Source organism: Myotis yumanensis, unplaced genomic scaffold, assembly GCF_028538775.1.
Source record: "Myotis yumanensis isolate MYYU_CA2020_CCGP unplaced genomic scaffold, mMyoYum1.0.hap1 SCAF_11, whole genome shotgun sequence".
NCBI classification, from domain to species: Eukaryota; Metazoa; Chordata; class Mammalia; order Chiroptera; family Vespertilionidae; genus Myotis; species Myotis yumanensis.
This window is the reverse complement of record NW_027223762.1, coordinates 24,990,254-25,122,758: the sequence shown is the minus strand read 5'-3', so window position 1 is coordinate 25,122,758 and position 132,505 is coordinate 24,990,254. Positions and strand designations below refer to the sequence as shown.

Genomic DNA, 132,505 nt, shown 5'->3' with positions numbered 1-132,505 from the left:
CTGCAGGGGAGCCTTTCTGCAGGGCCAGCTGGGAAGAAGGCTGCCACAATGCCTTTGCAAACCTGTCCTTATTGGCACCACTTTAATCACCATCAGAGTAGTGCCAAATAGTGCACACTCCACCGAGGCTCTCTCTCCCTCCACAGCCCCCTCCGTAGGCCATCCTTTTCCTTCAGGTTGCCTTGGAGATGAGAAGTAATTGGCAGGTTACACAAGTCCTGACCCTACTCACCTCAGTCTGCAAAATCACCCTCTAGCCTCCTCCAACCCAAAACGTTTCATTCAACTGCAGTAACATCCACGCTGGTCTCTTGGTCTTTTCAATGCTGGTCAAAGGTACTTAATTGATTTCATGACCTGCCTATGAATCACCCCCGCAGTTGGTAAAACATGGGCCTACACTCCTTCTGGAAAGAAACCTTCCCATTTCCCTGCTTCCAGCTAAGACCCTGCTTCCAGCCAGCTGTGGCAGCAGAGGGGTCTGGGCTCAGGTCCCCCATCAGCCTTCCTCTCCCTTTGGGACTCCTGCCCCCGCCGTGTAATCAGCTCAGGCAGGTGTTTCGGCTGCAGGAAGTAGTGCTTACCTGGCTTTCAAGTCCTAAGGCCTGTGATTTGTGATCCTATGGCAGTTTAGATCCCCAGCCAGCATCCCTGGATGGACCACCAATCCACTCCCTTCCGCCGTCAGTTAGCTTTCTGTGAAAATATCTTTTCCTAATGAGAAGATAAGAAAAAAGAACTTCCATTTACCCAGTCAGGCCCTTGGACAAGAGATTTGCATATTCATCTCACTATCCCTTATCAATCCTAGGAATTTGGTACTTTTCTCCCATTTTGTCCTCGGTCAGAGAGATTAAGGATTTGTCTAATTGGGGGCCAGGCACCCCGTGCTAGAGTCTGGAGAGACAGGGTGAGAAAGATAGCACAGTCCTCACTGTCCCTGAACTGCAGACTCATGAGAGGCCGACAGGGCGCCGAGTATGGCAGGAGGCCACAGGGCCGTCGGGGCTGCCGGCGCACCCAGGGGCAGGCAGGCCGGTCAGGGCGGTCAGGGAAGGCTCTCCGAGGCAGGCTGTCCAAGCTGAGCCTGAGAGGGAGCCCCAGTGAGCCTGCTGGTGGGGCAGGAAGTGTCAGGCAGAAGGAGTGGATGTGAGACAGAGATGGGAACCGTGTGCAGAAGCACAGGCCTGGAGTCCGCACAGTGCTCCCTTGACTATAAGAACTGGAGTCTGGGCAAAGAAATTACACTCCTGGCCCCTCCTACTCCATTCTGAGGGAAATGCTCACAGGAGGGGTTGGTGGAATCTCTAAAGGTTTAACCATAGGCAACCAGTTCTGCTCACTTCTGCTCATTTTCGGGCCTCACCAAGGCTCCTCCCCCATGTCAGCAAAACAGGGGGGGATGGGGGACAAGCTGGCCTTTTGACTCTCACTCTGAGGCTCAAGAGGGAGAGGAAGAGAAATAATAGTGTTCCATGGGATTCCTATGAAGAACCACCTTTAGCAAATATCTGCCAAGTACCTGACCCATCGTGCACAATTTGTGCCAGTTCTTTCTCCATACACTGAGCTGAGCAGGACGGCCATCTGGATGCAGGATGGAAGGACATGCGTCCCGCTGAGGACTGGCCAGCTTCCTGGGGAAAGCTGCGGCTTCAACACACATGCCCAACCCTGTGCAAGGCCTCGTGAGCTGCAGGTCTCTACTGTCCTTGGTCTCCGCTTCCTCTAAAACAAATAAAGTCCGGTCTCTACAGCTATGCTATTCAATGAAGCAGCCACTGACCACACACACAGCTATTTCATTTTAAATGAATTTAAATTAAATGTAAAATTTAGCTCTTTAATTGCACTAACCACACTTCAAGTGCTCAGGCAATTAACACCAGAGTTTATCAACCTCTTTAACCCACACCCCATCCTCTCTGCTCCTCCACCTAAAATTGCTCCGGATCAGGTTCATGAAGTCCATCTTTCCATACCAGGTCACAGTACTCGTCTGCCATGTGGGGCCTCTGCCTGCAGGAAGACAGGGGAGGCCACTGTGCAAAGGGAAGCAGAGGCAGGCCTAGCTGCCGGCCTGAGCCTGGCTGTGGCCACTGAGGCTTGGCACTTGCAGTTCCTCCTCCCCATCTGGGAGCCTCCTCAGCTTTCTTCCTACCAGTGTGAGCCAGTAATCGCCACCTTTGCTTGAGGGGTGAGTTAGGTTACCTTGAAACTGAAAAAATTTGGGCCAACACTGTTTCTTTACCCCCTCCCACCCACACATACACACCCCAGAAAAACTTCTTCCTTGCTCCTTGAGGTCTGAAATGGCTCTTACAACAATAGCACCGTTCATGGGAAAGTTCAGTCAGGGAATGTAGACATCCCTGGGATTTATTCACACTAAAGTGTAAATGACTGACAGTGGAGCCTGTCTGATGGAGCAGGAGGGAAGAGCCTTGGCTCCCGGCAAAGGGAGAAGGGAATCATACTACTCAGATAAAGGCCACAGAGAAGGCCAGTTGAGGGCATCGTGGATCAATCTTGCTGACTTCTGGCTTCAGAGAACTGAAGCTGAATGTAAGCTCTTCCCTTAAAAAACAAATTTCCAGTTACCCCCGATACATTTCTAACAAATGCGTAATATTTGTTGAATTAATATTTATGTGACAAGGTCTTTGCCCCCACCCCCAGCTTCTAATACTGTTAACCAAATACCCAACATTCACACGAGTCTCTCAGTCTGTCTGCCTCTTTCATGTTCCAACTTCCTTGCTTCTCTTTGGAGCACCCAGAGCAAGAGAGCGGGAGGGAGATTTCTACTGGCTGAGAGCCTGAGAGAGAGCATCTCATTTCAGAACCTTGGAGCGTTTGCCCCTCTCAGCTCGCCTATCCTCACCCACCCTAATAAGGCATTTCCATTTCCATTGGTTAAAAATCAAAATAATAAAAAGGGAGAAATTATTATTTTGGCAATTTTATTCATCCTAAACAAGTCAACAAGAACATTGCAGAAGCACTGGAGGCAGAATCAAGCTTTGGGGCCCAGAGACGTCTTAGGGTGCAGCTTTGTCTGGATGTGGCAGTCCCCCTCAACCTCTTTCCCTGAAGGCATCAATACCCCCCCCCCCCCTCATGTGAGCAAACTCATGTGAGCAAACACTCCCCCGCCCTCCCCCCCAAGCCATCTGGCCACAGGAGGAGCAAGCCAAGCATCACTGGCCTTTCATTCCCTGCTTGGGCTCACCCACCAGGTACTGCTGCTTAGAGCCACACAGGAAAGCAGCCGGTGGACAAGGCCAGATTCCAGCCTGGGTTGGCCACTCTCTCCTGGAAGGGAGATGCTGGCACAGGCCACCCTCAGCCTTTGTCTGTCACAGAGGAGGAGTCTGGGCAGAGAAGAGAAGTGACTCACCCAGCCTCCTGGTTGAATGTGGGAAAAGCTGAACTAGAAGCAGATCAGCTGGCACCCCTGGCAAAGAGCCTCTGCTTTTCCCACCACACCAGTCAGAGCCAGAACATGGCCCTGACCCCTACCCCCAAGGGGATGCTACACTGTAGGGTTTGTGGGTTACCTCTCTCCTAACATTTCATCTCCATTGCTCACTTCAAGGCCTTCAAGGTCTAACCCCAGGTAACCTTAGTCCACCTGGCTCCCAAATCCTCTGCCCACTGGCTCTACACAGTGTCATACCCAAAAGTACCTCTCCCCACAGAATTCCAAGGTCCAGCGCAAGTGCCTTCAGTCTTTGCAATCTCACAGGGAGTTTCCTCTCTACCTTCATCAATCCCTGCTGGACGGGAGGGGCGATCTCTTTCCTCCATCTTGGGGAAGTGTTCCAGGCACCTCGCACCCAGTAGAAGGCCACAAGGACCCCTGAGGGTCCCTGTACACACACGTATACCAGTCCTGCCTGGGCCTACTGGAGTCACCAGGTAAGCAAATGAGCCCCCACAGGGACACAAGGAAACAGGGTTATATAGCCCTGGCTGCTGTGGCTCAGTTGGATGGACCATCATCCTGTGCACTAAAAGGTCAAGTTTGATTCCAGGTCAGGGAACATACCTAGGTTATGGGTTGGATCCCCAGTTGGGGGCCATACAGGAGGCAACTGATCTCTCTCTCTCTCTCTCTCTCTCTCTCTCCCCCTCCCCCTCTTCTTTCCTTCCTCTCTAAAATAAAAACCAACCCCCTCACCCCCCAAAAACCCACAGGGTTATAATAATCCATGCCCAAAAGATGACATGTGTGAAATAATAATATCTACTGTTGAAGGCCATATGAAGAAAAATGAGGAGGATTACTATGATTTTACTGACAGAAACATTTTTCTCCATAATGTGACTGGAGGTGTAAATAACCAGGGAGAAAGGAGATATTGTGGTTTCCACTTACATGACCCAGCAAATAAATGACTGATAACAGAGCCCTGCAGAGCCTGTTGATGACAAAGCTAAAGGCAGAAATAGTAGGCCTCACTGGTACCTCAAGAGGACGGGAAAGAGGGCTAGTGGGAAGCGGGGGGCGGGCACAAAGGTAAACAGCTTTGTGGTTTGTCAAAGGCTCACAGGCTGAGCCTCAAAGGGGACAGAGCAGTCATGGCAGCTTGTTCCACCAGCGCTGGGCCCGCTGATGGAGCATCAGCCCACAATGGCCCAGACAGGATTCTGTGAGGGACAGGCTCAAGGCCAGGGTGGGGAGAGGCTTTGGAACCAGGACGCTCCGGCAGGGCAGACCACAGTCACACTGGACAGTCACACCAAGGACGCAGTCCGGGCTCCCGTGCCCTCTGCCCGTTGGCTCCCGGCCCTGTCTCAGTGACATCAGCTTGAAGTCAGGCCTGGCAAACAGTGCTCCTGGGCAGCCCCAGGTCCCGCAGTAAAGCCTCCTCTCCCTCCTCCTCTGAGACCTGCCCTCAGCTTTTACACTGTGGAATAAGCACGTGGAAGGGTGGAGTCTGCTGCCTGTGGGGAGGGCAGGGCTGAGGGGCATGGAAGGGGAGAAGAGCCAAGACAGGCAGGGCCAGCCAGCCAGCCCTGGCCTGGGCTCCACCTGTCCCAGCACACAGCATTCTGGGACAGGTCTGTTGAGAATGTGGCCACACCTGTCCTCATATTCTTCTCACACAAAGGAGGGGAACAGGCTTCTGAGGCTGACACCTGAGTGACCAGATCTTGGGGAGGCCGGCTCTTCCCTCCACCCCTACTGCAGACTCTCCATCATATCCAAGCCTGAATGGTGGGTTTTTCTATTCAGACTGACCTAGATGAGGGTTCCATTAAGTAAATTTCTTAAGCTCTCTGAGCATCAGTTTCCCAACATCTTGAAATGGGAAAATGGACCTACCTTACTGCATCAGTTTGAGAATTAACTGAAACGATGGTTATAAAATGCCAGACACAGGGTCTGGCACAGGCATTCGCATTAATATCAATTCCCCTTCTTCCCTCCCCTTATCAATCCACAAATTCTACGTTTCCTGTGCCAATATTACTATCAGGGGCCATCCAGCCACCCACCCAACCATCCATTCAACCATCCATCTATGCAACCATCCATCCAACCATCCATATAATCATCCATCCAATCATCCATCCATCCATCCATCCATCCATCGATCCAATCATCCATCCATCCATCCATCCATCCACCCAATCATCCATCCATCCATCCATCGATCCAATCATCCATCGATCCAATCATCCACCCATCCATCCATCGATCCAATCATCCACCCATCCATCCCTGCATTTATATTACATCATTCATTGAGCACCTTCCATGTAAAAGCTGCTGCAAGTTGTCCACAGACATAGATCATAGAAACATACAATCTTAGAAAGAAATATAAAATGTTTGGACCAGGATATAAATAACTTGGCAGAAAGTGAAAAGTATCATAAAGGAGGCACAGAGAAAGTGTTGGGAGATTAAGCACTCCCAGGCCTCTCTTCAAGCTCCAATATAAGAAAATTACCAGGATTACATTTTATTTGATAGAACATTTCTCTTTCTCTAATGGAGACCACCAGGACATTTCCCCCCGTTTTACACAAGGATGAAGCCTCAGATTCTAATTATCCTAACCTGGGCCATGGCTTTGTCTCCCGTTTTATTTTACTGTGTTCAGCAATTCATTGCTCCACTGAGGACTGTGTTCAGAGCCTAGATTCCTTCCAAGATTTTAATTGGACCGTCCATGAGGGATTCCGAAGCCAACAAAATGAGCTAAATGAGGAGATGATGGATACTTTAAAGACAGCTGCCTCAGGCCAGAGATTCCCCACAGAACAGTGTGCAGGTGAGTCAGTAAAGGGAGAGCTTTGCAGCATCAGCAGCCCCTTAAAGACCTCTCCCCGCCACCTGAGTCCTGCTCACACTGATGTCAACCCCAGTAAGATTTTGGGGGAAAATATCTCCCTATGAAAAGTGCATCATAAACAGCATGGAGTTGCATTTCTCAGCAGATGAAAGAGAAATGTTGTTGCCACAGAGAAGCAAGTACCTGCCAACATGATGAATGGAACACTGCATAGTCTCTGCAGGCCACTAGTCACCCCTGCAGGAGGGATCTAACTGCAAGATTCCTGTAGGATGCTGCCAAGAAAATGCCGCAGATGCTGCCGGTCGAGTTGCTTGTTTGTGGATTTAGAGACAGAAGACCCAGCTCTGCAACTTACCAGCCATGTGTTCATGTGTTCGGGCAGGCCCTTCAGCTCTCTGAGGCTAATCTGCAGGTAAGCGGGAAAATCGCCCGCCTCGCCAAGTCAGCATGCTCTCTGGGAGCACAGGAGGCACAAGGCATGGTGGGAAGCCAGTGCCTCTATCACTCAGTAGCTCAGTGCCTCCGGGCAAGCGACTTCCCTTTTCTGAGCCTCTATTTCTGTGTCTGTATAGATTACAGGTTTGTGTGAGAATTAAATGAGATTATGTGCAGAAGTAATGGCGAAAACCAGGTTGCTCCTTGGTTCTTGCTCCCTTCCCCTTTGCTGTCCACACGCAGTAGTTTCCCTGGGTCTCCCTGGGTCCCCAAGCTAAGGCCCATGTCCTTCACTAACACCTCGGGCTCAATAATTCTGGCTCCTAGACTGATTTCCCCAAATGCTTTCTCGTTTCACTACACACTCATGCTCCAGCTCAGCCTTTACATGACTTGAGTCATTTTCCCAGTGCTGGCTTTTGTGAGTTCAGGGATCTTAGCTCTTTGTGCGTCAGCACAGGGAGATACCCTTATTCCTCAGGCCACTGCTGGCTCATACAGGGCCTCTGTGGGAGGCAGAACAGGCGCCCTCTGAGCACACAAAGCCTGGGGCAGGGCATACGGTGGAGAGAAGGCTGGAGTGTAGCCACTCAGCCACCAGCTGGCTGCCCTCATGCAAGAGGCAGATATACCACATCCCTGCTCCTGTTCCTTCTACTTTGCCTCTCCCTCCTCCCCGTCCACCACCACCACCACCACCACCACCACCACCGCCGCCACCACCACCACCCGGCTAGGAACCAGACACTACTCAGCTTCTCCCACGCAGCATCTGTTCTAACCTCTCAAGTCTCCTAGAAAGAAGTGTGTGGAGCTCAGTGGTTGAGTGTTGATCTATGAACCAGGAGGTCACGGTTCAATTCCCAGTCAGGGCACATGCCCAAGTTGTAGGCTGGATCCCCAGTGTGGGGCAAGCAGAAGGCAACTGATCAATGATTCTCTCTCATTGATGTTTCTATCTTTCTCTCCCTCTCCCTTCTCTGAAATCAATAAAAAATTTATACATATAAAAAAAAGGAAATGTGTGGATATGTGCTGTTTTCCTCAGCCCAGCACCCCCTTCTTCACTTCTTTGGATCACGGTTCTCCCCATCTCCCCTGGGGAACCTCTCTGCCCCTGTTTAGCATGGTCTGGCAGGGCTGCCCTGTCAAGGTGATTGGAATCCTTCCTGGGACTTTAAACGTGGACCCTGAAGAGAGAGGCCCTCTTCCCTCCGGACTGAGAGTTGGAGGGATTTGACCCTGTTGCTGTCTGTTGGTGGCCATGACCCCCCCTCACATGAAGGAACCCAAGGACAAGGCAGACACTCACAGAGGCTGGGAGCAGAGAGGGAAGGCAGGCCATGCTGCCACTGCCTGAGATCAGCAGCCCCTACCCCAGACAGCTCGTTTTGTGTAAGTTAATATGGGTTGGCTTTCTCTCACCTGAAAGCAAAATAATTAGCAAATAGACAAGTAAATTAAATAGATTCTGTTACTATCCTCACTTTACAGATGTAGAAAATGAAGGTAGGTGCCTGAGGTCCACATGACTGTGTTTCCTTCTACTTGAGTGTCCCGTGTGGTCACATGCTAGATGCTGTACAGAGAGAACAGTGTAGAAGTGGTTATTTTTCTCTTAGAAGTAACAATCTAGAAAAGAAGTCCAGTCACATGTTACCGACATGACCCCACTTGATCAAATGCATGTGATGCCATATTTACGGTTTGCACGATGCTGCAAAACAACTCACATCAGCGGGTATTCATGGTGCATCTGGAATCTGAGTAATTCACAGAAGCATGAGTCGCGGAGCCTCTTTTGAGGCCCATTAGGAGTTGATGGTCATGGCTTTTCGTTCTGGCTCTCTTAGACATGAGTCATCCAGAGACCCTTTGGTCACAAGCAACAAAAGCCAAAAGGGAATTGGTTGACTCAGAAACCCCAAGGACTCCAATTACTGTGGCCAGCTCACTTTTGCACCTTTCCCCCACCCACCCCTAATAGCTCTCCCCTCTGTGGGCCCACTCAATTTGTTCCCCACTGCTGAAGGGCTCCCTGGGATGGCTGGGTGGGGTGAGGGAAGGGGAAGGGAGGTGAGAGGCATGCCCACAGACAGCTCCAGGCGAGCAACATCCCAATTTCACAATCTTGGAGGAAGGAGAGCCTATAACCTGGTGGCACAGCTTGGTTCACTGGCCCATCTCTGTGGCCAGGACAACAGGCCCAGTGACTGGCAGCCCCTTCAGATCTGCATAGAGGGGCTTCACCAAGAAATGTTGGGAGGGGATGGTGAACAGACAAAATATCAGGCATCACCTCACTGTCAACACAGATTAAAATTTGAGGAAGGCTTGGTGGAGGTCATCCAGTCCAGCCTCCCCCGAAACAGAGGGATGTGGCACACAGGTGCTTCCCATCTTCATCCTTGGCAATTCCACCTCATACCACCAGTGTGACCTTGGTTTCCTCATATCTGGTCAGGTATTTGAATTTGATGGTGGTGTCTGAAGACCCTCCCAGCTCTGATCATCCAAGGACTGTCATAGCTACAAGAAATGAAGCCCTCTTGGGCTTGAGCCCCAGCCAGTGCTGGAGCTGGTGCTGGAGTAATGAACGTGGGGGCTGGCCAAAGGCAGGCAGGGAAGGACTGAGGCCACGACTGGAGGCCAAGCAGAGTGAAGATCAGGAAGTTGCTGGGCCTGGGCTTAATTGGAAGATTAAATTCCTTGTAAATGAGAAAGAACTGACATCAGACCCTTCAAAGTGGTCAGGATGTTTCAGAAATTTGGTCCTTAGGCTGCCTGGGAAGACTATGGGGCCAGAATGTCAGATTTGGAAGCCCCAGAAAAGGAACCAGAGAGGGTAAAATCTCCATGTGGAATGAAAGCAACTCAGCTTCAAGCCAAGGAAGTTGGGCCTTTCCTAACACGGCTGTAGGGCTGCTAGGGCCCAGGTGGGATGCACAAGAGGACATCTTAAAGCCAGAGGAGACTGAGTCAGCAGGGCTCCCAGGGGATGGTGACCTCTTTTGAGCTGTCACCTGGGACCTCTGGTGACCATAGAATCTGAGCAGGAGTCACCATGGGACTAGCTCTGAGGGACACTGTGATGCCTCCACCAGCTCACCAAGTGTCCCTAGCCATGTAGATGGAATTGCTCACTAACTCCCAAGACACACGGAGGAAGGGCTGCCTTTGAAACTCGTAAGACCAGTTGAGGACAAACAGGAGTCTCAGATAAGGAGGAACCAACAGACAGACATGGATTGATTCCAAGCGGTCTGAGAGATGATGTTATTCAGAGAGCCACAAATATCTACTGAGAAAAGTCAGAAGAAAGCAGAAATGGCCTCAAAAAACCCTGTGAGGTAACCCTGAGATTGTCGGCAGGATTCTGGGAAGGGAGGAATTTGGCCAATGGCACGTAAGTCCTGAACTTGCCATTCTTCCCCCAGAGTTTGCTCTGCAGCGAGGTGTCCTTGAAGCACAATTTCTTCCCCAAAGGGACTACAGTATTTACAGCGCTGCCCTTTAGAACTATGGCACAACTGCTAGAAAAAAGAAACTGTTCTTTCTTCCAGCTCCTTTATTTTCTGGCCTGTCAGTTCTCAGACCAAGGGAAAACCTGGTGGGAGGATGAATGAGAGAAGGGGATCATCTTAATAAGTATTATGATCCTTCTGAAAGTCTACAAACAAGGTAATGCTCAGTAATTACCACGTAGATCGGTGCTCAGAAAAACCAGTTCAGGTTCTTTATTTCCAGCGAAGTTAATCAATCCCGAGAGGAGGGGAGAAATAATTTCCGAATACATAAAAATGCATTACCAATTCTTAAATTGAATTTATTGGGGTGACAGTTAATTATATAGGTTTCAGGTGTACAATTCTACAATACATCATCTGTATATTGTAGTGTGTTCACCACCCATAGTGAATTGTCCTTCCATCACCATTTAGGCCCCCCTATACTCTCCTCCACTTCCCCCACCCCCTTTCCCTCTGGTAATTGCCATACTGCTGTCTGTGCCTGAGCTGTTTTCTTAATCCCTTCCCTTCTCACACAGCCCCCAACACCCCTCCCCTCTGACAGAGGGAAAGTTAAGTATGTTGGGGGGTATCAGAGTCCCTGCTCAAAGTGTCAATAATCCAGGTCCACAGGGATTGCACTGTGCACAAGTGTTTCCTGAGAAGGGACTCCATGTCTGCTGTGCTCAGAACTGTGGGTGAGACAGACAAGGTCCTGAGTTTTTAGATTAGTTGGATTCAGTAGAAACAGTGATCACAAAGTGGAGTCGAGTCCAAAGAAGTTAATTATGAGGAAAAGAGAAGAACAGAAGCCAGATGATGCCTTGAGGGGAAATAGACCAGGTGGGGCTGCAAAAACAGTGGTTAGAAGAGGAAACATCATCATCCAAAGCATTTACAAGCACCAAATTAAAAATCCCTTGCCATTGTCCAGCCAGCGTGGCTCAATAGTTGAGCGTCATCCTATGAACCAGGTCATGGTTCAATTCCCGGTCAGGGCACATGCCCGGGTTTCAGGCTCAATCCCCAGTGTGGGGTGTGCAAGAGGCAGCCAATCAATGATCCTCTATCATTGATGTTTCTATTTTTCTCTTCCTCTCCTTTCCTCTCTGAAATCAATAAAAATATATTTTTTTAAAATCCCTAATCAGTCCCAAAATGAGCTTTGGTCAACTGCCCCTACGGGGTAGGAAGGATGGCTAAAGGACTTTATTTCCCAGGCTCTCCCTGTGTGGATACATAACTCAATTCTTGCCAAGATGCAAGTGGAAGCAATGTGTACAACCTTCATGTTTTCTTAAAGGTAGGAAATTACATCCTTGCACCTTCCTCCAAACTGGCCAGGAAAGTAAATTATTTTTAATCATAATTTTAAGGGTGCTTGAAGATATTTTGTGATATCAAATACTTGCCTTAATTTAGACTTTTCTCTATCAATTTAAATCATCTCCAAGAAAAGGACATGTTATGCAGTAATGCAAACATGTTAACATGCAAAGATCACTATTTATATATACTTTTAGACAGTTTTCTTTCTGTTAATTTTCAATTTAAAATTGACTTTTATTAAAGTAGTAAACATAATTTTTTGAAAATCTGATGGTAGTAACGTGAGGTTTATAATGAAAAACAGCAGCCCCTTTTCATGCTGCCCCAGTGGCAGCCACTTTCGGCTGAGAATCCTCTAGCATTTATTCCCACACTTTAAAATTACATGCATACACTGTTATTTCATAACTTCTAATTTTAGACATTATCTCACACAGAGTGGCAGATTTATTCTTACACCCTTCCCCATCCCAATATGCATAGTTGTTAACTATTTTTCTTAAATCACCATTGGTGTTGAAATTATTATAACTGAATGAGTAAATTCACAGTTTACTATCATGATATTTACTTTTAAAAATAACATCTTGATATTCCAGGAGTTAATAATCCCACCCACTCCCCCTTTTTCCCAATTGCTCTTCCTTTGTAGCTTTTAATAACTCAACCCCAAATTCCTCTCAACACAAACACAGCAAGTCCATTTGTTCCATTTGTGACTCGTGTCCATCCTCCCAGGATTCCTGTCCTCCAACTGGTTGCTGCCTAGATTTGTTTCAAGTTACTATTTTTCAATCTTGAAGGTTACTTATGTCATATTCAATCCTGAAGGGTACAGCCTGCTCCTCATCCCTACGATGGACTCACCCCAAACCTTGACTTAAGCTCATGAAGCTGAGGCTTGGAAGTGCTGCTCTGATGTAACCAGCTTGCCTTGCCTTCTCAGAGGTCCTCCCCCATTCTGTCTGCTTGGAATTCATTGGGTCTTTTTTTCTCTATGTCTGAGTCTAGTGAAGGGGCCACCAAAAGGGTTTCAGGGAAAAGTATTATCAGTGAATACTTCCAAGGCCTCAATGAACTTGGACCATAGTTAATAAAAAAAATAAAGCAGCAAAATGTTCTGTTGCTGATTAGAGCATTGGGAGTTAGATTATTAACATGGCACTAAAAAAGGGAGGGATGAGGGCAGGGACCACTTGGATGCTGGCATAGAATAATTGCAATAGAGGCGTGAGCCATTTTTTAGCATGTATGAAAAAATCATCTATAATAATAAAAGTGTAATAAGCAAATCAACTGAACAACCAAACAGCAGAACAACCATCTCAACGACCTTCAGGTCGACCACTCTATGACACACATTGGCACCAGGCCAGCCAAGGCGGGTGCGATGCGATTGGTCAAGGGCCCCACCATCGCCTCACAATCGCCATGCAGAGGGAGGCCCAGGCCACCAGCCAATGACGTTGTGGTGGGTGTGCAGGGTCAGCCAGCGATTGTCCCGCAGAGGGAGGCCCAGGCCAGCCAAGCAATTACACCCCACGCCTGTCACCTGCAGAGGGAGGTGACCAGTGGCAGGGGAGTGAGGGGGCAATGCTGCACAGATGGCAAGCAGTGGCAGCGGCGGAGGCGGGACCAGCTGCTGGCAGCCAGGGGAAGGAAAGCCCTGATAGGCCCTGATCGCTGGCCAGGCCTAGGGACCCTACCTGAGGGTTCCTGGATTGCGAGAGGGCGCAAGCCGGGCTGAGGGACACACACCCTCCTCGTGCACAAATTTTGTGCACCAGGCCTCTAGTCCTATATAATAAAAGGGTAATAGGCAGAACGACCAGTCACTGACTACCAGGGAGGAGCTGCCCTGGTGGTCAGTGCACTCCCACAGGGGGAGCTCTGCAGCAGTGCTAAGGATGTCCGACTGTGACTTGGGTTGAGTGGGCCTAAACTGTTAGTTGGACATCCCCCGAGGGCTCCTGGGCTGCCAGAGGGATGTCTGGCTGCCAGCTTAGGCCCAATCCCCTAGGGAGTGGGCCTAAGCTGGCAGGTGGACATCCCCCGAGGGCTCCTGGACTGCAAGAGGGCGCAGGCTGGGCTGAGAGACGCCCCCCCCCAAGTGCACGAATTTTTGTGCATTGAGCTTCTAGTTTCATATAATCATGAATCATTAAATACCACCCCGGAGAACACAAAGTGGTGGCCCTTAGACAAAATCAGGACTGCAGACAATTTTCTTGGCCAGCAGTGTTTGTAAATTTTGAATGCTTTCAGATTAGGGCATTTACCTTAACCCCACTATTCTCTGTACCCCATACCTGCCTTGCCCTGGTATGGCAATTTAGAACTCAAATAATCCAACCCCTTTAAATTACACAAGAGGGGTGAAAAATCCAAGTAGGGATAATTTTAAGACACCTGCTAAGTGGTAAAGCAAGGATGAACACAACTCAAACAGCCTTCCTGGTACACCACATTGCTGCCCACTTTAATCCACATGTCCAGGCCTGTGCAGACTCACCAAGCACATATTGAGTGATGGAGAAGACCCCCATGGTTATTCCCCATAGGCTGGCTAAAACATTCCTGGCTCAAGACAGAACAAAACATAACCTCAAAGTTAAGTGACCAGAAGATTGGAGTGCACCAGCTTTAGCATCTTCCACCAAACACTGTTGACATTTATTTTTTTTTTTTAAATATATTTTATTAATTTTTTACAGAGAGGAAGGGAGAGAGATAGAAAGCTAGAAACATCGATGAGAGAGAAACATCGACCAGCTGCCTCCTGCACATCTCCCACTGGGGATGTGCCCGCAACCCAGGCACATGCCCTTGACCGGAATCGAACCTGGGACCTTTCAGTCCGCAGGCCGACGCTCTATCCACTGAGCCAAACCGGTTTCGGCCCACTGTTGACATTTAATTCTAACTCTTCATTTTCCAGGCTTCTGGCTGACCTCTCTTTTCATTTAAACATAATCCTTTGTCCAAATACAGTGTGATGCAATCACTTGATTAGATGTCAGCACTTGGTGACTGGTGGACTTGTGAAACAATGCAGCTTCTTGATTGCTGTTTCCCAGGTGGGCAGCAGGGGCCCAGATGAATCTCTTGGTGCCCAGAGACAAGCCTTCCACAGGAGTGCCAGCTGCATCACACTCCCTTTACTTTCCTTAACTCCCATTGCATTGCCCACACCCCTCTTTTAGACTTATTTAGAAAGACTAAATTTATCACAAGTGTATATCTCAGATTCCTAACTGTATTTTAAGCTCTGAATGAAAAAAAAAAAAAGAACGCTCAGAGACAAGTTGCTGGGGATCAAATCCCAGCTCTGCCACTTACTGGCTGTGTGACCTGGGCAGGTTACTGAATCTGAACCTTGGATTCTCATCTATGGAGCACAGATAATAGAAGTACGTACCTACCTTTTAGTATTAAGAGGAGGAGCCTTTTCAGAAGCTCCATACACTGCCTGGACCTTTTCAGATGCTCGGAAAGTATTTAATGTTGCCAGATTGTTCATGCACATTGTAATATTAAGGGTTCAATGTGGAAAGTCATTTTCATGATTGATTTGGCTGAGCCAGGTAATGTTTAGCAATAAAACCTCATTATGTGAAGAAAAATGTTTAGCAATAAAACCTCATTAGGTGAAGAAAAATGGATAAAAGACATCCTGCTGGATGGATGATGTATATTAAAATTTCAGATCAGTTGCTGAACTAAAAATAGTTGTATTAGTTAGATTTAAGTATACTTAATTTGGTTTTAAGCTATCTCCATTCAATATTATTCATAATATTAAACTGATAATTATAACTGGTGTCAACAAAATTCCAGGATATAAACACAATAGTAATGCTATATAATAAAAGCCCAATATGCTAAGTGTCTGGTCATCCATTCAACCAATCAAAGCATAATCTGTATATATAAAAGCCTAATATGCTAAGTGTCTGACCATTCGACTGTTCAACCAGTTGCTATGATGCACACTGACCACCAGATGCTCCTACCAGTAGGTTAGCTTGCTGCTGGGGTCCAGCTGATTGGGACTGTGCAAGACGGGCCGGACATGCCCTGGAGCGCTCCTGCGGTCCCTCCCCAGCTGGCCAACCTCCCATGTCCCTCCCTGATTGTGCACGAGTGGGGTCCCTCGGCCTGGCGTGTGCCCTTTTGCAATTCAGGACCCCTCGGAGGATGTCGGAGAGCCAGTTTTGGCCCAATACCGCAGGCCAGGCTGAGGGACCCCACCGGTACACTAATTCATGCACCAGTCCTCTAGTAGTGTGATAATACAGGTTAATTGCTATGGTTGTAATTACTGGTTGATTCTGAACACTGATGAATTCATTGTCATTGTTCTTTTGTTAGAATAAGAAATTGGCCAGACAGAATTTTCCCTCCTTCTAAATTTAACCATTTCAGGGGGTTTGTAATTTCTCTTTACCTCTTGGAAGTGAACCAAAGACAGTGACAATGTAGTCTTCTATTCATCAAGGCTAAAAATAAGAGCAGGATGGTCCAGTGAAGGCCGCCAACATCCCAGACTGTTATGCCACTGCCGAATTTCCCAGATCGCTGGGTGAAAGATGTGTGTGGGCACTTCTGTTTGGACAAACCACATGCCAAAGTAAAAATATGCCAACTTACATTGAATTTGGACCATGTTCTGAATGTTGTCTGACACCATGGACGCTCTGCTTCCAGGGAGGTAGGGAAGCTGCTGTGCAAAGGCCAGACAAGGGCTTCCCGTCCCCGGTCAGAGAACCAGAGACACTGCTATGGCAGTGAGACATTTTCTAGCTCAGCACTGCACCAGAATGCTCAGACATCGGAAAACTGGCAAAACAGGCAAGTTCTAAAGCAGCACAACCAGAGAAAGCAGCAGCTCTATATATCAAGGAGAATATGGAGAGCAGGCAGAAAACTATTAAGTTGGGCTCCACTTCCAGTTTTAGTCTAAAAATGTGTGTATCGTTCTGGGCATTTTCATCACCTTCCCTGGCCACTCTATCTCCTTAACCCAAACACACTAGGAAGGCAGTACAAGGTCTTCTAATTAACATTGTTTAGCTTATTTCAGACCAGGGACTGGTTTTTCTTCTGACTGATCTGCACACCGTTTTCTTCTGTGTATCCATTTTAATCAACAGAAAAACTAACAAGCTCAAAGAGCCACTCAGTACTGAATCAGCAGCTCATACCATATGCTGTGGGTAAAAACATACTTCCCAAAAAAGCTAAATGCAGAAAGACCAAGGATAGAAGATGCATTTAATACTCAAGAAGTCTAACAGGATGTGCTTAGTGTGTGGAACATTGAGAGTTTAAGGAGAAAATGTTATTTTTTTAATATAACCTAAAACATCTTTCTTCTGTTCTGTTACAGAGTGTTTTAAGGAAAAAAAATTAAATTACCAAAATAATTGCATCTTGGATGGATTCTTGGTGCTTTTAAAAATACCAAAAAAAGCCCTAGCTGATTTGGCTCAGTGGCTAGAGCGTTGGCCTGTGGACTGAAGGGTCCTGGGTTCAATTCCTGTCAAGGGCACATGCCCGGGTTGTGGGCTTGATCCCCAGTAGGGGGCATGCAGGAGGCAACTGATCAATGATCCTCTCTCATCACTGATGTTTCTCTTTCTCCCTCTCCCTTCCTTTCTGAAATCAATAACAAATATATACTTTTTAAAAAAGTATTTTCTCAGAAATGTGGTTGTTTGGCTAACAGATTTCATAATAAAGTATGGTTGAGTTAGAAACTTTTGGATATTAATATATTTGGTTTTAGTCTGGTATTTTCCAAGTTCATGTTTGAGTGAAGAAAAAGAAACATTATAATTAAAATTTTAAAATCCAAACGTCTTTTGACAGATCAGAAATTAGTTTATCTTTTGCTTTACTTACATCCAACACTCCAAAAGGAAGGAGACTTTGACAGTCCAGTTGATTCATTAGCATATCCATGTAATAAGCACAGCTTACATCTGAAACATCGTAAACAGGTCTATTATGTGCTTTTCATTCTCAAAAAGATCTTAGAATTAAACACAAAGTCTCTTTGGGAGAAATCAACGTCACCTGATTTATCAGAACCCGATAGACATGATTTCTCAGAATCAACACCCTCTTCCTCCCTCCAATTCTGTAGCCCTCACAACTAAATCCATGGACTGACTGACCACCATTTTATACGTACTTTTGTGCAGCAGTCAAAAAACACTCCTTCACAGCTAACCAGATGATGAATGTTGAAACTGCTTTTTTTAGTTATCTAAGTCTTTCACACAAGCGACTCAATGACTGTAAACCAATAAAAATGTCCACATTTAAATTCTTTCTCTGTAAGTTTATCTTCTCCCCAAGCTTTTGGTATTCATAAAAGAAAAACTACTGTAACTCATTCTAATGATGTTTTAAAAAAGGGTATGATACAGTGTGGCTCAGAGGTTGAGCATTGACCTATGAACCAGAAAGTCATGGTTCGATTCCCAGCCAGGGCACATGCCGGGGATGTGGGCTCAATCCCCAGTGTGGAGTGTGCAGGAGGTAGCCGATCAATGATTCTCTCTCATCATTGATGTTTCTATCTCTCTCTCCCTCTCTGAAATCAATAAAAAAATATTTTTTTTAAAAGGGGGGCATGGTAAATTAAGATGAGCATTTTAAAGGGCGCATTGGTCTTTAATTTTCATGTTGTCATACCTAATTTTAAGTTCTTAAAACATAATTATATCGTTTTACAACAATTATAAAACAAGCACCTGTAAAACCACCCCTCAGGTCAAAACAGAATGCTCTAATGCTCTAGAACAGTTCTCAACCTTCCTAATGCCGCGACCCTTTAATACAGTTCCACATGTTGTTGTGACCCTCAATTTCATTGTTACAAATTGAACATAATTAAAGCATAGTGATTAATCACAAAACAATATGTAATTATATGTTTTCCGATGGTCTTAGGCAACCCCTGTGAAAGGGTCGTTCGACCCCCAAAGGGGTCGCGACCCACAGGTTGAGAACCGCTGCTCTTGAATCTCCCTCCCCATCCTTAGACAAACCACTCATATGAATGGGACAAACTGTATTATTCCTTATCTGTCATTTGCTGTTTTTAAGATACCATCCATGTTGTTTTATGCAGTCATCATTCATTTTTCATAGCTAGGCTGTTCCCATTCTTATATATACATCATAGCACAATGTGTACAAGCACCTCTATAGAGTATGCACCTAGGAGCAGAATTGCTGGGTCATATTCTAAATTTTATTATACTAGAGGCCCGGTGCACAAAAATTGGTGCACTGGGTGGGTGGGTGGGGAGGTCTCTCAGCCAGGCCTATGCCCTCACAGTCCAGGAGTCCTCAGGGGATGTCCTACTGACAGCTTAGCCCTGTGGGGAGCGGGCCTAGACCGCAGTCTGGCCTCCCTCTGCAGGAGGCGAGGACAGAATCAGGGGGCGGTGCTGCCCGCCCCCCCCCCCCCCCATCACCCCTCCACTACTGCTGGTCAACCCCCGCCCCCCACCATTACCGTTCCTTCCCTCTGCCCACTGGCACGCACCTTGGCTGGCCTGGCGCTGCCTGCTCACCAGCCCTGCCCCCCACTGACTGGTCGTTCCTCCATTTGGTTAATTTGCATATTACGCTTTTATTATATAGGGTTATTCCCACCAGCAGAGATGTCCCACATCCTCACCAACAGTTGGCGGACACACTTAAAATGATTGTCAATCTGGGCAGAGTCCTGAGGGGAAGCCAAGCATGGTTTTCATTTTTCTGACTGGTGATTAAATCTAAATGTATGAACCATTTAGATTTCCTCTTGGGTAAAGTGCCTGAACTTTTTGAAAAACAAGCTTTGAGATATAATTCACATAATATACACTGTACACATTTAAAGTGTAAGGTTCAATGACTTTTAGTTAGTATATGTACAGATATGTGCAAACATCAGCAGTCAATTTTAGAACATTTTTATCTCAAAAAGAAATCCCATACCCTTTACCTATCACCTCCCTAGCCAGCCATCACCTGCCCAACAGCCCTCTGCACCTGTTCATCTACTTTGTTTCTGCACTTTCCCTATTTGGACTCTCACATGGATGGAATCATAAACAAACTCTTGTGACTGGCTTCTTCACTAAGGTTTCCAAGGTCCATCTAAGTTGTAGCATGTATCAGCACTTCATGCCTATTTTAACAGAGAACATTCCATTGTATTGATATCCCACATTTTGCATATCTATTCCTGTCGGTAGACATTTGGGTTATATTCAATTTTTTTGCTATTATAATACTGCTATAAACATTTGTGCACAAGTTTTTGTGTGGACATGTTTTTCTTGATATACACCTAGGAATCGAAGTGCTGGATCATGATAATGTTTGAGGAAATGCCAAACTGTTTTCCAAAGCAACCGCAACATTTTACATTTCCACAAGCAGCGTGAGCTCCTTCTTCACATCCTCCTCAATACCCGTTCTCTGACTCTAGATATGCTAATGGGTACGAAGTGAGAGCGCACTGCAGTTTTGACTTGCATCTCCCTGATGACAATCTGCATATTTTCATGTGCTTATTAGCCATTTGTATATGTTTTGGAAAAGGACCTATTCAGATCCTTTGCTTTTTAACTGGTCTTTTTGTTATTGAGTTGTATTAAGACTCTAAAATTTTGTAAAGACTCTTAAGTGCCCATTTTCTTAGTGATTTTATAGGAATTATTTATATAGTTTGGATATAAAGCCTTTGATATTTTATGTAATACAATATGTTCTCCCATTATGGATCTAGTCTTTGTCACGCCTTTTAATGAAAAGAAGTTCTTAATTTCAATATAGCTAAGTGTATCAAATTTTATGGTGTTTGTGACTTAAATCTCTTACAAAGTCGAGGTCATAAAAATATTTTCCTGTATTACTTTCTATAGAATTTATAAAACTAAACATTATAAGCTTGGTAGTTTTGCCTTGTACATTTGGATCAAAAATTCACTGGCGTTAATTTTTTGATAAGATCCAATTTCATTTTATTCCTATATGGATAAGCTATCATCCCTTCACCATTTATTACAAGACTGCCCTTTCCCCCATATTCAGCAAGGCCAGTCACTAACCTGTAGAACAAGAGAAATAGATAGACTAAATCAGGGTTCCCAATACGAAAGATTTTGTTAAAATCCAGAAGTCTCTCCACAGACTGTGGTGGAGGAATGGCAGACAGGGCAGAGGATCACATTAAGACTCTGGATTTACAGTAAGTTCCCTAGCTAATGTGTATGCATCCAACCTGGCTCCTGCCAACAGACGGACACTCCAGGGAAATCACTGGAAAGGATTTCCTTGGTTTCTTCTGCTTTAAGATCCTTTATTTTACAAAGTCTCTGTGCTATTTATTTCTTCCATATCATTTGGGAATAAAATATGCATAGAAGTCCTATTATAAAGAAATACAATACACATCAAATTTCACAAACTACATAATTTTATTTATAAATTCAACATATTGTATACTATTACCCATGTCCCTTTAAGTATCCTCAGTTACTTTTCAAAATAAAGATCTCTGAAAATGTACTCAGGTAGAGCAAAGTATTACTAAATATTTTATTAAGTTGGTACGCCATGGGCATCAATTGCCATCACTATGGAAAAAGGATTAATATAAAACAATATAAAAGTATTACAGACAACAGCTTATCAATATTATCTTCATTCCATTAGTGGGATTTTCTCACGTAGTAACCTTTATTCGTGAAATGATTTCATTTACAAACCCATTATTCTTTGCTATCACCTCAGCTTTCAGCTGTTTTAATTTCATTGTGATGTTTTCTTCTGACATTTCAATAAAAGGCATTTGCTTCACCTTGGATAAAAACTCTTGAATGATTTTTTCACCTTGCTGAAAAACATGGGAACGTTCCATTAGTCTCCAAAGTGTCTTTTCTAAAAGTCACATTCAATAATAATAAATTGCTTCATTAGACTTCTATATAAACATGACACTATTTAAAAAACATTCTTTACATTTTAAGTGCGCACTGCATACTTGAATAAAATGAAAGTTAGGAGTGCTGGGCAGTTGCAAATCTGTGTACAACTTTTGACTCTCCAAAAACTTAACTACAGCCCTAGCTGGTTTGACTCAGTGGATAGAGCATTAGCCCACGGACTGAAGGGACCTGGGTTCAATTCTGGTCAAGAGCATATACCTTGGTTGCAGCCTTGGTCCCAGTAGGGGGCGTGCAAGAGGCAGCTGATCGATGTTTCTCATCAATGTTTCTAACTCTCTATCCATCTCCCTTCCTCTCTGTAAAATCAATAAAATATATATATTTTTAAAAACACACACTTAACTACAGATAGCCTGCTAGTTGACTGGAAGCCTTACTGATAACAAAGATAGTCAATGAACACATTCTGGTATTTTGTATGTTATGTGTATTATATACTATACTCCTAAAATAAGTTAGCTAAAGAAAATGTTAAGAAAGTCATGAAAAATATATTTGAAGTATTTATTGAAAAAGTCCACGTAAAAGTGCACCCTGCACAAATTCAAACCCTGTTGTTCAACGGTGAATTGTATAGCAAAATCCTTAGTTGACCATATTTCGTTATAGCAAGACATTACAAAGGATATTTCTTTTTAAACTTATTTTACTTCTCAGTTATTAACATTCTAAAGAATGCTTATTACTTGCCATATGACCTGTGGGCAAATTCTTTACCAACATCCCTCATCCATAAAATGAAGATAATACTACCAACCTCACAGGGCTGTTGTGAGAGTTAAAGTATTAATATGTTAAGGTGCAGAGCCTGGCGAAGGCTAAGCCCTATGTAAATGTTTATTATGATATACGAAGCAGGTCTGCTTTTCACATAGGAAGCCAGTTGGTAATAAGTACCTTAAAGGTGAAAGAAAGGTAGATATCGAAATGGTAAGGGAAAAAAATGCTTCTCTATTAATGAACAAGTGCACTTTTGTCTCCCTTTAGCTTAAACATTGTTCACAATACATTGTAATGATTATTATCAAAGAACATGACTTCTGTTCCAATTGGAAGCCGGAATTACATAAGGAGCCTACCTAATCCCAGATCACTCAGAGCTGTGGTGCTGATACCAATACCATTTCATATTCAGGATGGCATTTTCCATACTTAAAGCTACCAGTGTTAACAAGCTATAACACATTTCTCCTGATTACAGGTATAACACATGAAATCAAACCTTTTAAGCTCAAAAACCATATACATCAGCAATTATGGTACCAATCAGCTATCCTTCAAGATCAACAAAAAATGCACTGGATAAAAGCTTAAAATGTGACAAGTTGTCACAATGTATACCACAGTACATGTTGCCAGAACCCAGCAGTAGTGAATTAAGATTATTTTGTTTCCATTGTTATAGAGAACTACTATTCCTTTAATTTTTAGAAACTACATTGGGCACAGGCTTGTTCCTTTCATATATATATATATATATATATATATATATATATATATATATATATATATATATATATAAATCCTTCCTCAGCAGAGGATATTTTTTTCCATTGATTTTTTTTTTTAAAGAGTGGTAGGAAGAGAGGAGGGGAAAGAGAGGGAGGGAGGGGGGAGATGTGAGAGAGAAACATTGATTGGTTGCCTCTTGCACATGCCCCCATCCAGGACCAGGGATTGAACCTGCAACCCAGGTATGTGCCCTTTACTGTGCATCAAACCTAAGACCCTTCAGTGCACGGGCTGACACTCTAACCATTGAACCACACAGGCCAGGGCTAGGCGTGTACCTTTCTGTGTGAGCCTCTCAATTTCACCCATCACTCAGAGAAGGCCCATTTCTCCCATGAGAACGAACAGACTGCCCACAAAGAACTGCCACGAGTAAACATTTTTCATATGCCACTTTATTCTCTATGACTATGACATATTCATTGTTCTTATCTCTCCAACTATATTGTAAACAACTGGAGGACAAGAACTATTTTTACTTCGCTGGTGTCATCTTAACTAAGCACTGAGTAAATATACAACTTATCTGGACTTGATATTCATTTATGAAGCATTCAAAGATCTGCTTGGACATCTATTAACTCCTTTGAATTACTTATTTTAAACCTAGACTAATAGTCCTATTCTCCTACTTTTTAAATCTGGTACCTAAATGTTTTCTTTTGAGCATGCAGATGTTTATATAGTGCAGAAATCAAAATGATACAGAGAATTCTTTGCAATGCAAAGAAATGTAAGTGAATGCCAATAAAGAATGATCAGTAAATACACATTACAATCATATAGGGAAAAAGTAACTCATCTTGGTGACCTGATCTATGTAACAATACAGAGGTTAAATAACTACAGAATCAATCTCACAAACCTCTCTTTCCAGATGGCACCTCTTTGCTGCTGGTTCCATTTCATCACTTTCTTGTGATGCTCCAATATTCTGAAACTCCTCTAGTTCAAGGGCCTTCTGTTTAGCACACTCTATTACATGCCTAGGAAAATTAGCAAGCTCTGCAACGTGAATCCCAAAACTTTGATCACAGACACCTACAAGAAAGTGGGAAGGGGAGTGTGGGGAGAGGGACAGAGTAGGAAGAGACAGCAATTTATATAAATGGAACTTATCCTTCTTACCTTATCATTAGAAAAGTCAATTTTGTATTATTTCAAACACATTAGCCAAATGTTTCATAGTAACGGAGATAAAGGCATTTTAATTAAGCCTCCAGTGAAAAGTGATTATGACTTGGCACAGTACTATATTTTATCCTTGACAAATGTAGCAGAAAAATAAAAATAGCAGAGAAAAGGCTTGACAGATAATCCTCAAAGGCCTAGACAAATATCTGAATTCTGAAGAAAATTAATCAAGTCTATCTCTCTGAGGTTTTCTCATTTCATAAGGGAGAAATTAAAGTACTAAGAAAAATAAATAAATGTAAAAGTGTCACTAATTAAGAGGAGCATTTAATTCAAAATATACTGACTATTAGTGAATGGTCTATCCTCTGAATCTGCCTACATCAATTTCTAGAAATGGGGACTTCAGAAAACTGGCTGGATAAATAAATTTAAAAAGAACAGTAAAAGTAAATTTAAATATTTACAATATTTTTCTTAGAAAAGTTACTTACCATTTTATATAATCTCATTCTGATTCTAAACTACTACAAACAAATGACAATGGAATTCTTGGACCCAAATCATTAGTAAATTTACAGACTAGGTAGATGATCTTCATTTCTATTTGCAGAAATTAAACTGACTCAAGGTATTCCTTCCAAATATTTAATACACATGATGCTCGCAGTTATTATGAGGCTTTCATTTTTGCCTCAATTATATACCAATTGTAAATTACTGGGGGGCCTACATATATATCCCATGCATTCCTGAGCTGGGACTAAGAAAAACAAGTAAAAACAAAATAGGAGCATATGTTCATAAGCATCCACAGTGAAGGAAAAACTTACTCCTATCTTCTCTGTACTTTATCTGTGTTTTTAAAAAAATGTTCTGAACCCATTTCTATTTCACCCAAAACATAATAATTTAAAAGCAAAACTTCAACTTTATGTGAAATGCCAGGACCAACTAAAAGTATCTATATTTTATGTTGATAATAATAATGCAAACACAGAACTCAAAAGAATTCCTACTAAAGCATAAATAACAAAGGATAAAATAACCAAAACTAATTATCTCACTTATGTGCAATCTACTGATGCAGAAAAACATGTTCATGGAAAATCAGAAAGCCATCTGAACAAGTTATTCTGATGAGTGGTGAAATGTTTAAGTAATAAAAGCTATACAGCACATCAACCGCATGAACTCAGTAATCTGATTAGCTGCTAGACCCATGAATGACAAGCTTTCCTGAAAGGATGAAATGCCAACAAATAACTCATTCCTTATGTGACAACTACAAACAATTTCAGGAATTCTGAAACCCCCAGCTTTAAATGAACCTGTTTATGTAATATACCATTACATAACCTAATGAGATAATCATAATAAATAGTTTATTAAACAGTAAAAGCTAGAGCCTTGGAACTTCAGAGCTCATTGTTACTAATGTGACTGCATGGGAGGCAGTATAAAATTCCTCTGTGATGATGTGAAAGAGTTTAAGTTATTCTTTATGTGATTGTTTTAGAATGAGTGATCCTACTATAAGACAGAAACAGAGATGATGTACCGTGTCTCAGCTCCCAGAGTGTGAATTAAGAGATAAATGTGTTCTGTAAAAATGTCAATAATTCATACTAACTTAGAACAAGACAATTACTGACAATTTCAAGCAAGTTTCCCACTGTCACACTCTGAATTCTCAGTATACCAGTGGTCTACTCACCTTTCTTCACCTGATAAAGCATAGTTAAGGTTTCTTCAGTGGTTAGTGCTGTGACATGTAGATTATTAACAGTTGGTATCTGGTTGGCCAAGGCAGTCAGTTCATGAAAATGGGTTGCAAACATGCAAAAAGCACCGATTTTTGTTGCAATGTACTCTGATATAGCCCATGCTAACCCAAATCCATCATAGGTAGAGGTTCCTCTTCCCAATTCATCTATAATTATTAAAGAATCTTTGGTTGCAGACCTGAAACACAAAATTATGGGAAAATTTCCCAAAAATAATAATGCAAGAAAACAAAAGATATGCCACAAACAACAGATTCATTATTTTAATGTTAAAATTTTCAACAAAGTCAATAAAAAGCACTAAACTTTAGGAGAAAAAATGGGCATGGATATGAACAATGGGTAGAAGAAGAAACAAGGTGAATAAATCAAATCAACCAAGATTTAAAATTAATAATAATTCCAGCCCTGGCTGGGTAGTTCAGTTGGTTAGAACGTCATCCTGATACACCAAGGTTGTGGGTATGATCTCCGACCAGAACACATACAAGAATAAACCAAGGAATGCATAAGTGGAACAACAAATTCATGTTTCTCTCTCGCGCTAATCAATAAGTAAAAATTTAAAAAAATAATAACACTACATGACGATGGAACAAGGATATAATAATATTAACAGTGAGTGGGTCACACGGCTGATGGTCAAGAAAATTTGTGTGCCTGCCACAATACTACCAAATGTAAGGAGGGGAATTGTTTAAAAATTATAATCAACACAATATACTGAGGACACCAAAACTCAAAAGGGCCTAATGCCTTCATGTCTTTAAAGAAGCTCCTGAAAAGTGAAATAAAAACAAGAGATTTCAGTAACCTCTAAAATAAAAACTTAATAAATTTCAGACATGACAGAGTTCAGTGAGGAAATAGCCAAGACCTTAGGTTCATGTGTGTGTGTGTGGGGGGGGGGGGAAATCATTGAAGAAGTAGAATTTCTATCATTAGGGCCTGTAAAGCTTGGAAAGGACTTGGGCAAAGGGTAAGGATGAACATTCCAGGCAGTGTGAACAGTGCAGGAAAGCATGGTAGTGGGGAAATATAAGGTGAACAACTACCAGAAACCTTAAGAAGACACCTTTAAAAATCAAAGCTTTCCACAACTATCACCAATCACGCTTTTAAGATGATATAAAGTACAAAAAGCTCACAACAAACAGTTACACTAGATAAAAGTCCTCAGATGTTTTACAGGTGAATCTGCAAATGTACTTCTCATAGGACAGAGACATTCATTTCCATTTTCAGGGGACTGGGAAATGCACTCACCTGAGAATAGAGGCAGTTTCTAACATTTCAGCCATGAAGGTGGAGACTCCTTTCAATTGACTGTCACCAGCCCCTACCCGAGCCAAGATACAGTCCACAATGGACACTTCTGCCGACTCACATGGCACAAAACACCCAATTTGGGCCATGAGAACTATTACCCCGGTTTGGCGAATATATGTTGATTTACCTCCCATATTGGGGCCTATAAAACACATTATATCGAAAAGCAAAGTTAATTTATTTCTAATAAACTGACTTAGTCTTAAATTGCACATTGGTGACTAATCACCTAGGTAATATGATGTGAGATAAAAGAAGCAGAACCATTAGCTGCCCAAAGACATGGACAAAGTTGCTGCCAATACTACTCCCTGAGGTAATGCTATTTTCCCTTCAGACAAACCTATATTGCTCCTTTCATAAAGAGGACCCATAAAAACTATACTTTACCTATAACACCTATAATTTGATTATGGCCTAGAAAGATCACACAGACATTTTCCCACAGCTCATAGAGCTGCCTGCAGAATAATTTTATGACATCCAGAAAAGTAGTACAGGCCCAACTGACTTAACACTGTAACTCATTAATAAATGGGCCATTAGTGAATGGATCAGTATGGTCAAATCCTTCAACCACTTAAAAACCACACTAAAGCCCTAAGACATGACCCTACAATTTTGGAAAATGCACAATTTACATATCTGGGTTAGATTATATAAACAACTTGAAAATCCATTTGGGGAAATAGAACACATTTGCCCAAAGACTCCTTACTCCCTCACTTTTGTTTTTTTGGAATCTGGTTAAGAACTCTCAAAACATTTTAGTTTGAGACATGCTACATTATTTTCCTTAGTGCCATGGCTTTAAAAGAACTGCTATCCTGGTGTGGGCTAGAAGGGGACAATGGGAGAAAAAAAAGAGAGACATCTGTAATACTTTCAACAATAAATTTTTTTTAAGAAATTAAAAATAAAAGTACTGCTACCCTTAACTGAGGTCATTCCAGCAGCCAGTTCTGCTTGATTTTCAATGACCTCACTACTGAAAGGTCTGGCACAGAAGTAAGCATTGAGGAAGAAGGGGTGTTCATTTTTAAATGCTCTGAACTCCTAAAACAGAAGTTTCTTATAAATACAGTTTTTTCTCAAAAGCCTTTACACCTTCTCCCAAATCTTCCCACTAATTCAAATACGAATATATTACTCATTAATATGAATAACATTTTCTTAAAATTTCAAAAATTTGGATTTTCTTCATCAATTTTAAGCATATTTTTCACCCCAACATTAAAAAAAGAAACATTACCCAAAATAACCCATAAACAAGGTGTGTTGGTGTTTTTTTTTTTACCAGTAATGATATGAAACATCTGTTTATCCTTTTCAAAGTGAACATCATTGGGAATAAATGCAACTTCATCTTGAACTTCAACACAAGCATGTCTGGATGCTTTCAAAATAATTCTTCCTTGTCCTTTCTCCAAAATGACCGGTCGTACATATGGAACTGGCGCTCCATTTGATACATGAGCAAAGCTGACAACAGCATCTAGCTGAGCTAACACATCATTGAATGTCTGCATTGGTTCTACATAGCCTATATAAAAACAGAAAATGTGCACAGGAACATTGAATAATAAAAAAATACATATAAGCAGCTATAAGAATAAATTTAACTTCCCCATTTGGGAATTCAAACTCTAATTTCCTAATTTATATACTTTTTAAAAATTAATAGAAGTTTGCCACAACTGAACTTGAAAGTAACACCTAAAACTCAACATGTTAAAATGTGTTACTATATCTTCCCCCACTATGAACAGATTTCAAAAATACAAAGAGTATGATGCCCCCTTGCCAAAATCCATTAAAATATAAAAGCACACAGCTGTTTAGAAATGAGGTAGATTAAGAAAAAACTATCATAATTTACTGGTAAGAAAAAAAAGCAGGGTACAGTAATATTTGAGTCATAGCTGCACTTTTAAGACACACTTTTCTTGTAAAATTAAGAGTCTGAAACCAGAATGGCATTTCATAATTATAAGAAACGTGCAAGCAACAGGTAATAAGATATAATGTGACCAGCATGTAAGACCTGTCTGTCAGGCTTTTATTTCAGCATTTTCCCCCCATCAGTATCACATACAATTAAATTTTAGTATAAATGTAGATCCATAATTATCACTTAAAATACTTTCAACAAGATGCTGGTCTGCTAGAGCATTAAAACTAAAAGCTGATGAATAGAAGGATATCATTGCCCCTTAGTAACAGTAGATATGTTTCTTGGCTTCACTCAAATATTCATTTCATAAAATATGATTTTGCCTCCTGAAAACTTGTAAATAAAACTCTGCTTCTATTTAACAGTTCTTGTTTGATGCTGAACACCAATCTGACCTGACGAGCTTACGGGACCTCACATTATAAACAAAAGCAGATCAGAGACCTGTTTTATGCTTATGGGTGAAGAGAACTGAGATCCACTAAATAGATAAGACCTAAGTTTTTTATGGTAGTGATGTCTGGGTTGAAACTCTCAGTATTTCCTTAGAATTATTTTTATTCCATAGAGAATAAAATCTTAATATATGAGAAAAAAAAAAGACAAACTTAAAAGCTATTATGTACATTAAAAAGTCCCTGATACATGCTAGGTAAAGCATGTTTAGCCAATAATAATGGTTAAGATTTCAGAATAGATTCTAAAATTTTAATAGGTTGGAGGGGTTGTTTAACAGATCCACATGTCACATAGACCTGCCATACAGACATCAATGTGTCAAAAGCTTTAAGGAACATTCAAGAGAATAATGTTCAATTTTATAAGAACACAAAATTATGAGTATTCAAATGGCAGGAAATTTGACTCATCTTTGATACCTTTGTTCCCCATAAAAGTGATACAATTAACACAAACGGGCCCTGAAGAGTTCACATCACCCTATCATGTAGCAAATAGGAACCTGTGAGAATTACTTAAACATTAGTTGAGTACTTACTACAATTACTTTAAAAGTCATAAAACTTCTAATAGATCAGTAAGAATAGGTTTATAATAAAAAAGAAAACCAAAAGCCTCTTAATTAACAGTCCATACTCAGTATCTCACTTCATCTGGCTCTTAACAATACCATCTTTTCTGGTTTAATAGCAAGTTAGAAAACTACAAAAATGATCCACTACCTTTCAAAATAAAAATTTCAAATGTATGGTAGACCAAAAAGAGGTTTCACTTAAATTCAAGGTAACTCCAAATAAAACACTTTCAATTTAAAAATATTAAAATCTAGCCATTTTAACCTACTAGGTGCTTAATGAATATTAGTTAATATTGGTTTATGAGGAAGACTGTTTGTATATAGTGTTTAGAGGGTTCTTAAAAATGCAATCTAAGCTAAGAAACATAATCCAACAAGATTATCATGGTACAGTTATCTGATACCACCAAGCAAAAATAATCTTTCTAAATTTCCTTCATCTCAAAACCAATCAAGTGTATTAAAACCTTTAAATTTTGTTTCTGATTTACTATGAAAATTCACAATAGTAAAACAATTTGCAGAATTATACATGCTCATCATTTTAAAATTACTTTTATCCCTAAATAATTCAGCATACATATCCTGAGAACAAGGACATTCTTCTACTTAATCACAATACACATCCACAAACTGCAACACCAATACCATTATAATCTCACTAGAGGCCCGGTGCACAAAATTCATGAACAGGTAGGGTCTCTAGGCCTGGCCTGCGATCAGAGCCAATCAGTTTCCCCGCCTCCCCGCCTCCCGGGTTCTCTCACTCCCTCAGCACCCCGCTGCCGCTGCTGGTTGCCTGCCATGTTCCGCGGCACCCACTGGTGGTCAGCGCACATAATAGCAAGCGATAGAACTCCCGGTGAACTCCCGAGGGGACACTTTGCATATTAGCCTTAAATATATATAGATATTAAACTTAGCCAATTTGTTCCAATAGTGTACTTTATCACTATTCTCCAACAACCACTAATCCTTGATCCAATCAAGGTTCATCCACTGCATTTGACTATCCTGTCTCTTTAAGTCTCCTTTAATCTAAAACAGATCCTGTCCATTCTTCTTTTTTGTTTCCATGATGCTGACATTTTTTAAATAGGTCAGGCCCTAAAAAGAAGTGTGTCACAATCTAAACTTACCTTTTTTTCTTCTTACTTATAATCAAGTTAAATGTTTTGTCAAGATTACATAGGTTATATTGTGTCCTTCCCTCTGCATCCCATCAGGAAATATATAATGTCACTTGTCCCATTACTAGTGATGCCAACTTTGATCACTTGGCTTAAGCCAGCCGTGGGCAAACTACGGCCCGCGGGCCGGATCCGGCCTGTTTGAAATGAATAAAACTAAAAAAAAAAAAAAAAAGACCGTACCCTTTTATGTAATGATGTTTACTTTGAATTTGTATTAGTTCACACAAACACTCCATCCATGCTTTTGTTCCGGCCCTCCGGTCCAGTTTAAGAACCCATTGTGGCCCTCGAGTCAAAAAGTTTGCCCACCCCTGCCTTAAGCATTTCTTTGGTATATTTTTGCAAGGCACAATTAAGGTTATAAGCAATATCCACATGATGATAGGCAAAGCCTTCCAGCCTAATTAACATATCCCCACCTACTGTGTTAAACATACATTCATTTCATGCTAAGGGCAATACCATGATGTTAAGGCATTCTGTCCCTTCAATTATAAAACATTCACCTCAAACGATGCCTCTAGAATGAACTCTGAAAATCTATAAATGGCACACAGAACTTAAAAGGGCTTGCTTGCCTCATGTATAACTTTTATGTTTCAGTGATATTTATTTCCATAACCTAGAGCATGAGCCCATAGATTATTAATAGTCCTTGGTGTTTCTTCCCCTTATTACTACAGCTAAGTTTTGTGCTTTTTTGCACATCTTTGTTTTTCAGGGTATTCCCATTCCTCAGCCTGCACTAGCTTATCTTCCCATGTACCACAGTAATTTCCAGTTACTTTTCCTACCACAATACAGCATGCAGTATTTGGTAGGTAGCCTAACATAATTAACAGTCTAATAACTTTTTAAAAGACCACTCTTGAAACATCCTGATGTTTTCCTATGATCAAAAACCAGGTCATATTCAGAATCTTTTGGTTCTATTATTACCTGAAGAAATATTGACAATTTCTTTAACAATGGCATCCTGGGCTTCTTGGTACTCAGTTTTGTTTTTGGTATATTCTTCATTAAGAGAAGTCAATGCACTGCAAATCAAGGTAATGGTATTATTTTAAAAAATGAAAACATCTACTGAAAGTAATGGGCACTACATTTCATCAGAGAATAATTTAGTTCTATGGTACTACTGAAGGCTTAATAATATGATACACGCCAAAACCGGATTGGCTCAGTGGATAGAGCGTCGGCCTGCGGACTGAAGGGTCCCGGGTTCGATTCCGGTCAAGGGCATGTACCTGGGTTGTGGGCACATCCCCAGTGGGGGATGTGCAGGAGGCGGCTGGTCGATGTTTCTCTCTCATTGATGTTTCTGACTCTCTATCTCTCTCCCTTCCTCTCTGTAAAAAAATCAATAAAAAATATATTTAAGCCAAAACCGGTTTGGCTCAGTGGATAGAGCGTCGGCCTGCGGACTGAAGGGTCCCAGGTTCGATTCCGGTCAAGGGCATGTACCTGGGTTGCGGGCACATCCCCATTGGGAGATGTGCAGGAGGCGGCTGATCGATGTTTCTCTCTCATCGATGTTTCTAGCTCTCTATCTCTCTCCCTTTCTCTCTGTAAAAAATCAATAAAATATATTAAAATATATATATATATATATATTTAAAAAAAAATAATATGATACAGGCTTACAAACCTATTGGTAAATTTAACACCATTCTTCTGGATATCTACGGTACTAAAGTTTTTGTTGTTACGAAGGACTTTTTCTTCTTTACACGTTACTCGAAAATAATATCCAAACTGTGAATTTGAATCCAGTTTAATCTGTTTGCCAGATTCCAAACCTTTATGTTAAGAGAAAAAAAAAAGTTTGTCAACAGCCATTTTCCATGTAGATGTTTAAAATAATTAAATCTAAAGAGTAAAAAGCATACTTTTATTACATGATAGGTACTGAAAATTATTAATGTTATCTAGCTAGGAACGATACAAGTCCTACTTCACTTTACACAAAAATCTACACAAATTAAGGATATAAATAAACCCTTAAAGTCCCTTAAAAATGCTGCTTCTGAAGTGGAAGCACTTTCTGGGTAAACCCAACCTAGGACACAGAGCACCAGCAGTGGGCAGCACACACTGCTCTAGACGCTGGGGGCATGAAGGTGAGTACAATACAACCCTGCCCTTGAGGAGTCCTGCATGAGGGTTCTTTAGTTATTAACCAAAGCATTTCGCGGGGAGATAGAGCACATTAAACTGAACAAATACACTTTCCAAACAAAAACTGGAGACTCTGACAATGAAATTCTAGAAAAATTAGGACAAATGTTTTTTGTTAAGTGTAGGAAACTTTACAAAACAAGCAATGATAGATTAGCTAGACTTCATGCAACGAAGATTTTTGAGTGTAAGTCTGTACTCTCATAATCTCACTTATCAATGTGATCTTTAAACCACAAACTAGAAGACAGAGATAGTAACTACCAATTTATTTGCTGAAGCATGGCTATCAAATATTGTTAGCAGCCAACAACTACAGAGAGATCTCACTTGACTGGGGAGCAAAGGGACTATAGATAACTATGACATGAGGGGTAAATTTTAATATTCTTTAAAGGAAAAGATTCTTGACTCTAGGATCCAGTCCTTATCTTTTCAATATGAAGATACTAGAGGCCTGGTACACGAATTTGTACACGAATTCATGCACGGGTGGGGTCCCTTGGCCTGGCCGGCGATTGGGGCTGGGGGAGGGACCAAGGGAGATTGGCCGGCCGCAGGAAGTTAGCTGTGGGAGCACAATGACCACCTGCGTTGAGCATCTGCCCCCTGGTAGTCAGTGCGAGTCACAGTGACTGGTCGATCAGTAGTTCAGTCAGCCGGTTGCTTAGGCTTTTATATATATAGATAGATGGCATATTTCTGGGAAAAGGATCCATACCTTTTAGATTCTCCAAAAGTTTAAGTATTTTAAGTACTACTGCCCTGAAGGGGTCTTACAGTTCGAATGCTAAGATTCATTTATTCATTCAGCACTCATGTAAGTGATGCTTCGAACAAAGAGGTTTATAAATTTAGGTAAGGGAGTCCCTTGAGTCTGGCGCCTTAGACCACTCGGCCATCCTGACACCTCTTATAAATTTAGAACAAAAACAATATGAATAGTGTGAGACTAATTAGGGAATTAATCTAGTTTGCAGGCAGACATTTTAAAAATTGGTATTAATGAAGTGATCAAGAACCCCATAGCCAAATCAATGAACTATTTCTAGCGGAATTAGGCTTATAGAGGTGACATTTAAAACTGGTCTTATTTAAAAGACATGATGCAAGGACCTGTTGGGTGATTTGTTTGGCAGGAATGGGGAGTCATGCTAGGATTTGAGGGAGTTAGTAAGAAATGAGTCTGGAAGATGAGTCAGGTAAGGCTTTGAATGTAAAGTACCCTGTGTACCAACTATAAGTGTTTGTAATTTTATTCTGTAGAAAAAGGGTCTGGCACATTAAACAAGAAATTGGCACAATCAAGTGTGTCTTCTAGGAAAGTAATTCTGACACCAGTGGGTATTATGTAGACAAAAGAATTATTCAAACCTCGAACAGCCCATTCTTACCTAGATCTCTAGCTGTACTTACTAATGTTGATTGCATCTTCTTTTCTAAACCATCCATTATTTCTCTTAATTCACTCAGATTAGGATCAAATGATGGCTTTACAAGGAATTCGTGGTTTTCCACCTATAGGGAGAACAAAGAGTGGTTACATTTTAAAGATGGAAGTCATGAAGGAAGTATGTTCTTTTGCTTATTTATTAGATTTCAAGTTTTGAGTTAAATAATTCACTACCCATAAGTGACTCAGTCACAACTATAAGAAGCTTCTATTTATCAAGAGATATAAAGTTCTGTTTATTAGCAGCTTAGAGTTCTAGATGTACAAAATTATCCTTGTGAAACAGACATAGTACTATTGATGCATATGTCACCAATAGTATTATTTTTATTTACGTTTCCCTTAAACAACGTTCAAAACATTTTTCCTAAATATTACTAAAGAATGCTCAATGTTCTAAGCTTAGAGAACCCGAGAGAATCGAAGATGGCGGCATAGGTAAAACACCGGAGACTGCCGCCGTGGACAACCACTTCAAAAATACAACTAAAAGTCGGAGCGGACATCAACCAGAACCACGGGAAGGCTGGCTGAGGAGAGTCTCTTCAACTAGAAGCAAAAACAACAGCATTCCGACGCTCAGCGGAGGCGCAGCGTGGAAAATTTAAAGGTACGGCGGTGCGGTGGTGAGGGTGCGCGCGCAAAGCGGGCTGGCGGCTGAGGGCGCGATTGTCGTTTTCAATCAGGAGCGAATCTCAGACTCTGGGCTACAGATCCGGGCGAGTCTCTAGGGACCCAGACTCAAACGGGAGAAGCGGGACTGTCTGGCTACGGCCCCTCCGAGGTTTGCAGCGATTGCTGGGACAGAGAGGCAGAGCCCCTGGGGACGGACTGAGAGCGGCCATAGCTGCTCCCTCCCCCCCGCCCTGTTGAGCCCGTCCCGCCCAAACCCTGCGCACAACCATTTGCCGACCACCTCAGGCAAGGGCTGGACTAGCACCTCCCCTGAGGACTGAAGTTTTCCCACAGCTGATTTCCACCGCCAGTCGGCCTGATGGTCAAATCCCTCTAGTGTTAACTACAACAATTAAGGCTTCGCTAGAACAAAACTGCGCACAGAGACCACAAGGGGGTGCACCAAGAAAGCATAAAAGATGCGGAGACAAAAAAACATGACAGAAATGGAGGATATGGAGCTAAGAATCGCAATTTTGAGGGCTTGCCATAAATTTGTGCAGAGCCTCATGAAAACTAATGAGACCCTCGATGCTACGATAAAGAAATTAGAAAGTAAGCATACACGGACTGAAATAAAGAATATTATACCCAATAGCAGACCAGAGGAGTGCAAGAATCAAACCAAAGATTCGACAAAAAACACCCAATTGGAAAAGCATAATGAAAAAAGAATCCGAAAGTGTGAAGATAGTGTAAGGAGCCTCTGGGACAGCTTTAAGCGGACTAATATCAGAGTCATTGGAGTCCCAGAAGATGAGAGACAGCAAGATATTGAAAACCTATTTCAAGAAATAATGGCAGAAAACTTCCCCCACCTAGTGAAAGAAATGGACTTACAGGTCCAAGAAGCGCAGAGAACCCCAAACAAAAGGAATCCAAAGAGGACCACACCAAGACACATCATCATTAAAATGCCAAGAGCAAAAGACAAAGAGAAAATCTTAAAAGCAGCAAGAGAAAGAGGCTCAATTACCTACAAGGGAATACCCATACGACTGTCAGCTGATTTCTCAACAGAAACTTTGCAGGCCAGAAGGGAATGGCAAGAAATATTCAAAGTGCTGAATACCAAGAACCTACAACCAAGATTACTTTATCCAGCAAAGCTATCATTCAGAATTGAAGGTCAGATAAAGAGCTTCACAGATAAGGAAAAACTAAAGGAGTTCATCACCGCCAAACCAGTATTATATGAAATGCTGAAAGGTATCCTTTAAGAAGAGGAAGAAGAAAAAGGTAAAGATACAAATTATGAACAACAAATATGCATCTATCAACAAATGAATCTAAGAATCAAGTGAATAAATAACCTGATGTACAGAATGAACTGGTGACTATAATGAATCAGGGACATAGAAAGGGAATGGACTGACTATTCTTGGGGGGGAAAGGGGAATGGGAGATTCGGGAAGAGACTGGACAAAAATCATGCACCTATGGATGAACTCAGTGGGTGGGGAGTGAGGGTGGAGGGTGGGGTGGGAGCTGGAAGGAGGGGAGTTATGGGGGGAAAAAGAGGAACAAATGTAATAATCTGAACAATAAAGATTTAAAAAAAAAAAAAAATGTTCTAAGCTTATAACAGAACATTTAGTTTTTGCCCAAACCAAAGATCCACCTTAGGAATCTCAAAAAGTTAGCTCTAAAAAAACAAAACAAAACACTATAGAATTTTATTTCTTCAAACTGAAAGTTCATCAAAATCTCATAATTTAAAAACATACTCTTAAGTACTTTGTTTCCCTAATTTCTTACCAATAATAACCAGCAAGAAATCATGATGAAAAGTAGATCTCACAATAGTAAACACACAAAATATTTAGAAACAAAGTCTTAATAAGATTTTTATAAAGATACCTGCCTATTAGAAGATTTAAGAACTGATAAATGACAAGGCAGACTCTGAAAAGAAAACTAAATCAAATGTTAAGAACTACTCATTCCTATATAACTGCCCAATATGAATCTTTTTGAAAGAAAACAAAATGACTAAAATTTAAAGACAAAATTATGAAAAAATATTTTTAAAAAATAAAGCCTACTCTTATAGGTCTTAATAACTATGAAAAAGAATTACATATAAAAGCATTATATAAGAGTTAGGCCTGGCCAGTGTGGTTCAGTTGATTGAGCACTGTCCGATGCACCAAGAGGTTGCTGGTTCAATTGCTGGTCAGGGCACATACCCGGGGTTGCCAGCTTGACCCCCAGTAGGGGATGCGCAGGAGGCAGGCAATCGATGTTTCTCTCTCTCTCTCCCCTCTCCTATCTCTCTTGAAAAGAAAATCAATTAAAAATAAAAACATTTATTAAATAACTTTCTCAATTTAAACCAACAAAATGAAAAAAAAAATTAATTATATAGTATTAAAATTTAAGTTTTTTTAAAGCTAACTTTTAAAAAGACAAAACATTTGTTAAAATAAAAGCTTTGCAAAATATAAAAGTATAAAGATTAATATTTTATTTTATAACAGCACTTGTTTGCATATATGAGAAAAACAGCAAGGTCATTAAATGGGCAAGTATGACATATAACTCATGGATGAGGAAATAGATAGTAAACAAAACCAAAAGAAAATGGTAAAGCGCCATAATGATAAAATGAATATTTAAGCAACCTTAAGATATTATTCTACAGCTTTGTTTTAAAGAAAAAAAGACCCCACCACCAAATACTAATGAGGCTACAGTGCAATTAATGCACTCATTTCTAGTGAAAATATAAGTTAGTATAACCTTAAAAAAAGCAATGCAACAAGACTCAGAGATACTTGTTATACTCTTTGGCATAGCAATTCTACTTGTAGGAATTCAAATTAAGGAAATAATAAACAGAAGCAAAACAATACATGAATGAATAAAATATGTGCAGATTTATTTGTTACAGTGAACCCCATAAATAATAAAACATCAAGTATTTGCATAATGGTACATCAATAAAATATTGTATGATTACTTAAAAAGACAATGAAGATGATCTGGAAATAAGGACCAAAGCTTATGATAACTCCAGGGGGAAAAAGTAATGCTATAATGGTGGACAGATAACTGATACTGCCTCCTCCAATTAATTTAAGAAAAGTGAGGCAGAGGCAGGCCAAGTTCCTACCCTCTTCCCCACTTTCCAGAAACCCAATGGTGAGTCAAAAAAACCTTGAGAATCTTACTAATAATCCTAAATCTGGAGACAAGAAAATTAAATTAAATATCCTTACATTTTCCTTCCCTGGATGGGGGAATACTGCTTTGAACATGCTGCTAGGGAGATGCGAGTGAAACAAGGGAAAAGTAAATGAGCTCTAACTTACTAAAATAAATACTCTAAGAACCACATGCCAAATTAAGTGCCCTTCAGCAATAACTCACCACTCCCAAACAATCTGGGATAAGGAAATACACCACCAGCCCTAGCTGGTTTGGCTCAGTAGATAGAGCGTCAGCCTGAAGACTGAAGGGTCCCAGGTTCGATTTCGGTCAAGGGCACATGCCCGGGTTATGGACTTGATCCCCAGTGGGGGGCGTGCAGGAGGCAGCCGATCAATGATTCTCTCTCGTCATTGATGTTTCTATCTCTCCCCCTCTCTCCCCCTTCCTCTCTGAAATCAATAAAAATATATTCAAAAAAGAAGCAATATACCATTATATCAGACTTACACAGTCTCCCTCTCCCTTCCTCTCTGAAATCAATTTTACTGGGCATGTGTCTATCTTCTCTTTGTTGGATCCCTTCCCCCAGTGTTTTGCAGAAAATAGGCCAGTGGTTTGCTGCGGAGTGCAGTTACAACTTGGGTGAAGCTGCCCAAATGACATGCCTATAATGTCTGGCCTTCCCTTTGCTCCTTTCCTATTGTTATTAATTAGCTAATTATAACAGTATCAACTTAATTAATATGGAATGCCAGAGAACAGTGTGTATCACCCTCAAAATTTAGAAAAGTTGTAAATAAAATAATCAAGATTTGCTCAAGAATAAAGCTGAAAAACATACTCTTATTGAGCATGAAATAATAACTCAAGAACTATAATATCCATCAACCTTTCTTTAAAACAAAACAAAACAAAAAACCCTAATCTGAAAAACAAATCTAGCCCAATAAAAGTGAAATCAAACTTTTTATTTTATTTTATGTTAGAGAGAGGGAGAAAGAGAAACATCAAGTGAGATACATCGGTCGGTTGCCTTTCACATGTGCCCCAACCAGAGATTGAACCTGCAACCTGGGCATGTGCCCTGACCGAAATTGAACCTGCCACCTTTTGTGTATTGGGAGGATGCTCCAACCAACCGAGCCATACCAGCTCATTTTAGTAAGTTAAAGCAGAAATCAAACATTTTAAACCCAGAAATGAAGAAGCCATAGCAAAAGGACTAACGGTGAGCATGAAACCATTTACATGTAAATATAAACATTAAACAACCCTGAAAATTGGAATTCTACCTACAGACATATTGTGCATATTTTAGACCTGGACAATGTAAAAATAAAACCATTAAAAACCAAGAAGTAAAAACCAAGACAACAACAACAAAAACACACACACCAAAAAAACACAAGACAACAACAATAAAACACCAAGAAGTATGAGGCTCTTATAGAGGCACATAAGACAGTGCTTAGTGCTCAACTTTCACAGCAGGGCATTAATACTGTCCAAAATTGAAACATGTCATTGAAAGAAATTGCCTATCTCTTCATATTTTTTTTCTAATTTAGTTTCTTTAACCTATCTTTTAGGTTATTTTTCCTCTCTTGTGGTGAAAATCATTCATTTGAAGCTCAACAATTCCTTCCATAATTTTTTTTTGTTATACTGAAAAACATTAAGCTGAATTCTTTTATACATCTGTCTGTATATAACCATAAAAAGATCATTAGCTGTCTCTCAATGCAGGCACTACTGGCATTTTGAGTGGGACAATACTTTGTTGTAAGGAACTAAAACACAAAATTTCAAAACCTGTCCACCAAACCCTCAATACTACCCATACTTGAAAACAGACTAGGTCTAGCTGATTTGGCTTAGTGGATAGAGCATTGGCCTGCAAACTGAAGGGTCCCAGGTTCGATTCTGGCCAAGGGCACATGCCCAGGTTGCAGGCTCAATCCCCAGTAGGGAGCATGCAGGAGGCAGCCAATCAATGATTCTCTGTCATCATTGATGTTTCTATCTCTCTCTCCCTCTCCCTTCCTCTCTGAAATCAATAAAAAGATATAAAAAAAAAAAAAAAGAAAGAAAGGAAAGACTAAATAGTAATTCAGTTATTTCTGGGTGATAGATGTGGGCGACACTTTAAGCTTTCTCTTTCTGCATAATTTGAATGCTTTATATAGATAACAGTTTTACAATAGTGTTTTATATGTACAGATAACTATACGCAAAAATGTTGACACCTTTTGAGTTAATTTTAGGTGGAAAATATGAATACTTCCCTCTTTTTTATTTATTTTTGTTCCCAAGAACATTTTAAAGCATTTATACATTATCTTTACAACTTACATATATTCATACAATAATGTTGTACCAGGATCATGCAACTGCATTTTTTAAAATTTATTTTAATTTTTTCTGTCCCAGTATTTTCAATAAAAACTTATCTAAAATTACTACTTTTCCAACAGTAGATAAAATAAATAAGTGTATATGAAAACTAATATTCAAAGATAACTTGATCCACATACTGTATAGAAAGGTTTAAAAATTTAATACTCTCACTGAATCATCCGATCTAACTGAAAATGTTTATATTTTGTGAAAAATCATTGCTTCTTTTTGAATCTTGTCTTGGGATGGTTTTGATCTACATTTACCTCAAAAATAGAAAATCTTTCTATATGATTTATGGAAAGCAGCCACAAAAATACCTTAAGCATTATGTACAAAGCTAAGCCTAGAAAAAAAATTAACTCAGCCATTCATGTAAATGGCTGTTCCCTTCACCACATGAACTCCCAAGTGCACAGCTGAAAAACACGAGTGAAGCTTTCAGAAAAGATACATGAAGCAACTGAAAGCCTCTTTGAGAGTTTCCCAAAGTAGTTCTAAGTCATCTAACCTAGATGGCTAAATTCATTACAAATATCTACGACAGTGAAGGGCTGAGTTCACTTATGACCTGAGACAAGTGTAAAGGTTTATAACTGAGAATAAAGATATTATATACTAGGAATCTTGTTCATTTAAAAGAGAGAATCATATCATAAAACATGAAAACCTATAGTTACAGGACAGTATCTTAGCAGGCACCAGCTGGTGATGTATACAACAGTTGTTTCCCTCCTTCCCGCTTCCTGATAGGGTGGTGCTCTCCTGAGTATCTCCACCCCTGGTTTATCTTAGGCCAATCATCAGTAGTTTTCCTGGCCTCAATCACTGCTTAAATGATTCCATCAAAATATTGCAGGGCTTTTACTTGAAATGTTGCACAAATTGCTACTGGTACATAGCCATCCTAGGACCAAATGAGGACCCATTAAAATCACAAAAGATAGAACAAATCAAGAAATTAGTTCTGGAGACAAGAATTCCATATCAAGGTGATGATGTTTCAGGGATTCCAGCCTATCCCTACTTTGGAAGAATCAGCTAACAGCCTCTCTGTTCTAGCCTTGGATCCCTTGTCTCCCTTAGATCAGGCAGGGAGAGACTTCCATACCCTATACAGGCAGGGAACATGGCCTTTGCCAGCAGGAAGCAGTTACTAAAGACAGACCCCTCCCCCCCCCCCCCGCCCTCCCCATCCACTCCTGAATGATTTCAGGGATGGAAGTCTCTGAGGGGGAATGAGACAGACTAGTAAACCAGGACAAGTGGAATAGGGAAAATGACCCTGATAGTTAAATGGCCAAGCAGTTTACAGCCATCTAGTAAATCACAAAATCCTACCTTCTGTAACCAAGGACACTTAAGAGTAAATGGTTTACACTTCTCCTCCCCAACCAGAGGGTAAATAGTTAAATCATGCTACTCAGGGTAACAGCAGAAATCCAATTAGTGCCATGTGTGCCAATCACACCCAAGGACAGATGAAGTAAGGGAATAAATCTCATTGTGGTGCATCAGTATAAAGCTGAAGATATTCTGTTGAGATCCTCCCCAAAGCTCCAGCCTTTGAAACCCTCAAGATGAATGACCCAGGGTGTGCAGTGCACTCTCCTTTCCAGGAGCATGCCTGCACCTTTCCCCTCTCCTTATTCCCTCCAATTATTCTACCTCTGTCTTTCTCTCTCCTAAGCTCCAAGGGACCTCCTTCTGCCTCTGTAACTTGTTTCCTAAGCCCACACTTCCCAGCTGGCTCACTACTACTACCTCTGTAACTTTCTAAATAAACTTTCTCTCATAATTTAAGTTCCTGGCTCTGAATTCTTTCTTTGCCAAACTCAAGACAAGTTCCAACATCACCGGTAACAACTGCTGTCATTTTGTCACCAACATTGTTTAGTTGCCAACATCACCGGTAACAGTTGGATTTATACAGTCAAAATACTGCATGACAGGAAGGCAGGGAGGGAGGAAGTACATGAAAAGGCATAATATAAAGTAAAAGTATCCAAGATTTTATCATCCTGCTATCTGCTATAATTATCACAGTAGTGGCTAATATACTGCACATAATGAAAACAAACTGTTTATTGCAGGAATACAGCTTTTACTGTTCAGTGTGGGGAGGGGAATGGGGTGGTCCTAAAAGGTAGGACATCTTTTGGGCAGGCTGTGAAGGTGTGAATATGATAACCCAGATAAAAAGATAGCTACAGCCCTAGTTGGTTCGGCTCAGTGGATAGGGCGTCAGCCAACGAACTGAAGGGTCCCAGGTTTGATTCTAGTCAAGAGCACATGCCCGGGTTGCAGGCTCGATCCCCAGTAGGGGGTGTGCAGGAGGCAGCTGATCAATAATTCTCTCATTTATGTTTCTATTTCTCTTTTTCCCTCTCCTTTCCTCTCTGAAATCAATAAAAAATATGTTAAAAAAGAAAAATAAAGATAGCTACAGCCTGGCCTGCATGGCTCAGTGGTTGAGCGTCGACCTATGAAGCAAGAGGTCACGGTTCGATTCCCAGTCAGGGCACATGCCCAGGTTGCAGGCTCAATCTCCAGTGGGGGACATGAAGAAGGCAGCCGATCAATGATTATCTCTCATCATTGATGTTTCTATCTCTCTCACCCTCTTCCTTCCTCTCTGAAATCAATAAAAATATTTTTTAAAATAAAAAAAAAATAAAGATACCTGCATGGGGATCTTTAATAAAGGACCTGTACATTGATAGAGGGGCTACAAATTTTAAGAAACTCTTAAACATTCTCAACTATACAAACTAATTTTGGCCAGATATTGCCCATGATGGTCCAAGAGTACAGCATTACAGGTAAGCTACAAACTGTTGTGAAGAAATTCACATAGTCATTTCTCAATTGCACTAGTAGTTTATTAAGCAAGTAGTCCCCAGACAAGCAGTACCATTTGGGGACATATTTAAAATACAAATTCTCCAGCCTCACCCCAGACCTATAAGAATCTGATTCTGGGGTCAGAGTCCAGCCATGTGTTTTAACAAGCCCATCAGGTGGCTCTGATACATGCTTAGCTTGAGACCCACAATATTAAGGCAAGGAGATAGCAAGCTCAAAGAACAAAGGTGACCACAAAGGGCAGCATTTGCCTTGCTTCTGGGATCCTTCAAGTGTGCGCAGCTGCAGTGACAGTGAAAAGCTCAATTCTTGCCTTCCCACCTCCCTATTTTACTCAGAATTTTTGTTCACCATCAAGAACTACACCTTCAGATTTCATTTAAAGTAATGTTTACAAATATCCAACTCAGTCCAATCAAAGGCCACATCCTTAGCTACAGAGGGATGGTAATGATTTGCATCCAAATGTCTCTGAAACAGTATTTCTGCCTTCCACTGATCTAAAAGTTGTACATCTGAGGAGAACCAAAATGGTTGGCACTCACCACCTCCCACACCACATCAAAATTACAATAAAAATACAGAACAACCATCATTCAGAACCGCCTGAAATCTGGCTGAATGAAAGTCCTACCGGAGACTGGTAGGAGGGGTGGAGGAGTGGAAACAGGCTTGGTCCGACACCCATATGTGGCATTTTTTTCAATCAGGAGGGGTATCTTGGCTGTGGAGGCCTCCCATGAGGACCAAGGGGTCCCAGCCCACACCAGACCCCCAGCCCAAGGTTCCAGAGCAGAGACGCTCCTGTAACTTCGGGCTGTAAAAACCAGCAGGGATTGTGGCTGAGTGACATGGAGGCTGCTGGAGACCCAGGCAGTTCCTCTTAAAGAGCCAGCACATGAATTTACACTGACTCCCTCTCTGAGCTTCAGGGCTGGGGCAACAGCTAGGAGGGCAGGGGAGGATCCAGGGACATATGGGGAGGAATTGGATTGTCTGGCATCAGAGCAAGAACTCAGGGGCAGCTATCTCCCAGACAGGGGTGCTTGGAGGGATAACTGTTCCTATGCTGAGACCTCCCGTCTCAGAGCTGACTGGCAGCCATATCTGAGTTTCCATTAGCCTGGCTCACACAGTTCACTCTACACTGGTGATTCCCCGAGACCCCGCCCCATCCGATTTGCAGCCTCACTCAAGATATTTGCAATGGCTTTTCTATATGAATGGCCTGTCCTGGCTCAGACTTCTGACTTTCCTAAAATCTTGCCAACAAGCAGCAGCTGGCATCAGCATGCCCCCTATCTATCAATAAGAGGCACAAGACAGCTTGGACTCACCTGGGCACTTCCAAGCCCAACACAGTAGCAGCCATCTGCAGATCTCTCTATAGCTCCTGCTGGGTGGCCCCAGGAAGTGGCTGACTTTGCACCTCCTGGGAGGCCCCAGCCAGAGCACCTGGTAGACAGCTTCTTTCCATACCAGATTACAAATGCTACACATCCATGAGCGACACACTCAAGGGGCAGTCTCAGTGAGCACCAAAGCCCCACTGAAGCAAGTACTGCTCCACAGGGGTGTCTCCTGCACAGCAGCTGATCCTCACAGCCGATTGGCCCAAAGGTCAATTCCTCCCACTGACGCCAACAGCAATCAAGGCTCAACTACAAGACTGTGCACACAGCCCACACAGGGGTACACAGAGTGCCCAGCTCAGGTGATTGGGGAGGCTGAGCCACTGGGCCCTACAGGAAACCTTACTACACAAGGCCACTCTACCAATTCCAGGAGACAAAGCAGCTCTACCTCATAGAAACAAATACAAGGAAGCAGTCAAATGTGGAGACAAAGAAACATGTCACAAATGAAAGAATAGAAGAAATCTCCAGAAAAAGAACTAAATGACTATAATTTTCCTTCTCTCTTGGAGTTAATAAAACTCAGCTTGCATATGTGAAATCTTTTGTTTGTGAGGTTTCCTTTACCCAATATTCATTTCCTCTTCTTTTAAAAAAAAATATATATTTTATTGATTTCTTACAGAGAGGAAGGGAGAGGGATAGAGAGTTAGAAACATCGATGAGAGAGAAACACCAATCAGCTGCCTCCTGCACACTCCCCACTGGGTATATGCCCACAACCAAGGTACATGCCCTTGACCGGAATCGAACCTGGGACCCTCGAGTCCACAGGCCGACGCTCTGTCCATTGAGCCAAACCGGTTAGGGCTTCATTTCCTCTTTTAATCTTAATTTTCATCCACTGAAATAATTATTTTTTTTTAAAACCCACAAATTTTTTCCCATCACTTAATACATTGTTTGCGGGTAGTTTTTATCGCGCGCTAACAGGTGGCGCATGGTGCGGGCCATTTTTGCTAATTTTTTTGCGCAAATGGCAACGTTCAGTAAAATTACGATAACTTTAATTTACGTATTTATTCGTTACCCGCATTCTACCGCTAGTCTATAAAAAACTTAATATGTATCCCTCGCTCTACTTACTACCAGTCAACGTAAAACATATAAATACGTTTCCCGCATACAATGTGTTTTAATCTTACATCAACTATCTCAAAGGAGCCTCACAGAAGTGCCAAAATTAAAGACTAAAGGGAGAAATCTGGAAAAGGGTAGCTATGCCTTTGCTTTTCAAAAATATTATGCTGCTTGAATTAAAGAGCATATTGCATACCTGATCCATATCTAAAGTTGTTTCTATCATTTCCTGAAACTTGGAGAAATCAGACCGAAGATCAACAAGAGGATTCACAAAAACTGCCAACAACAATGTCTGGTGTTTTCCTAAAAGAAATAAAAAAATATATAAACGAAAGTCCTATTTTTAAAAGTACAAACTACAGATCATAAAAATTTGACTGAGATAATGAGCATCATTTAATCCAAAAGCACAAAGAGCACAGCAGATCTCCAAAGTTACTATTTACCCAGTTAGTCTAATTGTTTAGTACTTTTTTTTTCTTTAATATATCTTTATTGATTTCAGAGAGGAAGGGAGAGGGATTGAGAGATAGAAACATCAATGATGAGAATCACTGATTGGCTGCCTCCAGCATGTCCCCTAATAGGGATCAAGCCAGGCATGTGCCCTTGACCGGAATCAAACCCAGGACCCTTCAGTTCGCAGGCTGATGCTCCATCCACTGAGCCGAACCAACTAGGGCACTGTTTAGTACTTATTTTATAGAAAGGGAGAAATCTGGCACCCAAAGCTTCCTACTAATAAAACACGGCCTCTCCCGCCTGTCTCCCTCCTGAGGAGTACTAGAGATGCAGAGATGTGACATTAATTATAACTTAAAAAACTGCATTTTAAAAAAATATATTTTATTGATTTTTTTACAGAGAGGAAGGGAGAGGGATAGAGAGTTAGAAACATCAATGAGAGAGAAACATCGATCAGCTGCCTCCTGCACGCCTCCTACTGGGGATATGCCCAAAACCAAGGTACATGCCCTTGACCAGAATCGAACCTGGGACCCTTCAGTCCCCAGGCCGACACTCCAGTTAGAGCTAAACTGCATTTTTTAAATAGACTTAGTAACTCAAGTCATTAAAATGAAATATCTCTAACGTACCTTATATCCCTAATTTCCATTAGTAATACTACAGTGTTCCAATTAAAAGAGATTAAATAAGCCCTGGCTGCTGTGGTTCAGTTGGTGGAACATCTTCCCATGCACGCCAGACAGAGCACATGCCCACATTGTAGGCTCTATCCCTGGTGGGGAGCATGCAGGAGGCAGCCAATCGATGTTTCTCTCTCCCTCTCCCTTCCAAAGCAATAAAAAAAATTTAAAAAGAAAAAGAAAAAAGGCATAATATGGCCAAGAAATTCTAGTTTTAATAATGTATTAACAGAATAAAAAAAAACAAAATGCCAGGGAGGTACACAAACCTTTTAAAGAAGTTCCCGCATAGTAATTTCCCGTACTTTAAAATAATAGATGTTAGCTAACTATTAATTACAAAGAATGAATAATTTCTAAAGTAATTTCAAACAATAGAGGTTAAATTATGGCAACTAATAATTAGTATTATATACATGTTTATCTCACCAATATATTCTATTACATTTCTGCATGCAGCCAGTTCTAATGCAACTATGAAAATGAACTTTCTACACTGTTGCTGCCCTCTGCTGTCTCTGAATTTTTATTTTTTCAGGAATAACATTAAAATATCACTAAATCTATACTTATTTTGTATCCTGTCATCATAAAATTGTTTAATTCTATTTGCAAATGAATAAAGCTTTCTCATAATATTAAAAGGTTTGTTTTAATAGTTGTAAGAGATGTTGATTTTTAACCTTGAAACTTAAAATGCTTTATATATTAGACATAAGACTCTTTAATTAATAATACATACTAGAGGCCCGGTGCATGAAAATTCATGCACTAGAGCGGGGGGCACTCAGACCGGCCTGCCCCCCTTCACAGTCCAGGAGCCCTCAGGGGTGGGAGGCGACCTGGTGGCCAGGGGAAGGGGACACCCCATCACACTTCTGCTGCTGCCACTGCCGGCAGCTCAAGCCTCAGCTGACCCTGGTTACCTGAGCCTCGGGCAGCCCTGGGTGGCTGGGCAGCTGCCATCCGAGGCTTGCCTACACCTCAGGCTGGCCCTGGGCAGCTGGGGGGCTGAGGGGACTGGGGGACTCCGGAGGCAGATGCGCAGAGCGGCCAGGCCCACCTGGGGTAGGGCCTAGCCTTGCCGTGCGCCTGCCACCCCGGTAGGGCTGAGGGGACTGGGCGTCGCCATCTTTGATGGTGTGGCAGTCAATTAGCACATTCCCTCCTTATTCGCTGTGGGTGCCGCCATTTTGTGATGGCATGAGGGTCAATTAACATATTACCTCTTTATTAGATAGGATTTGCTGTAGAAACCTATGTTCACTTAAAAACTATGCTTGGAAGAGCAGATGACTTTACCCAATACTATCATTATTAACTACATGTGACTTTGCTCACTTTATTCTGAAAACTTCACTTTGATTTCACCTATTTGAGAGCAGAAGACCCTTTATCAACTTTTTTCACAAGTGTGCCAGTAAGGTTAATTCCAGCAGACCTGGAAATACCCTGTGCTGCTTTCTTCAAATCATGGCAATAACCCCTGGTGAAGGCATGAAACATACTAATTGTGTTGTGTTGTAATCACTGCTCAGAGGATATTCAGGTGGTCAGTTCATCTTGCCAGCACTTTTTACTGTGACTGATGACTTGCACCTGGTGTCAGTGAGCACCCCAGAGGAGGCTCTGCTGGAGAAGCTAGATACAGGACAGGAATATGTACATGAGGCCAATAAAATAAGTATTTAAAAGTCCAGCCAAGACTCCATTTTAAGGTCCCTGTACACATTGGTGATACCTGATCTGAGAAAAAAAGTGTACTTCACCACAAACCTTTTTCAAGGACACTGGGAACCTGCACATGACCTCTCTGGGCCCCTTGCTATGAAGGCTTCAGACTGTAATGCATGTCTTTACTTTAGTGCTACTGTTAGACTGAATCCTTTTCCTGTAGGCAAACTGTAGATTTGGGTCCTATGTGTCTTCTTTAGCAACTGTGCCCTGTTCAACGGCCACTGTTGGTGTAATAGGCCTATTAATAAACCCAGTAACCCTAGCATTCATTTCTAAAAAGCAAAAATTCTAAGTCGTCTCATGACTTCTGTAACGAGCTACAGGTCAATGTAAACCTATAATTAGAAAAATTTAGAGTTACCAGAACCACATTCGCTATATAAGGACAACACATTTGCTAAGTTTATCAAGAGTGAAGGAAAACAAAAACAAAATCATTTTGTTACCTTTATAGTTTTCCAGAGCCTGTATAACATTAGGGAGTTGATTTATACCCTGATAGAGTCGGTAACAATCTTGTAAATTTGCTGCTTGTCTTTGAAATTTCTTGGCAAGTCGGTTAAGATCTGGGAATCGACGAAGTAAATCTTCTTGTAGACACTGTCTCAATTCTGCATCTTCTACAAAAGCTTCCACTAAATTTAATCTGAAATAAATTACATTAGTATTAATTGAAAATATTTTAGTATAGAATTAAAATTTGTCAACAATATATAGAAGTTTCAACTAAATGAACTCAAAAACTCCATATGAGGAGTTTGAATTTATTCTGAAATATCAGCTTTTTATGGAAGATGGAAGGCTCTGTTAACACTGTAATGTAAAGAATTTCTAATGAGTTGTTAACCAAATTAATGTTTAGTTGAATAGTATACTAGTAAGATAATAAAATATACCCAATTTGTTTAACTTTCATCAAACTGGCATTTCTTAAAAATAAGAATTTCATTATTGGGATATTACTGTTACTGACACATACTGCACATGTAAATAATTATTTTATTTTAAATCTTTATTGTTGAAAGCTTTACATATAGCCCCTTTCCCCCCATTGACCTCTTCTAGCCTGCCCCAGGCCTTCATCACCCTACTGTCTGTGTCCATGGGTTATGCACATAAGTTCTTTGGTTGGTCTCTTCCCACCCACCCACCTGTCCCTGCCTTCCCTCTGAGATTTGACAGTCTGTTCCATGCTTCTATGGCTCTAGATCTATTTTGTTCATGTTTATTTTATTCATTAGATTCCACATATCAGTGAGATTATGTGATACTTGTCTTTCTTTGACTGGCTTATTTCATTTAGCCTAATACTTTCCAGATCCCTCCATGCCCTCTCAAAGGGTCACAATAATCTTAAATGAAAGAGAATTAAAATTCAAGAAGGTTGCCAAAACCAGTATTTATTCTATCAGAAATTTTATAAATTTTCAAAATGCATTCTAAAATTACCTGACAAAACAAAGGTAAAATTTTCTAATTAAAAAACTGAAATATGGCCCTAACCATTTTGGATCAGTGGATAGAGCATCAGCCTGTGGACTCAAGGGTCCCAGGTTCGATTCCGGTCAGGGGCATGTACCTTGGTTGCGGGCACATCCCCAGTGGGAGGCAGCTGATCGATGTTTCTCTCTCATCGATGTTTCTAGCTCTCTATCCCTCTCCCTTCCTCTCTGTAAAAAATCAATTATATATATATATATATATATATATATATATATATGAACTGAAATATGTTTGTTTCTTCCCAAAGTTAATAAATAAAATCTTAGCTTGTTTTAATAACTATAAAACATGCAGCTCATATTGCTTTTGCAAATTTTTGGAATCAGTGGCTTTCCATTTTTTTCACTGTAATCTACAGGAAGGATTATTTTCACATCATGACCCAGCACATGTATGCATAGATTCTGTAGGGAGCAGAATATGCCATTTCAAAATATGCCACTCTGGCATAAGAACTATTTTGAGCTAAAAACAACTAAGCAGAAAAAAAAGAAAAGCTCTCTGTCTTCTACTTATTTGCATAAAAGCAGGACATCTATAATAATAAAAGCATAATATGCAAATCGACCAAACGGCCGAACAGCAGAACGACCGTCCGGACAACCATGCTATGACACGCACTGGCACCAGGCCAGCCAAGGCAGGTGCAATGCAATTGGTCGGGGGGCCATCGCCACACGATTGCCCCGCAGATGGAGGCCCAGGCTACCAGCCAGAGTGGCGATCAATTGGGGGGCTCTGCAATCAATCGCCCCAAAGAGAGAGGCCCAGGCTACATGGCTGGCTGCGCTGCAGCTGGTAGACGGGGCCTCCCTCTGTGGGGCAATCAATCATGGGGCTCCCGGACTGCTAGAGGGAGCAGACTGAGCTGAGGGCACCCCCACACACACACCAAGTGCACGAATTTCGTGCACCAGGCCTCTAGTAAATCTATAAAGGTTCCCTTCACCTCCTTCCTTCTGTACCAGGAAGGACAAAAGTTAATCACTTTAGATGACTTTAGACGCATCTGGAGATGGCACCAGAGGAACCTACCTAACAAACTTTACTATTAGCTTCTCAAATAGTTGCCTTCCCACAATTTACAACCCTAGAAACTCAATCTTGTCACTTCTTTAAAAATTTTTTGTTCCTTTGCTAAAATGTCATATACTAGTAAGCCCAAGTTCTAACCAACCCTGTTATTATTCATCTCTGAGTGTTCCCATGTGTAAACATAAACTTTTGTTTTGCTCTTGTTAATCTGTCTTTTGTCAGTCCAATCCACAGGGCCCCAGCCAGATAACCTAGGATGATAGTATAAAAAAGGAATTTCACTTCCCTATATAATTATAATAGTTGTCACAAAACAACACTTACTATATGTGATCCAGTGTTATTTTTCTATCATATTTGACTTCTCAAAAATGCTGGTTATCACCCACTACACTAATTTCACAACCCACTACTGGTCACAATTTGCAGTTTGAAAACAGTGTTGTAGATGTTACTGAAGTTAATAGCTGAGAGGTAAATTTTAATAATCAAAGGTAGGGAAAATGGCCCTGGCCAGTGGGGCTGTTGGCTGGACATCCTACTGTGCACTGAGAGGTTGTAGGGTTTGGGGCTCAATGCCCAGTGGGGTGGTGTGCAGGAGGCATCTGATCGATATTTCTCACATCAATGTTTCTCTCTCTCTTTCTCTCACCTCCCCTTCCTCTCTTTTTAAAAATCAATTTAAAAAATATATTTTTTAAATGGTAAGGGAAATAGCCATGGGAGCAGCAAATGACCCAAAGTCAGAAGGCTATCAGATGAGCAACCTGTTCCTTACATTTGTAAACTATATGAGCAGTAAATTAACCCACAGTGGCTTACGCAAAGATGGGGTAAGGAAACAAATTAGCTTTCTAAATCTCTTAACTATTTACTATCTCTCCATCAGCATTTATAATTCCTGCATCATCAAAATGTTTATCCAATATCCTATAATAAAGAGGTAATATGCAAATTGACCATCACGCCATTGCACAAGATGGCCACCACAAGATGGATGGCAGTGGAGGGCAGTTGGGGGCAATTGGACCAGCAGGGGAGCAGTTAGGCTGGCAGGGTAGTGGTTAGGGGGTGATCAGGCTGGCAGGCAGAAGTGGTTGGGGCAATCAGGCAGGCGAGTGGTTGGGAGCCAGCAATCCTGGATTGTGAGAGGGATGTCCTACTGCCAGTCTAGGCCCGATCCTAAACCGGCATTCGGACATCCCCCAAGGGGTCCCAGATTGGAGAGGGTACAGGTTGGGCTGAGAGACATCCTCCCCCCGCCAGTGCACGAATTTTGTGCACCAGGCCTCTAGTATTATATAAGTGAAAATTGTGCTGCCCCCAGAATGACATAATCCTATATAATAAAAAGCTAATATGCTAATTAGACCGAACAGCAGAACGACTGTCTGGACAACCTTCCGGAAGAAGCTGGGGCTGCAAGGGCTGAGCCCCTTGCACAAATTTTGTGCATTGGGCCTCTAGTTGTATATATTTAAAGCAGGATTTTGCAACCACAGCAATATTCTCATTATTTGTGGTAAGGGGCTGTTCTGTGGTGTTTAACAGCATCCCTGGCTTCTACACACTATACTGTCTCCAGAGTGACGACCAAAAATGTCTCTAGGTACTGCCAAATGTCCCCTGAAGGGAAAAATTGCACCAGGTACCACTGATTTAAAGGAACTTGACTAAAAATTCACTTTTTAAAAGATGAAAATAAACAGAAAAATAACTAAAACTCTATAGAGAGTCAAGATAGTACCTAGGTAGCAGATACACTTGTTGTGGCAAATGCCAAATTAGTGGGAAAATAATCTGCTACCAAATTTGTATTATGACCCAGTCACTGAAGCTATAAACAAACATTGAGAATAATTCAGGCACTTACTGCTCCAGAAAAATTTCCCTCTTCCTTCCTCTCTCTAAAAATCAATAAAAAATAATTTTTAAAGAGTATTAAGGAGTAAAACTCAAGGAAAGGAAAAGCTTCTAAAACACACAGGATAAGGCAACATACACAGCCCCCTCAGTCTTTGGTTCAGGTATCATTAAAAGCCTAATAAATTGCTAGTTTCACAAGCCTATTCAGTATGACACTTCAAAATTAATTACAGTGTCAGTTTACGTTCTGGCTAACAGACTTTTTTTTTTTTTTTAATGATTGCTCTACTAACTGCTTCCATGACAATGCCATTTTTACATCACAATTTTAGAAGTACCTAAGTTACTGTTGGCATAGCATAAGTATACCTGTCAACCCTACTCAATAAAATTATTCAGCTGTACACAATTCACTACATTAATTTTCAAATTGACTGAAATACAAGATAATGCTTTAGGGTCACCTAACTTCTAAAATTCCAACAGATTAACTCATGGAATTTTTGGTATTTTGAAAATCAACAGTCTGTCCTTTCTCATTAAGTAGCATTTCTGATTTTTCATTGTAAAAACATGACTGGAGCCCTAACCAGTTTGGCTCAATGGATAGAGTGTCGGCCTGTGGACTGAAGGGTCCTGGGTTCGATTCCGGTCAAGGGCATGTACCTTGGCTGCAGGCACATCCCCAGTAAGGGGTGTGCAGGAGGCAGCTGATCGATGTTTCTCGCTCATTGATGTTTCTAACTCTCTATCCCTCTCCCTTGCTCTCTGTAAAAAATCAATAAAATATATATTTTTTAAAAAGTAGATTTAAAAAAACCAAACAAGACTGGAAGTTCATTACAGCATATTTACATGGCTAACAACAAATCTGGTATCTAAAGAATAGCAATGATAAGTTTTGAGTCTCTTCTTTATCTTTTCTTCACATAGTTTAATGCAAGAAGAACCACTTATTTGATACATTAACTAACAAATATTCTGATAGGCCTAAGATAGAAGAAGACAGAGTATGGCAAGAAAAAAGAGAAATTCTTTCAAGGAATATTCAATCTAGTGGAGGACAAGGACATGTTCCATCTTTCAGTTACTGCTGAGTAACAATGATATACAAAAGGCAATGAAATGTGATATGGATAAGAAAGCAAGGAATTCCCATGAGAGCTGGGAAACTTCATTCTGAAGTATTTCATTTGCCAATATTCTGAACAGTTGGGATTTATAGAGATAGGATTCTGGGGAAAATACTTGGGAGAGAGGGAAAGAGAGGCAACAGCAGAAACTTGAAAGAAGAGAAGCAGAGGATCCACTGAAAGAAAACCAAAGCAGAGAAGGAATAGGACAAAATTATAACTACAGGTAAAGTGGAAAGGCCCTTGGCTTTGGATAGCAAAGGCGTTATTTCTTCTTCTGAGAAAGAGCCTCGCAGTGAAAAACTGAAAATACAGATACATTTTGAGATTGGAAGGATTAAAGTGGACATTATTTACTAAGAGGAAGGAGGCAGCTGAAGGCTTTCAGGGAAGGTAAAAACAATTTGGATTGGTCAGTGTATTGAGTCATGTAATAAAAGTAATACCAGGTGGCAATGAAAGCTAGATAGCTTGAAAGTACAATGGATCCAATCAACATTGGGTGACTGTCTCCAGCAACTTTTAATTGAAAAAGAATGCTGAGGAGAGGTCATTATGACAAAGGCCCATTAGGGCAAGAAATTCTATGGTCCCCAAGAAAGCACTGGGAAAAGAAATGCCTTTGCTGTGCAGGCTGGATTAGGAGGCAAATAAAACACAAAGGAGCTAGCAGATCAGCCCAGAGACCAGAATAAAGGAGTCTCCACTAAACTTGTTTTAGAAGTGGAGGCAACGGTGGCTGGGAAGCAATGAACTGGAAGTCCTCCTTGTTCTTCAGAAGCCAGAGCAGTGCTTCACTATTTCAAAGAAACTGCACTCACTGTATGACCTCCAGATCTCTGTTTGCACAGAATATTAATTCTAATTAAACATATCCTTGCATAAAAGGATAATATAACCTGGTAGGAAACTAGGGACCCTATAAGTACACTGCCTCAAAAAACATAATATAGTATCGTATCACATAAGCACCACCACCATCTCTAAATTTACAGGAGTCATACTTTTATTGGTAGCTTATGTTTCTACTAAGACTGCTACATTAATCATTATTAAATTTTATATATAAAAAGTGTTCACAAAAAATTAAAAAATGGAGCCCAGCGGTAGCTCAGTGGTTGAGCGTCAACCTATTAACCAGGAGGTCATAGTTTAATTCCTGGTCGGGGCACAGGCCTGGGTTGTGGACTTAATCCCCAGGATGGGGCGTGCAAGAGGCAGCTGATCAATGATTTTCTTTCATCATTGATGTTTCCACCTCTCTCTCCACTTCCTTTCCTCACTCTGAAATCAATAAAAATATACAATAAAAACAAAAAGACTAGCAAACAGCCCTGGCCAGGTGGTTCAGTTGGTTGGGGTGTCTCTCGATGCGCCAGGGTTTCAGGTTCCATCCCTGGTCAGAGCACATAACAAGAATCAACCAATGAATACATAAATAAGTGGAAAAACAAATCAATGTCTGTCTCTCTTAAAAAAAAAAAAATCAATAAAAAAAACCCTGCTAACATAAGAATTGACTATATAAAATGATTCTATTCATACATACAGAGTTCATAAACAGGCAAAACTAATTAAACTGTGAGGCCAGGACAGTGATTATTTCTCTTGGACTAAGGAGGGGTAGTAACTAGAAGGAGAATCCAGGGAAGTTTCTGGGATGCTAGTTATGTTGTTTCTTGACTTATGTGTTGTTACACCAATGTATCTACTTTGTGAAAATTCATCAAGCACACTTAAGATTTGTGCTTTTATGTATATTATACTTCATTTAAAAGTTTTAAAATGATTACCTAAAACAAAAGAAAAATAAAATATACTCAAATTGCTAATTGTATTAGGGTAGAATGATTATATAATTTTCTTTTATACCCTCAATTTAAAAAATTATCTGAAATATATTTTTAGACTTAGTCCTTTCTAGAATAATCAAATGCTTCCTATATGCCAGACCTTTTTCAAAGTACTTTATACATATTGACTCACCAAATCCTCAAAACAACCCTATGAATTTGGTATGTTATTGCTTCACTTTAAAGCTAAAGAAACTGTGACACTGAGGTTGAATAACTTGCCCAAGATAACAGCTAAAAAGTGGCAAAGCCATAATTTGAAACAAGGTACTCTAGCTCCCAAGTTCATGCTCTGAAACACTATCCATACCATCTCTCCAATAAAATTTCACTTTACAGTGAGAAAAACATAATTAAGAAAATATATTATTTAATCAATCTAAATAATTATCATTCTATTATTACTATTTAGTTCTCCATGAAGCTGGATGCTAAAAAAAAATTGCATATAAGGATAAGGGGTATAATCAAATGGAGTAACTGAACGTCACTCAAAGTTAGTCAGATACCTCTCTTCTATTCTGTTCTTATCCATGAGAGGCTGCTTAATCCACTGGTTAACCAGTCTTTGTCCTTGCGGGGTTTTGCACTTATTCAGCAATGCAGCCAGAGACTGAGAGCCAGTGGTATCTTCAACAGAACCCTAGTAAACAAAAAATAAAAAAGAATGGCATTCTCATTAGTGAAAAATCTTACTATGCCATGAAAAATAATTTTGAGAACCAAGAACATTTAATATTCTTCAAATATTAAATAAGAAATCTGCACAAAAGTTCTTCCTAAAGTCAAATTTTCAACCCGTTAATCTGTATTTTCTGCTGTGTATTACCCAAACCAAAACCGCTTTGTATTTACTGCAGTTTTAGACATAAAACTTATTAATATGTAATTTTTAAAAAACTATATTAAAAATTATGTATAAAGTCAGGGCAAATACTGTTTATATAACTTACAACTAGACAAATATAGTAATTCAAGGGTGAGGTCTGAGCAGGCCAGGGTCAGGGAACAGTGTGCTTGGAGGGAGCAGGGGGAAGGGGAGGAAGGTGTGTATACTAATGCAAAACTACTTATTCAAGTATAATAATATTTCAAAATATTTAAGCTCCTTAGAAAAATTCTTCACACCCTAGCCAGGCTGACTCAGTGAACAGAGCATCACAGGCCGCAGGTTCAATTCCAGTCAAGGGCACACACCTCGGTTGCAGGATCAATCATGTGCCCCACTCGGGGCGCGTGTGGAGGCAACCAATTGATTTGCCTCTCTTACATTGATGTTTCTCTTTCTCTTTCTCTCTCCTCCTCCTCCTCCTCCCTTCCACTCTCTAAATATCAACAGAAAAATATCCTGGGGTGAAGATTAACAAAAAAGAAAGATTCCTCAGGGTATGTGAGAGGAAACATTTATAACCATTCAATGGTTCTTATTTTGAGACTTCTTTTTTAATTGTCATCTGTATATTGTATTGTGTTTTCACCACCACAATTCTTCTTCCATCACCACTTATCCTCCTTTACCCGTCTTCTACCTTCCCCACACCCTTTCCCTATAGTACTCACCATACTATTATGTGTCTATGAATTTTACCATTCAATGTGGTCTTTTTTAATATGCATTCTTATTGAGTTTTAGAGAGAAAAGAAGGGAGAGGGAGAGAGAAACATTCAAGAGAGAAACATCGATCAGCTGCCTCCTGCACGCCCTCTACTGGGGATTGATCCCAAAACCTGGGCAAGTGCACTGACCAGAAATAGAACCTGCAAATTCTGGGTGCATGGGATGACACTCAACCAACTGAGCCTCATGGCCAGGGCATATCTTTCAATGTTTTCAATCCATGTATTATTTTATTTACCTGGAAAAGGTTAAGGGCTCTGACTGCTGCAATATCCAATTTCATGTACTGGTGAAAGTCAAAAGTAGTCAGTTCAAACTGTCCGAAGTTTGAATCATCTGACAAGAGTTCTAAAAACTTGATAACTGCAGACAATGATGCAACTGCAACCTAAGATCAAGAATATAAAATAAAAGATTGTCATCACTAGAATTCTAGAGATATTTTTTAAAGGCAATGGGAAAAAAAATTTTCAAGCACATCATTTTCCTTGGTGTTTCTTCCCAATCCAAACTAAGAAAATAAAAGTTTAAATAAATCTCTTAATATTAGAAAATGATTTTTAGAAAATGAAAATATACTATTATAGTAGCACTGTTAACAGCCAAAAATAGAAAATACTCAAATGCTCATTAAGAGCAAACTGGGTAAAGTCTGGCATGTTCAATGTTCACCCTAAGGAATACTACACACAATATAGGCACAAACAATCTGCAACTACATGCAATATGAATAAATCTCACAAACATAATACTGAATGAAAGAAACCAGACACAAAGAGCATATATAACTATATGATTCCATTTACATAAACAACAAAAACAGGCCAACCTAATCTACAGTCAGAGGTAAGAACCAGCTTACCCTGGGTGGCGGTAATGACTGAAGTTCATATACTCCTTATATGTATATTTAAATAAGAAGTTTAAATAAATTATTATATATATTCTGACTGCTGCACCAACCAGCTGTTCCTCTGGTCTCCCTCTCCTCAGGCCTCTCTCTTTCCTGAGACATAACAAAACTGAAATCAAGGCAATTAATAATCCTACAATGGCCTCTAGGTGTTCAAGTGAAAGGAAGGGTCCCCGTCTCTCACTTTAAATCAAAAGCTAGAAATGATTAAGCTTAATGATGAAGGCATGTCAAACACCAAGAAAGACCGAAAGCTAGTCTTCTTGTGCCAAACAGGTAAGCCAAGTAGTGAATGCAAAGGAAAAGTTCTTGAAGAAAATTGAAAGTACTACTCCAGTGAATACTTTAAATGAATGATTTTAAAAAAGCAAAGACTTTTTGCAGATATGGAGAAAGTTTTAGTAGTCCAGGTAGAAGAGTAAACCAGTCACGTCCTTAAGCCAAACCTTAATCCAGAGCAAGGCCCTAACTCTTGAATTCTATGAAGGCTGAGAGGTGAAGAAGCTGCAGAAGCCTGAAGCCTACAGAGGTTGGTTTATGAGATTTAAGGAAAGAAGCTCTCTCTGTAACAATAAAATCGCAAGGTACAGAGTGCTACTGTAGAAGCTACAGCAAGCTCTCCAATAGATCTAGGTAAGATCATGAATGAAGGTAACTACACTAAACACCACATTTTCAATGTAGATGAAACAGCCTTATATTGGGAAAAGATCCCATCTAAGACTTTCATAGCTAGAGAGAAGTCAATGCCTGGCCTCAAAGCTTCAAAGGACACACTGACTCCCGTTAGGGGCTAATGCAGCTGGTGACTAAGTTGAAGCCAATGCTCATTCACCATTCTGAAAATCTAGGGCCCTTATTAAGAAATATGCTGAATCTACTCTGCCTGTGCTCTAAAAATGGAACAACAAAGCCTGGATGACAGCACACCTGTACTGAATATTTTAAGCTCACTGTTGGGACTTATTGCTCAGGGGAAAAAAAGATTCGTTTCAAAATATTACTGCTGCCCTAGCCGGTTTGGCTCAGTGGTAGAGTGTCAGTCTGCAGACTGAAGGGTCCCAGGTTCCATTCCAGTTGAGAGCATATGCCCAGGTTGCGGGCTCAATCCCCAGTAGGGGGCATGCCGGAGGCAGCTGATCAATGATTCTCTCTCATCATTGATGCTCTCTCTCCCTTTCTCTCTGAAATCAATAAAAACATTAAAATATATATATATATTTTTTTTTCACTGACAATGCGCCTCCGTCACCCAAGAGCTCTGATGGCCGTATACTGATTAGACTGATGTTGTTTTTATGCCTAACACAACATTCATTCTGCAGCCTACAGATTAAAGAATATTTTCAACTCTCAAGTCTTATTATTTAAGAAATACAGTTCATAACGCTATAGCTGCCATTAATAGTGATTCCTGTGATGGATTTAGGCAAAGTACATTTAAAGCCTTCTGGAAAGGACTCACTATTCTAAATATCATTAAGAACATTCCTAATTCATAGGAAAAGGTGAAAATAAACATTAACAGGAGTTTGGAAGGATGACTCAAACTCAAGGATGACTGAAAAGTTCAAGACTTCAGTGGAGGAAGTAATTGCTGATGTGGTGGAAATAACAGAACTAGAATTAGAAGTGGAGCCTGAAGATGTGACTGAATTGCTGCAATCTCATGATGAAACTTTTATCAGATGAGGAATTGATTCTTACCTATGAGCAAACAAAATGGTTTCTTGAGATGGAACCTACTCCTGGTGAAGATGCTGGGAAGACTGTTAAAATGACAGCAAAGGATTCCAATTTTGAAAGAAGTTCTACTGGGGGTAAAGTGCTATCAGATAGTATTGCAAGGTATAGAGAAATCATTAATGAAAGAAAAAGTGAATCAATGTGGCAAACTTCATTGTGTTCTTATTTTAAGAAATTTCAACAGCCACAGTTAGCAGCAATCAAAATCAAAGCAAGACCCTCCACCAGCAAAAAGATTACAACTCCCTGCAGGCTCAAATAATAGCAATATTGCATGTTAGCAATAAAGTATATTTTAATTAAGGTATGTGCTATTTTTAGGTATAATTGACTAGAGTATAGTGTAAACTATACTCTATATAGAGTATAGTGCACTTAATAGACTATAGTGTAAACATAACTTTTATAAGCAATGGGAAACAAAAAAATGTGTGAGTCACTTTTTCACATATTCACTTTATGTAGTGGTCTAAACTGAACCTGCAATATCTCCAAGGTGTAACGGTACTGAACATAAAATAAGAAGTTCAGCAGAGTAAATGATAGCCCAACGACAAATTCTACTTATTGAAATATACTTGATACTAGATTCATTATAAATGAACATATTTTTCCTAATTGATAACATAGTTATCTTTCTGCCCTTGCCAAACTCCAACAAATGTATAAGGTTGCCACAAGAATCTCCTGTCACCAGAAGACACAGATATAAAGTTTCTTGTACCCTAAAAGCTTCTTCATATTTTCAACAGAGAGATAAGTTTCTCTAATATTGAAATTATTGCTCATACATACTGGCTTTTCATTATGTCACCAAAAAAAGGTAAAAAGGATAAACTCAGTTTATAAGGACCAAACTATTATCTGATAATCACTGCAAAATCATGGTAGTCATAACAGTCTCAGGTCGTTCGAGTTTGAAATCTACTCTGAAAATTACAAAGTTTGTTCTCTTATTTAAATATACAACAGAATTTTCCATTTTACTTCATTTTACTCCACAAACATCTTGTCAAGAGCTTCCAATATTTTACCATAAAAATACCTCTCCCAAGCCATACCCACCTCAAAGAGTTGAACAGTAAGATAAACTTTAACCATTGAAAATGCCATAAATTACATTATTATGCATATTCATTTCTACCACTGAAAACATTATAACTAGTGCCAATTTTTGAGCCAACTTGTTTAAATGTAATTTTTATTATGCAATTGTTTTGTGCTGTATATATTTTCACCCCTGTACTTTCTAATCTCCATAACAATCCTTAAAGACTGGTATTTTTAACCTTATTTAGCATGTAATGAAACTGCCTCTCAGAAGTAATTTATAAATGATTCTACAGCTTGTAAATTATAAAGCTTTGATAGGTCTTTTCCCCCCTCTAGTCAATAAGCTTTCTCACACACTTAAGTGACAGTAATCAGGCTCTTTCACATGAATCCAATAAAACTCTTCCTTGTCCCAGAGATATTTCTATAAATATTATATTTCTATAATATTATATATTATTTAAAGATTCTATAAATATTATAGAATTATGTTTAAGGTTATGTTTAAAATTTTCTAGTCATTTCCTTGAGTTTTTCTCAAGCTTCATCATAAAAATAAGCTTAATATCTGTGACCCACAGTTTAGGTTTGAGATAAATGTGACAGAAGTAGCATTCTTAAAAAGTCACTATTAAAATTAAGACAAATTCACATTGTAATTCACATACCTGATTCTCCATTTCTGGCAAGACAGCACTATTCACCTGTTCTCCCTTTTTGCCTTTCAACAACCGGTTAAGGTCTTGATAAATATCTTTTGTGGAAAAGTCAGCTCTTTTTCTTTCTGTGATCAGAATTCCTCCTCTCTGAATAACCTATTTTACAAGAAATATTTTAAATTACTTTGAGAAAAGCTGTAAGAAAAGGAAAACTGTAACACTGACAAAATATAAAGTGACAATATCTAACAAATTATTAACCCACCTTAAATTTTCATACTACATGCAAGATATTGCTAAAATATATATGTATGAACAAGTATTTTAAAAATATATAAACTAGCCCAAGCTGGTTTGGCTCAGTGGATTGAGCGTCAGCCTGGGGATTTAAGGGTCCCAGGTTCGATTCCAGTCAAGGGCATATGCCCAGATGTGGGCTCGATCCCCAGTAGGGGGCATGCACGAGGCAGCCGATAAATGATTCTCTCTCATCATTGATGTTTCTATCTCTCTCTCCTTTCCTCTCTGAAATAAATAAAAATATATTACATATATATATATATATATATATATGTACTAAATTTTCATGGATATTTAAAATTATGTTCACATAACGCTTTTAAAAAATATTCCCAAAGGTAAAAAAAATCTTAACAGAGTAATACTCTTAGAAAATTGTTTAGCCCTAACCGGTTTGGCTCAGTGGATAAAGCGTCAGCCTGCGGACTCAAGGGTCCCAGGTTCGATTCCGGTCAAGGGCATGTACCTTGGTTGCGGGCACATCCCCAGTGGGGAGTGTGCAGGAGGCAGCTGATCGATGTTTCTCTCTCACCGATGTTTCTAACTCTCTATCCCTCTCCCTTCCTCTCTGTAAAAAAATCAATAAAATATATTTAAAAAAAAGAAAACTGTTTAGATTCTATCTATGCTAAAAATGCCCAGTTCTTATGGTATTTGAGGCCCACAAAAATAAAAGAACCCTTGGGCAATACAACAGCCCTTAAGAAATATCTAATAAACCATACACTTATACAAATGGCACAATCAAAATTTTGTTTAAAAAATCAGCTAGGCAGTGGAGGGAGGGGATAGAGAGCAACCAAAGGACTTGTATGCATGCACATTAGCATAACCAATGGACACAGACACTGGTGCGGTGGGGGCTTGCCGGGGTTGGAATGGCTTGGGGAGGGGGGGGCCGGTAATTGGGGGAAAAAGGAGACTTATGTAAAACTTTAGACAATAAAAATAAATTAATTAAATTTTTTTAAAATCAGCTAAAGTTCCACCTGAACTATCAAAAAAAATCCTGCCCTGGCTGATATGGCTCAGTTGGTTGGGTGTCATCCCATGCACTGAAAGGTTGCCAGTTCGATTCCTGGTCGGGGCATATGCCTGGGTTACAGGCTCAATCCCTGGTAGGGGTGTGTGCAGGAGGCAGCTGATTGATTATTCCTTCTCACATGGATCTCTCTCTCTCTCCCTCTCCCTTCCGCTCTCTCTAAAAATAAATTTTTAAAGTCTGTAAAAAAAATAAATACTAATAATCCTGACAGTGTGGTGACTGTGAGGGAAAGGGGGGGTGGGGTGGAAATAAGGGATGTAGGGGGGATAAATGGTGATGGAAAAAAATATAAATAAATAAAATCTAAAAATAATAATAGTCCTGAAGAACTGCATCATATTTATTTGATAAATCCATGAGAGATACAATAATAAACTGTGGAGTTTTTAAAATCACCTTGTTTTTCCCCTCAACTGTGAAAGCATTGTGAGTTGATTTGAACCCTCTATGGCTTCCATTCTGTTACTCTTTAAGGAGGGAGGAAGGAAGAGAGGGGAAATGATCTGAAGTAGACCAAGTCTTAAATAAAAAACAGCTTATTCTAAAGTCCCATTAAACACAAAATTTCTGTCAAACATAAAAATCAAGACATTCCTCAAAATAAAGCATTATTGAAATTAGACACTTTTAAATTATTCTTTTCCTTAAATAATATCATGTTAATTAGAGCCTTTCTTAGGCTTGGTTTCACCTCTGTCACTAGACCAAGTCTCTTACCTGCCTCAGTTTCCCCATGTCTCCAGCAGTCTCTCCTCCTGGTAAAACACATTCCTTTGGTCCAATTTGAATCATGAGAGCCTCCAGATTGGAGAACTGATCATTATCGGGGAACTCACACAGTCCTAGCTTCCTTTGTATGGAGTCAACATACCCAACTCCAACTTGTCTTTGGCCATCAACTGTAGACATTTTAACACCCACAGTACCAATGGACGTTGACATATCATTGTTACCAAAGAGAATATCTTCAAACTGAGAAAGATTACCCGGAGAAGCCTAAGCAATAACAAAGAAAAAGTTTAAGAAACTACTGGATGTACTTTAAAATTTTACTAACAAACAAGAATTACCCAACCTGGATGAATTTAACAAAATGATTTTTACAAAAAAAAAAAAAAAAGCTTATAACCATATATTCCAATAATTATCACCAATGTTCAATAAAGTACCCATACTTTTCCACATATTTTCAGAGCACTTGGACATATCTAAAATTAACTGTATCAAGTGATTTTCAGTTTGTAATTTGGCAACTGAGTTTATATACACACAATCATTAAGGAACCCAAAGTGATCATCCTGTCAATGCTAGGCTTAAATTTCTACATTCTGCCAAACTACCCATGGGTTGCACATATCAGTATTTTCACTAAGTAGCTATTCCACATAGAAGAGCAGTTATTATTTAGCTTAAATACTGACTTTGAAAAGTCTCTCTGTATCAATATACTATTTGTAAAATGCAGATTATTCTGGATCAGTGATTTTCCAAATAAAGGGTCCTTGACCTATTTTCAATACTTCAGAAAGATTAGAAATAGCTCTTTAAGATTGCATAGACTAATTAGTGTCAAGTTTCTTTGCTTTTGACTGGACAATTCTGTGGTGACACTATAAACCTCAACCAGAGGCATTCTGAGGCAACTGACAACCATGGTAATAAAATATGAGCTAGTTACAAATAGTTCAAATGGGCTCAGTGATAGTCAAAGCAATCAGTAGCCATCAATTGTTCTTAAATGTGGTTGGCATCATAATCATTTATCTTTTCACAATATGATTCTAAATCTCCTGTACTATGGATTAAAATCTGGATCAAAAAAGAAAAATTATCGATATTTTTTAAAAAGCACCAATTCAATCATAAATGTAAACATCCTATTTTCACATACAAGCTTTGAATTTACACACACAGCTTATGAAGCACACCTTAAATACACTTAAAAAAGAAGAATTCATCTTGCCCTGTGACTGGGTAATTCAGTTAATAAGAGCATTGTCCTGATACGCCAAGGTTTGAGGTTCAATCCTCAGTCAGGCCACAAGCAAGAGTCAAACAATGAATGCATAATTAAGTGGAACAACAAATCAATGTTTCTCTTTCTCTCTCCCTAAAATCAATAATTTAAAAAAATTTTTTCAGTTCATCTTGAAAGATTCTGATGACATAAAGGACTGAGGTGTGACCAACTGATAACCATGGTAATCACTTAAACTTACGACTCTTTATTTTTATTGATTTCAGAAGGAAGGGAGGAGAGGTAGAAACATCAATGATGAGAATCATTGATCAGCCACCTCCTGCACACCCCCTACTAGGGATTGAACCTTCGACCCAGACATGTGCCCTGACCGGAAATTGAACCGTGACTTCCTAATGCATAGATTGATGTTCACCAGGCAGGCTTAAGATACTTTTTTTAAAAAGTTCTATGGGCACATCCCCAGTGGGAGATGTGCAGGAGGCAGCTGATCGATGTTTCTCTCTCATCGATGTTTCTAACTCTCTATCTCTATCCCTTCCTCTCTGTAAAAAAAAAAAAAAAAATCAATAATTAAAAAAGTTCTATGAGTTTTTTTCTTGTGGAGTCTAATGTAATATTTAAACATTTGATGTTGGTGCTGCTTCAAATGTAATATTTTTCGACCTTCATTTCATTACCCCTCCCAACCCCACTCCATTTGTAAAACTAGACATTTACTGAAGATTATATCTGAGAGAATTTAGCATTCTACACTATGGGAATTTTCATTGCTTACTAAAAGAAGTGGGTCTTTTACTTAAGAGTTTTAGCCTATATCTTGAAAGTTTTAATAAAAAATGGAGGGTACCACAAAGGATGTTTTCTATCTCATTCCTCATAGAACTCAGTAACAACAAAGAGTCATACGTTTGCTGGGTTACAGAACATGATCACCATTAAAGTCCCAGACTTACAAAAACTTGCAATCTAATGGGAGAAAGGCACATACAAAGATACAAACACATTACAAATGTGTATAAGTGAGATATTTGGAATACTGTAAATTTGTGTAAAATTACTTCACAGACAGTAAAATCAAATCTTTATTTAATGCTGTATTCTTTATGTAACAGCTATTTATTACTTATCTTTCAGGAACAGTGACAAAGATCAGTGTTCATACTTACAAGGATTTACTGAATTTCTAGTTACTTTTAAACTATAGTTTTTAAAAAATCACATGCTAAAAATTAAAATTTCTCAAAGCATTTTACTATCACATCTGGTTAAAATATTAAAACATAAAAAATCTCCTTAGACTTTAATTTTTTCTATGCTTAAAAATAAATAAGTAAAAAAATGAATAAATAAATAAATAAATAAATAAGTAAATAAGATAATTACCTTAAATGCCAAATACCAATCATTCTCCTTGGAGGCCTTATTTCCAGCTCTATTCTTATAAACTTCAACTCTATACTGCCGAACTAGAAGAAGATCTTTTACAAAAGACTCAAAATTCATTTTACTAAGCACAACACTCTCCAGAGTCTTTGCTCCTAAAGAAAAATATTAAAAATGTTACAAATTTGAGAATTTGAAGTAATGTGTTCCAAGTACCTAACACAATATATCCCCCCAAAAACTACACGGTTCTCTCAGTAATTCATTCATTCAATCAAGCACTTATTGTATGTCCTCAGGATTTTGGTAAATGAGAAGTATAAAATGGTGAATAGAGCCCAGCCTGTGTGGCTCAGTGGCCAAGCACTGACTCAAGAACCAAGAGGTTCACTGGTTGATTCTTGGGGCACATGCCTGGGCTTTGGGCTCTATACCCAAAAGGGGGCGTGCAGGAGGCAGTCGATCAATGATGTTTCTCATCAAAGTTTCTATCTATATATTTCTCTCCCTTCCTCTCTCTAAAATGGTGAACAGACATAGCCTTCTGCTTCTGTGAAGCCTGTAAATTAAAATTAAAAACTGAGAAGATATAAAGAGAAAACAATGAGTAAAAATACATAGCTAACTTTACTTGTTCTTTCTTATAATTTTTCACAATTTTGAACACAAGCCATATAATAACTATACAGTATTTGTATGGAATGGAATTAATTTTTCAAAAGGTTCATAAAAATTAGTCGTTATGCACTATAAAATGCCCTGGGTAATATATTCATATAGCTAAAAATTCAAAGGTTCAAAAAGGTGCAGTACAGTTTCCTTTTCACCACTGTCCCTTACACATCCAAGTCACCAGCATAGTGTTATCAGTTTATAAATATACTAGAGGCCCGGTGTATGAGATTGGTGCAGTGTGTGTGTGTGTGTGTGTGTGTGTGTCCGTGTCCCTCAGCCTGGCCTGTGCCCTCTCATAGTCGAGGAGCCCTTGGGGGATGTCCAACTGACAGCTTAGTCGGACATCCTTAGCACTGTTGCGGAGGCCTCCGCTGCTGCGCTCGCCAGCCATGAGCCTGGTTTCTGGGCTGGCTGAGTGGTGCTCCCCCTGTGGGAGCACACTGACCATCAGGGGGCAGCTCCTACGTTGAGCGTCTGCCCCCTGGTGATCAGTGCGCATCATAGTGACCAGCCATTCCGCCATTCAGTCGATTTGCATATTATCCTTTTATTATATAGGATATTCTCAAATGTAGCACATGCACACACAGCAAATATAAATAAAGCATTACTTTTTTCCTTTTACATAAATAGTTATTATTACACACACTGTTCTGTATCTCGATGTTGTTTTTAATTTTAATATATTTTGAAGATTGTTCCATCAATACTTAATCAGCTTCTTTTAGTTTGGAGCTGCAAACAATCCAATGACTCTAAGAACGTTCTATAATTTAGTCTCTGACTGATGCACAGACATATAGGTTTTAGCCTTTGTTATTATAACTGCTATATGAACAGCCTTGTCTGTGCTTCACGCTCCAAACATGTGAGTCTATCTGTGATGAAAGTCTTAAAATTGGATTTTATCAAAGGATATGTGTGATTTTTATAAATATCACCAGACTATCCCCCTGGTTGGCTATGCCAATGAACACCACCATCCATAAAGTACAAATGCATATACTTTCCCCCCCTATCCAGTCAACATAGTTTTCAAACTTTCTGGTCTTTATCTTGGATCATTAATCCTCAACAAGAAGTGATCTGGCTCCCCTAGCAGACATGTGGCAATGTCTGGGGAACATTTGGGTTGTCACAATTTAAGGGAAGGGAACACTAATGGAATCTAGTGAGAAGCAGGGATGCTATTAACCATACAAAGGATAACCCCTCACAACAACAAATTATTCCGTCCAAAATATCAATGTTGCCACAGCTAAGCCCACCGGCCGTGAGTTTAACATGCTTGATCTATAACAGGGGTGAGCAAACTTTTTGTGAGTGCATGCCAAACCCAGCAATCTCTGACTCAAAATTCTTCTGCATGCCAACCCTAATTTTTTGAGAACATGTTACGTCTACTTGATATCTCTTAAGGTGTACGTATGTGAAGAACCTTGAAGAAATAATAAAATTCATTCAAGCGACAAAAACACAGTATATGATGATGAAAAATACATTTATTTTTAATGTATACATGTTATGTAAAATTATATATTTATCTAAGATGCACCTACACTGAATTTATCTGAAAAATAAAAAAGTCAATATTAAGAAAAAAATTGTAAATGGGAGATTCTAAGAGAGGGTTTCACGTGCCAGCAAAAGTTACTGGTGTGCCATGTTTGGCACACATGCCAGGGGTTGCCCACCCCTGATATATAGGGATCAGGCAGGTAACAAATTAGCAAAGGATGAATTACAACAAAGACCATATAGGATGGTGAGAACTGACAAAAGGAGAAAAGTACATCAGGTAAAAAAGGAATCTAGACTCACTAGGTCTGAGAGCAGCTACTCAGCTCCAACCCACTGCTGAAGTGCAGGGATATTTTTGCCCAGAGTTTCCAACTGTGCAGATTTTTCAAAAAGAAGCTTGAAGCCCTTGTTGGCTAGCTCAATTGGTTAGATGTGCCAAGGTTGCAGGCTCAATCCCCAGTCAGGGCACACAAAAGAATCCTATATAATAAAAGGCTCACGGCTGGCGAGTGTAGCGGAGTGGCGGGAGCCTCTCCCACCTACACAGCAGTGCAAAGGATGTCCGACTGCCGGCTTAGGCCCACTCCGCATGTCAGTCGGACATCCCCTGATGGGTCCCGGACTGCAAGAGGGCACAGGCTGGAATGAGGCACACCCCCCCCCCCCCCCGTGCACGAATTTCGTGCACCGGGCCTCTAGTGAACCAATAAAATGCATCAATAAGTGGAACAACAAATCAATCAATCTCTCTCTCGTATCAATAAATAAAAATTTTAATAAAAAAAAGAAGCTTGAGCCCGGCTGGTCTAACACAGTGGTTGTGCATGACCTATGAACCAGGAGGTCACGGTTCAATTGGTTCTATTCAGGGCACATGCCCCGGTTACAGGCTCAATCCCCACTAGGGGAAGTGTAGGAGGCAGCCAATCAATGATTCTCTCTCATCACTGATGTTTCTATCTCTCCCTTTTCCTTCCTCTCTGAAATCAATAAAAATATTTTTTAAAAAAACAAGTTGAAAAAAGCAAAAAGAAAAAAATCAGGTTGAATGAAAATTATATTTACTCTAGAATCATATTCAACATGGCATGTACTCACATTCTCACAGGCATATGCAGGAATTAAGGCCTATCCAGGTTGCAGCAGACTCACATCTCCCAACTAATACTCAGATTCAGAACCACAAGGTGAAACGAGAGGCTCCATTTTAATTCTTCCCTGTTTTTGCCTAAAACATAGGGGGACCATGCTGGTTTGCCCAAGACTTTTCCAGTTTTGGTACTGAAAGTTCAGCATCCCAGAAGCCACCCTCATTCCTAGGCAAACCAGAATGATTGGCAAACCCTATCAGCCCATCTAGATGAATTCCACATAGGTATTCCTATGATGAAACATCCAAAAAAAAAAAACTTGCTCGAGGAAAGCAATGAACCAGAGTTAATACAAAACCAAACAGGAATTTCTCCCAGAAACACTTAAAAATACCATTGTGAATATAGTCAGCAACTTCTAGCAAATATGGCAATGAGTTTCAAAACAGTGTTTTTCATATCATCCTTCAATTTTTAAGGCAAAATATAAAGTGCAACCCAGCAAAAACAATTCTGGGGAGGGAAAAAAAAACACTGACCTGGCATAATTCTTTAACAGCTCTTACATAATCAGTCCAGTTAGATATGCCAGCATTTGAATTTGAATACTTATCACAGGATGAACAAGCACTCTCAGATCTGCAAGCATCACCACTCCCCATTCTTACACCTGACTACTTTGCACATCAATAGTATCTGCTTGGCCCCGAGTCAAGTACCTAGAACAATAGTTGTCTTTTTACTGACACATTTAACAGAACACAGGCTCACTACTGTGGTGATGTCTTAACAGTGGGTGGGGAAACGAGGCAATGAATAGGTGATTCCCCTCCCTCCCAAGGCCTCCTCTACCTCCATTACTAACCTACAGATTAAGTTGCCCAACCTCCAACGTTATCCTCCCAAGATACTACTCTCAAAGGGGTTTTGAGACACATTGGATGGCAATGCATTTTAAGTCATATTTACCAAGAAGCACCTGAAGTGCAGCTACTTCTGGAAAAGAGCTAAGACCATATGCTTTCAGTCAGAACAGCTGGGAAGTAGGACTGATCTCCTGGTGTGAAATAAGAGGAACAAGAAGAGAAAGCTACCCAGCCTCCACCTGGTTATAGCAGAAAGAATACCCTCAGGCTGGTGCAACATTCTTTTTCTAGAAGAATGTGGATGTCAACCTGGATGCCCGGCCATGGCTCAATCTGGTTGAGTGTCCAGGTCATGGTTCAATCCCCAGTTAGGGCACATGCCTGTGTCATGGGCTTGATCCCCAGTAGGGGGTGTGCAGGAGGCAGCCAATCAATGATGTTTCTCTCTCATCGATTTCTCTATCCCTCTCACTTCCTCTCAATAAAAATTAATAACATTAATATTTAAAAAATAATGTGGAGGCTCTGTCGACCCATGCACTGAAGGATCTCGGGTTTGATTTCGATCAAGGGCACCTTGCAGGGATTATAGGTTCAATCCCTGACCCAGGTTGGGGCATGTACAGGAGGCAACCATCCATGAGTTTCTCTTACATCGATGTTTCTCTCTTTCTCTCTCCCCCTCTGTCTCCCTCCCTCCTTTCCTTCCACTCCCTCTAAAAATTAATGCAAAAAATAACCTCAGGTGAGGATTAACAACAAAAAAGAAATAACCCAAGTGTCCATCAATTGATCGAAATATGGTACATCCATAAAATAATGTCAAGTGAAAAAAGTCAGGCCTTAGTGGTGTGGCTCAGTGATTAAGCATCGACCCATGAACCAAGAGATCACTGGTTCCATTCCCAGTCAGGACACATGCCTGGGTTTCAGGCTCAATCCCCGGCGGGAGGCATGCAGGAGGCAGCTGATAGATGTCCCTTCCTCTCTCTCTAAAAAAAAAAAAAAAAAAAAAATCAACATACTTAAAAAAAAAAAAAAAGCCAGTCACAAAGACCACACACATTGTATGATTCCATTTAGTCAGCCCTCTGTTATCTGTGGTTCCAAATCCTCAAACTGAACCAACCTTGGATGGAAAATATTCAGGGGGGGGGCGGGGGTTGATGATATTGTTGCTGTTTACTATGTGGTTACTCCTACAATGGTTATGTCTGTATTGAACATATACAGACTTTTTCCTTGTCATTATTCCCTAAACAATATAGTATGACAACCATTTACATAGTATTTACATTGTTTAGATAAGTAATCTAGAGGTGATTTAAAGTATATGGGAGGATGTACCTAGGACATATGCAAATACTATGCCGTTTTATATAAGGGACTTGAGCATCTGGAATTTGGTATGGGGAAGGAGTCCTGGAACCAATCCCCTACACATGCCAAAGGACAACTGTTAATGAAATGTCTAAAATAAGCAAATCTGCCCTTAACCGGTCTGGCTCAGTGGATAGAGCGTCAGCCTGCGGACTGAAGAGTTCCAGGTTCGATTCTGGTCAAGGGCATGTACCTTGGTTGCGGGCACATCCCCAATGGGGGGTGTGCAGGAAGCAGTTGATCGATGTTTCTCATCGATGCTTCTGACTCTCTATCCCTCTCCCTTCCTCTCTGTAAAAAATCAATAAAATATATATTTTTTTAAAATAAATAAATAAATAATAAAATAAGCAAATCTGGACATGAAAAGTACATTAGCGGTTGCCAAGGATTGGAAGGATTGGGGATAAGGGGGAGTGACTGTTAATGGATAAAGGGTTTCTTTTGGGGGGCAATGAAAATGTTTTAAAATTTGTTGTGTAATAGTTGCTTCCTTTTGTGAATATACTAAAAACCAGTGAACTGTGTAGAGTGGGCAAAAGTAGGTTTACAGTTTTTCATATGGAAAATAATACAACCCTTAAGAAATAATAATACAAAATAAGCTCTGTTTCTTGTACTAACAATGGTAAACCTCCTTTTGCTCCATCCTGTTCTTTAAGTGGGTGAACAGTATTGTATGTGAACGACAGCTCAACAAACATGTTATAACTTCGAGGGCAAGAAATTGAGAGCTTCTCTTCTAATGATATCTATTTTCTTTTATTTTTTTAATTTTTATTTATTGATTTGAGAGGGAGGGGGAGGGAGAGGGGGTATGGAGGGAGAGAGAGAGGGGAAGGGAGAGAAAGAAATATCAATTTATTGTTCCACTTATTTATGGTTGCTTCTTGTATGTACCCTGACTGGGGATCAAACCCACAACCTTGGTATATCGGGGACAATGTTCTAACCAACTGAGCTATCTGGCCAGGGAGGGCCAATGATATCTATTTTCAATAGTCAGAAGCAAGACTGACTGCTAAAGAATGTAGGGAAAGGTGACAGGTCCAAAATTTGTCAAGCCTGGGAGTGCAAGGGATCCTCACCAGGTATTTATAGTTTCTAGAGTACAGATGTCATTTACCTATCTGGGGTCATTTTTGCAATAAGCAATGCTGCCCAGAAACAGGCTAACCTTCTTAACCGTATCTGATTTCCAGAGCAGCAAGGAAAAAGGTTTTGTTAACCCTTTACCCAGGTGGTATAATATTAAACTATAGTAAAGAAACAAGTAACAACAAACAAGTAACTTTGGCAGCCTGACATCAACATACATTATAAAAAATATTACCTTGGACAATAAAAACTGCAAAACATCCCAAAAGCTTTTGGGATCCAAGATACTTTTTTTGAGCCTTTCCCTTTTTCAGCTATTTCAGCCAATTTCTAGTAATTTACCCATCATTTAGAACTCTTATTAACCTAATCAAATAAATGTTAGGACAATCCTTAACCTATAATGTGCCTTTGACATAAACCTCTAAGAAATAGAACCTTGGGAATAACTCACATTCACTTCTCTTTATTTAATGAGTAATTTTTAAAAATGCATTAATTTTTAGAAAGAGAGGAAGGTAGAGGGGGGAGAGAGAGAGAGAGAGGGAGGGAGCGAGGGAGAGAGAATGACATTGAGACATCGATTTGAAGTTCCACTTACTTATGCATTCACTAGAGGCCCAGTGCACGAATTCGTGCGGGGGGGTCCCCCCACCCACCCACCCAGTAGCCTGCGGGTGCCGGGAGCCAGTCCATCCTTGCTGCTTGACACAGTCGCTGCAGAGAAGAAACATCTGCACAGCATATGTTTCAAGGGACCTGGTGTATATGGCATACTGTTCTTAATATGTTTGCTCACCTTCTTGGTGCTATGTGTTTTAACCAAGGTCACCTCTCTGAGAAAGGTTGTTTCCTCAGGTAGGAATTTTCCCCTGAAGTTAGGGAGGGAATAAAACCCCTTAACTAAGTGCCAGGCGGGTAGTTAATCACTTTAACTACGAACAATCACGCTTAACCTACATAATCTTTACTCCCTGGAATGGAGATAAGAAACGCCCTAATCTTTGGAATAGCAATTGATAGGATTAAAATCAACTGGTATAAATACAGATGTAACAAGACAACAGAAGACAGAACCTAGACACAGAACCTAGAGAGAGAACCTAGCAAGAGAACATGGCAAAAGATCCTGGACAGAACCTGGCTACAGAACTTGGCTGGAGAACCTAGACAGAACATGGCATGAGAACCTGGATAGAACCTGGCTGGAGAATCTACCGAGAGAACATGGCTAAAGATCCTGACCAGAACTTGGCTGGAGATCCTAACCAGAACTTGGCCAGAATTTGGCTGGAGATCCTAGCCAGAACTTCGCTGGAGATCCTGACCAGAACTTGGCTGGAGTTCCTGGCTAGAGATCCTGGCTAGGCTGCTGATCAACTGAAATGCTGTCTCTGTGTCATTCATTCTTCGCCGACTCCGTCCACACCTTTGGGGACCCCTGGACCTGCTGGGGTTGGACCCCAGCATGCGGGAATCTGGCCCCGCCTCACAGCCCCACAGCCCCACCTGGCACCCCGCCATGGCCTGGCACCGCCCCCTCACCTATTCAACCATCACGCCTGGGGGGGTGGAGTGATAGATCAGGCCCCCCCCATTGGGCTCCCTCAGGGCTTGGGAGCCAGGCAGCAGCCCTTCCCCCCACCACTGGTCACTATCTGCGGGGCAATCGGCAGGGCGCTCGCACCCACCTTGGCCTGGCACCACCTGCTCACCTGCTCCACCATCCCACCGCGGTCCTGCCACACCGGCACTGCTGCCACTGCCACATTGTCAATGCCTGCCATGTTCTGCGCCACCCCCTGGTGGTCAGCGCATGTCATAGCGAGCGGTCAAACTCCCAGTCAGACAATTTGCATATTACACTTTTATTATATAGGATTGGTTGCTTCTTGTATGTGCCCTGACCAGGAATCGAACCCACAACCTTGGGGTATCGGGACAAGCTCTAACCAACTGAGCAACCTGGCCCAGGCCTCACATTCACTTCTAATCACCTTAACCACATTCTCAATAGGATTAAGATGAGGTGACTTTCTAGGTTATTCTATTCTTGGAAATGTCCTTGGCAAAAACCAACATTTTAACTTTCATGGTCAACAAAAGGAAAATTATGTTAAAAAAAAAATCTAGCTCTCTCGGGTCCTCCTTTCCAAGATGATCAAGAAAAGAAGGAATAATGGCCGTGCCAAAAAAGGCCGAGGCCATGTGCAGCTATTCCTTGCACCAACTGCCTGGTGTGTGCCCAAGGACAAGGCCATTAAGAAGCTTGTCATCTGAAACATAGTAGAGGCCGCAGCCGTTAGGGACAGTCGACGCCTATGTGCTTCCCAAGCTGTATGTGAAATTAAATTACTTGTGTGAGCTATGCCATTCACAGCAAGGTAGCCAGGAATTGTTCTCATGAAGCCCGGAAGGACCGAACACCCACCACCGCGATTTAGACCTGTGGGTGCTGCCCCACGACCTCCACCAAAAGCCCATGTAAGGAGCTAAGTCTTTAAGGAGCGGAAAGTTCTCTGGGGGAAAAAATAAATGGAAATTGTACTTCAAAAAAAACAAAATCTACACTCCAATATTAAAGATACCTGGATGCTCATACTAAATTTCCTTCCCAATAAATGGATGTAATGCTTACCATCCATCCATTATTCCTTTCATAATCTAAATTAGACAAAAAAACAAAAACAAAAAAACCACCACCAACTATTTGTATTAACAGGTACTTAGAAAAATCAGTTATCCAATTTATACAAACATACAAGTACATTTAGAACTTTACATTTTAAATGCTTAAATTATTCTAAACCACACACAAAAAAAAAGCAAAGACAAGAAAAGTGTACTAGCCTAGAATATAAGGAATCATATTATCACTTTAAGCCTGGAAAGTAATTCATAGTCATTAACTATGAAGCCACCGTAACACTACCTCTGGTCTCAACTGGTCCCCATGCCTCTAACATTGCTCCTTCTGCCCCATCCTCCACACCACTCCACCTTAAATTAAGTCTTCAGAACTCTCACTGCTCACCTACAACATAAAATCCTAGCATCTCACTCGCACAACATAAAAAGCCTTTTATCATCTGACCCCACCTACCTGGGCCACTCTCCTCGCTCATCACTTTCTGCTCCTGCAACACCGATCTACCTCTTCTCAGGCCCTCTCCCTAGTAAATAAAGTCCTTGTTCTTCAAGGCTCGAGTGGAATTTAGCCTCTCATACACTGCCTCTTCTGATGGCTCCAGTCTTTGGTACTCCTGCCGCTATACCTCTTCAACAACTTGTTGTGGATCATGCAACGCCCAGTTCTTCACCTTGAATTGTAATTACTTATGCCTTGCGCTCCACTAGAGTGAGCACTGGGAAGGCAGGGATACTGCCTTTTCATCTATGTACTCCGGGTGTCCACAACCCTGGCTGACACGCCAGCACTCAAGAAATCCCCACCTAATCAATCTTTTGTCCGTAACATCCAATTTGCATGTGGCAACAGCAAGAGGAGAAATCCACACCTCCTTATTCCTCCCCCCGCCCCATGCTCTTCCCACCATCACAATGGAGCCAGGGAGGAAAGAGATCCGCATAAAACGTACAGAACACCTAGCCCACACCGGTGAGAAGTCTGTGGCTTTCCGGGGAGATGATGCTGGAGAGATGGGCCGAGTTACAGAGGGCACTGGATGCTGACCTGAGGCACAAGCAGGCATGACTAGCCCACGGGCACAGCTAATACGTGGAGGAGCGGCCACTTTCACGCAGGTAACCTGGCTCCAGACAAAGTACCGGGTCCTGACCACTTGGCAACACTGCTCCCAACAGTCCTTCCCAGGCTCCGGCGCTGCCCCGGCGGTACAAGCCGAGTGGGAGCAAAACGGTGTTGACATAAAATGGTCTCCCAAACACACCTCTAGTCTAATCTCACTTCTGAACCCGTGTTTATAGAATAGAGACTTGGCGTTGCTTATGATGAGTCACAGGACCCACGTGGGGGCGGAGGGCACAGACCCACCCGAATGCCGTGAAACCGAACCATTAAAACGCTCCCTACGTGTTCGTTATAAGTTCGGCTTTGGGGCGGCTGCAGAGGAACAGACTCGGGGCGGGGGCGCCCCACCCGGCCAGGCGGGGGCCGGAGAAAAGCGCAATTTCGCACGGGGCACCCACATCCCCAACCCCGGGCCCTCCTCGCCCGAGCCCGCGGGCCGCCCACTGCCTGAGCAGAGCCCCCTCCGCAGGGTCCCTGCGGCCCCGGCCGTCGAGTTCTCACCTGCCGGCCCGATGTACTTGATCACCCCCTGCGTCTTGAACACCTCCCGGGCGGCCAGCAGCGCATCCTCCCGGTGAGCCGTGTAGAAGTCGCCCCGGTCGAAGAGGCGCACCGTGGTGCTCGGCTTCTCCGGCATTCCCTGGAAGAAGCGCACGAACGCATACTCCGCCACGCTCTCCAGCTGCAGCGTCTCCCTCGGCTGCACCGCCATTGCCGAACCTCTCCACAGCCCGGCGGAGGAACTGCGCGACCCCACACCCACCAAGCCGTTTCCCGCCTCCCCTCCCTCGCCCCCCGGGCAGCGTCCGGCCTCTGCAGCCCGACCAATCAGCATCCGGCTCTGCGTTTCGGTGGGTGGGAGTCCGCTGCCGCAGCCAATCACAAACGGACGCGGCCCAGCTTCCCGCGCACGCAGGTGACTGCCTACTGCGCCTGCGTGAGCCTAGGTCGTGTGCGGACCGGGCAGGCGCTCATCCTGAAGATAATATTCTCCCCGGTTTTTTCGACTCAAGGGGCTGGGGTCCCGGTGGATGGACAGCAGCCAGGGAGAGCGATTAGGTGGGACGTACTGGCAGGTTTTGCGTTTTTTTACGTACCCGGAAGCATGGAAGTGGAATCAGAAAGAAACTTGAAAACAAGGAAAAACTGGTCTTCTCCATTCCCAGTAGTTTTTTAAACTTGCTCCCTCCTCCCCCAACTGCCTCCCTTTTCCTTTTTAAGTAAACTGCCAGCATCAGGATTACAAATCTAAAGCCCTGGCCAGATAGGTAGCTCAGTAGTTTAGAGCGTCCTCCCCATACGCCAAGGTTGAGGGTTTGACCCCCAGGGTCCCGGCACCTACAAGAAGCAACCAATGAATGCATAACTTAAGTGGAACAACAAAAATGGATGTTTCTTCCTCCCTTACTTTCTCTAAAATCAATAAATAATAAGATTACAGGTTTATTCTCCACAACCTCCTTATTGCTTCACACTAGCCATTTAGTTCACTCCTTGGTTGATTCATTAATTTGAAAATGTTTATATACCAGACTCTTCTAGGATCTAAAGATTACTAGTAAAATAAACAGTGCCTTTGTGCTTAATTCTAGTGAATGGCTTTAGGTAATACAGTAAGTAAACTAAATGTTAGAAGATAAGCGTTCAGTTAAAAAAAAACAACGATGGGGAAGTGGGGTTGAAATTTTTTTAAATGTTGATCAAAGACCTGAATGAGGCCCTGTCCCGCACAGTTACCTGCCTTAGAAAAGTATTACACTTTCCTGTTTGGCTTCCCTTCTGCCAAGAAAGCCTAGGAAGCTGCCCCAAACCCTGATTCAGCAAATAGAATGACCAGTAGGGTGGCGGGGTTTTCAAACGAATTCCCAGGTCCCACCCACATACAATGGGTTGGAATTTCTGAATGTGGGTGGGGTCTTGGGATCTCTTAAAAAGCTCCCTAGGAATGCCTGATTATCAACTCAGTTAAAAAGCCATTGACCCACATGTTAAAATTAAAATACCTTTCGAGGCAGGAAGCCGACAAAATTTGCATCATTTGACTACTCAGCAATGCTACTTCCCGCCACTCTCCCTCCCCTCACCCAAACTCTATGATCTAGGGCAGTGGTCGGCAAACTCATTAGTCAATAGAGCCAAATATCAACAGTACAACGATTGAAATGTCTTTTGAGAGCCAAATTTTTTAAACTTAAACTATATAGATAGGTACATTGTTATTAACTTAATTAGGGTACTCCTAAGGCTTAGGAAGAGCCACACTCAAGGGGCCAAAGAGCCGAATGTGGCTCGAGAGCCACAGTTTGCCGACCACGGATCTAGGGCAATAAAATTCCCCTTCCCTCTCAACACTTGTGACTCCAACACAAACTTGTCCCTCTGCTGTCAACCATGTCAGAAGCTGCAGTTTCAGAGAGAGGAAGACTAAAAAGGGTCCTTGGAGTTGGGTATTAAGAAATATATATTTTTGCCCAGCCAGTGTTGCCCAGTGGTTGAGCGTCCACCTAGTAGTAAAAACATCAATGATGAGAATCATTGATTGGCTGCCTCCTGCACGCCCCCTACTGGGGATGGAGTCCACAACCCCAACAGGTGCCCTGACCAGGAATCGAACTGTGACCTCCTGGGTCATAGGTTGATGCTCAACCACTGGGCCATACCGGCCAGGCTATGCCCTGCTTTTAGAAAGGTAAGGGGAGGGCAGAGAACTTTTCCTGCAACTGCTGATTCTCAATTGCTTTCAGCTCAAAATAATCCTTATGCCAAAGTGGCATGTTTTGGGGTGCCATATCCTGATCCCCTTCATATCGAAAGAAGTAGGAAGAGCTAAGGCTAATCTGTTAAGAAAGGCTTTATGGAAGAAAGGGGGCTTAAGTTGTGCCTTGACTACGTAGAGGGTATAATGCGAAATAAAGTCGATTGTGACCAGATTTCAATTGTTCTGAGAATGCTAGGTATACACAGAAGCTTGAGAGTGGGAAGAGCTTGGTATTAGGGAAGCCAAAAATTATATTAATCCAGGCAAATGGTGAAGTCTGGAACCAAAAATTGATAGCGGAGGGGAAAGAACCAAGGGAGGCAACATACAGAGCAACCATAGCTAGATGACACCATCTGAGGCCAAGGGCTGGGATGCCACCCCTGGAACACTCCTATGGCTGCCATTGGTCTCACCCCATTGGTGCCCATAGTGTTTTCTCAATTGTTTTTCCTTCTTTTTATCTTAAGATTCCAAGTCCTACCTGAGGGTCCCTGTGCCCTGGCTACTGAGAGCAGAGGGAGGATCTCTATGCTTAAACTTCTGCAAAGGAAGGCAGAGAACTGTCTCTCACTAATACCATACACAGAATTCTCCCCAAATTGAAGAGGTAATGGGGTACTGGACAGCCAAAAGGGGAAAGAGTGCCCACTATAGGGCCAGACTGTGAAAGGCCTTGTATACCCCTCTGGCAGGTGAGACTAGTAAATTCCCATGTTGTATAAAATGCTATGATCAGCTTTAGGCAAATAATTCTGGGAGCAATGTGGGGTTTGGGCTAGAGAGAGAATAGCTTGGTGGTTAAGAGACCAGTGAAAATGTGTAAGAGAAGGTACATTAGAGGAACATTATTTCTGAGGGAGAATCACAGGGCCCGATGATTAAAGGATCAGAGAAGGTAAGAGAGAAAAGAGGGACTTGATGCCTGGTGATGTCGTTAACTGATTCTGAGAACACAAGAGACACTCGGTTTATGAAGAAAGATGGTGAGATTAAAGGCTGGTTAAGTGAAACACAGTTTAGTGTAGAGCTCAGGGTGAAGAGCAGAAATGGAGATGAGATTTCTATTATCATCTAGGCCAGTGGTCAGCAAACCGTGGCTCTTGAGCCACATGCAGCTCTTTGGCCCCTTGAGTGTGGCTCTTCCACAAAATACCATGTGCGGGTGCGTACGTACAGGGAATGTTGTGGAGTGAAAGAAGATGTAGTGTCGAGGATTGAGAAAGGTATGTTGAGATGGTTTGGAGATATAGAGAGGATGAACGAAAGGAGATAGATGAAACAAGTATACAAGACGAGTGTGGATGGGAGAGTTGGAAGGGGTTGATCTCAGCGAATGTACCTCAATCAGATTGAGGATGTTTTTAGGAAAGGCCAGCTTAGGAGTACCCTAATTAAGTTAATAACCATGTGCCTACCTATATAGTTTAAGTTTAAAAAATTTGGCTCTCAAAAGAAATTTCAATCGTTGTACTGTTGATATTTGGCTCTGTTGACTAATGAGTTTGCCAACCACTGATCTAGGCTAAGACAAGGGAATGGCTGAAATCCTCCAGGAAGAAAAAAGAGGAAAAATAAAAGTAAAGATAAATCCTGAGGACATCAGTATTTCAGAGTTGGGGGAAGAGGAAAACAACCAGAGGAGACTAAGGTCAATGAAGCCAGAGAAAATGTGCAAGCAACATACTGGGGTAGGACATGGAGCAGGCAACGTGGTGATAAGCTGTGGAGAGATCAAATGATGAAACACTGCGGGTAAAAAGGCCACTGGCCATTAGCAGGTCAGTTGTTGAACTTTGCAAGAGTAGCTTTATTAGAGATCAGACTGAAAGTAGAGGGCATTGGGTTACAGTGTGCCACTTAGCTCCAAACCCACCTTTTGCCGGCTCTGTAAAAATGGATCTGCCCTAGCTGGTTTGGCTCAGTGGATAAACCATTGGCCTGCGGACTGGGGGGTCCTAGGTTCAATTCCGGCCAAGGGCACATGCCCAGGTTGTGGGCTTGATCCCCAGTAGGGGGAGTGCAGGAGGCAGCCGATCAATGATTCTCTCTCATTGATGTTTCTATCTCTTCCTCGCCCTTCCTCTCTGAAATCAATAAAGATAAATATAAAAAAAAAAAAAAAAATGGATCTGAAGCTTTGTCAGTAGAGGGCGCTGGAGAGACACTGCAAGAGGAGAGTGTAGTTTCCCTTGCAGCACGGTTGGCTTCCCCAGTGCCCAGCTCCTGCAGACCCAGGCCTTCTCCATCATCCAGCCCTTGAGCATGGGTGGCTTCTCCAGCACAATGCTGGTCCTCCGGCAACTTGAGAACCTGCCCCACACCCCAACTATAAAAGGTAGCTTTATAGAGTGGCTTTGGTGTCTGGTGAGACAGCTCCCTATAAAGAGCTTTCCCCAGCACCCTAGAGCCCGGTTCAGCAAACTTTCTCTGTAAAGGACAGATCCCCTCGATAGATTCTGTCCCAACTACTCAACTCTACCGTTGTAGTTTGAAAAAGCCACACACCTTATGTAAACAATAAAACTTTATTTATGGACACTGAAATTTTTATTCCATCTAATTTTCACTTATCACAATATATTCTTTTCCCCCTAACCATTTAAAAACGCAAAAACCAGTCCTAGCTTCTGGGCTGTATAAAAACTGGTGACGGGCCAGCCTGTAGGCTATAGTTTGATGACTCCTATTTTAGAGGGAAGATTTTCATGAAGTTTCACAAGACTGACTTTCCAGTGATGCCAGTGGCATACTGCAGCGACCTTTCTGTCTCTCCCTCAAACTCTGGGTCCCAGGGTATGTGTGGGGCTGAGGGGCAGTTAAAGGTCCCTTCCTTGGGTGCTGCCCTATCTCAGCCCTAAGGTAGTGGGGCTGCTCCCTACATCTGCTATTCCTATTGTCTTTAAAGTTCTTGTCACTTTCTATGTCCATTTCTATCACTGTATAAGAAATAACCATATTTAGCACCTTAAGACAATAAGCATTTATCTGTTTCCATGGGTCAGGAGTCCAGGCATAGCATAACTGGGTCCTTTTCTCGGGGTCTTAAAGATTGCTGAAGATGTCAGCCAGGGCTATGATGTCATTTGGAGCTGGGGTCTCTTCCAAGCTCACTGGTTTTTGGCAGAATTCAGTTCCTATGGCTCTGAGACTGAGGCCTCAGCCCCAAGAGTCTGCTGGGAGTTTCCTGATAGGTGAGCCTCTCTGCAATATGGCAGTTTGCTTTAAGGCTAACAGGAGAGCACCTCTGCTGTTGCTGTTCACCTTTATACATTCTTTCAAAAGCATCATCTGATTAAGTCAGGCCCACCCACAGTAACCTCCCTTTGAATTCAGTCAACTGATTAGGGTTCTTAATTATATCTACAAAATCCCTTCATCTTTGCTATATAATGTAATTTAATATTGGGAATGATGTATACAGTATAGAGCATATACATCCAGGGTAAGAAATCTTGGGGACCATCCTAGAATTCTACCTACTACAGATGGGATAAAAATCATGCTTAAATATACTTTTTACATTTTCTTTCATGTTATTTTCATAGTATTTTTAAAATTTTCCTATCAAAAGGAAAATATTTAACTTCATATAAAATACCAGGTGGGGCAAAAGTAGGTTTACAGTTGTATGTGAAAGTTTATTCTTGTATTATTCTTTATTAATTTTTGTATTATTTTCCATATGAACTATAAACATACTTTTGCCCTACCCTGTATATTTGTACCATAATTATTCATTATATACATGTTGAAAAACTGGTGCTTCTAACTTGACCAACCATAGAATTCATGGTTCACAACATTTTCTATCAATTCTGCCTTCAAGGTATATTTGCCAAAATGCCAATTTGTCTAAAGCAGAATCTTTAGATTCATTCTTTTTTTTTTTTTTTTTATGATTTCTTTATACTTTTATTATTTGTGTTTTGTTTTTTTTAAAATATTTTAATAATTTTTATTTCTTAAAGTATTACAAAGAGTATTACATATGTCTCCTTTTTTCCCCCCCTTGACATTCCCCCACCCCCTACCCCCCGCCCCGTGTCTTGTGTCCATTGGTTAATCTTATATGCATGCATATAAGTCCTTCAGTTGGTCTCTTAATCCCCCCCACAACCCTCCCCAGGCTCCCCACTGTAGTTTAACATTCTGTTCAATGTTGCTCTGCTTCTGTATCTACCCCTGTTCATCAGTCCATACTGGTCCCCTTTATTTGTCCCAACCTCACTGGAGTAGTCTCAACCTCACCAGGGCCGTCTAAGCCTCACCAGTGCCGTTTCAACCTCATCGGGGCCGTCCCTACCTCACGGGGGCCGTCCCTACCTCACGGGGGCCGTCCCTACCTCACGGGGGCCGTTTCAACCTCACCGGGGTCGTCCCTACCACACCGGGGCCGTTTCAACCGGATCAGGGTTGTCCCTACCACACCGGGGCCGTTTTGACCTGACCGGGGTCGTCCCTACCTCACGGGGGACATTTCAACCTCACCAGGGCCGTCCCGACCTCACCGGGGCCGTTTCAACCTCACCGGGGTTGTCCCTACCACACCGGGGCTGTTTCAAGATTCATTCTTAATAAAACTGATTTTTCTATGAGGTTACATGTTATACATTTTATATTGAATATGCATGACTCATGCAGAACTCCAATTTGTAGTTAGCATTCAGAAGATTTCTAAAACTATTATGTATATACTAGGAAATTTGATTCTATATGATTCAAACAAAGTTAAGAAAATTCAGTTTTAAAATGTTTATTTCATAGTTCATAAAAAAAGGCTTTTATGTACAAGACTCAAAAGTAAATAGAAAGGCAGCTTTCAATCACAAATGGATGAGTCAGCAGTCATTCAAACTCTACTGTGGAAGCATATTTAATGCACACTCTTCACTGTTGTATATAAATAATTTTAACTATGCAGCCCAAGTTCTGGGACTATCAGAACTGCATATACATGACATTTGTGGTCAATTTTAAGATTGGTAAAGTCAATTTCAAGCTCTTATATTTGGAGTACAGGTTTCACTATTACAAATATATGTTAACTAATAAAATAATCGGCAAAGATTTCTCTGTCCCACGCTCATACATTTGTAATCTGAGTCCATCTGCTAATTTCCCTTCTTCTAGTTACTATTCAAATTACAGCAGTTATCCGTGGAGTTCCCTATGCATCTCACCCATCTCCTTTATCTGCAATAGAAGAAAAAAGAGAGAAAACATTAAAATAGTTTTCTAATCTTTTGTTCTTTCTGAAAAGTTAAAACAAAACCAAGAGAAAGCAAGATGCTTCTCTTCCACATTTATGAGACATATTTAAATTTTAAAAAAGAAAGCTATCATACAAGGAAGCACACACAGGGTGCATGATTCAAACTGCTGTTTAGAGAGCGAAGATGGCCAAAGTGACAGGGGAAAGTAGCAGGTAAGCTAATGTCTTTAAGAATGGATAAGATTTTTATTACATGTATGCCATTTTTACATCTAGGCAGAACCAATTCATTTTCTATTATCAACCTTTTATTTTATGGGTGAGGAAATTAAAGTTCAGAAATAAGTAGCTAGTCCCAGACTACACAATTAGTTATAGGCAGAACTGAGACATGGTTACAACAACTACACCCGACAAACATTTTGCCCAGTGGCAAGCCTGAGATGAAAACTGAACATGGATTACTTTGTTTAATCCTCATGAGTCTGCACTATTATCTTCGCTTTATACATAGGGAAACATGGAGGCTTAAAGAAGTTAAATAATTTGTCCAGCTAATAAGAGGTCAAACCCAGGTCTATATTGTTCTTAACCACAACACTATATTGTCATTCTGAATTTCTGATATAATTCAGTTTAGGGATAGTCCCCTAGACCAGTGGTCACCAAACCAGGTAAGCCAGATGATTATGGTATGGGAGAAAATGGTAGAACTTTCTAGTTCCATTAATAGATTTTTTCAATATTATTTTACATTTCTGTGTTATTTGGTAAAATATCAGTAAATAGCACATATACAATTACAAAAATACATAAATATACAAAAATTGGGTATACTGAAAATGTCATTGATGGATTTAAGAACAAGTGTATTCGTATCAAATTCCAAGTGTCTGAAACACACTAGCAATCTCACACTTAGATTTCACACCAATGACTAGTTAGTATGCAACAAATTAAGGACATAAATTAAGTTTATTTTTAATGATCATTATTTCACTAGCATAAAGACAATAAATCAGGTGATTAGTCAAAGAGTTTCTCTAAAATGAATCCACCAGAGTATGCTTCTAAAAGACTCCACTAAATGTTAACACTTTGTAAGAAAAATATATATGTAACAGGCTTCCTATCCCATTATTATATGAGACAGAATTCCTTGGAAGTTGGTCTGCCATGAAACTTGAGCAAGAAAATTTAGGTAAGGGAGCATTGTAAGACTGTTCCTAAGACTCTATGGACAATATTACAAAAGGACTCCGGTGTAATTGAGACCTGTCAGTGTCTAGGAAGATAAAGTGATTATTAGCAATAAAAGATTAAACAAGGGTCTTTTTATTAAGTAATCCATTTACCTCAGCCTTCTCATACTTTGTCTTTCTTTTCTTTGTGGAAATAACCTGAATGGAAGAAAAATTATTACAATTTTAGGACTGCTACCCAAACAAAAAGTTGGTCTTAATCAGCAATTTTTAACCGGTGTGCCACAAGAATGTTAAAAACATGTAATACCTGGCTACTTACTCAGGGGCACTGACCTCTTTTCCCTTAGATTGTCAAACAAAAAAATGACAACAGCCAATACAATAGTCATCCAGTATAAATGAGTAAAAATTATACCTTTTTTTTTAAGATCAGCAAAAAATATATTTTTTGGTGTGCTGCAGACTTTTATCCATTAGTTTATGTGTGCCATAAGATGAAAAAGGTTGAAGCACTGACCAGTGTGGCTCAGTTGGTTGAACATGTTCCCATGCCCGAAAGGATGCCTGCTCAGGGTGTGTGTGGGAGGCAACCGATCGATTTATCTCTCTCTCAAAAATAAATAAAAACAGCCTGACTGGTGTGGCTCAGTGTTGAGCATCGACCTATGAACCAGGAGGTCACAGTTAGGTTCCTGGTCAGGGCACATGCCTGGGTTGTGGGCTTGGTCCCCAGTGGGGGGCATGCAGAAGGCAGATCAACAATTCTCCCTCATCACTGATATTTCTTTTTTTCTTCTTTTTTAAAATATATTTTATTGATTTTTTATAGAGAGGAAGGGAGAGGGATAGAGGGTTAGAAACATCGATCAGCTGCCTCCTGCACACCCCCTACTGGGGATGTGCCCGCAACCAAGGTACATGCCCTTGACTGGAATCGAACCTGGGACCCTTCAGTCCGCAGGCTGACGCTCTATCCACTGAGCCAAACCAGGTAGGGCGATCACTGATATTTCTTACTCTCTCTTACTCCCTTCCTCTCTTGTAGAGAGTGCCTGGGAAGGCACATGAGCACTTCTTTAATTATTGTTAGCTGAATCCAGTGGCATTGGCAGAGCCACTTCCTGGAAACACGCTTTGCCAGAGGCAGGAGTGTTGTCAGCTTGACCTTCAGTCCAGGTGTTCAGGGGGTGGGTTTCATTATCTAAATCCAGCCAAGCACCAGGAATGAATACAACTCGGGCCCACCTAAGAATGCAAATAATCTCCTTTGTCTTGACCTTTAGTAAAACTTCCTGGTTTTTGCTGTATAAAATAAACACACTGTATTGGCTCTGGGTCACTGTCTCTCCATCAGAGCGCAGTGGTCCCACCCAGCCCCAGCTTTTTCCTTCTATCTCTGTGTCTGTCTCTTTCTTTCATTTTCCCAATCCCCAGCAGCCCTTACTCAGGAACTGGACCGCTCTCTAGCTGCGCTGGACGCAGAGGAGAGAGAAATATTTACATTCTCTGAAATCAATAAAAATATATTTAAGAAAGAAAATAATGAATCATCTTTAATGAAAAGTAAAAGCCTGATGTGCATTCTTCCACATACTGTTCCATCCTAATACAAACATCAACTAGAATCATGCAATATTTTTGCACAGCCTGTATTGTCACAGGAACCCTACCAAATCAAAAGCTATAGACTGAACTCATTCTTTTCCATAGCCACTTTATTCCACGGCATGGATATACTATGTTCAGGTTGTTTGCAGATTGACCATTACTAGCAACACTGCAATAAATAACCTGACCATGCTTCCTTATGTACTTATGCTTTCATTTAAACAGGACAAATCCAATGATTTCTATGACTAATCTTTTTTTTTTTTTATGCGCCCTAGCACCCGCCATCCTATGACTAATCTTTCATGTGTTTATTTTTGCCATCTGGAATTCCTCTTCTGTAAATTGTCTATCCATACCTGCTGCCATTCCTTCTTTAGTTTCCTCATCAATTTGTAAGAGCTCTATATACATTATGCATAATACCTTTTTTTTTTATCATGCATGGTGAATATTTCCCCCAGCCTATCATTGATATTTTCTTTTAAATATATATTTTTATCGATTCCAGAGAGGAAGGGAGAGGGAGATAGAAACATCAATGATGAGAGAGAATCATTGATCGGCTGTCTCTTGCACGCCCCCTACTGGGGACCGAGCCAGCAACCCAGGCATGTGCCTTTGACCAGAACTGAACTCTGGACCCTTCAGTCTGCAGGCCGATGCTCTATCCACTGAAGAAAACCAGCTAAGGCGATATTTTTTACTTTACAGTATCTTTGCCATACAGATGTTAATTTCAATGACGTCAAATATATATCTTTTCCCTCACAGATTCCAGATTTCTTGTCTTACTTGGTTTTCTTTACCACAGATTATTTCAATATGCACTGCCTGACTCCTCTCCCGGGTGCTCTGCCGTTCACACAGCTGGACAAGGTGGTCGGCCCCGGTGGGGTGAAACTGGAATGCAACCTGTTTTCTTCCAGGTGGAGTGCCAAGTGTGACAATCCCATTGAACTGACAATGTAAATTCCCATGTACCTTCAAATCTATTTCTGAATTTTTTATGTTGGTATGATTCCCTGAAGCTGAAGCACCCGTACATTTCTAGAATAAACCCCACTCCTTCGCGTGACACATCCTTCTCCTGAAGCACTGATAAATTCAATTTGCTTCACATTTATCACTTTTAACTTCTTGCTATGCTAACCTTAATCTGTGTTGTGTCGTCTCATCTCATTGAATGGCTGGAAGTTCAGGTATTTTGCACTAATCCTGGCAGGAGTGTTGAACTGTTTGCAGCGAGAACTGAATGACATTTGCTGCTTGACAGCAACCTAACTGACCTGCGAGGTGCGCAGCTACAAGCTTTTCTGATTAGTATCCTTCCTTGCTTCATAAGGTGATTTTTTTTTTAAATAAAAAGGGACCAGAAATGCAATAGATTCACTCACTATAGAGAATTATTAAGAAGAAAAAAAATATTTTCATTTCATTTATATCATTTTGGAACATGGATATAGCCTTTTGATAATGTCACCTTGCCTTCAAAGAATACAAGCTTAAATAAAACTTCACTTGTTTTGCCCTACCCAGTTTGGCTCAGTGGATAGAGCGTCAGCCTGTGAACTGAAAGGTCCCAGGTTTGATTCCAGTCAAGGGCACATGACTGGGTTGTGGGCATAATCCCCAGTGGGGGACTTGCAGGGGGCAGCTGATCCATGATTCTCTCTCATCATGGATGTTTCTTTTCTTTTTTTTTTTTTTTCCCATCACAGATGTTTCTATCTCTCTCTCCCTCTTCCTTCCTCTCTGAAATCAATAAAAATATATTAAAAAAAAACCAAAACCTTTACTTGTTCTATACTCACCAGAACAACGATTCCAGCAATAAGTGCTATTGCCACAACCACGATGACAGCAATAATGCCAGCTTTTAGACCCTGCATTGAAAATTCAGGTGGCTTTTCATCAACATAGTAAATGGCAGTTCGACCAGGATCCAGATCCAGTTGTTCCCCATCTACTCTCAGGTCCATTCTCTTGGAATGGAACAAGGATTCATCTTTTACCTATATTGAGAAGGAGAAAAGCAATTTAAAATATTTTCTAAAACCTGGCCATGTGGAATTACATGTCAATTATAAACCAAAAAAACTGTTGCCGCCCAGCCAGTGTAGTTCAATGGTTGAGCATCAACCCATGCACCAAGAGGTCACAGTTTGATTCCCAGTCAGGGCACATGCCTGGGTGGCAGGCTCAATCCTCAGTGGAGGGCATGCAGAAGGCAGCCAATCAATGTTGATGTTTTTCTCTCATCAATGTGTCTATTTCTCTCTCCCTCTCCTTTCCTCTCTTTCTCAAATCAATAAAATAAAAGAACTGTTGCCAAGAATCTTTATGGTTTCAGTGATAACAGTCTCATACGCTGAAACTTAAAAAAGACCATTATTATAGGAAATTTTCAAACATATACAAAAGTAGAAAGAATGCTATAATGAAGTCCCATGTACCTATCACCAGATTCAACAATAAAAACACAAGGTCAATCTTATTTTAATCTTTCTTCCTTCTATCTTCCCCCTCAATGCCTCCCTTCTTCAGACCAAATTATTTTGAAGCAAATAACAGATTTCATATAAAAAAAGTAGCATATTATAAGATATAAACTGCCCAGCTGGTGTGGCTCAGTGGTTTTGTGTCAACATATGAATCAAGAGGTCTCGAGTTTGATTCCTGATCTGGGCACATGCCCGGGTTGCGGGCTCGATTCCTGGGGAGGCGGTAGGGAAGGGAGCATGCAAGAGGCAGCTGATCAACAATTCTCTCTCATCACTGATGTTTCTATTTTTCTCTCCCTCTCTGAAATCAATAAAAAAAATATTTTAGCCCTATCCAGTTTGGCTCAATGGGTAGAGGGTCAGCCTGAGGACTGAAAGGTCCCGGATTCGATCCCAAACAAGGGCACATGCCTGGGTTGTGGGCTCGATCCCCAGTAGGGGGCATGCAGGAGGCAGCCGATCAATGATTCTCTCTCATCATTGATTTTTCTATCTCTCCCTCCCTCTCCCTTCCTCTCTCTGAAATCAATAAAAATATTTTTAAAAAAATACTTTAGAAAAATAAATAAAAATATTTTTTAAAGGATATAAAGTTAAACAAACTATTTTATCATACCAGCTATACAGCATTTCTCACATAACTCTTATTCACGAAAATAATGGGAAGACTATACACACAAACTAAGCAACTACCAATGAGAGGTAATAGATAAGAATTATGTGAAGATATTCTAGGTAGAACAATTTGATAAAAAGGCATAAATAAACAAACAAATAAGAAAGGTATATAAGAAAGGTGATAAGAGTGACAGAGAAGACATTAATGGCAGCACAAGAACCACTAGCAGAACAGAGATAAGGTTGGTCTATACGTGGAGAAGCAGATGATGAAAGATCTTGAATCCGCTGAGGCATGACAAACAGCATTACATTTCTATACAAAGGAGTAAGACGAGGAAGATTATACTCACATCTTTTTCAATATAATAAGCCACATCAGCTATGTCCACGTCATTCTGCATTTTCTGAGTAGAATTCTGCACTAGATCAATAGTGATAATATCATTCTCATACTGGGGAGGAAATTGAAAAATACAAATTAATATTAACATAACCAAAATCATGAATATATAATTATTCAATAATCAGAATATTTACTATTTTATTTTCTATAATCTACACGTATCAGTGTTCCTTTCCAGTAGTAGATAATTGAGTTTATCACTAAGAATTTTAAAAATCTTTGGAAAAATAAAAAAATAAATCTTTGAGAGGTCTTTAAATCTATCCAAGGGAACTAAGACAGCAATGCAAACAATAATTACAATCATGTTTTCTTATCAAAAGAAAATTTTCTTCTCTTGAAAAGATTTTAGAATAAGATATTAAAGCACCATATTTGGCTAGAACTATTTTAAAATTAAAATGTTAATGAAACACAATCCAAAATGCAATTTGTATTTACCACATTCTGCTTTTAGGAAGCAAAAAAAGCATATTCCTTCCAAAAAGTTATTTATTTTCAAAGGAAGTCTTTAATATGAAAAATAGACCAAAGTACCAGGGGGTAGGGGGGAAGAGAGGGTAAGGAGAGGAAAGAAAGCACAGAATAAACTGTGAAAATGAAGGAAAAAGAAAAAATTGTTTGGGGGCGGGGGTAGTCATTGCATCTATGAAGCAAAAATAGAAAGGGAGGAACAATTGGAGGCTTAGAGAGAACTTTTTGTAAATAGAAAATATGATAAAAATTAAAATGCAATAGAAGGCTTGGAAGACAAAGACATAGAAAGCTCTCAAATATAGAATAAATGACGGATAATAGAAGGGAAAGGATTAAAAAACCCAAGACTCAGAAAACAACAGCATAAGAGGTAAGAGAAAATTCAGGAGGGTGGGGATGAATTATGAACAATGGATTGGAACTAAATGAACTTTTCAATATCAACACTGGAGCTGTAAGATATTGGAGAAATACCTTCAAAAGTCTAAGGAAAATTGTAACTTTGAATTCTACACTAAGTCAAATTATCAATCAATTATAAGAATAATCTAACAGTATTTTTAGGGATTCGAGAACTCAAAATTGGACCTTCCATGTACCCTTTTTTAGTGCGCTTCTGGGGGATGGGCTCCACTAAAAGCAATAGAGTCTCTTTTTAAAAATGACATAAGACCTGGCTGGTTTGGCTCAGTGGATAGAGCATCGGCCTGCGGACTGAAGGGTGCCAGGTTCAATTCCGGTCAAGGCATATGCCGAGGATGCGGGCTCGATCCCCAGTAGGGGTAGTGCCAATCAATGATTCTCTCTTATCATTGATGTTTCTATCTCTCTCTCCCTCTCTGAAATCAATAAAAAATTATATATATTTTTAAATGACATAAATTTTGCCACGCCAGTGTGGCTCAGTGGCTGAGTGTCAACCTATAAACCAGGAGGTCATGGTTCAATTCCCAGTTGGGGCACATGCCTGGGTTGCAGGCTCAATCCCCAATGTGGGGCATGCAGGAGGCAGCTGATCAATGATTCTCTCTCATCATTTTTTTTTTTTTAATATATTTTATTGATTTTTTTACAGAGAGGAAGGGAGAGAGAGATAGAGAGTTAGAAACATCGATGAGAGAGAAACATCGACCAGCTGCCTCCTGCACATCTCCTACTGGGGAAGTGCCCGCAACCCAGGTACATGCCCTTGACGGGAATCGAACCTGGGACCTTTCAGTCCGTAGGCCGACGCTCTATCCACTGAGCCAAACCGGTTTCGGCTTCTCTCTCATCATTAATGTTTCTCTCTCCCTCTCCCTCTTTGAAATCAATAAATATTTTAAAAATAAAAATGACATAAATTTTAATCTAGAGGAACTTAAAAGTAAATTAATACTGCTTTAAAAGAGTTCCATCACACTATTAAAGCATTTTCAACCAGAGTTGAAAAAGTTAGGGAAGAGCTAACTGGTTAGGACTACCTCCTGAGAGAGAGGAGATGGGAGTGAGGCACCCAAAAGGAAGTGTGTCTAACAGCAACCAGAGAGCAGTTTGCCAGGGCAAGAAGACTGGTGTGTGTTTGGGATACTAAGAGATACAACATTTGCTTTAAGGGTAAACTGAGGTTTTCAAAGGCTATAAAAGAAAATAAAACAGGGAATTTGCTTTATGAAGTGCCCAGAGCTGAAAATGTTACTCAAATGCAATTTAATCACCACCAAAAATCAGATCCAAACCACACTGCTTCACCAACTTTCTGTAAAGCTCATTTACTAAAAAAACAAAAACAAAACTTACCAGAATATTTCCAATATATTTTGAATCCAGCTGATAACGAGTTGTGATGATCTCCTTGAGCGCACTGTAAATAATTAAAAATCATGTTTTTTTAAAAAAATGGTTGTACTATACAACATTAAGAAAATACTTTTTAGAAAATTTAATTAATTTTTTTTAAGAAGCACTAATTGTTAACTAAGCAGATAGCTCAAGGTCTGGAGTTGTCAATAACCAAACTTGTTGGAAATTTTATGCCATTTTGCAAATCTATACTAATAAAAACCTATGCGGTCGTCTCGCTCTCACGCCACAAGGAGAGATCACCAGGAGGCTGCATGCAGGTGTGGGTGGGTGGGGACTTGATGCTGCGTGCGTAGCATGGAGGCGGGGCCCACGGCTCCAGCCTACCTCTTTGGGGTAATCCATCAAGGAGCCCTGGATGGGTGGGCGGGGCCTACCTCTTTGGGGTGATAGATCGCGGGGCTCCCGCACTGTGAGAGGGCACAGGCCAGGCAGAGAGACCACCACCCCCACCCCTGCCTGCGAGTGCAAGAATTTCATGCACCAGGCCTCTAGTATCAAGATAATTGATTCAGGCTAGAATCATCCATTGATACTAAACTATTGAATTCTACTTTGATTAGAAACAGGGTATCAAGGGTCTGCCCACAGATTATACTTATTTATTTAGTTTTTAAATTTTTTATTTATTGATTTTAGAGAGAGAGAGAGGGAGGGAGAGAAAACTATTAATGTGTTGTGCCACTTATTTATGTATTCATTGGTTGCTTCTTATATGTGCCCTGACCAGGGACAGAGCCTGCAACCTTGGAGTTATTGGGATGCTCTCACCAACTGAGTGAGCTACCCAGCCAGAGCTTGCCCACAGATTATACTTATTAACTAGTGGCCTGGTGCACAAAATTTGTGCATGGGGGGGGGAGGGGTCCCTCAGCCCGGCCTGCACCCTCTCCAATCTGGGACCCCTCAGAGGATGTCCGACAACCAGCAGTCGGACATCCCTCTCGCAATCCAGGACCGCTGGCTCCTAACTGCTCACCTGCCTGCCTGCCTGCCTGTCCCTAACCGCTCTGCCTGCCAGCCTGCTTGCCCCCAACTGCCCTCCCGGCCTTCTCACCCCCAACTGGCCCCCCTTGCTGGCCTGATTATCCCCAACTGCCCCCCCCCCACCAGCTTGATCACCCCCAACTGCCCCCCCACCAGCCTGATCACCCCCAACTGCCCCCCCACCAGCCTGATCACCCCCAACTGCCCCCCCGCCAGCCTGATCGCCCCCTACTGCCCCCCCCACCAGCTTGATCACCCCCAACTGCCCCCCCGCCAGCCTGATCGCCCCCAACTGCCCCCCCACCAGCTTGATCACCCCCAACTGCCCCCCTGCCAGCCTGATTGCCTCCAACTGCCCCCCTGCTGGCCTGCTCGCCGCCTACTGCCCCCCAACCGGCCTGCTCGGCCCCAAGTGCCACTCCTGCCAGCATGCTTGCCCCAAACTGCCCCTCCCGCTGACCTGATCATGCCCAACTGCCCCTCACTGCCAGCCTGCTCGCCCCCCAACTTCCCCCACCACAGGCCTGATCACCTCCAACTGCACTCCCCTTCTGGCCTGATCACCCCTAACCGCCTCTACCTCGACCTTGCCACTATGGCTTTGTCTGGGCGGTGGCCACGGAGCCAGTTGGGGCAACCAAGGAAGCCAAGCCTCCCGCCCGTTCCGGCCGGCGCTGCCATCTTTGTCATGTCAATTTGTATATTCCCTCCTTATTGGCTGTGGGCGCTGCCATCTTTATTGAGAAGTGGCGGTTAATTTGCATATTGCTCTTTTCTTAGATAGGATTAAAAAGAGGAAAATGGTAACTACAGTGGAGAAACCTGGCGACACAACCTTAACCACAGTTACCACCATCAGTACAGGAACAAGGTGACATCATGTCCTTCCTAGGACTGGTTTTATAGATGCTGGTGATAAACCAAGGGAAAAAAAAGTATAACCTGTACTAAATTATGAGGAAACATCAGAAAAACCAAATTTGAGGGACATTCTATAAAACAAGTTGCCTAGCTGTGGCCCATACACTGAAGGGTGTCAGTATTAAATGCATACTGATTCCCAGTCAGGGCACATACCCAGGTTGCAGGTTCGATCCCAGTCAACCTGTCCATGGAGGCAACCAGTCCATAACCAGTCTGTTTCTGTCTCTCTCCAAAAAAAAAATTAAAAAAAACAACAACAGGCCCTGGCCACGTAGCTGAGTTGGTCAGAGCATTGTCCTGATACACAAAGGTTGTGGTTTCAATCCCTGGTCAGGACACACATATAAGAAGCAAATCAATGAATGCATAAATAAGTAGAACAACAAACCAATGTTTCTCTCTCTCTCCCTTCTCTCTAAAATCAATAAATTAAAAATTTATTGCAAACAAAACAAAAACAACTTGCCCACACTCTTCAAAATTATCAAGGTCATGGAAGACAAAGAAAGGCCAAAACAGTGTTCCATATTGAAGAGAAAACAGTCATGACAACTAAATGCAATGCATAATCTTAGATTGGGTCTTGGGTCAGAGGATAAAAAATTGTTATAGAGGACAACATTGGGGGCATGATGTCTACAATTTGCTCTCATATGGTTCTGGGGGAAAATATACATGCTTAGATAGATACACAAAGCACACACACATATGCATACACACATACACATATAAAGAAAAAATGTGGCAAATGTTTCCTGGTGAATCTAAGTGAAGGGTACTAGAGAAATCTTATTATTCTTACAAATCTATTTCAAAATAAGATTAAAATAGTATGTATAGTATCTTTTTAAGAAATACGAAAAAGCACTGTGACTTGTTTTAGTTTTTCTAATGTAGGACGGAAGATTTGAGCATCAACCATGTAAATACAATATACTGAATAGCACTTACGTCTGCAAACTTTGACTATTATAAGGTTTTTCTCTTGTTTTGTGTCTTAGTTCAATGATGATCCAGCTGTAAAATAAAAAGACAGCATTAACTATAACAGCTCAGACTTTTACATTATATTATTTTCTTAATAACCTAGTAGAGGTAACAGGAAAAGGATTTATGCAAAAGATATGCCTTTAATTTTTTCCTTGGCCCTCACAGATCTTTCATAAAGAACTCATCCAGTGGCTCTCTCTATGGAGCACCCCAGCACCTCCCCCCACCCTTTCCCCCAGAACCGCCCCCCTCCTTTCTCCTTGCCTCTCTTTCTCCTAAGCTCCAAGGGTCCTTCGTTTGCCTCTGTAACTTGTTTCCTGAGCCCACTTGTTCTACGACTCACTTCTTCTACCTCTGTGATTTTCTAAATAAACTTTTCCTTGTATTTAAAAAAAGAACTCATCCAGGAGGGAACGTCCTTTTTAACACTGACTCTCTAGCCTCTGGTCATGTTGGGCTGAGGTCCAGTGAAGACACAGAAAGACACCAAGAGAAACAGAAAAGTAACCTCGAAGCTTCAGGAGATAGAAGCGTAGAGAGCGACCATCTTGGTCTTGATACCTTTTCAGTTTCTAGTTCTTTCCAATAAAACCTTTCTTGCTTATGGTAGCTTGAGTGTGTTTCTGTTCTTTTTCATTACATAATCCTCAAGACAACCATATCTCACTTTAAAACTGTAAGTGAGCCCTAGCTGATTTGGCTCAGTGGATAGAATGTCAGCCTGCGAAATGAAGGGTCCCAGGTTTGATTCCGGTCAAGGGCACATGCCTGGGTTGTGGATCAATGATTTTCTCTCATCATTGATGTTTCTGTCTCTCTCTCCCTCTCCCTTCTTCTCTGAAATCAATAAAAAATATTTTTAAAAAAATAACAAAACAACAAAAACACCACTATAAGTGAGCAAATACATAAGTAGCTTAAATCATGCATGTACATTTAATATTAACCCAACTTTGAAATACTGAACAGTGTTGAGTAAAAATATTAAAGGGAAATTATGTTTCATATGCTACTGTAAAAAATATATATATAAATATTGCCAGTGAATTTATAAAATATCTCTGGAAGGTTGTAGAATAAACAGTTCTATAGAGTTAAACTGGGTAACTAGGAGCTTGAGACGGGATGGAGACTTTTCACTGTACGCCCTTTTCTATCTGTTGAATTCTAAATCATTAAATTGTATTATTTACTCAAAAATAAGTTTAATTAAACAAATCTGAAAAGCATGAAAACAAATAGAAGAGGCAACCCAACTCACTAGGTCCTCACTCGTTCGGAGCAGGTTTTCTCAGTGTCCTTATCTGTTCTTCTGACGCCAGCAGTGTTCACACACCAGCACGTGGTGGTGCCATTGCACTGCTTGGCTTTAAAGTGCCCGTTCTCGTCACAGTCAGGATCGTAGAGTCCGTCGTTATTCTGAATGGCGTCTTCGGGTTTCGGTCTTCTCCCAGACTTGGAGTGAGACATTTCTGCCTTCATCACCAAACATTTGGTAGCCACTACAAAAACAAACAAACAAACAAAAAACTCTTAACGTCATACTGAAAAATATATCTCAGTTTTATTCTTAAGGGAAAGCAATTTTAATTTAACTTCAAACTCCCAGGGCCAAAGATTATTATAGACTCGCATGTTCCCCGCTCACTTTCTAAAGGCAAGACACTGTCAGGAGTACGGTAACTGACAAAATAACATGATTCAGATTTGAGCCAGTAAAAGACTTCCCACGTCAAAACACACCCATCAAAGAAATACGTCAAAATAAAGCTGAAAGGCCGTGAAGATGTTCTACTCACATTTTGAGCAGATGACGGTATGCTGCGTACCGATGGAAGTACACCGGCACTGACCATACGTGTCCGTAGAGCAGTTTGTGGTCAGTTTGTAGTTTTCACAGACACATTCTAGGAAGAAAAAAAGTCCACTTTAAAATGTGAATCCAACTATCGACTCTGGTGTCCCGGCTAAATTACACTGTGATAATAGCGTCCAAGTTACGGGGACACAAAGCCTTTAACAGTGGTCCTGAATGTTTTAATTTTCAGCTACAATTGGAGCGGCTGACATAACTTAATATAGATATATAGTCTAATTTGCACACATTGCTGTTTTGATTTTCGAAACCAAGAATACAGCCGTCTAAACATCATATTTAGCTTGGTCCCGGGGTCAGCTCCTTCCCTCCTTCCTGTGGTAAGATAAACCCTTGCCTGTCAGCTACTGACCCTTCTTCCAAAATCAACAATCCCATTCCCTTCCTCCTCCCCCCGACCTCGGATTTTCTTATTAAGAGATGCTTGCTTTGGGGTTTAATAGGAACATATTCAGCACCTGCTGGACTATATTGTATCTTAAAAAATATATACTTTCAATTGAATTTGGGAGCACCTCAGTATGTGCGTTTCCTAACACAGACCCAACTTTTTTTTTTCTCGAGAGGAAGGGAAGGAGGGAGGGAGGGAGGGAGAGACGTGGATGTAAGAGAGAAACATCAATTGGTTGCTCACCACCTTTAGGTGTCGGGGACAGGACCATGGGACAGAACAAGGCTCCAACCAACTGAGCCACACCAGCCAGGGGCCCTGGTACCCAACTCTGCTGCCCATCTGATTATTGATGTCAGTGTAACAGTTATATCCTTGACTATCTCAAAAGTAAATTTTAACTCCAAATGGCAAGCCCACCTAATTTCTTTTGTCTGATTAAGAGAGTGCAATCATTAAAAACAAAAGTAGTGTGACAAACCAAAGAATTTTAATATTAATCCTTCATGTCCCAAGTTGGCTTTATTTTTGCCTCGTTTAAATTATAATCAATACTAACCACCTATATACTCTATCAGCACAAAACGAAATATTAGGGCTAAAAAATGGAGAAAGTATAGTGGCTGTCCTCAGAGTTAAAATCTTATGCAGCACTATACCTGCTCAAAGCACACTTTTCATGTCCAAGCAATGTCAAGTTTAAAACAGACCAATCATGTACACACTTTCTGAACACAGACCTATAGCAGCTATCATCACTGTAAAGGGATTTTAAGATTTCAGTATTTAACCCCAGACAGAATCTAGAAAACCGTGAGTTGTTTAAACTGCATTACTTTGAAAGGGTAATTAATTAGGCTGTGCCCTGTTTGTGAGAGTATAAAACCCTTTCGAGAAAACTTTGGCCAATAGCCATGTACTTCTGCCCACCATCTTACAAATGATAACAGCCAAGATGTTTATCCCAGAGTAAGAAAAACTGGAGTCAAACTACACGTCCAGCATTTGGATAATGGTGTGACCTTCCACGATATAGACTATCCTGTCACCATTTAAATAAAGAAAATGTCAAACTCTGGATGCATTGGGGGAGGGGGGGTGGAGCGGGGTGTGGAAATCAAGATATAACACTGTGTTTAGATTTAGGGCAACATTTAGAACAAGGTTAAAGAGAAAAATACACCCCATTATTAATTATGGGATTCTCTTTAAGTGGCGGGATTATGTTTTTTTTTTTACCCTTTAGTGTTATCGATATTTCTGGGTCCCCTACACTAAAGCTGGCATTACTTATATGATCCTTAGAGAAAAGAAAACACCTACAACGCCTAGGAGTCAAGGTCCAGGCGGACTCGCTCCCGCCCGCAGTTGAGGAGCGGCCCGGGTGAGCTCCCCGCAGGTGGCCTCCCACAGCCACCTGTCCCCTCCTGAGCCCCACATCCGGGGCCGCCGCAGGTGCTCGGGAGGGGCGGGCGGCAGGTCGCCGTCCAAGACTGCGCTCCCGGCCGACGCGGTTTCGGCCCCTCCAGAACCCCAAGTGCTTCGCACACACAGAGTCCGAAGAATCCCCGGACGTGGCCACTCCATCCCCTGCCCCCCCGCCGTCCCTGTCCCGGCCACCTCCCTAGAGAAGACGGCAAAGCCCCCAACCAGGCTGCTCCCGCTGCCCCGCGCCGAGTGGGCATCTTCCTGCGCCCCCACTCCCCCCGCGCCCCGCGCGGTCTGGTCTCCAGACGGCAATGCGCGGCCGCGCTCCCCTTCCCCAAATCTCCGTCTCGGGTGCCGGGAGCCAACACACACCCCATCCCGAGCCCAGGCCAAGCCCACAATTCCGCTCCCGACCTTTCTGAGCCGCGGCCACCGCCGCCGTCGCGAGCAGAAGCCCGATCGCGAGGACCTGGGGGGGCGCCATGCTGCGCGCGAGGAGGAGGGCGCGGGAGGAGGGGGCCGGCGGGGCCCGCTGGCGGCCGGAGCGCGAGGCGTGGGGCGCGCGAGCGCGAAGAGGCCGCTGCAGGATGCTCCGGGGCCGGGACGGACGACGCGCACTCGCCGAGGGACTGCTCACTCTGGGCGCGGGGCGGGGCGGAGCGGACCTGCCCGACCTGGCGGCCCCGCCTCCCGGCGCCGGTCGGGGCTGCTCACCTCTGCCCGTCGGTCTCCGCGGTGAGTCACCGCCCCGAGCGCGGGGGCGGGGAGGAAGCGGGCTCCCCTCCCCCACCTCCCGCGCGGTCTTGGGGCGCCACCCTCTCCAGGTGCGCACCCTGCCCCGCCGCCACCTGGTGCTTTCTGCGGTGGCAGGTGGGAGCGGGGAGGGCGATGGGCTGCGGCTGGGTAGGGACCCTTGGTGGCCACAGAAGGGGGTTTGAAAATAATGCAGCTTCTTTTATCGGAGAGAGCACGACTCTGAAACCTTCAAGAAATGGGGCCTGGAAGAGCGAGTGAGGCGGCGAGGAAGAGGAACTTGGAAGATAAAAGGAACACTAAGAGAAGCGGAGAGCCATCGAACCACAAAAAAAAAAAACAAAACCCACCAAACTTTGAGTTAGACCCGTCAGTTTAATTGTACTCCTTTGAATCTAGAGAGAAAAAGAACCTCCCTGGCTTGTGGGGGATGACAAGTTCGTATGTTCTTTCCCCTTCTTTAGCCCTTGGAGATGTAAGAAAACTTGTTCCCATTGAGCCAAATGCTGGAAACTGAGATCACTCCGGGTTTGATTAATATTAGAGAACAATATTGATGAGTGTTTTGAAAACATGGGGAAAGAGAAACACTGGATAATAATTTCTCACTGCAATGACTTCAAATTAAACATTAGTCTTTTTTCTTTTTTTAAATATCTTTTATTGATTTTCCACAGAGAGGAAGGGAGAGGGACAGAGAGCCAGAAACATCGATGAGAGAGAAACACTGATCAGCTGCCTCCCGCACACTCCCCACCGGAGACGTGCCCGCAACCAAGGTACATGCCCTTGACCGGAATCGAACCCGGGACCCTTGAGTCCGCAGGCCGACGCTCTGTCCACTGAGCCAAACCAGTTAGGGCAAACATTAGTCTTAAAAGAATTGTAATTCAATGACAAAATATGGTCTTTAATTTTTTTGTTAGCGGAAATATCATTATAATCTGTTTTTCTTTATTTGTTTTTTAATCTTTATAAGACTTTATTTGAGCCCAAACTGAATAATTGTTGGAAAGCAAAATCTCAAATGTTTCCCAATCTGTTTTTAAAAGGCTTTTTTTTTTCCTGCATAAGAAAATTTTGGAGTAAGAATTCAAAAGAGGAAAGGTGAAAACCCAATTTTAAGATTCATGCCCTGACCTGTTTGGCTCAGTGGATGGAGCGTCGGCCTGCGGACTGAAGGGTCCCAGGTTCGATACCAGTCAAGGGCATGTACCTTGGTTGTGGGCACATCCCCAGTGGGGGGTATGCAGGAGGCAGCTGATTGATGTTTCTCTCTTATCGATGTTTCTAACTCTCTATCTCTCTCCCTTCTTCTCCGTAAAAAATCAATAAAATATATATTTAAAAAAAAAAAGATTCAGCTAATTTTTATAAGTATGTATCCTGTAAAAAATTATGCTTTTATTGAGTGACATTTAAGTGTGTTGTACTCTCTTATTGAAAATTGATTAATGTAAATAATCACATTGTTACAGTAAATAGCTGTATAATTTGAATTTTACTTGAACATTTAATGATCTATCTACTTGATTATTTTTTTTAAATATTTTTAAAATTGACTTAGAGAGGAAGAGAGAGAGAGAGAAACATCGACTTGTTGTTTCCCCCATTCATTCATTCATTGGTTGATTCCTATAAGAACACTGACCAAGGATGGAGCCTGTAACCTTGGAGTATCAGGATGTATTGGGAGGTCTCTCTACCCAACTGACCTACCTGGCCAGGGTTTACTTGATGATTGAAGTCTTAAGAAAATCCTATCACTGTTTTAAATCTGTAAATCTGAGTTGCTAGACCTAGTTTTGGAACTTTGTGATCTGCTCAACAACTTGAAGTTAAAAGAATAGTACTATCAAATCAGGAACAAGTTAACCAGATTTTTGTTTTCTTCTTCATTTCAGGAAGTTGCCTACAGCCAGCCTCCAAACTAGACATACTGTACTTTTAACAAGAACAATCTAACTGGTTATTGTGGCTTTACTTGCAAAATGTTACATTGCCAGGTCTTAATCTGTTACCTAATCAAGCTGACAGCTGTTTATAAATTGGTCATTGCAGTAAAGTGAATTGAGTAAACATGATTATTAAATAAATGACAAATACCACACTAAGTTCTGACTCATAATATCTGAGCATACATCTAAGGTATTTATTTTTATAGCTCACTAACACCTCAATTTGTCACTCACTGCTCAAAATTACTCTCATTTAAAAAATATATTTTTATTGATTTCAGAGAGGAAGAGAGAAGGAGAGAGAGATAGAGACATCAATGAGAGAGAATCATCGGTTGGCTGCTTCCTGCACGCCCCACTCTGGGGATTGATCCTGAAACCTGGGCATGTGCCCTGACCAGGAATCAAACTGTGACCTCCTGGTTCATAGGACAATGCTCAATCATTGAGCCACACCAGCCAGGCAAAGTACTCTCATTTTATGCTATGATTGTGAATCTTGTGTAGTTACAGTGCTATATTTAAGAATATTTCTCAATATTTTGTAAGATTTCATATCCAAGTATATCTACTAAATTTTATAGATATTGCTTTTTAATTTTGACAAGAGTCAATTGACAGATAATATTTGACTGAGAAAGAAATATGACATGCTCTGGCCGGTGTTGCTCAGTGGTTAGAGTGTCAGCCCACACACTGGAGGGTTGTGGGTACCATTCTAGGTCAAGGGCATGTAACTGAGTTGCAAGTTTGTTCCCTGCCCCAGTTAAGGCATTTGGATCCAACCAATTGGTGTGTCTCACATGGATCTTTCTCTCTCTCTTTCTTCCCCCTCTCTCCCATCCACTCTGTCTAAAAATCAATGGGAAAAATACCCTTGGGTGAGTATTAACAAAGAAATATGATAAGATTAAAAACTATATCGAAGTATTTTTTGAATTTTCAAGTAATTTTTTATTTTTTAACTAGAGGCCCCACGCGTGAAATCATGCGAGACTCAGACCCGCCACGCCTCAAGACCCATCAATGCTCCTCCTGGTGACTGGTCGTTTGGTCATTACGGCCACTGGCCTTTTATAATATAGATTATAGTTGCCATACAATATATTAGTTTTGGGTGTACAACCCAGTGGTTAGACATTTATATAACTTACAAAGGGATCACCCTGATAAATCTAGTACCCATCTGACACTATACAGACTTATTACAATATTATTGATTTTATTTCCTATGCTGTACTTTACATCCCTGCTGGGGTCCAATCCCAGCGGGTCCAGGGGTCCCCAAAGGTGTGGACGGAGTCGGCGAAGAAGGAATGACACGAAGACAGCCTTCAGTTGATCAGCAGCCTAGTCAGGACCTATAGCCAGGATCTCCAGCCAAAGTTCTGGCCGGAGTTCTGGTTAGGAACTGATGAGGATCTGATGTTTATTGTCTTGTTACATCCATATTTATACCAGCCAATTTTAATCCTGTCAATTTCTATTACAAAGGTTAGGGCGTTTCTTATCTCCATTCTAGGGAGTAAAGATTATGTAGCTTAACTACCCGCCTGGCACTTAATTAAGGGGTTGTATCCCCTCCCTAACCTCAGGGAAAGATCCCCACCTGGGGAAACAACCTTTCTCAGAGAGGTGACCTTGGTTAAAACACATGGCGCTAAAGAGAGCAAACATATTAAGAACAATATGCTATATATGCCAGGTCCCTTGAAACATATGCTGTGCAGATGTTTCTTTCCTGCAGCGACTGTGTCAAGCAGCAAGGATGGACCGGCTCCCGGCACATCCCCATGACTATTCTGTAACTACCAATTTGTACTTAATCTTTTCACCTTTTCACCCATCTTCCCAACCCCCCTCCCATCTGGCAACTGTCAAAATGTTCTCTGTATCAATGAGTCTGTTTCTGTTCTGCTTGTTTATTTTATTTTTTAGATTCCACATTTAAGTGACATCATATGGCATTTGTCTTTCTCTGTCTGACTTATTTCACTCATCACAATAACGTCCAAGTCACTGGTTTTCAACCAGTGTGCCACCGCACACAACTGTGTGCTGCAAAAAGTTATAAAACATGCAGGGGCACTGACCTCTCTTCCATTATACTGTCAAATAAAAAAAGAGAAAGACAATAGCCAACACAGTAGTTGTCTAGTGTAAATGCCCTGTCTTGAACCATAAATATATAGGTCATAAATATACAGGTCATATAGAGTTGCATCTTATTGGTCATGTTGCATAATAAGGTTGTGCCTGATTGGTTAATTCTTGGTACCAGAAATTCTTATATACAAGTATAGGCACTTGATTTTTTAAAAACTCACTTTGGAGTAAAAAAAAAGTTGTTAATCACTATTGGTTTTTTTTAAAAATATATTTCTTTAATGACTTCAGAGAGGAAGGGAGAAGGACAGAGAGATGGAAACATCAATGATGAGAGAGAATCATTGATTGGCTGCCTCTTGTACACCCCCCACTGGGGAATGAGCCCGCAACCCAGGCATGTGCCCTTGGCCAGAATCAACCAGGGACCCCTCAGTCCGCAGGCTGACGCTCTATCCACTGAGCCAAGCCGGCTAGGGCTGCATGAACTTTTTAATAAACCTTTCACTTGAATATTATTTTTATGGAGTTTCCAAGAACCTTGAGTAACATATGTACTACTTCTTTAACCATTCATCTACTGATGGACACTTAGGTTGCTTCCATATCATGGCTATTATAAATAATGCTGCGCCAAAACCGGTTTGGCTCAGTGGATAGAGCATCAGCCTGCGGACTGAAAGGGTCCCAGGTTTGATTCCGGTCAAGGGCATGTACCTTGGTTGCGGGCACATCCTCAGTAGGAGATGTGCAGGAGGCAGCTGATCGATGTTTCTCTCTCATCGATGTTTCTGGCTCTCTATCCCTCTCTCTTCCTCTCTGTAAAAAAAATAAAAATTAAAAATAAATTTTTCATTTTAAAGATAAGACCAAAATGAAAACTACTGAACTTATACTTTTCAACTGGAAAGAATAAAAGAATAGCTATAATTTTAAAATAGCTTCAATAAAGCAAATATTATTCTTTTTTTTTTTTTTTTTGCAAGAACAGTGTTTATAAGATAAACAAATAGCAAATGTACATTCAGCCTTGGCTTCCACTAACCCCAGCCTTGGTTCAGGAAGGTCATCATCCAACAGGGAGTTAGAAGAGTCAAGGGATGCAATGTCAACAGTCTCTGTTTCAGAGCAAGGTCCTACTGTCAAATGACCCTCCATACTTCCTCAAAGGCTGTGGTAAGTTTTGCACAGGTTAGAACAGCAGAAAGGGGGTAGTTGCTGATGGACACCATCTTCTCTGTATACTCCACATTGAGCTTGCCATGGACAAAGGCCCTCACCACAAAAACAATAGGTCGCTGCTGGGGACCAACTCTCGCACATCACTGACAACTGGGATGGAAAAAGAAGTGCCAATTTTCATACATCCAACTGGGAAGTGATCTGACACTGGATTTTTAATTACCTTCAAGAGCTTCTGGGGGCCATCAGCTGCTCGAACACTGAGTTTGTGTAAAAGCTGAACCATGAGGCCACAAAAGCGGTCAAAGGTTCTGGGAATTCGAGTCTGGGGGTTCACTTCAATCAGCACATTCTTCTGTGCATGGATATAAACCTGCAACAAGCCAGCTCGGTTCAGGGGACTGTCCATCAGCATCAGTAAACTCTAGTGAGCTATGTCTGGTCTCACTTCCCCCCGATCCTGTCCATTCTTCAACAACATAGACTTGTGCTTGTCACAGTTTAGTAGTTTGTATGTCTTCCCTGCCATTTTAAAAGCAGGCGCTTGGAAATGGCGAGGGCTTGCTGCCTGGCGCTACCGAGGTCTCCCCGCAAATATTCTTAGTGAGGGCTGAGCCCCTTGCACGAATTTTGTGCATCAGGCCTCTAGTGTGTGTGTGTGTGTGTGTGTGTGTGTGTGTGTGTGTGTGTGTATCCCTTCCTCTTCCTCTAAACATCAATAAAAGAGTTATTGCCTTAAATAATAGCATATTGGCCGAAACCGGTTTGGCTCAGTGGATAGAGCATCGGCCTGCGGACTGGAAGGTTCCAGGTTTGATTCCGGTCAAGGGCATGTACCTGGGTTGTAGGCACATCCCCAGTAGGAGATGTGCAGGAGGCAGCTGGTCGATGTTTCTCTCTCATCGATATTTCTTTTTTTTTTTTTAATATATTTCTTTATTGATTTCAGAGAGGAAGGGAGAAGGAGAGATAGAAACATCAATGATGAGAGAGAATCATTGATTGGCTGCCTCCTGCCCCACTAGGGAACGAGCCTGCAACCCAGGCATGTGCCCTTGGCCGGAATCGAACCCGGGACCTCTCAGTCCGAAGGCTGACGCTCCATCCACTGAGCCAAGCTGGCTAGGGCATGTTTCTAACTATCTCTCTCTCCCTTCCTCTCTGTAAAAAAATCAATCAAATATTTAAAAAAAAAATAATAGCATATTGTACCTTGATTTCAGCATCATATTTGACCTAATTTAATACTGCAAAAGATAAGATAGAAAAATGGACTGTACACAAAATATGCTAGAATAACAGAAAGGCAGTCAGTGGGACTAGTATTTAGTGATTGAAAAAGGAAGGGCTTGAGGACTTTAAAGGAGCTGTATGTTTAGAAGAAGGAAAGTAAAGAAATAGTTTGGAAATGGCAAGCAGGACATTTACTACACCCCCTGGCCCTGGGGTGCATGGGATATGAGGGGAAAAGTAAAACCAGTTTCTACCTGAGAGGACTGCTCAGAAGATGTGGTGATTAGGGCAACCAGGTTCATTTACTTCCAGGAGGTGGCAGGAATGTTCAAAGAGGAGGGGTCTACCACAACCTTTGAGGGTGACAGATTTGGAGTTGCAAAGGGTACAGTGGAAGAGTTTGGGGAGGCTGGGAGGGGGCGTTTCAGACCAGGTCAGGAACTCAAGGGTACTGGGATGAGTATACAATGTTGACGGCTTAGTTTTTAAAAAATATATCTTTATTGATTTCAGAGAGGGAGAGAGAGATAGAAACATCAATGATGAGAGAGAATCATTGATTGGCTGCCTCCTGCAGGCCCCACCTGGAGATCAAGCCCTGCAACCTGGGCATATTGCCCTGAGGGGAAATCGAACTGTGACCTCCTGGTTCACAGGTCAATGTTCAACCATTGAGCTACACCGGCTGGGCTTGATGGCTTGTTCTGGCAGTGACCGAGGTTAATAGGAATACGAGGCACGTTAGGATTAGCCTGACAGGCTCTTGGAGAGAGATGGGGCATGAACCCGAGCTGTGTGGGTTTTGAATAGTCAGCAGGAAGGTCCAGGAGCTCCAGGCTGACTGCTCTCCCCGCGGAGTGCAGTGGTGGTGGCCGACTTTGTAGAAAGGGATGGAAGTGCTTTCTCTGGGAGGATATGGTAAAATAGGGGCTACGGGTAGCCAATCATAGCTTAATGACTGCCTGAATAGTTGAGTCGTGATCACTAATAAGCATTTCTTGGGCACCTACTTTGTGTATGACTTAACCATTCAACACTGTAAAAAGAATATTGTTCTTCGAGCCAGCCGAGAGAGGAACCAGTTTACTCCAGAAGTTGTGTCCTGGCTTGGACAGAAGGAAATAGAATGTGCAGACAGAGATGAACCTTAACCTTTGCCTTATCAGGATCGGAGAGAGGGGTGGGGTCCTTATGATGGGTCATTTACAGTGTACGCCACAGCTCTGATAAAACCTGAGAGCTGTATTCCATGTTCTTGTTTAATGACTTTTCTGAAGCAACCAATTGGGCTACAGTAACTGTGAGGAAGTTCCCTCTCCTGGCAAGTGGACAGAGTCTAACAAGACTGTTTTCCTGGGTTATGTTGCTGGCTGGGAATTATTGCATTGGTGGCTTGCAAGGCAAGATAAAGAAACAAAGGACAACTACGAGCTTACATTATCTGTATGTCTCAATAGGGATGACTGAGATGTCTCTAGAAAATCAGTGTATGATAAGAATAAACTAAATGTTACAAACATAATGTCATCGGTACTCTTAGGATGAGTGAGTTATCGTGGCAGAGTCCAGCTGAGCCAGGCACAACACACATTAATGTATACAATACTGACTCAGAATCTACCCAACCTGATGATGTTCCTGGAGTCTGGGCTGTCCCGTCCTAGTACTACTAAGAATCAACAGTCGTTGAGGTTTGAGTGAATAAGAGAGAGAGTAATTGCTGTGAATTGGTAGAAGGAACTGAAAGAAGAAGGAAATAAAGAATGTGGATTAAGGAAGGTGGGGAGGGAGGATGTCTTTGTTGGTTCCCTGTCTGTGAAAAACTGAAGGGGGACTTCCAGGAGTCTGTAGGGAAGTCTTGTGAACTGAAAAAGCAACGACCACATTTCCATTTCTGTGCAGGCCTTATTAGGTGAACAAGCAGCAGATTAGAATAGTGGGGGGTAGTGGTGATGATGATGATGACAGAAAGTCCTATAGAAAGCAAATCTGCCCTGACCCGATAGCTCAGTTGATTTAAGCATCATCCTGATACACTGAGATTGCGGGTTCAATCCCTGGTTATGGCACATACAATGAGTGCATAAATAAGTGGAACAGCAAATTAATGTTTCCCTCTCTCTCTCTAAAATAATAATGATAATAATAATAATAAATAATAAAGCAAAGAAGGCAAATCTGTGGTTAGCATTTTCTCCATTACCTATAGCTGACAGAACTTGCTGAAATACTGCTAGCAGCTAATGAGTGGTGAGTTGAGTCACACAGTTGGGGCACTTTAGGGACCAAGTTTCTATCTCTAATTTGGTCAAAGGGACAGCCCCTGCCCCCCCCCCCCCCCCCCCAAATAGCATGTGGAGCTAAATGCTACAAATAGCTCAAAGAATATCTCAGATTGGTGAAGGATTAGTGAACCATCTTGACATGAGGACACTTTGTGTCTATCCTTAGGTACAAAAGGCTTTGTAGGAAAAAATAGAGGGTCTGTTGAATGGAGATAGCCAACCAGTGAAATTGTGTCAACATAGATTAGGACACAGGCATAATTTAGCTTTTCACCCCAACTGGCCCACTCCTGTAGAAATAGTCTGTGCATAAACTGATTTAAAAATTTGTATTTTTCAATTACAATTGACATTCAATATTATTTTGTATTAGTTTCAGGTAAAGGCATAGTGATTAGACAATCATAGATTTTACAAAGTGATCCCCCTGGTAGTATTTCAAACAATCCACCTGGCACCATATGCAGTTATTACAATATTATTGACTATGTTACTTATGCTGTATCTTACATCCCTGTGACTATTTTGTTACTGCCAATGTAAATTTATTTGATGCATGTTGTTGGGCATAAAATGGGGACAAAAATGTGAAAGCTGGCCTATGAATAAGCCTTAAAGGGGTCCAAAATTAGCTAAAGAGAATGGTATTTCAGGACTAATTGGTGGGGAGAGAAGATAAAAATCATTCAATTTTAATAAAAAATCAAACTTTGAGGCTTTACCCTAGTCCTGTGGAGATTCATTCACAAGAAAGGGTTCTTCGGGTTCTCGGTCTCCATACATTCCCTTGAGGTGTTTCTAGCTTCAGTAGTGAGACAGATACTCGCATGGATAGCTCCAGTCCATAGGATCAATAGAATCAGGGTTAGTCTGGCTCCCATCCAGTTGTAGATCATTGGGAATGTTAATGAAACAGACTGCTCTCTTTTTTTTGCAGCTTAACTTTTAGACTCTTCTTACTCTTGAGGGGTTTCAGAGCCGTATTGGGCTACTGGTCTGAAATCTTCCTCAGTAGTTAGTTAATTCAGCTGATCATTTAGAAAGGAAGAAAAGGAGAAAATGAACACTTGGTAAGCATTCACAAGGTGCTTTCTTTACATTGTCTTCACATATTATTTCCATTTTACAAATTAGGGAACTGGTTAGGCCAGCGATTTTCAACCAGTTGCTGCAAGAGGCATATTGGTGTGCCAAAAGAATTTTTTAAACATGCAATACCTGACTATTTAGTCAGAGACACTGACCTCTTTTCCCTTAGATTGTCAAATTAAAAAAAAAAAAAAAAACGATAGCAGCCAACACAACAATAGCCATCTGGTGTGAATGGATAAAATTATACCTATTTTTTATACCTTTTTTTTTGTCAGAGTGGCAAAAACTATATTTTTGGTGTGCCAGAGAATTTTAATAATTAGTTTATGTGTACCATGAGATGAAAAAGATTGGAAATCACTGGAGTAGGCAAAGTTAGGCAATGTCCAAGATCCCATTGGTGAATGGAGGTACTAAGGTATGTTTGACTTCAAAACCTAAATTCTTTCCCCACACTGTGTAGCTGCAGGGCTATCATCTCTAAATTTTATGTCTTAACAGTCAAAACTTAGAGAGGTGTTTATTTGTGTATCAGATGAGCTCTGGCACTTAATAACTTCCCATTGATTCCCAAAGGAACTTGTAGTGAGGTGCTCATCTTTATGGGGGCCTTTATTCTTTGAAATGTGGTGTCATACTTCCTATCTGAAAGGCTATAAAATATTTCGTACTTTGCTCGCTTCTTATAAAAACGCCCATAAGAATGAGAGTAATAAACTAGCCAAGCCCTTATAATCTCAGGGACCTTCCCTGCCTGCTTCCTGCTGGGTGTTGGTGGAGGACAGAGAACCCTGCCTGGTGGCCATGAACTCCCCCACTTGCTTTGGTTTGCTGCTGATTTCTGATTCTTACCCATCACACTAGCAAGCAATTTATAGAAACAAAGCCTGGAATTATATACACAGAGGCACTTGGGCATATCTATATCACATGCGGGCATAGGTATGTTTATGTACAGATTACTCAGAATTCAGAAGCTGTATTGGTTGTGAGTCAAGGGCCACACCACATCAACCCATGCCCCCATGATTTAGGGGGGTGATTCCAGATGAGAACTTGACATAATAAAGTCCTCTACCAGTACTTACCCCAGAAATTGTTTCTTTTTGCTCCCCTACTTTGGTCTTCCTTGCAATTGCAAAGAGATTAGCAGTTATTTCTGAATGTAGAACAGACTGCAAAGAGCACTGGATTATCTCCTAGTCACCACGCAGACAATGCTCTCAGTGTAGCATTGGTTAGATGGGAATTCATTCATACCCAACAGCGCTGGGTTAACTTGTGAAGGCTCTATGTTACAGAGCAATTCTGGCTGTACTGAGATACACGCTAACCCAGTTAGGCATTCCTCTACTCCACCCCACAGGTGCCCAGCCCAGTGGACTTTGGCTTCATGCTCCACCCCTCATCTGTCACAGCTATCACTGGGGTGCTGCTCTACCTAATCCACACCCCAAAGTGGGACCCTAGGTTCTCTGGCTCTTTCCCTGGACCCAATCCTAGGTTCAAACTCTCTGCTAGGAAACTATTAAAGACCATCTGCTAGTGAGGGATACCTCCCAGGTTAGATATTTACATTATAATGCAGGCCTTCTGGAGACAATGTTTATCCAAAAGAGCCAAGTGATGGTGGGAATCTTAGGCACAGAAGCATGTCATAGAGAGATGTGTTTGAGGCAGTAGAGTCAAATCATTCCACTGGAGCTCAGGGCTGACATGAAATTAACTTCTGCCTTCTTTACTTAATACATATTTACTAAGCACTTAGTTACTTAAGTTACTCAACTCTGTACTAAGCATCAGTGGTGGCCAGGAAGTAAAAGGCATAGGCCCTCAAGAATCTCCAGCTCATTTGGAGAGATCAAACACATACATTAAGCTAAAAATTAAAGAGCTATAGCCCTGGCTGGTCTGGCTCAGTACTTAGAGAACTGGCCCTCAGACTGAAGGGTCATGGGTTGGATTTCCGACCAAGGGCACGTATTTGGGCAGGGTGTGAGTGGGAGGCAACCAATTCATGTATCTCTCTCATGTCTATGTTTCTCTCTCTCTTTTCCCTCCTCTCCCTCCCTTCCATTCTCTTAAAAAAAAATCAATGGAAAAAGTATCCTTGGGTGAGGTTTAAAAAAATTAAAGAGCTACATATTAACATCAGACAATAATGCTAGGGTACAATATTGAGCTTTTTAGAAGAAAGATGCATCATGGTACCCAAATCCACCATGAGACTGGCGTCTGAGGAGTCCATAAACTAATCTCCAGGAGAATATTTCAGGGGAACTTGATTGCTTTTCAGGACTTCAAAGTTCAGTCTGGCTACTGATCTCCTGAGAGTGATTTTTTTTAATGTATATATTTTTTTTATTGATTTTAGAGAGGAAGGGAGTGGGAGAGAGATAGAAATATCAATGATGAGAGAAAATCATTGATCAGCTGCCATCTGCATGCCCCACATTGGGGATCGAGCTCCTAACCTGAGCATATGCCCTGACCGGCAATTGAACCGTGATCTCCGGGTTCCTAGGTCGACACTCAACCACTGAACCACGCCAGCTGGGCAAAGAGAGTGATTATTATTGGAACACATTAATGGTAGACCAATGAGTACACATTTCATCTGAGAGAGAGTACTTTGGCTAATAATAAAGCATCATCATTATTATATTTTAATTTCTCATGCAAGTCCAGTTTAACAAATTACAACAACTTAGACCTCAAGCTACATTTCAATAATTTGTGACTTGATAGCTAGCTTTAGTTCATTGAATGCAGTTATCAACCCTAAAGTTTACATCTGAGTCATGAAAACTGAGAGAAATATTTATTTGTGTATCAGGTAACTGGCACTTACTAACTTCAGATTTGATTCCAAAAGATGCTTCTACATCAGGTCCTCAAATAACCTCATTTTGTTATAATGTTGATGATATTCTGTAGATAAACAAGACAGGATCAATCTGCTCAAGGAATTTCCAGTCCAGGACTCAGGCAGGTGAGAGGACTACAGTGGAAGAGAAGTGGTACAGTCAAGGTGCTAGGAGGAGGGACTGCTCAAATTGTCCTGAAGGTGAACAGGGATTGGTCAGGCCAATGGGGTGGGAAGAGATGAAGGGAGAGCATTTGCAGCAGAGAACAGCTTATACAGCTTATAAAAAAGGGGAGCTCTTTTCAGCGACACCAAACCATAGGCATCTCTCAGGACAGCAGGCACAAGCACTGCAAGACGAGGGAAGAGAAAGCTCTACCACATGAAGCGAAAATATGACTGGGATGCCCTGCTGCACACCCTAAAATTGGCTCCCACCACATCTACACGGTCCTCATGCAGGAAGGTGGCAAGATATACTGTACCTTGAGGCTGGATAAGGGCAACTTCTCCTGGGGCTCAGAGTGTTGTACTGGCAAAACAAAGATGATTGATGGTGACTAAAATGCATCCAATGACTAAATGGTCGGCACCGAGGCCCTAGTAAAGAACTGCATCGTGCTCATTGCCAGCACATCGTATGAGTCCCACTGGGCACTGCCCCTGGGCCACAAGAAGGGGGCCAAGCTAACTCCTGAGGAGCATGAGATTTTTAAACAAAAAATGATGAAAGAAAATTCAGAAGCAATATGGCAAAAGGAAAAAGAATGCCAAAATCAGCAGTCTTCCAGAGGAGCTGTTCCAGGGGGCAAGCTCTTTGCATGCATCGCTCAGAGACCAGGCCAGTGTGGCCAAGCAGATGGCTGTGTGCTGGAGGGCAAAGGGCTGGATTCTATCTGAGGAAAGTCAAAGCAAATAAATGCTCCTCCCTCCCACCTTAGCTCATGTAATAAAGGTGTTTATTGTTCTAAAAAACAACAACAAAAATGAGGAAACTGTGACAAGTTTGGGAACCAAAAGTGGTTGAATATAGTGAGATTATAGGGTGTATAGGGGGAAATGATGGGCAGTGAGGCTGAAGGTAAAGGGCAGATGATAAGGGCGTTTGCATTTATCTAAGTGATGACTAATCCAGGGAGTGATGTGGTCAGGTGGGTGGAAAATTTCCTTTGGTTGTGATACAGAGGACTGATGGGAAATGTTTCAAACATTCGGTTAAGGCAGGGAGGGAGGGAGAGAACTGAAGGAGACATAGGAGACGTAGTCACTGCCATTGACAAGTGCTCATGCTAATGAAAGAAACAATCATAATACACTAAAATGAATACCAGAGAAGAGGCAGAAGTGGAATTTTGAGATCACCAAGGAGGATCAGAGAAAAGGATGAGGGGTATGGGAACGAATGGTGTGAGATGAAGATGTATTTTTTTCTAAATATATTTTTATTAATTTCAGAGAGGAAGGAAGAGGGAGAGAGAGATAGAAAGATCACCACCTCCCACACTCCCCCTACTGGGAATTGAGCCTGCAACCCAGACATGTGCCCTTGACCGGAATCGAACCCAGGACCCTTCAGTCCACAGGCCGATGCTCTATCCACTGAGCCAAACTAGTGAGGGCTGATGAAGATGTATTTAATCAGGGCACCCAGAAACACCTGAATCCTGGTCTTAACTAGTCACCACTTTCCTACATCCACACATGTACCCCTCCCAACTCGTTCTTTACACGACAACCAGAGGAATCTTCTAAAACACAAATCTGATTACCCAATCCTCATTCCAGTGGCTTCTCTCCCATTGTCTAAGGATGAAACCCCCATTCCTAACATCCTGAAGGCTCTGCAGGATTGGTCCCTGCAGCCCGAATAACCTCAAGTCCTTGCCATGCTAGTCTTCTTTCTTCTCTTCCAGCACGCTGGGCTCTCCCTCACCCCTCCCCATCCCTGCGGAACTTTGTCCATGTTCACCTGGCCCCCACATACAGTCTGAAATGTTCTGCCCCCTCAGTTTTGTCTGATCAGTGCCCACTCATCTTTCAAACTTTAGCATGATCATTATATCTGAAATTTTTACTGACTCTACTGGGCAGGTCAGATCCTCCTAGAATCCCAAGTAGCTCTTTTTTGTGGTACTTTTTACATATGTAACGTAGGAATTATTTGAATAATGTCCATCCCTCACATCAGACTAAGTTCTGTGAAGCAAGGAGCAGGTCTTTGTTGTCCATTATATCTTCAGCAATTAACGCAATGCATGGTTTATGAGACAATAAGTGTTACGTATGAATAAATGATGGAATGAATGAAGGTCTTGATAAGAAATACATACACAGAGGTGTATAGCTAGAAAAGGAATATAATGTTATAAGTGAGATTTGGCCTTAAAACTCAGGTTCTAGAAGGATACAGAAAACAAAGACAGAAAATATGAGGAATTACTTTTGCTTGGGGTAGGAGTGACCTAAAGTCAAGAACAAAAGGAGACCTGCCTTTCCTTCTTGTCCCCTACTTTCTTACCTAAATCTTGGCTCTTCCCACTCCAGAGAGTAAAGGCCAGTGATTCAAGAATGTGATAACCCAGCCCTGCCCAGGTGGTTCAGTGGTTGGAGCATCACCCCATACACCAAAAAAGTTGCGGGTTTGATTTCAAGTCAGGGCACATACCTAGGTTTTGGTTCGATCCCGGTCAGGGCTCATACTGAGGAGACAACCAATCAATGTTTCTCTCTCTCTCTCTTTCTCTCTCTCTCTTTTTCTCTTTCCTTCCTCTCTCTCTAAAGTCAATATACATATCCTTGGGTGAGGGTAAAAAAAAAATGTGATAACCCAAACAATAACTATGATGTTTGCCCTGTGCCTGGATATTCTCAGGTCAAATGTGAGCATACTTGGGGTTTGAGTGGAAGGAGTCAAGGAAGAAGGTGAAGATATAGGAAAGAGAGATGGATTACGCTTCTGCCGAGCAAACATAATTAGCCTTATCCACATCTGGCCTTGCTGGATACTGTTGGAGGAAACCACATTACAGAACAGTTTGGTGAAAATGACTGGATACATACAGGCTTGGTGGTTTATAGATCTGATGCTCCAAATGGACCAGGAAGTGAAGGTTTAATTTTTAAAAATTTAAAAATGATTCTGACACAAATATAAAATAAACATGTGTGAAAGATTCATCAATTAATAAGTGAACCAGTAAGATGGTAAAGCTTGTTTCAAGAGCACTGAAAGACTGCATAATTATCAGAAAGAAAAAAAAAGGAATGTTAGAATATATTTATTAAGTTAGATACAAAACTGGATGATGTTCTACAGGGCAACAAAGTCATAATTTATCTTTTCCACTGGACAGAAATCATTTGCAGCTCTACTGGACAAAAATCTTTAAGCTAACAAGTGCCTGAGCTGTAATGAATAACAAATAGCAAAGTCAAACTTGAATTCTTTCTTCTAGCTAATGAAATAATCTTCGGTGAGCCTGTTAAGCCTTGCTGCACATTGAAAGGAGAGGCAGTCATTCTCTTGCTTTGTTTCCAAGTTTGAATAATTTTTCTTAACAACACCGAAACTGCTGGCAAGTGATATTCTATGAGGCGTAGACTGGGGAAGAGGTAAAAGGAAGCCAGGAGGTGATGGATTGAGATAAAAGGGAGCAGTCAAGGGCAGGCAGTCTAGATGTGGTCCAAGAGCAATTGTAGCCAGGGAAAAGGAGTAAGAAGATATGAAGAACAAGAATTTGTGCTGTGAGGCCAAGCTGGTGGTGCTCAGTGGTTGAGTATTGACCTATGAACCAGGGGGTCACAGTTCGATTCCAAGTCAGGGCACATGCCCAGGTTGCTGGCTCGATCCCTAGTAGGGGGTATGCAGGAGGCAGCCAATCAATGATTCTCTCTCATCATTGATGTTTCTCTCTCTCCCTTTCTCTCTGAAATCAATAAAAATACATACATTTAAAAAAAGAATTTATGCTGAGAGATAGAGGGGGAGGAATTCCACATGTTCTCAGAGTCCAGGGTGCAGCCACAACAGAGGACTGCAGAAGAGGACTGCTGGGCTCCAAACTTAAGGAGCTAGGAGGCTTGATTTCATGTGGGATGCCATTCCACATGGATTTTGACTTCTAGTCTTTCCTGAATCAATCAGGACTTGACCAGAGAAGCAGAAACTTTATGAAAGACATAGAATAAAGGATTTATCACAGGGATTATGTAGAATTCCACAATTGTGGGACCTGGTAGAAGACAGCAAGGCTGTTGCCTCTGTATCTAGCATTTAGCCTTCAATCACCAGAGGTCAGCATACCGGCAATCAGAAAAGAAAGCTGGGCTAGAGTGAGAGGCAGGACAAACAGGACCTCATGAGGACAAACTAAAACCTAGGCCTGATTTTCACCACTTCCAACCTTGTTGCTATCGGTGCCCTGCAGGAGGTGCTGCACCCTTCATCTGGAGCCACACACACTTGACCCAGACTGCACTTGACCCAGACTGCACTTGACCCAGTCTGTACTTGACCCAGACCGTGGAGAAGCCAAAGTTGTTCTGGTAGGAGCTAGAAGAGCTGCAGATCCGGGTGCCATCTCAGCCTGTGAACTAGCAGAATGTGTGAGCTGCCTCAGTGCCTGGAGCATTAAAATCATGGCTGCTGCTCCACTTATAGCTTCCAAATTCCACACTAATTTCTCTTGAAGCCAAGACTCACCTGAAATATACAGGGAAGGGAATTCTGGGAAACATAGTTCCAGCTCAGCTAAGCTGGCACAGAACAAAGCCATCACAAGCTCTCAACATCAAGTACTGTGACCAATAAATTGTGGGGTTTTGTTATCAATAGTATCTTTAAAAGAAACCACGGTATCTGCAACAACCCAGATGAATCTCTAAGAACATTATGCTCAGCAATAAAAGCTAGATAAAAAGTACATACTGTATGACTCCTTTGTATGGGATTCTAGAACAGGCAGAGCTAGTCCAAAGGGATAGAGTAAAGTTGCCTGGGACAGGGGTAGGGCTGGGAAGGGAGTGACTGGGAAAAGGCAAGAGGAAATTAGTGGGAGGGAGCTGTCATGGAAATGTTCTTTATTTTGATAGAGGTGTGAGTTACAGAAGTCTTTTGTCAAAACTCCCTGAACCATACCCCTAAGATCTGTGGGTTTTATTGTATGTAACTTATATCTCAATTTAAAAAATAAAATAAGCCGAAACCGGTTTGGCTCAGTGGATAGAGCGTCGGCCTGCGGACTGAAAGGTCCCAGGCTCGATTCCGGTCAAGGGCATGTACCTGGGTTGCGGGCACGTCCCCAGTGGGAGATGTGCAGGAGGCAGCTGATCGATGTTTCTCTTCCATCGATGTTTCTAACTATCTATCTCTCTCCCTTCCTCTCTGTAAAAAAATCAATAAAATATATTAAAAAAATAAATAAATAAATAAAAAATAAAATAAAATAAAAATGGTGTTCTTAGAGCTAATGACAGACTAATAGACAATCAAGGACCACGTATTATGTTTCCTTGTATTTGCCTACCGGGCCACTTTCAGGAAACTGGCCTCATCAATGCTCATCCTCACTCAAAGACTGGAAAAGAATCAGAAGAGCCTGTAACTCCAAGATTTCCCTCCTTCAGCCAGATCAGAAATTGGAGAACAGAAGCAGGTAAGGGCCAAGTCAAAACTACTAATAAGACTAGGGAGATGAACTCGACATTGAACTATACAATGGAGATTTTTATTCCTTTTCTCCAAAATTTAAATTGTTCAACAGAGATTTGATTTCTAAACCGCACCAAGCTCTCTCACCGCCATCCCCCCTCTCTCACACTCACACAGTCACAAACACTCCAAATAATGGAAATCATAAATGTGAAGCTATCGGGTCTAGTTTCATTGTACTCAGAGGAAATGGATACCGCGGCCTTGCGGGGCCCTGACTCCCTGGGGACGGGGTAGGAGTGGGGTGGGGGGAGACCCTGAAAGGAAGGAGAGACCTGAAAGGAGGGGCTGGCTGGAGGGGCTTGCGGTGAAATGTTTCCTCTCTCTGGTGGCCTTCAGGCTAATAGCTCCCGCTATGTATATGCTAATTAACTAGAGGAATTCAGCTGGGGGATTGAGAAGCCCCTTGTCATTGATGAGGTGGGGGAATTCGCACAAAGGAATGACTTCAGAACCACTCAGGTCAGTGGGGGTCGACCAGGAACAAGGAGGTTTAGAAATTTCCCACTTTCCCTAGGTCCCCTTTTCTTCACTGGGCTGTGTACAGTCCCCACCCACCTTGTCATCTCACCCATTCCCTTCCCTGGATATAGAATATATGCCTGAGTGCTGAACTCTCTTTAGATGGATTTGAGCGTGATCTTCTCAAGCGAGTTCTTCTCCATCAGCAAACCCTCCCTTACTCCAACACTCCGGTCTGTTGAATATTGGCCTTTCCTTTGAAGCTTCGGGCCATGAACCTTGTACCTGTAACAGAAGCCTTTCCCTCTGCTCTCTGGTCTCAGTGGGGCGAGAAGACTGGACGAGCAGGTTCTGTTAAAGGCCCTCACAGGTCCCATTACTGAAGAGTCCTCTTACAAGCTCGGGTTAATTTTTCACTTCCCTGGGGTGAGGTTAAAAAACAAAGGCAGGAACTCAGACCCAGTAACAGCGCATCCTCGCCCCACGGCTCGTTTCTAAAGCTCCCGTTCTTTGTCCCCGAGTCTCCTCCCCTCTCCTTTGTCTCCAAGGGGAAGGCTGAGGGGATGGTCACGTGGCACCGATGGGGCTGTGTGCCAGGCAGTCCCCCGGGCTCCCTGCTGGACCAGGATTCCTAGTAGCTCAGGCGGCTGTCCCATTTTTTCTTCCCCTTTTGTTTCTGTGGCGGATGTGTCTGCGTGTCCACAGCCCCGGGATTCCCCCGACCTCAAACCCCAAAATCCAATGTCTTAGGTTTCAGTATTTTTAAGGTCAGTGGAAACTTTTAAAAAGCAACATTAAGTTGATACAGTCTTACTGCAGAGAGCAAGCTTTATTCTATTTCTCCCAAAAACTGATGCTCAGGAATACTTCTCAGATCTTGAAAGATATGCTTTTTTTTTTACTTTAAATAAAATTTTATTTTTTCAATTAAGGTTGGCACACAGTATTATGTTAGTTTCAGGTGTACAACCCAGTGTTTAGACATTAGGTAACTTACTAAGTGATCACACTGATAAATCTATCGCCTGACACCATCCATAGTCATTACAATGTTATTGACTATATTCTCTGTGCTGTACTTTGCATTCCTGTGACTATTCTATAACTATCAATTTGTACTTTTTAAAAAAAGATATGTTTTTATTAATTTCAGAGAGAGGAAGGGAGAGGGAGAGAGAGATAGAAACATCAATAGTGAGAAGGACTCAAACTAGGACCTCTTGTTCATAGGGCCACTGAGCTACACCCGCTGGGCCAATTTGTACTTCTTAATTCCTTCACCTTTTTCACTCCAACCCACTCACATCTGCCTTTTTCTTTTCTTTATTACATTTTTGTTTGTTGTTGTTTTTCCATTTTGCTTTTAAAAACAACCAGTCACATAGAATCCTTTCCTTTCTCTGATGGTGTCACCTTCTTAAAGGCTCCTTCACAGACCTCCCAACTAATTGACGTATAGAAATATAAATAATTATTTCCCGGGACATTGTGTTTACTTTGGTGAAACTGAATGGAAAATATTTCATTAACACTTTTCTCCCTTTCCTGACTGAGATGTTAAATCTTGTAGTCAGCCTGGGTAATATGATACAGGTAAATAGCTCTTCTCACTCACAGACTCAGAGTGGACACAATTACTGGTTATGTTATGACTAAAAGAGTGAAGTGATTGCAGTATTTGTCATGAGCCTGGGAGAGGGGGAGAGGGGAGTTGGTGATTAGAACGTCCTGACCACCACATTTTCTGCTCTGAGAGAGGGCCAGAAACATTTGGTAAAATGTTGCCCCCCAAGCATCCCTCCCAGACCCCTGGCTGTTCTGGGGAGATGGTACTGGTTGCTCAGTTGCCCACACAGACAAGTCCAAATTCTGCCTGTGTCCTGAGGGGTGTAGCCTGAAAAGAAAAGCAGACCCTGTGAGGCATGGTATTCAGCTGCAAAGAAACTCAGATGATGAGTTTAAGCCTTGAAGATTTCACTGAATGGAGAGCTGCCCTGTGAAGACTAAAGACATAGGGTTGGTGGGGGTGGTGGGCAGTAAAGTTGTGCAATTGGTCTTGGGGGAGCTTGGCAGGGCCAATTGCTGGGCCCCAAGTCCATTTGTTGAGGCAGATAGTACAGTCCCAAGTTCGTCATTAAGTTGTTTTTCTGCTAATACTGACCCATTTAACACCCTCCCCCCTCCCCGGAAGCAGTCACTCTGGCTTTTCTCTAGGAGCCCTGACTGCTTGTGATCTTTATACTTTCCAGGCTCAGCATTTTGCAGCAGACAAGTGCAAATGCACATGCTCAAAGATCCTTAAGGATTCACTTATCAAACCTCAGCACTATTAATATTTGGGGCTGGATCATTGTTTGTTGTGGGGGACTGTCCTGTAGGACAGCATGGTAAAATATCTTGAAACATTCTCTATCCACTAGATGTCTCTAGACCAGCGGTTCTTAACCTGTAGGTCGAGACCCCTCTGGGGGTCGAACGACCCTTTCACAGGGGTCACCTAAGACCATCGGAAAACACATATATAATTATATATTGTTTTTGTGATTAATCACTATGCTTTAATTATGTTCAATTTGTAACAATGAAAATACATCCTGCATATCAGATATTTACATTACGATTCATAGCAGTAGCAAAATTACAGTTATGAAGTAGCAACGAAAATAATTTTATGGTTGGGGGTCACCACAACGTGAGGAACTGTATTAAAGGGTCGCGGCATTAGGAAGGTTGAGAACCACTGCTCTAGACAATGTCACACATTCCTCAATGGCAAAATCGCGCCCCCCCCCACCCCCCCTTGAGAACCACTGCCTTAGACAAGGTACCTTCCATGAAATTCTTCACTAGGCTATTGTGACAATTGGTATTAGTTCATCAAGCTACCAGAACAAAGCCAAAAGACTCAGTATCACCTCATGTTTTTGTTTTTTAAATTTATTTGAGAGAGAGCTAACAAAATGTAATTGAGAAGAGATTATTAGCAGTTCCGATCCTCTCTGACCTTCTCCACCTTCCTCAACATCTGCAGAAGGTGGTGATCACTGGCTGCAAGTAGAGAACCAGAAGGAAAAAGAAGAGATTCTAAGAGCCCTCTAGAGAGGCTCTAGTCCAGCAGGGGCCACACAGCTGTATACTCTCCATTGAGCAGGGAGCATTACTTATTATTGGTGGTAAACACCAGAAAAACATCAGCGTTCTTGGCAACACAGAAGGCCACCCTCTCCTCTGGGCTGCAGACTTCACAGTCAGACATTATTTGGTGAATATCTCCTCCTCCTTCTCCTTCCTCCTCCTCCTCTCCCCTCCTCCTCCCCCACTCCTCCCCTCTCCTCCTCCTCCTCCCTCCCCCCCACTCCTCCTTCTCCTCCTCCTCCTCCTCCTCCTCCTCCTCCTCCTCCTCCTCCTCCTCCTCCTTCTCCATGAAACGAAATGGCTGATTCTCTTCTAGGTGGAATGAATCACTCTCTTGATTTTGAGCCCCTACAGCCTATTACTCACACCTTAACTAATCACTTACCTATTCCATTACACCTGGCACTGAGGCATGTCCCATGAGAAAGAGCTCTCCAAAGGCAGGGGCCTCTGACTCACCTGACTTTCCCCAGTGGGCCTAGCACAGGGACACAAACACACACACACCCCAGGCACCTGCTCAGGCTTACTCACTGAGTTATTCAACTTTAAAATTCCTCCTGGTTGAAATTAAAGGCACGGAGTTCTATGCGAAAACCAGTCCAACCAGCTTCCTCCTTCATGGCTCTTAGCCCCTGAGGCTGGTTTATTTTGTCAACTTAGAGCCCTGCTTTTAACTTTCACTTTGCACCTGGGCACCCAGAGCCTTTTTATTTTTTTTTAACCTTGTAAAGACTGGAGACATTAGGGAAAAGTAATTTTTTAAAGTTGCATTAATTTCCTAGGGTTGCTGTAACAAAGTACTACAAACTCGGTGACTTAATATAATAGAAATTTCTTCTCTCACTGTTCTAAAAGCCAGAGGTTCAAAATCAAGGTATTGGCAGAGCCATGGTCCCTCTGAGGACCTTGGGGAGGCCCTTTCTTGCCTCTTTCATCTTCCGGTGGTTGTGGCAATCCTTGGTGTTCCTTGGCTTATAGCTACATCACGCCAATCCCTGCCACCATTGTCACATGGCATGTTCCTGTGCGTCTTCTTTCTCTGTGTCCAAATTTCCCTTTCTTTGTATGAACACGTCAGGTTAAGGCCCACCTAATCCAGTATGGCCTCACCTTAACTTGATTATGTCTGCAAAGACCCTCTTTCCAAATAACGTCACATTCACAGGTACAGGGAGTTAGGACATATCTTTTGAGGGGACACAATTCTACCCACTGTGGGTTGAAAGAGCTTCATTTTCACACACAGCCTTTGGTACAACTCTGTCTTGAGCATGGATGACTTTAGCCTTGTGTGAACCTGTCCTCCCATTATATATCTCTAAGGAAGGCTTTGCAATCTGAAATAGTGGGTTGAATCCCAGCTCTACCATATGTGCAGCCTTGGATAAACTATGTATCCCAGAACACCTTCACGTGTCTGTATACCTCTTCACATAGACTTTAAGTACCCGACAACAATATATTTCCATTCCTTCTCTCCCATCCTTTGGACTATAGCGATCACACATTTTACTTCTACCTCTGTTATTATTTTACACAATACATTGCTAATATTTTAAATTTTAAACAGTATCAAGTTTGTGAAAATTTTGGTTATTACTTCTTCAAATATTTGTCCTTCCTGCCCTCAATTTTTTTTGGGGGGGGAATGGGGGAAAGGGGTAGCTCTGATTATGTTACATCACTTGATATTGTCCCACAGATCACTGAGGCCCTGTTCTTTTTTTGGTTATTATTATTATTACTAGAGGCCCGGTGCACAAAAATTTGTGCACTCGGCGGGGGGAGGAAGGGGGCGTCCCCCAGCCCGGCCTGTGCCCTCTCCCAGTCTGGGACCCCTCGGGAGATAACGACCTGCTGGCTTAGGCCTGCTCCCGGGTGGCAGAGGGCAGGCCCAATCCCTAGGTGCAGCCCCTGGTCAGGCTCAGAGCAGGGCCGATTGGGGAGTTGGGGCGCTGCCCCCTGTCATGCACAGAGCAGGGCGGATCGGGAGGTTGCGATGCCACCCTCAGTCCGCTCAGGGTAGGGCCGATTGGGGGGTTGGGGCACCGCCCCCTGTCACACTCAAGGCAGGGTCGATGGGAGGTTGTAGGGCGATCAGGGGGTTGGGGAGCTCCCCCCTATCAGGCACAGAGCAGGGCTGATCAGGGGGTTGGGGCGCCTTCCCCTGTCACACACAGAGCCACAGGGCGATCAGGGGGTTTGGGCGCTGCCCCCTGTCATGCTGATCCCAGTGCCGGGAGGCATATTACCCTTTTACTATATAGGATAGAGGCCTGGTGCACAGGTAGGGGCTGGCTGGTTTGCCCTGAAGGGTGTCCTGGATCAGGGTGGGGGTCCCCACTTGGGTGCCTGGCCAGCCTGGATGAGAGGCTGAGGGCCATTTTCCGGCTGGCGGGTGACTGAAGCTCCCAACCGCTCCTTATTTTCTTTTTTTTTTTTTATTCAGCTTTAGCTCTGAGACCTCGCTGCTGAAAACATTGATACAATGTTGCGGTCCGGCTGGCTGAAGCCGGGCTGACTGAAAGCCAGTTTCTGGGGGTTTGTTTAGCTTCTATATTTGCAACATAGTTGCTTAGAGTTGCAGCTGAGAGGCTGGCAAGACAGGCGGGGAACGTTGGAGTCCGCCATCACTGGAGCAAGCAAGTCTCCCTGTTTGCTTCAGTGCATGGCTGTCGGCCGCCATCTTGGCTGACAGTTAATTTGCATAAGGATATGCTGAGTAGCCAATGGGAAGGGTAGCGGTCGTACGCTAATTACCATGTTTCTCTTTTATTAGTGTAGATTGACTTTAGAGAGTGTGTGGGGGGAGGAGAGAAACATTGATTTGTTGTTCCATTTATTTATGCATTCATTGGTGCCCTGACCAGAGATTGAACTTTTAACCTTGGTGTAGCAGGGGTGGGGAAAGTCTGGCCTGAGGGCTGTGTAAAGTCCGAGAAATCATTTGGTCTGGCCCTGCCAAGGCATTAGGGGTGAGTTAATTGAATGTCTGATAAACACAGATCTTTATTCCAAAGCCCACATTAACCTACGGGTTATACGAGCTTGAGGCAGTACCTGGCTCATAGCAGGAATTTGAGAATTAAAATGTTAGACTCCCTCTTTACTCCATTGCCCTCCCTCATAGTTGACAGCTCCAAGGATATGGCATTGTAATAGATGCTAAAGTTTACATTGGGAAACCCAGTTCTAGTATTGAGTCCTCTCTCTCCACCCCCCTCTGGGTTTTCTCTTGAATAGCTCTCAATTCTGTTAACTTTTTTTTTTTTTTTTTTTTTTTTTGCCTCCACTGCCTCCTGTTTAGTGCAGGGGAGTGTCCCTGCCTGGACTTCTGCAGGAGTGCCCTGTACCCACTCTGTCCTCTCCTCATCGTAGCCCTGGTGATTCTTGCAAAGAGCAAATCTAGTCAGATCTCTTTCCTGCTTAAACTCTTCAGAGACCCGTTAGAATAAAGTCTGAAAATCGTGTTATAGTCCTTGGGTTGCGTGTGTGGGCCCCGCCTGGTGCTCCAGCTGCTTCTCGCCCTGCACTTGCCCTCGGTCTCCTGGTCGCTCATGGCCCGTTGTCATTTCCCCAAATTCTCTGCCACAGGTCTAGGTTCCGACCTTTCCTTGTGTGTCTTTCCTTGTGTTATTCCAATTGTAATAAAAATGTCTAGGTTCTTCTCAGTTCTGTTTTTAACCTGAGACCATATGCTAATCCCCTGGGGCCTGCCGAGCCATCCAGGCTGGCTCTTAAGCCTTGTTCCTTATGCCAACTCCCTGCCACGGAATTCACGATAGTTTAATTTGCCTTATTCGCTTGATAGGAAAACCCTGGCTCTTGAGTATTATATCGTGCTGCAACATACGTTTCACAAAACCGCCCTAGGATTATCAATCCAAAATGTTGTCAATAAAGATGGGTGGCCATGACTAACACTGGAGGCTCTTTTCTTACACCAGAAAAGGCCTGGAAGTTTCTTTCAGTCTGTTTGTTCCCAGATAGGATGAAAATTTGTTCCCACAGCTTCTCCTTCACCTTCAGGGCTCCCATGGGAGCTAAGGAGACAGGGCCCATAAATGGCTTTGAGTTTCTTGGTGAGAGCCAGTGCCTAGGTAAATAGGACATGCCGAAGTTTGCCATGGGAGTGTGTCTAAAGTCTGATGTCACCATTCTAAGCATGCAATGTTGCTCAATGGAGTGGGACTATTGAAATGGCCCATTAAAAGCCCATGAGAAAAATGTGGGGAGGGAAGCTAGCCCCTGGGAGGAGGGGGGTGGAAGACACCTTGAGGGCTCACGGGCTCTTCAACTGCATCCTTTTCAGAGCCTAGACCAGTATGGAAAACTCATATTCCATGAACACAGTGAGAAGAGAGATGAAAGATATATACTTCTTTTTTTAAAAATATATTTTATTGATTTTTTACAGAGAGGAAGGGAGAGAGATAGAGAGCTAGAAACATCGAGGAGAGAGAAACACCGATCAGCTGCCTCCTGCACATCTCCCACTGGGGATGTGCCCACAACCCATGCACATACATGCCCTTGACCGGAATTGAACCTGGGACCCCTCAGTTCGCAGGCCGACGCTCCATCCACTGAGCCAAACCGGTTTTGGCAAGATATATACTTCTTATTTTATTTTTCTTTAATCCTCACCTGATGATATTTTCCCATTGATTTCAAGAGAGAGTGGAAGGGAGGAGGAGGAGGAGGAGAAGGAGGAGGAGAGAGAAACATCAGTGTGAGACAGATATACAGGGCCAGGGATCCATCCTGCAACCGAAGTACATGCCCTTGACCAGAATCAAACCTGGGACCCTTCAGGCCGCAGGCTGATGCTCTATCCACTGAGCCAGGCCTGCTAGGGCTATATGTTAAAAAGGGTGGCCAATTACCACCTGCAAAGGTTACTCTGTGGGGGCGATTCTGTGCTTGGAACAGATGACAGAATGCAGACTCTGGGATGAGATCACCTGGGCTCTGACAGAAACAATGCTGGGCAGACCTGGTTGCTTACCAAGCCTGGCTGGTGTGCCTGGCCCTGTATTATCTGCTTAGTGAAGGGGGAAGAGGCAGCTACCTATGTGGTGGTCTAGTCTCCTGCACTTAAATACGTCTTCCTCTAAAGCAGTGGTTCTCAACCTTCCTAATGCCGCCACCCTTTAATACAGTTCCTCATGTTGTGGTGACCCCCAACCATAAAATTATTTTCGTTGCCACTTCATAACTGTAATTTTGCTACTGTTATGAATCGTAATGTAAATATCTGGTATGCAGGATAGTCTTAGGCGACCATCCCAAAGGGGTCGCGACCCACAGGTTGAGAACCGCTGCTCTAAAGCTTGGAGTCCCATTCCTTTGGGTCTCTCCCCTTGCTAAAATGTAAGCACCTTGTCAAGAATGGTGAGTTTTCTTTTTCCTAGCCAGGCTTCTGGTGGATACCCACACCCTCCCAGTGAGAGACGCAGAGGTGACATCTGAGGAAGGCCCACTGGGGTGAAACACACCTTTCCACTCTGTCTGAGCCTGTGAAAGGGCGCTGGCGCCCAGAAGGGGCCCAGGAGGCAGAGAAAGGGACAAGGAGGGGGGGTCTCACAGCCAAGCACCAGCAGGTGGCTTAGGCCAAGGTTTGGCTAACTGTGGATGGGGATGGGTGAAGGAAGACATGCCCCACAGAGCACATTCTCTGGCACCCATAAGGCAAGTTTATATTGGGCTTAGTTACTGGCACGATCAGCAGGATTTGGAAGCCATGACTGTCACTGCCTTGGAGAGCGGGGTCCAGACTCAGGAGGCAGAACTCAAGTTAGAGCCTCTGGTGTTTCAGAGACCAGATTCAGACCCTGAGGACGGCGGGGACCTGCCTTCAAGGTACGGTTGATGTCAGGTATGCTGGGAAGGTGCGCTACCTCCAGCATGTTTTCCCCAACCTGCTCACTGAGGCCTGACATTCCTTTTAATGGGGAGCAAAGCCCTGCATTACTAAAGAGCAAGCCCGAAGTGACCATGGAGGGGGTAGAGGAAGGGAGGGGAGTGAGGGGGAATATTTATACCTGAGACACCGTGGCCTTGGTGGGAAAGGGGCTTGTGTCCAGGATGGTATAATTTTGCTCAAGACCATCCCAATGAGGACATCTCCCCCCCCCCCCCCCCCCCCGCACCTCACAAAAGCAACACAATTATTTCAGAATGGCTTTATAATTGGAGAGTGATGAGGGGGTTCAAAATCTTTATGTAAATTCAAGTTCTCAAACTGCCCCTCTGAAATGCAATCCTGCCCTCTGCTGGTGACAGTGTGGTATAGCTCATCGGAGACAAGGATGACTCAAGTCCTTCTCCCACAACTGGGAACAATGGAGGCATTGACTCCCAGCGTGAGGCGGGTGACAAATCAAATATGGCACGATGGATTTTCCAGCTATCTCGCCCCCTCAGAAAACACCCATTAGTATCTGGCTTTGAATTTAAACAGGTATATCTGGCTTCTCCAGCCTGTGCTTAACAAATTAGGTCACATTGGCATAAATGTGCAAAGAACACTGGCTCCGAACTGGCCCCTCCCACAGCCTCCCTCAGGGACTGCAGTGTTATCAGGGGTGGAGGTGTGTGGCCACTGGGGAGGGTCCGCCATGCTCTTCTTGCTGGTTCCTGGTCCTATAATGGTTCTTGGCCTGAAAGCCCTTTGCAGGAACCTTCTGACCACACTGCGGACTGTGGCCCTGGCACGGCTGACTCTCGGCTCTGCCACAGCTGCCAGTCCCGCTGGTGCCAGTTTGGTGGTGATTCATTTATTTTTTTTGGTGGTGCCAGTTTTTGTGCAGGCCTAGAAAAAGGGGCCCAGCAGAGATTTGCTACTTGTTCACATATGCTTCTAGGACCAAATAACTCAAGTTAAATGTGCTCAGTTGCCTGCGTGTTTGGTTATTAAAACAAGCTACCAGGCTGAGGAGATATTTTTCATTTGTGTGAAACGGGATCTCCACACACTGATTCTGACACCAAAGTGAACACTTTTCTAGCGTTTGTCTCTCTATTCCTTTATAATGTTTAACTCAAAATCTGCTTTTGTTTTCTTCAGGGGCCTTTAAACCTTTCCCAAACGAATGGGGGCAGTATATTCCTCAAGTCCCTTAAGATGAGAAATGGAGCCGAACAGAGAAGATGTTCTCAACACAACTCTCCAGTCATCAGTAGTAATTAGTATTAGGGTTAAACTCCACCTTGGGGAGAAAAAAGAAAGTGTTGGTGGGTTTATTAACCTCTCTCAGAGCACACTGGGAGATGTAAAACCGGGGTCTGATCCCAGAGGCTGGCACATTGGCAGTATATCTCATTTTTCAAAGCAAATAAAAAGCAAGTTATTACTTCTGGCACAAACACACCAGATCCCCAGGGCCTCGAGGAGCTCTTAAGCATCTGGAAGAAGCTGAGGAGGTGGCAGGGATCTGAATCTGAGGATGCTCAGCCATTGCTCCTCAGCTGTGGTCCATGTGTTCATTATTGCAGTGGGGAGCTTCACGCCCCTCCTAACGCTGTCTGAGCACCGGTCTCAGCTCTGATAGGAGCAACTGGGGGCAGGGCCCTTTGCCGGGACCTAAGCCGGGAGATGTATGGGTTGGAAGCTGTGGCCGTGTGTGCGATCATGGTGGTCACCAGGACCCCATGCTCAGAAGGACTCCATGCTCAGAAGGTCCTGCCTGTGGGGATGAATGCTCTTTGGCCACTGTCTTGATATTTTTAATCATGTTAAGAGTTATTACAGAGTTATTGAAGAAGATAATTTTAAGAATAATTTCACCCTTCTGAATAATGTTCTCTTTGAAATTATGTTTCCTAAGTGAAGTCTGATGGGCCAGTGAAGCAGGAACCGGGGCCTGGAGCTTCCCTCATGCATAGTCTGCCTCTCACCACTTCCTTGCCTCCCTGGGATGGGTCCCTGCTCCCTGACTCCCCTGGCCCCACCTAGCTTCCCCTTCCCTGCCCTTGTTTCACACTGCTGCCACCTTACACCCCTACTAGGGACCTGGGAGAATTGTGGCTGAGCACAGTGCCTGCATCACCTTGGGGAGAGGCATGGTGGCTGCTGTCCCTTCCTGGGGCCAGCAGCGCCCCAGTACATTTGGCGGTAGCAGCAGAGGTGAGCCTCTCACCGCCCCTGATCCAGGTACTGAGCATGTCCTGGCACAGAGGTTTATCCTTGGGGGTACCCCCACCCACCATGGGTTCTGCCTGGAGCATGGCACATCAATGTGTATGTACGTAGTCAGGGGTCAGTGCACCCCCACCCTAGGGCCTGTGAGGGTCTGCATTCATCCTACAGATATCCCTGGAAGCATGACATTAACTGGCAAATAGG

At 42.0% G+C, this 132,505-nt stretch overlaps 2 protein-coding genes and 1 pseudogene across 3 annotated transcripts; all 3 read right to left on the bottom strand.

Annotated features, from left to right (window-relative positions):
- Positions 1-21,176: 21,176 nt before the first annotated feature.
- MSH2 (mutS homolog 2) lies at positions 21,177-78,896 on the bottom strand. Of its 2 annotated transcripts, XM_070429160.1 has the most exons (16): positions 78,646-78,896; positions 67,742-67,896; positions 65,091-65,369; positions 63,038-63,184; positions 58,896-59,045; positions 57,549-57,682; positions 50,096-50,295; positions 46,958-47,067; positions 35,118-35,241; positions 33,194-33,344; positions 32,485-32,582; positions 28,660-28,905; positions 27,300-27,504; positions 25,964-26,211; positions 23,978-24,153; positions 21,177-21,488 (listed from the first exon to the last, which is right to left on the bottom strand). In XM_070429160.1, the coding sequence occupies exons 1-16, from the start codon at positions 78,854-78,856 to the stop codon at positions 21,318-21,320; spliced, it is 2,805 nt and encodes a 934-aa protein (XP_070285261.1). In that variant the 5' UTR covers positions 78,857-78,896; the 3' UTR covers positions 21,177-21,317. The 2 variants fall into 2 exon arrangements, with proteins under 2 accessions (XP_070285261.1, XP_070285262.1); XM_070429161.1 differs by lacking the exons at positions 46,958-47,067; positions 57,549-57,682; positions 58,896-59,045; ... (2 more) ...; positions 67,742-67,896; positions 78,646-78,896 and having other exon boundaries at positions 50,096-50,211.
- Positions 78,897-85,642: 6,746 nt separating this feature from the next.
- EPCAM (epithelial cell adhesion molecule) lies at positions 85,643-101,998 on the bottom strand. Its single transcript, XM_070429159.1, has 9 exons — positions 101,788-101,998; positions 99,478-99,585; positions 98,940-99,180; positions 97,640-97,705; positions 94,715-94,778; positions 92,406-92,507; positions 90,745-90,945; positions 87,473-87,517; positions 85,643-86,098 (listed from the first exon to the last, which is right to left on the bottom strand). Exons 1-9 carry the CDS (start codon positions 101,855-101,857, stop codon positions 86,057-86,059), a joined length of 939 nt encoding a protein of 312 aa, XP_070285260.1. The 5' UTR covers positions 101,858-101,998; the 3' UTR covers positions 85,643-86,056.
- A 5,261-nt stretch (positions 101,999-107,259) lies between these two features.
- On the bottom strand, positions 107,260-107,901 carry LOC139019630 (ribosomal RNA small subunit methyltransferase NEP1 pseudogene; annotated as a pseudogene).
- Positions 107,902-132,505: the final 24,604 nt, after the last annotated feature.

Coding starts and splice junctions, on each gene's coding strand:
- MSH2 (XM_070429160.1), bottom strand. CDS start 78,856: ATGGCGGTGCAGCCGAGGGAGACGCTGCAGCTGGAGAGCGTGGCGGAG. Junction 67,897..78,645: donor CAAGTACATCGGGCCGGCAG/GTGAGAACTCGA, acceptor ATTTTTCTTTAG/GAGCAAAGACTCTGGAGAGT. Junction 47,068..50,095: donor GGCTCTGGAAAACTATAAAG/GTAACAAAATGA, acceptor TATTTCTTTTAG/GAAAACACCAGACATTGTTG.
- EPCAM (XM_070429159.1), bottom strand. CDS start 101,857: ATGGCGCCCCCCCAGGTCCTCGCGATCGGGCTTCTGCTCGCGACGGCG. Junction 90,946..92,405: donor CTTATTATATTGAAAAAGAT/GTGAGTATAATC, acceptor TTCTCAATATAG/GTAAAAGATGAATCCTTGTT. Junction 87,518..90,744: donor TTGCTGGAATCGTTGTTCTG/GTGAGTATAGAA, acceptor TCTTCCATTCAG/GTTATTTCCACAAAGAAAAG.